This window comes from Salarias fasciatus, chromosome 5 (assembly GCF_902148845.1).
Source record: "Salarias fasciatus chromosome 5, fSalaFa1.1, whole genome shotgun sequence".
In the NCBI taxonomy this organism is placed as follows: Eukaryota; Metazoa; Chordata; class Actinopteri; order Blenniiformes; family Blenniidae; genus Salarias; species Salarias fasciatus.
The window spans coordinates 10676663-10819659 of record NC_043749.1 but is presented as its reverse complement, the minus strand read 5'-3'; the positions used below and the strand labels follow the sequence as shown (position 1 = coordinate 10819659).

General features: G+C 41.8%; 8 protein-coding genes across 9 annotated transcripts; 4 read left to right on the top strand and 4 right to left on the bottom strand.

The window, feature by feature from the left end:
- The first annotated feature begins 7755 nt into the window (after nt 1–7755).
- mapkapk2a (MAPK activated protein kinase 2a) lies at nt 7756–32625 on the top strand. 2 transcript variants are annotated; one of them, XM_030092201.1, is made up of 10 exons: nt 7756–8533; nt 22498–22637; nt 30005–30069; nt 30201–30280; nt 30424–30550; nt 30651–30726; nt 30822–30946; nt 31661–31746; nt 31851–31928; nt 32012–32625. In XM_030092201.1, exons 1-10 carry the CDS (start codon nt 8291–8293, stop codon nt 32159–32161), a joined length of 1170 nt encoding a protein of 389 aa, XP_029948061.1. In that variant the 5' UTR covers nt 7756–8290; the 3' UTR covers nt 32162–32625. The 2 variants fall into 2 exon arrangements, with proteins under 2 accessions (XP_029948061.1, XP_029948059.1); XM_030092199.1 differs by having other exon boundaries at nt 7757–8533; nt 31848–31928.
- Nucleotides 32626–42470: 9845 nt separating this feature from the next.
- il10 (interleukin 10) lies at nt 42471–45140 on the bottom strand. The gene is made up of 5 exons (XM_030091893.1): nt 44868–45140; nt 44674–44733; nt 43876–44040; nt 43277–43339; nt 42471–43163 (listed from the first exon to the last, which is right to left on the bottom strand). Exons 1-5 carry the CDS (start codon nt 45048–45050, stop codon nt 43059–43061), a joined length of 576 nt encoding a protein of 191 aa, XP_029947753.1. The 5' UTR covers nt 45051–45140; the 3' UTR covers nt 42471–43058.
- Nucleotides 45141–55870: 10730 nt separating this feature from the next.
- On the bottom strand, nt 55871–57346 carry il19l (interleukin 19 like). Its single transcript, XM_030092325.1, has 5 exons — nt 57191–57346; nt 56707–56769; nt 56423–56575; nt 56273–56335; nt 55871–55957 (listed from the first exon to the last, which is right to left on the bottom strand). The coding sequence occupies exons 1-5, from the start codon at nt 57344–57346 to the stop codon at nt 55871–55873; spliced, it is 522 nt and encodes a 173-aa protein (XP_029948185.1).
- Nucleotides 57347–59673: 2327 nt separating this feature from the next.
- On the bottom strand, nt 59674–68501 carry prelp (proline/arginine-rich end leucine-rich repeat protein). The gene is made up of 7 exons (XM_030092642.1): nt 68401–68501; nt 63147–63564; nt 62884–63069; nt 62634–62791; nt 62329–62525; nt 60479–60554; nt 59674–60335 (listed from the first exon to the last, which is right to left on the bottom strand). Exons 2-7 carry the CDS (start codon nt 63558–63560, stop codon nt 60245–60247), a joined length of 1122 nt encoding a protein of 373 aa, XP_029948502.1. The 5' UTR covers nt 63561–63564; nt 68401–68501; the 3' UTR covers nt 59674–60244.
- A 10257-nt stretch (nt 68502–78758) lies between these two features.
- On the bottom strand, nt 78759–82794 carry LOC115388868 (lumican). The gene is made up of 5 exons (XM_030092169.1): nt 82647–82794; nt 81342–81655; nt 80838–81162; nt 80267–80584; nt 78759–79085 (listed from the first exon to the last, which is right to left on the bottom strand). The coding sequence occupies exons 2-5, from the start codon at nt 81645–81647 to the stop codon at nt 78934–78936; spliced, it is 1101 nt and encodes a 366-aa protein (XP_029948029.1). The 5' UTR covers nt 81648–81655; nt 82647–82794; the 3' UTR covers nt 78759–78933.
- A 10465-nt stretch (nt 82795–93259) lies between these two features.
- On the top strand, nt 93260–96202 carry fmoda (fibromodulin a). Its single transcript, XM_030091892.1, has 6 exons — nt 93260–93303; nt 94043–94426; nt 94735–94857; nt 94954–95094; nt 95217–95484; nt 95625–96202. The coding sequence occupies exons 2-6, from the start codon at nt 94064–94066 to the stop codon at nt 95774–95776; spliced, it is 1047 nt and encodes a 348-aa protein (XP_029947752.1). The 5' UTR covers nt 93260–93303; nt 94043–94063; the 3' UTR covers nt 95777–96202.
- A 3362-nt stretch (nt 96203–99564) lies between these two features.
- LOC115387993 (uncharacterized) lies at nt 99565–126536 on the top strand. The gene is given in 27 exon segments (XM_030090905.1): nt 99565–99682; nt 99815–99946; nt 101228–101389; nt 101518–101632; nt 101744–101876; nt 103359–103499; nt 103588–103723; nt 103818–103910; nt 104005–104130; nt 104235–104353; nt 104464–104563; nt 104643–104752; nt 106105–106503; nt 111611–111755; nt 111830–111961; nt 112209–112370; nt 112563–112671; nt 112771–112903; nt 113727–113867; nt 123776–123911; nt 123996–124088; nt 124172–124297; nt 124400–124518; nt 125052–125151; nt 125239–125348; nt 126143–126310; nt 126399–126536. Coding segments are annotated over 27 exon segments (3648 nt in total). The 5' UTR covers nt 99565–99612.
- Nucleotides 126537–128052: 1516 nt separating this feature from the next.
- Nucleotides 128053–133102, top strand: slc6a14 (solute carrier family 6 member 14). Its single transcript, XM_030092160.1, has 15 exons — nt 128053–128149; nt 128329–128464; nt 128553–128684; nt 129007–129168; nt 129317–129425; nt 129516–129648; nt 129840–129980; nt 130131–130266; nt 130441–130533; nt 130621–130746; nt 130919–131037; nt 131116–131215; nt 131697–131806; nt 132388–132555; nt 132628–133102. The coding sequence occupies exons 1-15, from the start codon at nt 128096–128098 to the stop codon at nt 132736–132738; spliced, it is 1830 nt and encodes a 609-aa protein (XP_029948020.1). The 5' UTR covers nt 128053–128095; the 3' UTR covers nt 132739–133102.
- The last annotated feature ends 9895 nt before the right edge of the window (nt 133103–142997 follow it).

Below are 142997 nucleotides of genomic sequence, written 5' to 3'. Positions count from 1 at the left end.
CAGGTTGATAGCGTGAATACAGAGAGGGAGAGGAAAAAGCAAGAGGATAGGAGAAGGGCATCGAGATGTGTGTGTGTGTGTGTTAGGGTGTGTGTGTACGTGCATCAGCGGGGTGAGCAGGTTCAGCAGGTCCCATGTTGGGCGGCTTGTGAGTGCTCAGGTGCTAGAATCCCATATCAGAGCCAGTGCTGACCATGGGTCTATATCAAGAGCCGGCTTGGGTTTCAGCTCCGGGTGGAGGATTATTCTGAGAAAGAGGGGTTCTGGCCAGCCTGAAATAACTGATCCAAACTTGCCCCGACTCATGCACGCTAATGAAGAACAGAGGGAGGAGAGGGAAACGCAAAGGGGAGATGCACCTCCTGCCCCTCCGCCCCCCCCGCTGAGATTTAATTCCTGTCAGGACGTTAAAAGAAGTGCTGTGAAACAGGAGAGACTGTCTGGGGAGCTTTCTGGGAAGGAGAGGAGAAAAGGAAAATGCCGGCGTGCCAGTTTGCGCAGCTCTGCGCAAAGGCCACGCATTCCTGATGTTTGTAGACAGGGGAAAACTTTGGCACACCGGCTCGTCACCCGTCCGCTCCAGAAATGCTCCCCCAATACAGTGGCCGCTGCGACATGAGCTCTGCGGCGCATGAGGAGAATAATGTCTGCGACACTTTACCTTAGGTAATCGCTCAAGGAACAGACTGTCCTGAGAGTCGGAGGAGAAGCTATAAGTGTGCCTGGAGCTATGCAAAGTAACTGAAACTCCGCAGCTTGCATTAATTCATCCGCACAAAGTTGTCATAAGTGCAGGCAACGGTTTCCCATGTCAGGCAGTCTCTCTCACGCTCTCCATATGTGTGTGTGCCTACGTGCAAACTTTATGTATTTAAAGGTGTGTGTTATGGAACACAGGTGATTTCAAAGGTGAACTCCCTCCGTATGTCAAGATCCCTTGGGGTGACGGGTTACTCTTGCATAACAGTGTTAAATGACAGAGAAATCTATCCTGAAGAAAACAAAAGGCTATATGGTGTGCCTGCAAGACACTACAAATATAAGCTATTTAGGTATTTTAAAGGCAGGATATCTTCCAAATCAACTATCATTTTTTTGAATAAAATATAAAGATGCCAACTTCATGTCAAAAAAGGCATTTTGTGGTGGAATCATTTGTGTACTGTAATGTCTGTAAGATGCCACTCAAGTTTTCATTTTACTGTCAGATTATTATGGATATTTGAGCTGAATAGAACCTGCTTTGGAAAACTATCCCAACAACACATGGTAATTCAAGATTTTTTTCTTTATTCTCCCAGATAGCTGTTTGCTAACCCAGCAAAGTAGATTCCCCCCCCCCCCCCCCCCCCCCCCCCCCCCCCCCCCCCCCCCCCCCCCCATTGTACACTCATTAATCATGCAGCGGCATTTTGAAAAACACACATTGGGGTCAGTTTACCTGAACTAGAACAGATTATTCAGCTGGTGAAAAGATTTTTATCACATCCTGTGCTGTTTGAAAGGTTCTTGATAACATCTTTTATGAAATAGGGCTCAGCTAAGCTTTTAAACAACTGCACTCCTTATCTTTTCAGGTCACGATTCACTAGAAAAGAAAAAAATACACACATTTCTCACAGTACTGGACCAATACATTAATTTAGTGAAGTTAAAATAACACACTCACTTTTCTCCTTGTTATTTCCAGAGAAAAAAATATTATTATAACATCTATTGTTCTCAATCCAGGTTAAACTGTGGCTCATTGCGTGAAGTGGGCTGTCTTTCAATCCATATGTTAATGGTTTGATTCCCATCTCACCCTGTTCGGATGTTAAAGTGTCCTTGAGCAAGACACCGAACCTCTAATTGCTCCCAATGGAGGGTGAGCCCCTTGCGTGGCAGCCGTCAGCATGAGTGTGTGTGCGTGTTTGTGCGTGCGCGTGCGAGTGTAAAGATGAGCTCAAGATTTCAAAGTGTTTTGAGACTGCTGAGGCAGGAAAATACTGTGTTATGTAAGCGATGTCCGCAGATGTATCATGTGTTTATACCTGATCTGTATTTAAATCATCTATTTCTGAAATGTTTTTATTGCTTTATGTTAATAAATCTAGACGCCCACGCGTTGCCATTACGTAATACACAGTAGGTCTTTTGTTGGGGACCTTAATTTGAGGACATTGGTGTTTTCTTTCCTTTTAACATTATCTGTGGTGACTTCCGAGAAACTTGTCTTAATTTTTCTCATTTATCTCCACTTCAATTCACATTTGAACTGATTTGCAGTTTCCAAGTGTTTTGAAACCTTTGTGAGACTTAACCAAACAAATTCCATCAGTCATAAGATGTAGGAGTGTGAAGAGCATGCATTTTAACATATTTTTGCATTGCTACAATCAAGACTACAGTGTACTGTGGCTGGATAGACTATCCCACTATACAACACCATGAAACATCACTGTGTGCAGTGGGGATTCTGAAAATATTTGTCTTGATCTAATTGTTCCTTCAAATGGTACATAATTCAGCTGACCTGAGAAAGTCAATGTGATTAGTACCGAAGTAAATAACTCGGGTCAGCTGACTGCCCAGGACAAACAACAACAAAAGCAATGGAAGGATATGTATTCTTGGAAAAGTTTCGCAATGTATACCTTTGGTAGCCAAACTTATCTGAAATATTCCATACATTAAATATCAGGATGCTGTATAACATTTCCAAAAAAGTTTGATCAAGAACTTTCCTTCAGGTTTCCTAGTATGTTGTATTTGATGGGCACCTCCTTCACAAACACTTCATTTCAGTCAACTCAGTCATTACAAAGTTCTTCTTCATTAAAAAAAACAAAAACTGAAGAAGATATTTTTGGTTGTGTGTCTAACTGATTAGAGACTACTCAGGTTCTTCTCTGTACAGATTCAAACACAACCTTTGAACTTATCTTTTTCAAAGGACATGCAGTCTGGGATCACAATTAGGTCTGGTCTGCCATCTAGTGGTGAAAATAGGCGTTGCTTGTGAGTAGAACACATTTGAGTAAACATTGAAACTTGCATGTCATTTTTAATAAGCTACTTGTTCCCATATATCTGGACTCATTTAGGATAAAGTGAATCAGGTTGAAAAATAAACACTCTCTCTTTATTTTGTGCATGAGTCCATCAGAAGTCTGGCATCACAGGTCATATCACAGGTGCTTGTTCGAATACTGTTAGGGTTAAGTAGCCTGTTGAAAAGCTGTCAGTGTGTTTTGTGAGTAACAACTATTGTCTATGATAAATCAGAAAGTACCATAATAAATGAGATTTTTTTTAGACTCAAATTAACAGTCTCTAGTCCTGCATTTAGGGTAACAAATAAATATACAAATCCTGCATCATTTTAATAGCCACTAAAACATTTTTCTGTATGACTGCATGATGAACCATAAAAGTTACATACAATGTTGCCAAGTGAGCATTTAAAGTAGTACTTCGTTAAAATAAACACATGTCAGTGCAGCAAGTCAGTAGATGTTGCAACTTTGATCAGACCTGGACTTTTCTTTTTGCCTGTCTTACGTAAGAATTGAACTTTTTCATTTACATTCATGCATTAAAGTGTAAGTTGTTGAAAGCTTTAAAGTTAAAATAACTGTGACATAATAACAAAAAGTGCAGTTTGATATTGTGTTTTGATTTGTTTAGTGTTTTATTTAATCTGTTTTGATATTTTATTGAGACAATGAATGAGACTGTCCAATCCAATGGCTGCAAATAGTTTCTAACTGGGCATCAATCAAAACAGCTGATCCATCGATGGAATGACACAAACCGGACCCATGGGTGCAAACGGTGTCCTTAACCCAGGGCTTCTACCATGTAGAACCGGCTCCCTGTTTTGTTTCACTTCCCTCCTTTCTTATTTGACATGTTTCATTACTGTCATTAAGCATTGTCTATCTTGCAGTCTATGACTCTCTTGATCCTGATTAACCTGCTTGAGTGAAGCACTGCTGAGTTGATTCAAGAAATACACCTGTCCATCTAATTCTTTTCTCTCTTTCTATCGACTCACCCCAAATGGAATAGCAGAAGGCCACCACCTCTGACCCTGGTTCTGCAGGTTTCTTCTTTTTAAATGGGAGTTTTTCCTTTCCACAGTCGCTTAAGCCTGCTCATGTGGATCAGTTGGGCCTTCTCTGTAAAAGCAGCCTCAATTATTGTCATTTTTTCACTTTTTCCTTTATGCTTTCATTTATATATTTGTGATTCAGTTTCATCTCTTGAATCAGTTTTTCTAGTGTCTTATGTCATTTTATTGTTGTTTTAATTTGTATATTTCTGAATTAGTTTATTAGTTACAGATTGCTTATTGCAGTTTTTGCATCTTAATAAGAAAAATAAAATCATTTTACTTGTCCAGTTGGTTTCATTGTCATTTCCTCAATCACTGTAAAATATATTGCCTTACCCCAAATGTGCTTCACAATTAAAATTGCTTTATTCATTGACTAAATACAATGAATAATGAAAAAGTAAAAATACATGAAATATTAGATGCTCCTCATACAGTCACCCTCTTAAAATACAAATATAAGTATTTTCTTTTGTTTTTTAAATTTTAATGGTGCAGTGGTTAGCACTCTGGCCTCACAGCGAGAATACCATGGGTTTAAATAACCACCAGGCTTTTATGGGTGTTTGAACACTTTCTCTGTGTGAGTTTCCTCTGGGTTCTCCAGTTTCCTTCCACAGTCCAACATCATGCATGTGAGGTGAACTGATGACCCTAAATTGCCTTGAGGTGTGAATGTCAGTGTGTGGTTGTCTGTCTTTCTGTGTTTGCAGTGTGACTGACAGGAGACCTGTCAAGAACATGTCCTGCCCTCACCCACCGTTAGCTGGGATTGGATCCAGCACCCTCCGACCTTGAACAGGATAGAGATATCAATGGAAGATGGATGGATTAAAAAATAGAAACAATTGAACCAATAATTGATGATACTAATAAAACTGTCTTGTGATTCAGGTTGTAAAAGAAACAGCAGCAGTCACACTACTGATGATATTTATACTCTGGGGGTAAAACAACATGGTGTTTCACAATATAATAGTGGCTATTTCTCCTCATGTTGTTTAAACAAATTACTTGGATTTATGAGGGTGTCAGTATAGGGACTGTGTTGGTTATAAGACACAGCATATGGCTCCAGGCCAGGGGGGTCAAACACACCACAGGTCAGAGGACACAAACAGCTCAGTTTCATCTATGTATGCCAGACAGGTAAGATAGTGTCATAATAACCTTTCAATAAACTCAATTTAAACTTTAGTTTGTTGTTGTTACACAGAGTATATATATATATATATATATATATATATATATATATATATATATATATATATATATATATATATATATATTCTGGTTCTACAGGGTTCCTTCCTTCCTTGTGAAAGGGAGTTTTTCCTTTCCACAGTCGCTTAAAGGAATACTCCGAAGATTTTGGACCCACACCCTTTCCCGATCATTTACACAATAAGATAAGCTCATAAATACCTTTTTTGTGTCCGTTGGTCCAGTGGCTGGCTCCCAGCTGTTAGCATTGGGAGGTGAAGAGGAGACAGAGGCGGACTGACGAAAGAGGACAAAATACTCCTTCCAGTGGTCCAGGGGATGGCGTATTAGCACGTGAAGTAAATGAATGGTTATAAAACATTTTAAAAGATGTGTTTTCTTTGCAATCCATTAAAATAACGTTTTGATACACACAGACCTGCGCATGCGCAGTGCTCCGCGGAACGATATACCGGAGCACAGCAGTAGAAGCCATAGACTCAGCTATAGACTCAGAGAAAAATGTTTTAGAACCATTCGATTTACTTTACGTGCTAATACGCCGTCCCCTGGACCACTGGAAGGAGTATTTTGTCCTCTTTCGTCAGTCTGGCTCTATCTCCTTTTCACCTCCTGCAGTTGAGCTAAGCTAACTACGATGCTAACAGCTGGGATCCAGCCACTGGACGCACAGACACAAAAAAGGTATTTATGAGCTTATCTCACTGAGTAAGTGATCGGGATAGGGCGTGGGTCCAAAATCTTCGGAGTATTCCTTTAAGCTTGCTCCTGTGGATCTGTTGGGTCTTTGTAAAAGCAGCCTTGAAATGACTATGTTGTATTTGGCACTACATAAATAAAGCTGAATTGAACTGAATTGGAAATTTCTACATTAAGGTAGACCGTACACTCACTCCCAAAAATTATAACAATCACAACATCAAGCCAATTTTAACGAAACCTCCAAAAATGTCTCTAGCTTCCAAGGCATTATCACTCAGTTCTCAGCACTCCTCTTAAGAAATATGCTAAAAATCCATCCATCCATCCATCCATCCATCCATCTTCAACTGCTTATCTGGGGCCGGGTCGCTGGGGCAGCAGTCTCAGCAGAGATGCCCAGACTTCCCTGTCCCCAGACACTTCCTCCAGCTCTTCCGGGAGGATCCCACGGTGTTCCAAGGCCAGCCGAGAGACATAGTCTCTCCAGCGTGTCCTGGGTCTTCCCCGGGGTCTCGTCCCGGTGGGACATGCCCGGAAAACCTCCCCAGAGAGGCGTCCAAGAGGCATCCTAAACAGATGCCCGAGCCACCTCAGCTGGCCCCTCTCGATGTGGAGGAGAAGCGGCTCTACTCCGAGCTCCTTCCTGGTGACTGAGCTCCTCACCCTATCTTTAAGGGAGCGCCCAGCCACCCTTCGGAGGAAGCTCATTTCGGCCGCTTGTATCCGGGATCTTGTCCTTTCGGTCATGACCCAAAGCTCATGACCATAGGTGAGGGTGGGAACGTAGACTGACCGGTAAATTGAGAGCTTCACCTGCTAGATATATGTATATATATATATATATATATATATATATATATATATATATATATATATATATATATATATATATATATATCAATGTCTTCTTTAATTCTTTTTTTCCATTTTCTTGGTGGTTTGGCAGGTGAGTTGTTTTGGTCTACATACCTCATATTTGAATCCCCTGCTTTTATTATTGGAGGAGTTTAGGTTACAGTGTCACTGTAAAGCACCTTTGGGCCATTTACATGACTGCAAATAATGGATCCTTTATTTGTGCAATAATTTGTCAATCAACACTCAGTATTTTGCCAGTCAGAATGCATCGTCACAATCTATCCATCCTGCAGGTTAATACTACAGACATAGAATATCTGTGCATGATGGTTTGTCTCAAAACATCGTCCACCTCTGGCATGCTGTGTGGACACTAAAGTTGCTTTGTGAAGTTGGATCCATTATTTGCGCAACAGAATTAGCAGATAGCACCCACCACCCAGAGTCTCTCACATCATTACAAAGTTTTTTTTTCCTGTTTTCTTGCAGATAAATCTTCCCCTCCTGAGCAGAGAGCAGTGTTTTTCTTTCCGCGGGTGATGAAAACCATGACGGGCGCCACAGTGAGGACACTTCAGACAGAGATTAGTGAGTCTATTCCTGTCCTCCTCTCACTGTTATTATCAAAACATTAGCTGAGGGTCTCCTCTGCCACCGCGCTCCTTGACGGAAATTAAAACCAGCCTTCAGCAGAAACGAGCCCGGCTCGCTTAAAGATTAAAAAGTGTACCTTTTGGCGTGTTAAACTTTGAGCACGGCCTCACTTGGTGTTATGTAAAATTGCCCCGCTCTCCGCTCCGGAGGGGCACTTCTCCTTTAAGCCCTGAAAAAAAAGCCCCGGCCATGACGTCAGAGGCAGAAACCTGCTGTCCGTCCGCTCAACTCAAGTGTGTGTGTGTGTGAGTGTGTGTGTATGGCGTGCTGGTAGTGTCGGACTTTTCCCCTCTGTTGTGTCTGTCTCTCGTCCAGCGGGCTTTCTCGCCTTCTCCCTCCGCTCGGCAGGCTCCAGGTCGTCCGCCCGGCCCCGGAGCAGACCTGGACCATGTTTTAGAAAAGTTCCCGACGCCTTCTTCCTCGAGGAGCCGGTGGACGACGGACCCACCGGAGATGGAGAAGCTAACTGATAGCTCACTCGCTAGCCGGGAATCAGAGATCACAGCGTAGGCTCGCGCTAGCATGCTAACAACGAGCTAATTTAGCATTTCATCGGCTCTCCGAGTGACTTTGTTAACCTGTAGCGACACCCACACCGCCGGTTCCTCCTCGGGCCTGGCCGCTGCCGCTGCTGCTACACGCTCCGCACTTTGGTAAACGAAGCCAGCTCTCTCAGGAAGACTCCGCCGCAAACACAAGCGACCGAGCGGGACCGTCGGAAAGTAGCCGCGGTCCATCTCTCAGCCCGGAGTTATGTTGTCTAACGCACAGAACCAGCCACTGTTTCCCAACCCGGCGGGGCAGCAGCAGCACCCGGCCGGGCAGCAGAACCCCACCGGACAGTTCCTCCCCTTCCACGCCAGACCCACCTTACAGATCAAGAAGATCGCCATCACTGACGACTACAAGGTGACCAACCAGGTGCTGGGGCTGGGCATCAATGGCAAAGTGCTCGAAATCTTCCAGAGGAAGACCGGGGACAAGTACGCACTGAAGGTAGGCTTTGCTGTGTGAATCAGACTTTATCTTGAATTAAGAGTGATCAGAGTTTCTCCTTGAACTCTCGACAGTCAGAACTGGATGTTCAGAAGAATCTGGCGATGAAATACACTATCTCGACACTACTAGATTTGTATGTTCCTCCTTCGTGGAACTAAGTTTTCAAGCCCTCATTGAACTCAACAGTTTAACAAATCTTCAGAAAACTCAAAAGTGGTTTCTTGAAAATATTAATCTATTGTTATTGTTGCACAAGTTGAAGAGTGCAGTAACTTAGATGTACAAGCTTGTTCTAGAGTTGACTGAGAGGCATCCACCTGTTTCAGGTTAGCAATTAGCAGCACTTTTTCTTTTAATAATATTTCATTAAATCTGGCCAGAGATTGGAATTATCTGAGCTTTTAAACTGTGTAGCAAGAGATTAAGATAAAAGAAAAAAAATAATGCTTTCAGCACTGCCATTCTTAATGAAAATTGTGTGCTTTTAGTAGAAAATAATCTTGTATGTCAAAGAGAATATATTAAAATTTCAGTATGAATAGTTCTTTACACTTGTACTGACCATACAACCCAAGTGAAATCAGTTTTTCAAAAATCTAAAGCGCATGAGTGTTGAGCCTCAATGATATCTTTAATTAGTCAAAGAACATTTCATAAGCAAGCATATTGCCTTATTTTACAGAATCAGAGAAATCTAACATGTAAAATAACCAAATTGAAAGTAATAGTGTTGCAAATTTTGACGATGATGCTTACAAACATTTACCCAAACATGTCCACTCTATTTTGATGCAATCTCTTACCTCTCTCGATCCTCCCTTTAACACACAAAAGAGAAAAATATCTAAAACACCTCTAACAACAGTATCATTCAACACAGCCCAATGAAACTAGAACATTATATTTGATAAGCAAAGCACTTGTGTTTGTAATTCTATCACTATTGTTCTTTATTACTACTCATCCTAAAATAAAACTTGGTGTTTCCCTACTTTCACTGATTGTAAACACCTCACAGACTTGTGGTGTTTCTGAGTAAGGTCTTGTTCAGATGAGTCGGTTATGAAGAAACAGACACTTCTTTAATCACAGTTGCAAAAGAGAAAGTCGAGAATGATCCTGTCAGAAATGTGATGTACAATAAAGCTGGATAAATTGGAATATAATCAATCATTTATTTCATGACAGAACCACACTTATCTCACCGTTAAAATAAGTTTTGGGATTTTTCAAGAGTGTGATAAATCAGTTTCCTGGCAGGTTATATGGTGCCAGTTTTGTCTCTGAATTTGTTGATTCCTTGGTATAAATCACAGTTTCAAATTTTGCTTATCAGCCCTCTGTGCTCTGATTCTCCTGTTCAGTTAATTTCCTGTAATTTGTAACTCAGAGCTGAATGGAGGTTGTGAAGTGACAGCGCCAGATCAGGAACTACCTCTGTAAATTACTGTCAGCGTTGGGTCAGTGATTGATGAAACATGAAACAACGTCACAACAGTTATTCGCTCACAGGTGACTGACAAATGATCCACGGGAGTCAGAGACCGCCGAAGGCAAATTCAGTTTCTCTTCATCATTGCAGACAGGATTGTAAAGTAAAGTTTGTTTAAACAGCCTGTTGCACACAATCATTCCCAAGTGAATCACAGTCTGGGAAAAACCTGTGTGGTGCGTCAAACCAAAATACTGCTTAAGCTGTGTGCCTGTGTGTGTGTGTGTGTTCAACATTGAATGATACACACACATGCTTCTTCGCTCGTCTTTTTTTTTTTTTTTTACGTCAGTAAACCACACATTAACTCGTCGGTCAGAGGTTGCCCTCGACCGGGGGGGTCTCTGGGTATGTTACTCTTATTTTTGTCTCGCGCAGGCTGTCGTTAGCATTGCCGTTATCTTGCACTTCCAGTTGGCAAATGTGACATTGAAATGAAAATGCAAAGCAAAAAATGTTCACGTCAACTGTTTTTTGTGACAAAAAAAATGTTTCATTCAACATGAACACTCATTAGCAACTACTAAAAATCATGAGGGTTCATCTGAAAACAAAAATGGTTCAAGAAACCACGATTACTAGAAAGGGCTGAACAGTCAGAACAGCTTTAATGAAACTGTCTGCCGTTCTGAAGCGTCGCAGTGCTGCAGCAGAGCACAGGTTTCATCCCACTCCTTGGTATTGACTCCCAATTCCTCTCAGTACAGGAACACGCGACCCGAACATGAAGCTATCTGCAATCTAATCAACTGAGAGAATGTGAACCAGCTACTTCACACTGCCAAAAAAGTCAAAACTAATGTTCAAACCTCCCTCGAAACGTCTTTGACTTCTTTCCTTCCACCTTTATGTGCAGCACTGTGTGGTGGTTTATAAACTGCGATAGGAATGAAGTTGTATATATCCAACTTCATGAGGTGTGTCGTCTTCATTTTAATGGTTGCACATGATTTGTGGCTCTTTTACTTATTTTGGTGGAAAATGTAATCTAATCAGGCGGACCGACAGACAGCCGACACTTTTTCTGTGACTTACGTTGTCTGTATACCTTGCTGCTTGTATAAACATGCCCGACTCTGTTCTCATTCGACTGTTGTGTCATTCCTGAAATTCTGACAGATCCCGTGTGTATCACTGTGTGTCATACAAATATTTCATCCCTTTCCCTGACGGAAATCTGGTCGTGTTCTCATCATGTACAGATTTAATTACTTTTACGATCAGAAAACACCAAGTGAGTGAGAGAGAGAGGGCTACAGCAGCTCAGATGAGAGGAAAAAGTGTCTCAAAAAGCAGAATGTCAGCAGAGGATGTTTGTCTAATTCAGTTGTTGTTTCTTGATAACTACATGTGGCGTGTACTTTAATGCTCTTTCCAGTCACTTTGTGTGATTTTATTTTGAATAATGTTTAGAAATAATGTGGTTTTAACATAAGCGAGTACCTTATAGTTCCTCACAGCTTGTGGAGTTCATGGTACAAAACAACGGGAATTTACTGTAAAGCTGTAAATGTGATTGACTTTCTCCCGGACTCTTGGAAACTTTAGGTTGCCAGAATTTCACCCTCCGTGCAAGTTATGTTTTATTAGCTGCTGTCATCGCTTTTGGCAAAAAACTACACTGTTGCACTTGGAGCAAAAATGATATTCCATGGTAGATTTTATCGTTAGCAACTGTTAGCAGTGACCTTCTGATGCCCTTTCAAGCTGCGTGTCTGTTTCCCATCTCTGAAACCCAGTGACAGCACAACTCTCCACCAGTGTTACATTTAAAAACTAGAATTTGGCACTCAGAGAGCGCAGACCTCCGCCACAGGTCAAATCAGTCACCAACAACCATAAGAACACCATATATAATCACACAACTTTGTGATCTGGGGTGTGATCGGAGCGGAGCGCTGCGCCGTGCGGTGCCTCTCTCTGTCGCCCTGTTGCCCTCTCTCCCTGTGTGTGTGTGTGTGTGTGTGTGTGTTTATCTGAAAAGGAAAACCGAAAAGCAACATCATTTATGTTATTTCACTTCATTTTAATTTGAAAATTGACCGGATTCTCTCGTATTTTCCGTTCCCGACTTCCTGTGTGGTGCGATCTGCTCTGTCCAGCTTTACAACTGGCGGTCCACGGCGCACGCGGCTCGTGGAGAAAATAGAGGGGGGGAGCGGAGCGGCCGCGGTCCACGGCGCGAGCCGCTACGCATGCGGCGCTGTCCCGCGTCTCCTGTATGAACCGTCAGATAGGTTAACAGGGGCGCCGATGACAGTCGGTGCGCAGCGCTTCCCACTTCCGCGTCGGAAGTGAACCAGGCGTTTGTCCCCCGCTGTCGGCGGGCCTGCCCAACCATGTGAAAGACTCCCTATCTCTCAATGATAAAGAATCCTTTAAAAAAATCCTGGATCCAGACAGTGATCCGGATCATCACCAAAATTTAATGGATTCTAAGTTAGCCCAAGACCCACCTTTCCACAAAGTTTCATTGCAATCCGTCCATTACTTTTTCCGTAATATTGCTAACAGTCCAACCAACCAACAAACCGACGTGATTACATAACATCCTGGCGGAGGTAATAATAAATACTTTTGTCTCAGCTGTGAGGGAAAGGGGAAAATGTAGAGAGTAGTGGAGGGACCTGGTTTAAAAAAAACAAAATGAAACTGAGTCTGCAGTTCAAGTTTGACAAGAGGAGTAACGTTAACATGGCGTCTGCTCACAGCTATATGCTTCACATTGAGATGATAAAGACTTGAATTTCTGCAATGAAATGCAAATTCTGTGTTGAACGATACTTTACATACGGACATGCTTTTGTACATACTCCCATAGCATAGTCTACCTTCACATCCAGGAACTGCAATCGGCTCTCTTAAGTGCACTGATAAATGTTGTGTGGTGGAGTGTAAAAGAGAAATACTATTGAAATTACTGTTTTTTTTTCTGTCATTAAACTCCCAGCCCAAGTGTAGAGTGGGGATCCACAGAAGTATTAGGTGTACCTGAATTTTGCTTCTGAATATTATGGAAATGCACTGAAGACCTGCTTTAATTATCTGTGAGAACCAGATAAGAATACACTGAATAAATACAGTGCTGCTGTGTTTATGTAAGGATTTAATAGTACAATGCCACATGTCAGATGAGTTTATTTATTGAACAATAGCAGCTCGTGTGTGTTACAAAATAAATGTTGCCTTCACTTATCATGATCCTCTTTCATATATAAAAGCCTATTTCATATATAAAAGGAATAAGGCTGTTCACCATGTATGCATGTTATTTATTATTAGGTTATTCTACACTTTAATAGCCTCTAGGCGGAAAAAGCTTGGGCCGATTTCTCGTACAATGAAACAGAATGATTTTAAGTATTGAAGCAAAAATTCCTTTCATTAAATCTTTTCTGGCTTTTGTTCATAAAAATGCATTTACAACCATTTATTTGAGTCATATGGACATGCATTAAAACACTCGTGTCTGGAGAGCTGGCTCTGTGGACTCCTGGTCAGACATTAGGGCAGACGGTAGTCTGTAAATGTGAGATATCTGCATACAGTGCATATAAATACACACACACACACACACACACACACACACACACACACACACACACACACACACACACACACACACACACACACACTCTCTGACTTGTTTTAAGGTCTGCTGGGTGATGTCATTGCAGAAGACCGTACGGTTGCATCATCGGCCGGCCCCCTCCCCACCTCCCGTGCCTGGGACTCTTAAAACTAGCTGCTCTTTAAAGCTCACATGTCGAAGCCTCGCCGATAACGCCTCACGCAGTCGCCGAATAAAAAGATGCCTCCGCTGATTGAACTAATGCCCCTGTTCCCACTCCTGACGTCAGCTGAGCCAGCCTCGTGCCCTTTTGTATTCATTGAGTTGACATTAGACTCCTGGACCAGCGGTCTGCCAACAGAGCTCAAGGCGATATCACCTTGTAAAACTTTTTTTTTTTTTTCTTGGACCAAGTTTTATGCTTACAGTGCAGCTGAATAATTTATGGTGTGTGTATGTATATGCTTGTTAGAGATGGCCTGCACCCATGAATTTAGTTTTTAAATTAATACGTTACAACCTTGTAGCATATTATGTTTTATATAACCCATCTCACTAAATCAATAGCTCTGACTTTGTAGCTTTTGTCCGAGACAAGACGAGATGAAGTGTCCTGTGTTGATCGGTCTGGCAACACGCACACTCTCAAAGGGTGTGAAGCTCTGTCGGTGTTGTGTTACACCCAACTGGCTGCATTTGCATGTTCACAAGACACCAAGTTATTGGGCGCGATCAGGTAGAGTCCACACTGTGGCCCAATGCAGCACGAGGTTTAAAACCGCACCAAGGCTTTTATCTGTGAGTTTATCGTTGCCTGGTACCGAAAACAGCAAACCAAATTCTTTCATTGTATGTTGATGCAGTCTGAGTCTGAAGGTGATTTGGATGTCAAAGCAGCATTCTGTCGTTATCTCACCAATTGTTCCTGTGCATATCAGGTTTGTATTGTGGGAGGCTGACACCAGGTCTAAATACAGCTGCTTTAATTTCATTGAAGAAACTTTTGATTTTTTGATTTTTTCAAAGTTTTATAAAAAAGCTAGTTGTGGGTCAAAGTCACTGGTACAAACTGCAGCACACTTTTATTAACTACCAGCTGCACAAAAAAAGTGAATTCTCCAGAACTATGATGGGGAAAAAAGTGGCATGCATTAAGTAAGATGCATGTTTGTAGGGTTAATGTTCGTTTGGAGAGGAGCTCGAGGGCATCAGACCAGTGAAATGACAGCACAATCATGCACAAACACCCACAACTCCAAAGGTTTTAGGAGTGCAAATAAATAGAAATCATGCACGAAAATGTAAGGTCTTCAAAACAGGTGCAGTTTCAACATTATGCCAATTTTAAATGACGTATCCTTTGTGCAAAATTACAGTGAAATGTCTATTTCAATACATCTGCAACTTAAAATGCAACAATGACTCGACTATTTTGCAGTCATCTCACAGGTCAGACTGGACCCTCTGGCGTCACGCTTTTGGCCCACGGACCATATGTTTGATACGACTTTAGGCTCATCTGTATCATCTGAAAAAAAGTATTGTATTTACTGAGTCAGATTAAAGTCTGTATAAAGCCAGTATGGGAATCTGCTTTAATGTGTGGCAATCTATTCCTGCTATTATAGGCGATTATTGTCTGGATTTAGATTTAGCTTGGCAAGTTTCCCCTTTTCATGGACACACATTTCATGTATGGTGCTTTGGTTTTTGTTGTCTCAACTAGCAGTGAGTTGCACATTTGTGTGTACGTGTGTGTGTGTGTGTACGTGTGTACGTGTGTACGTGTACCCCCTGTGTTTTTGCAGTGACAACCAGTATTCAAACAATGAAAATCCTCCCCACTTCACACTGTTGGCAAAGATAAAGAATAAGGACTTGGCCCGTTTCACAGCCACGACATGACAAACGGAAGGAAAAGAAGGGAGGCAAAGAGGAAGGAAGATGTTTTCTGTTGACCCAGTCATTCCAATACATCTGTGCCAGAGCTGCACTTGGATGTCACAAGTGTGAATTCCTCTTCTTTCACTGAAGTGGTTTGGCCTTGGTCGGTTGTTGGGGGGGGGGAAAACAGTTTTTACCTCAGCAGTGTATTTGCTGTGGCCTGTTTTGTCACTGATCACACTGCTACTACTTCTTACCACCTCTGGTCGGTGTGCGGTTAATGTTGATCATGTTTATTTGGTGTAGATAACCAACGTGGTGTGATACAGTCTGTTGACCTGTCATTGCTGCCGTTTTCGCTGTCTTTATTATTGTTGTTCCCATCACCGGTATGTTCCTTATGTCTCTTTCTTTCCACTCCAGTCCAGTTGGTTCGCCAATAAATCAATAATAAACCAATAAAGTCTGCAACAGGAACAGCCAGACCTTTTGTTTGCCAAGAGCAAATCTGTTTTGGCAACATGAGACACTTAGATCCTTTTCACTGAAGGCCTGAGACTACCAGACACATGCACGCACACACACACACACACACACACACACACACACACACACACACACACACACACACACAAAAATTGGTCTTGAGTTCAGCTGTGATTAGCATCTGCATGAATAACAGACATAGCAGAAGTTAATCCGGCTCAATAACATCTTCAAAACTTCATAATATGATATTACGGTTGTCAAGGAGGAAAGCTGGCGCTGAACTGTCAGGACTCGGAGACCAAGGAGCTTCTCCTGATTTATGGGGAGGGAATTTGTCCACAATATTACAGGGGCCATGACTTCATCTTTGTTTACCTCTCTTTTCTGTTGCCTCGGTTGCAACTTCACCAATGTGAGTACATCTCATCCAGCATCACAGCGATGTCCGTCCACACACTGGCGACCTGTTTCTGAAACCTGCTCAAATCAGTTTCAGTTTAAAAATGATGAGCATGAGTTTGTTGGGGTTTTTTTTGATCCGGCTGAATCTCGTCTGTCGTCACAAGTTAAAAGATCATAGACAAGAGAGTCAAAGGTCAAGGTGTGGAAAACATATTGAAGCCCACAGTTATCATGATTATATACTGGTTTGTTAAAACTCAATTTCACAGTAGTTTGGATTTGGATGGCAGCTGTCTGGTTTAGGAGAATCTAGTTTAATGATTCCACCTTTGGTTTTTGTTAAAGTAGATTGTTTACTCTATTGAAAATCTATTCTAATCGTATGAATTAATCGTCGGAAGGTCTGGGTCTCGTTTGTTGTGATGCCAGTGTTCAGCAGAGCATCTATGACTCTGATCACTGAACTTGTATTTTCATTCAAGTCTTTATTATTTTCTAAGTGTGGCAGGCAACTTCAGACAAAATACTCTTAATGCATTAACACTGACATGGTGTAAATATTTACTCGACATTTGTTTCAAACAGAGATTAGTTTAAGCCCAATCTCCTTTTAAATATTTATCCCAGTGTTGTAAGCTCCTTTGGTTGTATTGTGCAGCGTATTGAATGAGTGGAACGGCCACCCACCTTCCAGCATGGACCTTGTACTTCTGCTGCATTTCTGTCTCATGAGGGAAGTACACGTGGAAGGATGTGGTATTGTGGTTGTGATAGCGTGCTACTTCAGGGTCTTTCTTACTGTGACTTTCATACATGGTGATTTCCAAGCGAATGCAGCCTTTGTCTTTCAGAAAGAGTCCTCCTTCCTGAATATTTCTGAGCGCCTACACCGTGTGCTCTGAAGAAATACAACAAAAACAGAAACTGGTTCCTAATCTCCTCTAGGGGTGTATTGTGTTTTTTAACTTGGGTCTTGTGACCAGTTTCAAATATGGAAGCAACGTGGTTGACTGGTGCCGAATAATACAAAGGGGAAGTGAGTGCTTCCCGTGTCTTCAGCTTCATTCATGAACACGCAGTGTTCTTGCGTTGATAGTCATCTGAAGATAAATTGTCTTTTTGTTTAAATGACAATGTCCCCAGTGCTCACAGCAGCACCTTGCATTTAGAAAAAGACGTTAGTAGAGTTAAGTATCGTTACTAGTGACTGAGAATGTATGAAGGGTACCTGGGGACACAAATATAGTTTCGTAGAGCAGGCTCGGCTTTGATTTGCTTTGCTGTATAACTTACCGACTTGTATTTAGTGTGTCACCTTGTTTGGCCCCCCCCGTCAGCTGAAAGCATTTAATAACGCCCTGGTCTGCCGGTATTTATACAGTGAAGCCTCGAGTATCTGTTGCATCAGCCAGAGAGGGGGATTCACATCATGAATCACAAGGTGGCCACGGAGGGAGGAGTCAGCGGGACTCATTCAAAAACAAGGAAACGCTCAGAGAAGAGTCCAGATAAGGCCAAATACCTTTGCTTTGCATTTCAATTCTTCAGTAACACCTGTCTGAAACTGACTATCTAATCTTCACCAGGAAGTGGGACACCGAACAATCACTTTTTTTTCACATCCTCTTTTATCACCGGCCACCTCTTTTTATGAATGCTTTTAAGACTTCTTCAGAACTTTCCTCAGAGGTCACCGTTACTCTCCGCAGTTCTGCATAATAACTGGAAAATTTTAGAAAACTTGATTTGCTTGTATTTTTTTCCATTGACCTGTTGCTCCAGTTGATATCTGGGCTGCTTTGGAACTGTGTATGGTTAGTCCTGCACAGCTGCGAACACAGATGTTCGCTTAATATCACATGAATACGCCTAGTGAGTGTTTACAGTTATGACTAACTAAAATTACACACCGTCACAACTGCATTTACGATACTGTCACAGACGGTGCACCTCTAGTGAAGACATACTTCGAGTTGGGAGGGCTTAATCTTTGCTGTCTAAGGTTATTAGACAGACGTTGAAGTGGTGAGTCTGTTTTCCATGTTTTGATTTTGTCACCACATGAAATAGTACGTAAATAACCAACAGAACAAGAGATGCAGATTTCATGGTGTCTGAAGTCATGCATGTACAAACATACACATTTCAAAGAGTGTTGGTTTGGTGAGGCTTAGCTGATGCTATTAATCAGATCATAGCCCGATTGACACAAACATGTTTGCTGTTTCACTTCGTGCTGAGTGAATCAGTCACCGGCACGGACGGACAGAAAAACAAAAACCCTCTGAGCCTAACAGGAACTGAGCCAAGCAGAACCTGTCACACCTTGACACGTCGTGCCCTTCACAGGAGCTCACTGACCCGTTGCCCTCCGTGTGATAGATGTTTATTTGTTTTCACCGTCATCAGCCCGGGGATTTCAGTCATGTGGAGGCTGGCAGGTGGAGGATGGGGGCTTCATCAGCTTAACCCCTTCCCACCTCCCGCTGTCCTGAGCCGGGCTCAGGAGCCTTTGTTTTGGCTGAAGGAAGTGCATTGTGTGCCCATCTGCCTCCCTCACAGCCCTCCTTCCCCACAAGCCGCAGCGTTTTGCCTGAAAGCGTGGCAGCAGATGGGGGCTGTGCAGCGTCACAGGCACCAGCGGGGAGGTGACAGGGGTGAATTCTCCTGTGAATATATACATGTGTTAAAAAGACAGCGTAAACTCAGTTGTGTAAAGGAAGTACGGTGGTTTTAGTTAGTTTTTTCCAGTACATGCATGCACTCCAGTGCAATAAACACTAAATGGGAGTTTTCAGCCTATGGGTCAGTCCTTTGTGTGAATGATCAACATCCTAACTGAATATATATTTACATATTCACAGCACGTGATTTACAATAACTACCATTCCCTGTATTGTTTGTTTACCTTGCAATAGCGAAAGTGATACTTCATTGTCATTATAGTTATGTATAGTGTCTAACTCATTTCCTGATTTCAATAGATAAGATAGATCAGTCAATTCAATAGATATTTCAAGTTAAAAAATGTTTACACGTGGCAATCTGTTATTTAGGGGTTGAAATAGGATCGATGGCGTCTGATGCTGCCCGTGCCCTCTGCATCTCTTGCTCCAGGTTCACGTGGTCATTTTCCCCCGCGATGACGCAGGACTCGAGACCTGCCCTTGTTTGTTCTGTCCCGAAGGGTGGTTGAACTGAGCTGTGTGTACAGGGTTGAGATAAAGCAGTCTCGCACAACTACACCATACCAGCTCTTCCTGGTAACAAAGACAGTCACTTTTTTTTTTTTATTGATCGGAGCCCTCACACTCACATTGATGGACGCTACATCACAATCCAGGCAAAACACAGCAAACATTTTTACTATTTTGTATCAGTAATTTCAAAGCACTTCTGCAGAGAAACGCTAAACTAAACAAACGAGCAGGCATGTGGCGGCGGAGAGGAAAACCTCTCTTTTCACAGGAAGAAACCTCTTCTCAGGCTCAGCAGTGGAGCCTTTCTGCTTTTTCAGTTTGGGTTTGTTGAGAAATAAAGAATAGTATAGGACACAGAGCAACAAGCAAAACAGTCATAAACTCACCCTGCAGACTTTATTTCAGCGAAATTAATTGTGGTTTTAATCTCACTTATTTGTTAAGGTAAATATGACAAGCAGACAAAAACGGGGACACACACCTTAATACAAAAACACGGTTTGAATTGAACCATAGGTCACAGTTCTTCCACCTTGTTTACTACGCGAACTGTTAACACCCCAGTTGTGTTTGTTGTATCCCTGTTTAGAGATGCTGACTGCGTTGTCCATCTAGCTGTTATTTCCAGAGGAAAATGATTGAAATACTGTCATTTTCAACAGTAAACTCATGAAGAGGTATGAGGCACTACTGAACCATTTCCACATGAGTCACTGGAATGAAATGAAGTGTTAATCCATGTTTGCTTTTGACTTCCTGATTGTTTACCTTTTGTATATACTGTATCAGTGTGGCGTCATTTACCATTGTCCAACGCAATGCAGTGAGCAGCAAGAACAGGCTGTGAATTATCTTGTGGAATGTTTTAATGGTAGGCTGCTTGCTTTATTAGAGTTATTTTCTGTGGTGTGGCAGTCACTGTCGCCTCACAGCTTGCTTAAAAGACGATATTCTGTGGATTGAAAGGAACAGGAAAAAATAGTACTTTTTGGTTTAGCAATTCTGTAAAAATATGAATTTTTGTGTTATGCACATTATAAATATTAATGTAGCGTAGATAAATGCATCAAATACTGCCAATTGAATCATTTCAGTGTTCAGTGCAATGTGAATGTTTGATATTTTCTGTGGCCACCACTTTGCTTCAGAATGGCTCTTTGCAGCATTTTAACACACAGTTCTGTACATTTGAACCCCCCTAATGAACGTTGTTGTTGTCATACTGTTAATTCCTGAGGTCACCAGCTGAAACCTCCTGAAACATTTACTTTAATTTATATTAAAAAGCGGACAATGTCACACGACTTGAAGCTCCATGGCAGGTTTCCACAGTGTGGAAGGTTACACCCCCCACTCATGAACCTTGCCCCCCAAACCCTCGTGCCACACATGCTTTATCTCCCACCAAGTCCTGGTTGAATTCTTTGCTGCTTAATGTTCCTGCTCCCGAACGTAACTCCCATGTTTGCGATTTTACACTGAAGATGTTTCATCACTCTCAGTTGCTAGATTGAAGTGTTCCTGGTATCGTCTTCTGTTGTAATAGTGAAATATTATCTTCCAGAAGTAATCCGCTGTTACCAAATTGTTCGGTGACCAGGTCACCGTTCGATGTGTGTCTGCCGGTGATTCTAAGTAACCTGGGTTCTTCCGAGCGTGTGGACTTACTGACAGGCCTCTGTGCCACATCAGACAGCAGAGTTTAAACTCATTGTCCGCTGGAATGAAGCCCACCGTTGTGTTGTGGCCGTGGGCAGCGATGGAATGTAACACACAACCAAACGGCAGACGGCGGCTCACTGTCAGAGCTGCATGGCTGAATTCTTTCCATTGACTAAACGGCGATATTTTAAGGATTTGCTTGTGAGATTGCATTATGTGTCTTCTAATTAAATCTGTAGTCAAACCCCAGTGTTTATGTAACTTTATGAACTGTACAAATCCTAAAATAGATTAAATGTATAAGTTGCATAATATGTTGTTGTAAAAATATGAATTTCTTTACAAATGCACCTCAAATGCAAATTAGTGTGTAATTTGTGCTTTAAGTCTTTGTGGCATTTTACAAGTTTATATGGCCTCCATGGCTCTAAAAATAATGTCCGTTGCAGACCATTTCCTTATATTGTCTCAAACCTTTCACTTTTACTTTGAGGCAGACTGGAGTTCGAACTAATAATTGACCGAGCAACTGTTTTCACTCCTGTGAGGGAGCCGCCCAGCTTCCTGTGACAATCTCGTTGGCCTTTGCTGTGTTATTTACAACTTGCAGTGTCACATAATACCTGACCCGCTCCATAGTAAGTTTCTCTGCACCCTAAATGAGGCAGCCGAGCTCTGAATAAACACACACACTTTGTAGCTTACCGACACACTCCCTTTAACAATATGTGTGATTTTCAGTTAATAGGAACACAATAAAACTTTGATTCAACCAGTTCTGAAATGAAAATGCATTAAGAAACTTCCCATAATTTCACATTTTTTTGCAGTAATGCAATAAATTGTTGAAATTTATAGTAAGGTGCTGTAAATAATGCTGTGAAAGTAACAACACTAAGGCGTTGATGGTTGAGCTCAAATTAAACACACATCTTGAATACTGAATATTAAATGATGCGTTAACAGGGTGTGAGGCACAGAGGGCGCTACATTCACAAGAAACTCCACATTGGGGAAAGTAGAAAATGTATTTTCACGCGTCGGCCAGATGAGGGCAGCACTGCTCTACTGTCTGTGTTTTAGTCTTTGAGGTGAACTAATGCAAGACAGCAGTTTAGGACTGAAAGGATCCCTCCGCTGTGAGAGGGATGACGGCCTTGCTTGTTATTGTGTTCTGTTGTTTATCAAGTGTTATAATTCATGCATCCATTTGGTGTTATCCGTCCTCATCCTCCCCATCTCTGTCTGTCTGTCTGTCCAGATGCTGCAGGATTGCTCCAAAGCCCGCAGAGAAGTGGAGCTCCACTGGAGGGCTTCTCCTTGTGCCAACATTGTGCGCATCATTGATGTTTATGAGAACCTTTATCAGAGCAGGAAATGTCTGCTCATTGTGATGGAGTGGTGAGTGGACGATCACACATCCAAACGCTGACAGACCTCATGTGTTCACATCATGAGCTACACTTAACCCATCATACCCGCGGTTGAATGCTTTATAATATAGCTGTGTGGACAGTAAGGCTGAATCCCATTTCACCCCTTAGCCCTTCCCCTTAGCCCTTCCCCTCGTTTTGCGCGTTCACGTGGAGGGGTAGGAGTGTCCCAATTGTCATTATGACGGAGGGGTAGGGCCAAGAAAGAGGGCCAGTCACCCCTCCAAAAGGAGATTCTCGAGAGGCACACTCCAAACGGAGGGGTATCGGCCGATGACGAGGGGCGCTTGTTCTTCCAGCCTAGGTCATGCCTGGCGGGCGGGGTGAATTCACTTCTGCATTGACGGGAGTGATCGTTTCCACACCCGCGCATTCCAAACACAACAGATAGACGATTATTTTCAATAAACTGGTTTCTTCAACACGGCCCGCCTGGAATGCGCGGGTGGGAAACGAGCGCCCCCGCCAATGCGGAAGTGAACTAACCCCACCCGCCACTGACGGTCCAGGCGAACAAAACAAGCGCCCCTCGCCACCGGCGCCACTGGATGACAGATTTCTCAGAAATCCTTCCAAGATCGGCAAGATGGCGGCGTCCGCAACGAAAGACGTCCATAAATATCAGTATTTTATCAATTAATAAAGTTTTAAAATGTAAGAAAAACATTCTTCTTTGGCAGATAATTGTCGCATCTGCCTACGTCATCGGCAGCGGCGACTACTGATGACGTACGTGATTGTCGGAGGGGTGTCCCAATTTGGAGGGGTTGACTTTCTCCCCTACCCCTTAGCACTCCGTTTCATAGGCGGAGGGCTAAGGGGTAGGGCCAAGGGGAAGGGCTAAGGGGTGAAATGGGATTCAGCCTAAGTCATACTATTTTTAGAGGGCTAATCAAATGTAACAGTAGTTATTTTCTATTTCTAGTCGTTTGTAATGATTATTTATCAAATGTTTTAAATTCTTGAAAAACTGTCCTCTTTGTTAAAGCTGTAAAGTCTTCCCAGCAGTTTCTTACTGATCTTTTTATTCTGGGAACAGCACTGTCTGCATAGGAGGGAGTGCACATGACTGACTCAACAGGTTTCACCAGCCACCCTCACAGGTTCTGTTGTTACGCTGCCTACCTGTTTGGAAATGCTCTGAATCATTGCGAGGAATGATTGGACACTTTTCTATCAATTTAAATTCAGTTTGATGAAGAGTCCCTTTGGTAATGTTTGATCTTCACCTGTGCAGCCATCTCACCAGTATACCTAAAATAATTAACTTTGTGGTGGGACAGCTCCAATTATCAAACTTATTTAAGAAAATTAACAAACTGCTTATTAAATTCTTCTGGAATAATAGAAAGGCTCGACTACGCCTTAAGTTTTTAAATCTCCCCGATGAGAGCAGAGGACTACAACCTCCCATCTTTAAATGTTACCCGGCTGCCCAAAATCACATCAGCATCAAGCAGCAAGACAGCGCCCCCTGCCAGGATCTATGTAGAGCAGGGGTTTTCAAAGTGTGGAATAGCGAACCTCCCCAAAGAGAAGTCAAAAGCATGGTGGCCCCCCTACTTCTACTGTCTGGGAGGGGGGGGGGGGGGGGGGGGGGGATTGTTAAGAATTTAGCTATCCTAATTCCATTATCAGTACTGCTTATTGGTACGATTCCTTATCAATTCTCTTATCAATTGATTCTCATTGAGTGAGAAATGAAACAATACAAATGGGGTGTTTGCATTAACTCTTTCATATCTTCATCCTGAACAGAAGAAAAAAATATCCATGTCATGAAAACTTTGCAAGGTGCAAGTAGCCCCAGTTTCATCTTTTGGTGTGACATACAGCCAAACTCTGGAGCTTCTTCCTGACGCCAGGTTGGAAAGCTCAAAACCAAATTACACCGGCCTCACACTGGATGCCCCTGCGTGTCTGGTCCAGCTCTGCAGCTCTGTCACTCACAAGGTCTTGGTGTGTCTGCTATCAGCTGATGTTGGTTGCCAGATCTGCCCCAAAGATATTGTTAAAACCATCCAACAATAGAAAGGAATCCAAACCTCCATCTCTGTAGAAAATGCATGCTAAAACCGTAAAAACCTGATTTGCATTCAAAAAAACACATCACAACACATAGCCATTCCATCAACCCGCCTCGGGTTCAAAACAAGCTTGATTGTGCAGAAACCCGTCCAATCTGGCAACACAGCCGCTCCGGTCATGGAGCTTTGATTTGTGCAATTTTGGTGTCTTTGACTTTCCTGCAATGAGTAAGAACAACATCGTTCATTTTTCTAATCCATATAATGATTAGATCGCGTTGTTTGTCATATATTCTACCAGAAGAATTACAAAAAAACAATGTGAAGGCAAAAACACGACACAGATTTTATTTTGAAATCACTGATTTAGGAACACGTGTCTACTTTCATCTGGCACCGACTCGTTTCTGTTCAGAGTGAAGCAGCAGGCTCCGGAGTGAGGAAAAATATGATCCTTGCTGAAAGTTTCCGGTCCGCGGCTCTGAAGCTGCGCCGGAGCGGACCGCAGCTGCCCCGTGGCTGCTGTGAGCGCATGCGCAGAGCGCATGGTACGTCGTCACGCACACGGCGGAACCGATAAGCGGAGTCGTTTAGGAGACAGACAAATAACTCCATGGAATCGAGACATGAGGAACCGGTTCTACAAAAGAACCGGTTGTCGATTCCCATCCCTGGCGTGATGAATCTCACAGGACACACTGCTTCGGAAGCCCACACGTTTGTTTGTTTTTGTTTGCTTTTTTTTCTCTGTCGCGCCGCGCCTCCCCTGAAACCCTCTGGCGCCCCCCAGCGGAAGGCGCGCCTCACACTTTGAAAACCGCTGATGTAGAGCAACAGTCTATTCCAGGTATAGCTCATATTTATACTCTACAGACATTAGATCATTAAAAAAAGCAACAACAACAAAAAAAAAATCAATTTCTCAAAAACACTATTTCAGTCTGGCGTGAGAGACACAGACATCTTGGGGATGTGCCCACAGTTTCCACCAGGTTTGAAGGATGGAGGATTCAGGTCATGGAACATGAAAGGCTCTGCTCTCTTTTGATCAACTCTACCAGAGATACAAAATCCCAGAGAAACAATGATCCAGTACTAAAATATGATATTTGAGTTCAGTTCTGACTCAACGTTAGAGAAATTAAAAGTATGCAGAATAGATATAGAAGAAGACATTGATGAAACTTATTTGTATACCACCTGTCTAAAGTCACATAAGCAATCAAACACAAGATTTAATTTATTGCGTCATTTTTTGCAAATGATGAGAAAGTACATAACTCACGTTAAACTCCACTATATGTCTTCTAACACCCCAGATGTATGGCATAAATGTACAAAGGAAAAGGAAACCTTGCTCCAAAGGTTAAAAAATTTTTCTCAGACATGTTTCATGCCAAGACACTTTCCAATGTCAAACTGTGTGTGGTTGAAGTAAACCCCAAAAACTTTATACAAAGCTCAAAGCACAAGATCCTGGACTGTGGACTCCCTCAGGCTGATGGCGCTGTCGCCCTCTGTTGGAAGAGTATAGATTGTCTCACATTGAAAATGTGGACAAAGGAACTTTCCAGAAGTGTCAGACTTAAAAGACTGACATATACTACAAAGGACAAGCGAAACCAACATTGTGAACCTTACATGAACATCATAGCAGATGACGACATGACGTATATGTGAAACACATCCTTATCCTTATGTCTTTCAACTTTAATCTGAATTTATTACCATTTTCTGATTGGTCCAGTCAGGGTGGAGTAAAAATGATAATTAAAAAAAAAAAAAAAACTTTGTGGATTGATTGATGTCAAGCTGAAATGCTGTTGATTTACATGAGTTAAAAAAGATTCCTTACTGTCGAACTATTTGCTTTATGAATTATTAAAGACATTTTAGTTTCTTGACTTGAGTAAAATACCCGTTCCATGATGAAATGCTCCTAATTCCATTCATTTCCACACTTTCTAGAATAGGAAGCCAGGTAAGGGTTTTGATTTACCCTCAGAGGAGAGAGAGCCTCTTGTCTTGGCTTCTGATTCCTGCGCAGTTATTGTAAACCTCTTCTCTATGACCTGAGAAGTAAATGACCCATTTCTTTGAAATAGAATGGTATACGTTTCCCACCGTTGTGTTTCCATCGCGCAGCATTTTAAAACCACCAAACCCATGTCGACCTGCCACACGTGCATCCTGGCTGTGGTTAGATTGTAGCGTTGAGGTGATGGACCTGACTTCCTCCAAACTCACTTGTAAAAAGTGCTGATGTGGACGAGTGACTTCCTTGAGAAAATGAGCTCAGCATGAGCTGCCGATTTGATGAAGAGTATTTTCCTCTTTTCTTTTACCTGCTTTTGGCTATTTCAGTGAAAACTGGCCATCGGAGGTGTGTTATTTAAAGGTCACCAGGTCACTATGCTGACTCACTTGTTATCATAATGGAGGAAATTTGACGCTGTCATGTTGTGGTTGATCATTGCCGAGTCAGCATTACTTGTAAGAAGTGAGTTATTGAAAGGACACATGGCACATGCAGTTGGTGAATGTTCTTTTTTTTTTATTATTAGTGTTTAGAACAAGAATCATCTTTGAGAATGCCGAATAAACAAAAGTAGGTTTTTTCCAAGTGTTTTAGATGTATTTCATAAGTTGAAATATTTTTCCTTTTATTAAAATTGTGGATAAGAATCTCCAAATGCTGGCCAAGTTATTTTCTTAATATCATGGTGATTAATGCCAACAGTAATTATTATAATGTCTGTTTTGTTGTTTAAACTCTGAATTCTTGCCGGCCGCCAATACAAACAGCTGGACTGAAGGAGGCCGGAGATTGACGTCATGCCACGTCCAGTACAGCCGTTGACCGACTGTAACTGCTGTACGGCACCTCAACCACAACGTAAAGAAAGCGGCTTTGAAAGGAAAGTGACCGACGTTTCCAGACATTAAGGCCGCTCATTAGAGCCTGTAGTTATGCGGTTCTACGAAGCCCTGAACGGTTCCCCGTCAAGCTGGTGAGGTGTGAAAGGATGTCCTCATCTGCTTCTTGCTCTGGCATATCGACTTACAGTCAACAGCTGATCAGTCAGCGTGAAGACAGGCCTGTCTGCCGCTCAAGGCACTGACAGTAAAAACAATGTCCGGAGCATTCAAGGCAGAAAAAGTCCCAACCACAGGAAACTGGAGTCTCGCTCAGTCTGCCTGCAGTTAAAGTAAACATGTCAGAGTTTGTCCAGTGTTTACGTTTATGTCTGCTGACTGCAGTCTGTTTATTCTCCTGAAGTTCAGATGTCCCCAGTCCTCTTATATCCAATTTTAATAATGTACGATCATTTCAAACACACCAAGTATCGCAGATGGGCGTTGAGGACTGCGGCGCAGCGGAATCCATTTCATGATTACAGAATATGATATTAAAGTAGTGATTTCTGTGAAAAACCAGAACGGTAGCTGTGGAGAGGACACACTGCTGTTTCAGAGCACCGTATTCCCTTTAACAAAGGTCAAAGGTTAACGGCTGCTAGTGATTGAATTAGTAACTCTGTAGAATGAAAATGCATTCCTGTTGAATTTAGTTTGTGGATTTTTGCGCAGAGCAATGCAATTAATTGTGATGAAGTCCAGAAACTCATCCCATTAATCACAATTGTAAAGTTTCAGTTGCTGTCCAACACTTGTGGAAGTAGTGCAGTTGTCATGTTCTGACTGTACGTTCTCCAGTGTCCGCCACACTCCAGAAACATTTGCGGTTAATTGGTCAGTGTGATTGCCGGCGGTGACGTGTCCAGGATTGACTCCAGCCCCCCCATAACCCTAATCTTGTGTTAAAGATGAACGTATTAGAGCATGTTCATTTCCCACGTCGCCTGCGTGCATAGAAGTCGATTTTTTTTGTATCCCTTCAGTCAGCAATTTGAGTTCGCAGATCAGCACTCTCCAGGTGCCCGTCACTGCTTTGAAAAAAAACTTCAAACCTTTGTTTCTGTGCAAATTCAGCGTGAGAAATGCCGATAAAATCAAAAAAGGCTTCCTTCCAGACGACAGGGCGCCTCCGCAGTCTAAATGAGAAGTGAGAGAGTACAATGTGAGAACGCTGCCACGATGGGGCGAGATGAGCGCTCTCCAGTCATCAAAATCCTTACTCTGCTGAGAATTCGCACTTCTCTCCACGTGTTCAGAATGGCAGAGGAAGAGGGTGGGGTTCCAGTTTATCTGCCGCTCGCCACATTAGAAGACAGCAGTGTGAGAAAGGTTTGCACAACCGAGGGATCGCCCGCCGCCTCGGGTTTCTCACATGCCTTTTTAACGCTGCGTCAGAATTCACTGGATGGAGCAGCTGTCCGTTTCTCAGTATGCAAAGCGTGAATTAAAGTGAGTGATTTTGAGAAGCTTTAGGTGAGCTGCGGTGCAGCCGGGCTGTCCCGCAGCCCCGGGTCCCACGCGGCCCGTCCTCCCGTTGTCACGGGCGTGCTTGCAGGCCCGGCCTGTGCGGTCGCGCACACTCAATATACACACGTACTAATTCGGCTCCGATGATCACATCTGAAACTCACTCAGTCATACCGAGCCAGGAGATTAAATGAAACTGATCAAGTGAGTGAGTTTCTTGCTTACCCGCTCGGGACTTGATTTGCTTACACTTTTAACATTTCACTTCTTCTCCGGCCGTTCTCGGATATTACAAGTGCAGGGTCGTAGATCAGTTAATAAAAACATTTGTTCAAGCTGCCTTTTTCTTATGTTTTCCATTTTTGTAAGCGAGTTGAGTTCTTTTTTTCAGTCATTAATTAACAAAATGTTTTTTTTCACATCCTCATTTTTCCAAAACACATAGTAAAAACCACAAACCACCCACATGGTACCAAATGATTGACTACATCATCCCTGATTAACACATTGCTGAATTTCATGTGCTACCATTTGAATAGAAATAAGATGTGGTCTGTAAAACCTTTTTCTGCCCCAAGATTTACTTTATTCCTGCAAAAAAAAAAAAAAAAAAAAAATGCATTTAGAGCAACGTTCAATCAAGTGCTGCAAAAAAACAAAAGAGAAAAAGCTCAGCAATTAAATATATTTTTGAATATATTTCATAAAAGATAAATGACTTCTCTGTCTTTTTCCTTTGCTTCCTTCACTGTGGAGCATTGCCATTAGTGTTAGCATTAGCCACATGAAGCCACATGGCGATGGATCGACTCGTCGGGTTGTTTTAATTTTTGAAATCCGTTCAGTTGGGAAAAATGACTGAAGGTTGTTGTGGTTATTTTCCACGCCCTGCTCACATATTTTCTCTTTTTCTTCTGTCCAGCATGGACGGCGGCGAGCTTTTCAGTCGAATCCAGGACAGAGGAGACCAGGCCTTCACAGAGAGAGGTGAAGTGTTGAGAATGACTCCCATGCAGTGTGTTAGCATATCAGTATGTTAAAACAAAGTCTTGAAATCAAGGATGTGTGTGTTTTTTTGTTTGTTTTGTTGTTTTAAAGAAGCATTTGTCTGTTTTCAGAGGCCTCTGACATCATGAAGAGCATCGGAGAGGCCATCCAGTATTTACACGCCGTCAACATCGCCCACAGAGACGTCAAGGTTCGTTTTAGTCACGCGTGTGTTGTCATCCACTTCAGTGTTTGTAATCTTACAGATTTTAACAGATGAAAACAATCCTAATGAGTGACACTCTTAACGCCACATTGCTCTCTTTCCACGCGACTCTTGGAATCCCCGTGCAGCCGGAGAATCTACTGTACTCCTCGAAGCGGCCCAACGCTCTGCTCAAGCTCACAGACTTTGGCTTTGCCAAGGAGACCACCTCACACAACTCTTTAGCCACCCCGTGCTACACACCGTACTATGTCGGTAAGAGTCTTCTGTCTGTGCACGCCGTCACATCCTGGCCGGGCGTCGCTTTTCACCAAACGCTCATCGATTTCTTTGGTTTCTCTTTCGCTGTCTGCAGCTCCGGAGGTCCTGGGCCCGGAGAAATATGACAAGTCGTGCGACATGTGGTCGCTGGGTGTCATCATGTATATCCTGTAAGCCGCTCGTTTTCTCACGTCTCTCGTCACGCCGCCTCCTGACTCTTTGCTCGCTGCAGCGTCTCATGTTTGCCGTTTGAAACGCCCCGCAGGCTGTGCGGATACCCGCCGTTTTATTCGAACCACGGTCTAGCCATCTCCCCCGGCATGAAGAGGAGAATCAGGATGGGCCAGTACGAGTTTCCCAACCCTGAGTGGTCCGATGTATCAGAGGAAGGTAAAACTCCACATCTCAGCTGCCCCCCCCTCCCGTCCCCCGTCTTCAAACATTTATACATCTAAACATCCAGATGATTTGGAACGGTCTCATTCAGTTCATCTGTTCTCTGAAAAGCATTCGTCACTCTATTTCAAAACAAGCAGGCTTGTTAAAAAGCGCCTGAAGAGTTCGACTGGTCGTGTTTTTCTGTTCAAGAAATAGAAACTGATGCTGCTTCACCTGTCACCTGCTCCTGCCTTTCACCACAACTGAAAGTGATGCCTTAATTTCCAACTCATGAGAAAATAAAAACTCTTCTGTCGAGCAGAGAGTTATAGGGGTGTGTGGTATTAAAAGAAAAAAAGAAGAAACGGAATGTAAAAGCTACGCCTGACTGTATTTCACAACCACTGAACTTCCGCCGTCTCCAACAAGAAATTTTCAAAAGAAACACAGTATTTCAAAGAAACCCAGCAGCTACAGGTAGACCTCTGACAGACCACAGCGCACCACAAATCAGACTCCTGCACTTTCTTTTCACCTAGTTTTCAGATTTAAGTTCTCTCCATCCTGTTCAGAGACAGACTCATCAGTCTGAATGTAACGAATGCATATATTACCACTGGCCTCCATTGGTTGTCAGTTTTCTTTAAATCTATCTTCTCCTTATTTTTAGAGAAGTGGTTCTGCTTTCATGTTTCACCAGCATAATGAAGTAAAACCTTCTTGCAGCCAAACAGCTGATAAGGACCCTCCTGAAGACCGAGCCCACTCAAAGGATGACCATCACAGAGTTCATGAATCATCCCTGGATCAATGTAAGCCCTGAACTGCACAGCTCATCCCACTTCCGTTTTTCCTCTCCCGGTCGAGTGAGACGTCCTAAAGCGAAGCTTGTCTTCTGTTGTCGACCCTCCAGCAGTCCATGGAGGTTCCTCAGACTCCACTCCACACCAGCCGGGTCCTCAAGGAGGAGAAAGACGCATGGGAGGACGTCAAGGTCAGTCAGTGTTCGATTCCGTCTTCTCCTCATAATCGAGAGCTTCCGGACTCACTTGCTTTTCGCGCTGCCGCGTTCCCCAGGAGGAAATGACCAGTGCCTTGGCTACCATGAGGGTCGACTACGAGCAAATCAAAATCAAGACCATTGAGGACTCAACCAACCCACTGCTAACGAAAAGGAGGAAGAAAGCCAATAACGCCCTTCCAGACCCAAAGGCCGCTGCCCACTGAAAGACGCACACCTGCATGCACATGGAAACCCAGGTCGTGAAAAAGGAAGCAATAATTTGACACACGAGTCGCGTTGCATGGATTTTCTCAGTGTTTTATTTTTTCATGGCAAATTCTAATGTTTTGTAAGAGTGTTTCTTTTTATTACTCTACCATTTTAACACAGTCTCCGCTCTGCGCCTCACAGAGGGGATGTCGGTTTTTGTGTTTTTACACCAGTGAAGAGATTATAACTATACAGTAGAGAGGAGGAGAGGAGATCTTTCCCAGATAATCGGTTTGTGTTACTCAGACGGGGCAGAAACGTTGGAAGCCTTAGCATTAGCAGTAGTCGTCTCTCACCCCGCAGCACCCAAACCTGTGAATGTTATATTCAATGGCTAAATCCCAAAAAAAAAAAAAAAAAAAACTAAAACAAGGGAAGTTTCTTTTTTGCGGATGCGTTTTGAACTGACGAGTGGAATGTAAAGACTCGGACCCTGACTGTCACACTTACACAGGAACGATAGTAGCGACTCTTTCGGGGCCGGGAGGGTTTGTCAGGTTTCGTTTCGTGTTTGTGAATGTTGAACAGAGGCCTGTGCACCGGCTCCAGGGCCGTGCGCCGTTCTGACAGAGCACCTCGAGGCCCTGCTCTCCTACCCTTCACCTGCATTTCACCGACGGACGGTTCAGAGGCGGAGGAAGAGGCCGCGTTTAACAGCAGGACCTGGCCCAACTTTCCCCTGCATGTAGCTCGTAGGAGAGTAGGAGCCCAACGATACTGTATTTTTTCATGGACTTTATAAGCATTTTAACATGGGCCTTAGTACTTACTGCAACCCTCAGCAACCGGCTTTTAACCCCTACCTACTGCTTGGTTCAAGCTTTGATCAACGGTTCAGAATTTTAAAGTATATTTCAGGGTTAATGCTATGCAGACATATTTGTCAGATCGAAGTACCACTTGTTGGCGTTGGAGAGACGGACTTGAGTTGTGTGAGTTTGTGTGAGCTGTAGCATCCTCAGGAGAGTTCACAGGACACAGAGGGGCTGATGGGGAGGAAGGAGGGACTTTAGGAGCCGCCGCTCGGCCCGGAGCACAGTCTGACGTACCACCAGCAAGCCGCCGTCGCACTCAGACCAGGCCGAGTAGTTTCCTCTGGGGATCCTGGGAAATGATTGATTCTGTGAGTTTTAGTCCATTTCACTTTGTTAAGCCACATCTATATTACCTGTTGCATCGCACCTAGGAAACCCTCACTGTAAAGATTTTACTGAATGTGATAATGTTCCTTCTTTTTCTTTTGTCCTCAACTTGTTTTTGTAGTTGAAGCACAGATGTGTTTTGTTTTTTTTCCCCCCTGTCTGTCAGTCTGTTCCGTTCCACTAGCTGTACTTTTGTCTGCTTCAGCTTTGGATTAAAAAACAAGAGAAACAAACTTTCTCATTTTCATTTTTTTTTTTTTTTTTTTTTTTGAATTTAAAACCAAATTTGAACTTCAAGAAAAATCCATGTTTCACATCCAAAATCGAAAATATAACTTGATTCCAATTTTATGGCTGTTTGAGTGACTTATTGAAACTCTTTCATTTAGGTGTTTGGTTTATTTGATAATAAAAACTTTGATTACTAATTTCTGGGGAAATACTTGATGACAAACATTTTTGCTATATCTAAAATATAAATCTAGCCGGACATTTTGAGCAAAATACCATCGTTGCTTTTATGCAATCCTCACATTATGGATTATTTATGATAAGAATTAAATGTAAGCAGATTAAATACATTTGATTACACTGGAAAGCTTATTTCTGATTTAATATAAAACACAAACTGAGAAATGAAACTATTGTGTTCTTTTCAGACCAAGTTTTTCATGGTATTATAAACATTAAATATCTTGAGTTTTTGCTGCATCTTTATGGCATCATGGATTTTTTTTTTTTTTTCACAGATCACGTTGAAGAAAAAGAAATCCAGCTTTGTGTTAAAGAATTATTCAGCTTTGCACGGCTGCAGCTGTGACTCAGGTTGTTGGGTCGTCTTGGGATTTGTGGCTTTGAGACGCGGAGTCCGCAGACTCAACTCGTGACAGACTTGTATCATCGTCTCGAGCGCGAGTGACTCCTGGAATATACGCGTTTGCGAAGCTGCACAGCCGAGCGGCCTTGAGTCAACAGACGTTTGCCAACACCGGGGTTGCTGCGGGCCGTTTCCCGCCAGAGCACGTGCTTCTCTTGTTTCTCTTCAGGTGCGAGGCACCAGTGAGCTCTGAGCCTCCAGCTCTGAGTGTCACGAAACCCACAGTCATCTCTGGCGGCCATGTCTGCTCGCCAGGTGAGTGTGAAAGGGGGAGAAAGTGGGGCGACGTGGGGAGTCCCTCGCCGTGGCGGTCCTGCCGAGGTTTCGCCCCCTTTTACGACAAATACGACTGAGACGCCCGCCCACGCTGCTTTTCTCACATCCCCCGTTTCGAGGTTTGAACACATAATGGAAGAAGCTCGGGGTTCAAACACTTTCGGAATATTTAATTGAAAGTCACAGTTTTGATTTCAGTGCGTCAGGAGTTGTGCACTGTGGAGGATGCCGTCTTCTCAGTGGTGGTGGTGTCAGACTGGGTTCTTTGAAGTGGCATGCCAGCCTGAATTCTCACACACAAACACACATCCTCTCGCTGGAGACGTGGCTGGTTGACCTGCAACCGGCAGGCCGAGAATAGAGATCAGCTACATGTTGTCATGTTACTCAGCCCAGCCTGTGAGATTTTTGGTTCTTTATCCAATCGTCTCGGTTTGATTGTCAAAACATGGCATCAAGTGCGGCTGGATGAGTGGATTTATCTCCATTTCAAGACGGATTTTGTAGATTTTGCATAAAAACCTCTTGAATAAAAGAAATGGCTAAAAAGGCTTAGTTGGGAGTGAGAAAAGTAATTTTTATCACAAGTTGTATTTATTATAAGGCTGCTATTTATGGTGCTTTTCACTTTATACACTTTTATTAAAGGTTTTAGGGAAGAATATACAAAATGTGTTTTTGTGCTCAGTGGTAAGTGTTTGTCGAGCCTGGTTTTGCTCCAAATATTCTTTATAATTTAATTTAAATCATACCTAAATTAATTTTCTTAAAATGACCATTTCCAGTTGTTTTGTTTAAGCTATGTCTTTTCAGAAATTTTTATTATTATTATTATTTTTCAACATCTGGAAAAGGAGTCCTCCTGATCTCTGGAGTTTTCTTGCTATAATGTTGAATCCACTTTTAGATTCCCAAACAATGTATGAAATTGTATGAAATGGATGGAAACAGATCTCATTTCTGAAAGAAAAAAAAAAAAAAAGAATAAATTTGTTGCGTCAGCAGTTGACGACATTCAAGAATTTTCACAGGTGGCAAATTTTGAAAATCGAGTAAAAGGTCATCAATGCATCCTGTTGCTTTGGAAAGCGTGAGCGGTCTGGGGCACCGTTATGTCATGTGTTCATGTGGCTCTTTAATAGTGAGAGGAAATGTGGGGGAGGACACCAACCACCTGAGACAATGACACACGCGGTTCAGAGATCGTTTGAAGTGGCGTGCCAACGAGACTCTTTCACCTGAACACGCATCATTTCACACTCGTCGCACTTCATTGTCTTATATGGTCAAAAACAACCCCTCAGAGCGAACTTGAGGTCTTAAGACACGCCGAATCTGCGAAACATGTCGGGAATTCACTTCTTCTTGCTGTCACGTGCCGCCAGCCTGACTTCATGTGGTCAGTGTGGCTGCTTTGATTGAGTTCATGCCAGTGCAGAGTCACTGATGCATCTTCCTGGAAAACTTTTTAAATAACAAATGTATCCTCTTAACTACATTTGTTCACAAAACTAATTTTCATAATCACACATTTTGGTCAAAATGGGGGCATCTAGAGTGGATTTCAAATCTCTTGGTTGAGTTTTTTTTTTTTTTTTTTTTTCCAACTTTCTGATGTTAGAATTTTATTAAATGGATAGAAATGTTATATAAAGAACCGAGAGCTGCAGTGATGAATAACGGTGTGCTCTCCCCTTTTTACAGTTTAACTCGCAGAGCATGCCAGGGTTGTTCTCTCAGTGCAATATTATTATTATTTTTTTTTTTAAGTATTGAAGGAGATAGAGGAGGCGGGAATGAATATAAGTTGCTTTTGTATGCAGACAACATCTTGACTGTAGTTCCGATCCCTTATCACAGTCATCCTGTTTAATGGAAATAATATAGTATTTCTCTAAATATTCAGAATATTTTATTAACAGGAATAAATGAGAAGAGATGCCTCCCAAAACCGTGTCTGGCATCTATTGAAGAGCAGTTTAATTTTAAGTGGATACATAAGGGAATGAAATACCTTGGAATTAGATTGTCTGAACATATTAATGACATGATTGGGCTCAACGTCATGAAAACTAAAACAAACCTTGAAAAATGAGATAAGCTAAACATTTTGCTGTGAGGAAAGATTAATGTCGCACAAATGGTCATTCTTCTCCCATTTTATTACATTACAGCGATGCTTCCTCTTGTAATATCAGTCGATGTATTCAGACACTTTGATAACATCGTAAAAGTTTTTCTACAGAGCAGAAAAAAACCTGAGATCAAACTGAGCAGACTGTCCTCATAAAGAGGAGGGAGGATTAGGATTGCCTGCCTTTATTATTTAGCTTTGAAATGAATAAACAAGCCAAACAGTCTCTCATGCCTTGGTTTGCTGTTGAGTAGAAGATATGCTGTCATACAGATCTTATTCCCAAAACAATAGCATTATCACAAACCCAGCTACCCTGCATTCAAAAAATGTCTGTACAGAAGTTCACAACATTTTAAACTTAAACATACAACTGGAATTACTCTTCATTGTGGTACAATGAGGAGGCATCAGTAAAAGGCTGGTGTATTGGGTGCAGTGGTCCTCTAAAGGTATGACACTACTGGTGTGTTTATTTGTGCAGGGCATGCAGAATTATTAGGCAAGCTGTATTTTTGAGGATTTATTTTATTATTGAACAACAATTATGTTCTCGATGAACCCAAAAGACTCATAAATATCAATATCTGTGGGTGCAGGTGACTATTACTGTGCATAATTATTAAGCAACTTAACAAAAAAAACATATATATATACTCATTTCACTTATTTATTTTCACCAGGGAAACCAATATAACAACTTAAAATTTATAAATATACATTTCTGGCATTCAAAAACAAATCAGTGACCAATATAGCCACCTTTCATGGCTGAGATACTCAAAAGCCTGCCATCCATGGATTCTGTCAGTGTCTTGATCTGTTCACGATCAACATTGCGCGCAGCAGCAACCACAGCCTCCCAATGTTCAGAGAGGTATACTGTTTTCCCTCCCTGTACATCTCACATTTGATGAGGGACCACAGGTTCTAAATTAAAAATCATGTTTTTCTTGAACGATGCTGATTCTTCCTGTACCACTGCTTGAAGAAGGTGTCTTTCAGAAACTGGCAGTAGGACTGGGAGTTGAGCTTGACTCCATCCTCAACCCGAAAAGGTCCCACAAGCTCATCTTTGATGATACCAGCCCATACCAGTACCCCGCCTCCACCTTGCTGGCGTGTGAGTCAGAGTGGAGCTCTCTGCCCTTTACTGATCCAGCCACGGGCCCATCAAGACTCACTCTCATTTCATCAGGCCATAAAACCTTAGAAAAATCAGTCTCATGATATTTCTTGGCCCGATACTGACGTTTTATCTTGTGTGTCTTGTTCAGTGGTGGTCGTTTTCCAGCCTTCCTTACTTTGGCTATGTCCCTAAGTATTGCACACCTTGTGCTTTTTGGCACTCCAGTGATGTTGCAGCTCTGAAATATTTTGCACCCTGTTTTTTCAACACGCTTCTTGTGACCCTGTTGACTATTTTGAATGAATCACTTGATTGTTCGATGATCATGCCTCAAAAGCTTTTCAATTTTAAGAGTGCTGCATCCCTCTGCAAGACATCTCACTTTTTTTTTGACTTTTTGGAGTCTGTCAAATCTCTCTTCTGACCATTTGCCAAAGGAAAGAAAGTTGCCTGGTAAATATGCACCCGTCTAGGGTGTTGAAGTCATTCGACCACACCCCTTCTCATTACAGAGATGCACGTCATTTTATATGCCTATTTGGTTGTAGGCTTTCATGCCTATACCGCTAGGAGTAGGACAACATGCATAAAGAGGATAATGCGGTCAAAATACTCATTTGCCTAATAATTCTGCACACCTGGTATATAAACCATGTACCATGAATGTGAGAACACAATAAAAATCTGAATTATAAAAAAAAAATCTTTCTGATGTTGAGATTATGTCTCTGTGTTGTACGTCCACGCCCAGTTACCTGTTCAGTACCGTCACTCCATGCTTGTATTGGACCATATTTTTCTGGTGAAAGAGTGTTGTGTCGTCTGCATAGTGTCTCAAGTCTGAATCACTGGTAGCATGTAGCTGTAAACCTGAAGCAGACCCAGGATGGAGCCTTGAGGAATTCCATGTGTCCCCCTCCTGAACTAAGAGTCTGTGCTGAACAACTGGCACCCACCTTCACCATGATCGATTCCCTGGATCTGTGCGAAGTGCCTTCATGCTTCAACGCTCCACCATCACTCCGGTCCCCAAGAAGCCGTTCATTACAGGATTGAATGACTACAGACCTGTTGCCCTGATGTCAGTGGTCATGAAATCCTTTGAGAGACTGGAGTTGAGTCATTGACAACACCATGACAGTGGATTTTTGGAGAAATCCCTCACCATCCTCACCAACACAGTGTCTACTACGGACACCTTCAGGTTTCTGGGTTCCACAATCTCTCAGGACCTGAAGTGGACCCCCACACAGACTGTCAGGAAAAAGGCCCAGCAGAGGTTGTACTTCCTGCCACAGGAGCTGCTGATGGCATTCTACACTGCCATCATTGAGTCTGTTCTCTGTAACTCCATCACTGTCTGGTTTGGATTAATTAACACTTACAATACTGCATTATCTTAATCAGCTAATTATGTATGTTTGTCATTTTAAGAGTTCATTTTGAACTAGTCGGTGTCTTATATTAATGAGTGGAGGTTTTTTTTCATTCCACTAGTGTTTAATGCGATTTTCTATTTGTTTATTGACCACAAATACACCTTTTCTGAATGTGTTATTTTGATTGGTTAGGCCCAGTGGGAGGGGCTTATCAAATATGAAAGTTTTGAGTGAGTCTTTGTGAGAGTTTTGTTGGAGAAAGCTAAAAACAGAGTTGGTCAGTGAGGGTCAGAAAGTCGATGTGCAAATGATGGTACTGAGAGGACTTGTCTGACTGGAGACCCGACTGTCTTGTTGGTGTTCAGGAAGGAGCTGAAGTCGAGCTCCAAGCAGAACAAGATCTGGACAAGTCAACACATTGTTCTTTCTTTGTGTTGTCTGGACGAAGGAGCTATGGAAGAGCTCAGGAAGCATCACAACCTCAACCTCAACTGACTCTGTAAGTACTTTCTTTTGTCTCGTTTTTCAACCTTGCAAGTATTTTTGTTTCGTCACTGGGATTTTGGAGCGGTGACATAAACACCATTTTATGAAGCAGTCAACCTCGACCACGCCATATTAATTTTTGATACGTTTCCCAGAAAGAACTCTGTCCCATTCCAGAATTTCCCAGTTTGGGATTAATAAAATAATACTCTACTCTATTTCTGCAAAATAAGTCAATTGCAGTTTTCTGGCATGGAATCAAAAGAATATCATTCACACGCAATATTTAAAGAAGTGATTAAAACCAGCATAGTGTGGTTTAAATGGAAATGCTTCCAGAAAACCATGTGATTGTCTCCAGTGGATGGACGGAGGGATAAAAACTGTTTCAATAGATAATCAAAACTGCTCTGAGGACCATCCGCCTCCCTTCCATTGATACTATTTAACAAATGCACAGAGCATCCCCAGGGACAAACACCATCCGGCCCATGATTTAAAGTGGCGAGACTCTGTAAACAACCTGAGACTGATGTCTCGAGACATTATGAGAGAATGTACCTGCATTATCTTGGAGCTTTAGAAACCAGGCGTACTTATAATCATGTTGTGTCAGTGTCATCGCTGTGCATTACAATAGTTTCTAGTGCAGAAACACTTGTAAAATGCATTTTTGAAGACGGAATCTAAGAATTTCTGGTGATGGTTTGCTTATATAATCATCAGCAATGTTATTTGTCTTGGTTGTGCTCCTGGAGGTTGTACAGCAGGTTTTTCTTCATAGATTCCTGAAAATCTCCCCGGGATTTGTCACTGACTGATACGTAGTTAGATTTCACAACATAAACAGAAGTCAGAATATACTGACTACGTGGTTCTTTAACAAGGAACTGGGTTGAATGTGGAAATGACAATTTTCTGCAGAATTTTCAAATGCGTAGACATGACAAATATGACTGAAACAACGCCCCCAGAAAAATCTATGGTCAGAATGCGGCATTTAATTACTTATATATGGAATATGAGCGCTCACTGACATTGAAATAGCTTGTGGGCCTGTATGACATCTTTTTTTCCAGACTTAACCATTTTAATCCGCCCCCAGAACACATGATTGCAGTGTTTTCACAATCAAATCACTCATTACAGAATGAAAGACACTCAACATCCTGCAGCAGAATTTGATTCACTTTAAGGCTTGGATAAACCCTCTAGCTCTCTTATTCTGTGTCATCTCTAGCACAGCACTAAACTTCTTTCAATCAAGAACAGGGACTTCTTTGAATGTTAATAAAAGTCTGGGCTGAACGAAATCAGAATCAGCTCTAATGGCCAAGTTTGCACATGACAAGCAAGGAATCTGAACTACAGACTGTTTCAGGGAGAATCGTGGTGACATTCTGTGAGGGGTGTAGCAGAACAGGATGTAAGAAGTGTTTGGCATGTGGCATGGAGCATGTGTGTGTGTGTGTGTGTGTGTGTGCGCTGTCCACAGTCAGTGACGGGGTCCGCTCTGTCACACATTAATATTCCAGATTCGTTCTATTCAATGATGCAATCGGTAGACTCATCACAACGAGTCACTTTTTTTAAATTAAAGCGTGCCACCATGCAGTCAGAGTATGACAACATTGAAGATATCTATAGCATCGGATCTCATCCTTGATTCTTTAAGCCATGCAAAGTTCCATGATTTAAAATAGTGACCAGATGTTGCTGACCTAGCTATTTATTTATTCTTTCATTCATTTGCTATACTGTCCAGTTTCACTTCTCGTGGAAGTTCTCAATGGCTCACAGTACAACTTTTCCATACTACATTCTACCATAACTCCATTATCTACAACAGACATTGGGAAAGGAAGGCACGGGGCCAACGTGTGTTGTGAGCAGATGTCTTAGGAAACACATCAGTGATTCACTCTATTTAAACATGGGCTGCGTTCAAAGCTGGATGTCCTCGTACATGCTGCAGTTTTACTTCTGAGAAGTATTGACATTGGTTTGCATCACCCTGCCTTGGTCTGAACAAACTATCCATTCATTGTCTGACAGCTACACGACTACTTAATCATTTCACGGCCGGCGCGATTCAAAACATTATCCCACACAGAAAACAGGTTGATTCATGTGGTACTTTCACAAGATCACTCAGGAGTAGAGCAGGGCACAGCAGAGTGGTTTTATTTCACTAGTGTTATGAATGAGAGCTTTTCATTATGCGTCATGATTACTGGGATGATAGTACTCAAATCATCTGGTGCTCAGTGAGTAATTAATGAAGAGTCTGACAGCGGTTTCACTTGCAAAGTCCTGAGTCAAGTCAGGATTCATGCAAGTTGGGCACCTTAAAGACATATATGTGCCTGTGCACTGACATCAAATGTGAGGACAGGATGCACAACATGATGCAATAAACTCTCGAATTACCCATTTATTATCTCCTCTGGTTTTCTCGATTTGGAATCTCGTGTACCTGAGCACCACAGCTTGAGTGCATCTAGCCGTGAAAGCCTGTGTGTTGATCCTATTCTATATCAGCGTCTATGTGACTCAGCGTTATCTGTTTTGCATGCGTATATATAAGCGTGCAAGTGTGCATATGGCACGGGGGTGAAGGTTACGGTAAGCTAACGTACAGCCGGGCTTCTGCTGGTAAGTGATGTATATGGGTCATGTTTGAGGTTAGCGCATCAGCATGTTGAACTTACACTTGAAAGTTCCTCATCTCTACAAGAGAGCTGCAGGAGCTGTTCAGTGCTGCGCCACAGAAGCACTCTGAAGAAATGGCACATCACAACATCTTGGGAAATAAAATAGTTTATTTGCTCATTCATAATAATTACATACATTCATCCATCTTTAAGAATCGATTCATCCAGACAAAGTTCTCAAGAAGCTGGGGTCTAAACCAGCCAACACTGAACACAAGGAGGGGCAGCCTACATCCTGAACTAGTCACTAGTGTCACATGGCATCACACTGCTCATCACACACAGAGATACAATCCTACATTCATATCATACTCGGGTATTTCCAAAGAAGAACATGCAAACTTGACAAAAAAGGCCTGTCTGGCCCACAGAACACTTAAGCTATAAGGTTAAAATGCCCCACTATGCTGCCATAAGACTGCATGTAATAAATAAAGGTGATATTTAAATGAAAAATATAAATATGACACTTCTGACAATGATAGTTTTGATTCCTCCTTCTGTTGGACTGAAAATGGTCCTAAAATGGAACTTGTCCTTGGGACAAATAGGAAAATGAAGTGTCTTTCAACAAACAAACAAAAAATATACTCTTGAGTTTAGCAAGTACACAAAATAAAATCTACATTTGGTCTCACTCGAAATAACGGAGAGAGAGCAGCAGGTAATGACAGACAGTTTGTCACATTTTGATCACAGTGCGGGTGTTGGTCTTCAGTCCGCTTGGTTTCTGTGCCGATTGGAGGCCAGGTATGTCTCAATGTAGTTAAACAGCAGATCCAGCTCCCCCATGGCCTTGTAGAGACCTTTACCCTCCATCTGCCAAAACAAACACCAGGTTCACTTTAAATGGGTGAAAGTGAGAAGCGTTCACAGTTTACACAGTGCACATTTCCAGTTTTCTCTTCGAAGGAAGGAGACTGGACTCTTACCTGAGTGTAAGTGGAGTTTAGGTTCTTGATGTCAAACTGCTGCTTGCAGGAGAAGTAGTTCTTCTGTAAAGAGAGCAGCAGACACACAGTGTTACCTCAGGTCAGAATACTTTCAGAGTCTTTGCCCTAAAAACTCCCAAACAAGTCTATCTTTCTGTTTATATAGTTACAATCACCAGGGTATTTACATGCATAGATAATAATGCCACTAATTCAGTCAATTTAAATATTTTATTTCCTGTTTTTTGTTTTTTTTTTTGCAATAATTGGATCAGCAGATCCTGAGTCCTGACTCATCTATTTATATAATCTGCTCTGTGAGCCACCACTGAACTCTTCTTTCCCTTTCCTTCTTAGGAAGCCTATTGGCTAATGCAGAAAAGAAAGTGCACAGAATAATTGTAGCTTTTGTTTATAGTTTAAATCAAAAAAAGGTAGTTTTAGCTATTTGATTGTGGCAGTCATGAGCATACCACACAAAAATACAACATGCCTCATATTTTTTGATACCCAGCGTCACTCAGTGTGAAACCTGTGGCAGTGTACGTTTGCAGAATATGCTGTATTGACTAGATGCACAAGCAAACAGCAGTACTCACACATCTGATGACGTCGGTCTTCAGCTGATCAAAAATGATTTGTATGGACTCCACGTGAGGCTTTAGATCTTTGACGTCTTCACTCTCTTCCTCCAAAGCTTTCGGCAAAACTCTGCTGAGGTAAAAGTCCAGAATGTTGTTCATGGTATGGCAGGCGAAGGGGCTCTGAGAGAGAGAGGAGAAGACAAGACCAGTTATTGAATGATAGACAACACATGATCCATGAAGAAAACCAGTGTTTGAAACTATCTGATCAAAGAACACATCTTTAGAGCTTAAAAAGCTGCCAGTATAATTATGAAAAACTGTAGTGAACAACTAGAAGCATTACTGATGTGACAAGTCAACCCATCAATCAGTCAAAAGCTGCATTTTTCCCTTTACTAGTAAGTTTGCACTGACTGCTAATTTGCACAGATCTCACTCAGAAGCTGGATCTTTATCTGTTTGTCACTTCTTGGTACGATAAATGTAAATCAACCAAAAAATGTAATCTTTCAATATGATCTTATCTTAGAAATCCAATAAGAGGAGGTGATGTTTGGATTTAAAAATACATTTTAGATGATGCAGGAAAAATAGCATTATTATTGTTGTTGTTGTTGTTATTATTATTATGAAATAGAGATATCCCCATCATTGCATGCTAGAGCAGAAGAGGATGAGTAAATTCACCCAAAGCTCACTATTATTTGCATTACACATTTGTAAAAAGACGGGTTGAGCCGTGCGTTCAAACCACCGTTTGTTTGCACAAATCCTCGTTTTGCAAAGTGTCGGTCGAGTGTAGAAGCTCACCCTGAAGGAGTTCTCCACGCTCTGGTCCAGCAGCGCAGATTCGAAGTCATCATTGGCTTCCTGCAAACAGAAAGCAGAGAGTGAGAGGCTGAGCAGCGCGGCGCGCAGCAGCAGGACGGGCAGGCTGCCCCCCTCCCCTCCTCCTCTCCTCCTCCTCCTCCTCCTGCCTCCACTGGAGAACAAGCCACACTCACATAGAAGTCTCTGATCCGGGAGTAGTCCTGCCTGAGCTGCCGGAGCCTGACGGGGAAGCCCTCCACGAACCGGCAGCAGCGGTTGTTGCAGAGCGGGGTGCACCTGACCGCGCCGAGGAGCAGCAGCAGCACCGGGAGGAGCACCGGGAGGAGCAGCAGGAGCAGGGGCCGAGGAGGAGTCATGATGCTGGGCGAGCTGCAGGGAGGAAGCACAATGCGGGGTCCGCCGACGTCGATCAGGTCCTCAAGCTTGTCAGAGGAGGGATGTTTTCAGTGCTCAGAGCAGCAAAGTGCATGTTTTTAGGTCCATCCCGAACCTAATTTATATCCATCCGACACTCATCTGAAACGCTCCTCCCTCTTACTGGAACAGAAACGGTTAAACTTACGTGCATGGGGAATTACAAATGGGGGTACTCCTCCCATGAGGTGTAAGATCGACCTCAGATAATAGTGACTTCAGACTCCTGAGCTGTCAAGGAAAATAAGAAAACCTGACATTGACAAATATGGAAATTTCTTATGACGTCATTTGTCAATAAGCCCAATAATCCTGATATTGATATATATAATATATTGATATATTACTACCACTACTAGTGAAATTATTATTATTATTATTATTATTATTATTATTATTATTATTATTATTATTATTATTATTCAAGAGCTTGCAGGCACAAAGTAAAATTTCCTCTGGAATTTTGTAATTGTTATTGTTATTATTATTTTTATTTTTATTATTATTATTATTATTATGATTATTATTATTATTATTATTGATATTATTATTACTGTTGTTGTTTTGTTATTGTCATTGTGCTGTTGTAGGATTTAAAAAAAAAATTCCCAGTGTGTCTCATGAAATTATGAATGCAAAAGTAATAATGCTGTTAGTAGTTTTGGTAGAGATAATGAAACAAGAATGTTAATAAACTACACTACAAAGTCACTATTGCCAATGAAAATTCAGTGTCAGAGTTTTATTGAAAAAAATGTCATATTTTCAAAATGATTAGAAGGACTACACGTTTAGTCACAGCAGAAGCTTCAGAGTTGGTAGATAACTCCACTAAGTAGTGCTTAAAATAGCATTATTCATAGTAAAATTGCTGAATTATACACAATAACAATGGAACGTGCGTCAGTTGGATATATATAGAGTGTGAACTGTGGTTTTATATTGATGACGCTGTGGATTCTCTCTGCATGTCAGACATACATAGTGAGGCTTGCACAGGGGAAGCCAGAAGACGTCAAGTGTCTTATTTTTCTAAGTTTGTGTCAACAAATGAAGGTAATCTCTCTTAAAATTCCATTATGGGCACTCCAGTTCACAAGTATGCACTGGCAATTTAAAAAAAACTAGTATAATTGAGCAGCTGCTGAGATCTGGTTCGATTTTTTAAGAGGCAGGAGTGTAATTTCCCTTCGGTGTTTTTTCAGTCTTGTGGAATGTCCACTTATCCTCATTTTATTGACACGCTGTACGCGGTGTCTTTGCCCACTAGTATTGGTCAACACTGGTAATTTCAAGATATTAGGGGAGGTCATTTGTTGCGCTTACCTCTGCAGGATGTAAAAAAAAGCACAGTGTGTTAATGAACTTTGGGATGTGCAAAAAAAGTTCAAATCGGTTGATTTACCTTGGAGCCTTATGTCACACTGAAGGGAGCATGAAGGCCTGGTGCAGTGAGGGCAGCCTCACAGGAGGAAAATGTCAAGGATCAGTCTTCTTGACTGCTTTATCCTTGTTTGAAATGGGAACGTGTGGAGTCGACTGTCACTTCTAGATACATTTTTAATGCACAGACTAACAATAGCTGGACTTGAGACCATCAGTCGACCTGATTGACTTTCAGACAAGGCCAAAAACCCTGAAATGTTAATAATTCAGTCCAACTGGAAAATCTTCAGCAGGAGCTCTGCATCAAACCCAGGCTGACTGCCTGGTGGTGCCCAGCGGCTGGGTTTGCTTCAGCAGCGGTGCTGCAGCACATCCTGTTGGTGGCATGTGGTGAAATTGCCTGTCAGTCACAGATCTTTTATAGTTCACTGAAGAGTTGCTGTATTTTAGACAGCGCCGTTTATTCTTTGTGGCCGACTTCAGTCTAAACTTAGCAATGTTGAAAAGCCACTTCTCTCACAGTTACAGTAAGTAATGCAAGTTAGCATTACAAGAAACAATGATTTGTGTATTCGCCTACCGTGTGTGTGTGTGTGTGTGTGTGACATTTAGCTCTGCGATGTCATGATGTGGTCACAGTTGCAATGAGATCAACTCAAATCAAAGTTTCTGTTGTGGCTTTTTTGATCAGTGACACAAACTCTGAGGTGTCATTTCTTTTTATTCAGTCGTCACCTAAAAAAATTCCAGCCATTCCGTCCGTCCATTAATTTAAAATTTAAAGTCTGAATTCAGACAGCTGCCTCCTCGGTTTATTCAGAAGTGGCCGTTATGTATGGAGAGCTATCATCGTATATGAGTAAGGCGGTGTTTAGATAGCCTCTGAGCAAGTCGTCATGTGTGAGTATCCTGTGATGATGGTTTAGAAGGAACTACTCGGTGTCTTCAGTATTACTAATCCTGTCTATCATGAGTTTGTCATGAACCGACCTGACCTCGGGTTTTTTTTTTGTTTGTTTTTCTTGTTTTTTTTTTGTGGCTCCTTAAGTTTCGTCTGCTTTCCTTGAGTTTCGATTTGTGGATATTTCAACAAACTGACCCTTGGAGGTTGCAGAGGTCAAGTCGATCCATGCGCTCTACTTATGACCAAGCACTACTCGCCTGTCACGAGGTGAATGATTTACAAGTTTCAGGATGAGCTTCAGCCACCCGAAACACAGACAGAAATAGCCTGAAAAACAAATGACAGAGGCAGACCACCACTCAGAGGTTCACCACATCTCCCTCAAACAACAGAGCAACACATTTACTAAATAATTATTTGGGGTTTTAATGCTTTTGGCTGTCAGGGGCCCTTCTTGAAGGAACACGGCGAAGACTGAAACAATGAAGATATAAAACTGTGTGAGGAGTTTGGTTAGAAGCTCTATGCTCTGGAAGCGGCAGCGGTTTTCAAAGTTTGGGATGAGCATCCACTGGGGGGCGCAGGAGAAGGTGGTGGTGGTGTGTGTGTGTGTGATGTAATTTCTGTAAGGGGGGTTTATCCTCCCACACTCAGGGAACTCCTCACATGAGGTCTTTTAAAAGTCGAACCCAGAAGCAGCTTGACTAAAACATCATCCTGTTCCAGCTTTAACTGTGGGGAAGTTCTAACTCTGATCTTAAATATAGGCAGCTTTAGAACATCCGTTGTGAAGCCTGCTTCTTGTGGTAAAATCAGCTCTATAGGAAGCGAACTCTGTCCGTTCGGAGCTTGTCGTGTTGATGTTTCTTCTGCACGTCGTCTTGCTTCAGTCGTTCCCTCCATCAGCTCTACCAGGAATCGAGGTTTGGTTTGAGCGTGGGGCCCGAGCTGATTCCTCCAGATTTCATCTGACTTGCATCATTCCGCTTCTTACTCAGCGCACGGCGTTCGGCCCTGAATCGGCTCAGGTGACGTTGTGGTGAGAGCGTCTCTCGGTTCTGTCAGAGAGGTGAAGGAGCTGAAACCAGCTTCTGATGGTGTTACTCGCTGCCAAAGCGTGTTTCGGCGCATTACCTGGAACCGAAGCACTGATATCACCTCCAGCTGATTCAGCACCCGCCTTATGAAACTGCAACTTATACAAAATTCAAAGCGGTAAGAAAAAGTGATGAATTTTTTTTATCTATTTTGTCTTTTAACCTGTTGAGGTGCACGATGTTCTGAACATTTCCTCCACTTTATGCGTCACTTTTTCTGCACTTGTGAAAATTGGGCCCCTGCAAAAAGGAAAAAAGTGTAGTTACAAGTGCTACTTAGAGGAAACCAATCTGCCTTATAAACAGTTTCACCGCATTCCTCTTTCACTTTCATAAAGTCGCCTCTTTGAGGCCATGTGCAGCTTTGTGAGTGTGTCTTACTTCATCGCTCACAGTTCAGTTTCTGTTGTTGTTTATATCAAAAGATAGGTGTGTGTGTGTTTTTTTTCCCTCATCATCGTCTCATGATAAGGTTCTGCTCAGAAAGTGCATGCTGTTGCAAGACCGCTACACACTATGGATGTGCCAGCTGATCTGAGAGTGGGTGGATGCCCACTCTGACACTTCTGCAGAACCGTGACACAAGTGGAATAAGGTCGCGACCTGTTAGCGATGAGTTTCCTCGATTGATTAGATAAGTTAACGCATTGAGGTGAATATGAGCTGTCTGTTGATCATCGGTTTGCAGTTATATTGCGTAAATCTGTAGGAAATATTTCAGTGTATTTAAAGTGGGGACAGCTGCAAAAATTCAATATGCAAATCTGACCTGAAATACTCAGAAAAACTTCCACAGCCAACATTAAAATGTGAGTTTAGCATGCATCATTAAAAGAAGACGCTTTTGTAACCTGAAACTGAAGTTTCTGTGTGTCTGCTGAGCAAGCACTTGTCTCGAGCTGAGATGTCAAAATCCCTTTTTTCACAAATAGTCCAGCTGACCTGCAGATTGCCAGACATTCAATACTAAATTAAACTTTCCTTTACTGATTTGGATGTTACAATCTTGATGTTATCAGTAAGATTCCCCATGTTGTTTTTCTTTTTCTTTTTTTTTTTTTTTTTTTTTTACTGTGTTGGAGTGCAAGTGCGCATGTAGCCTGCCTGCAATTCATCATTTGCTGAGTGGTGTTAACCACACCTTTTGTAAGCACTGCCTGTTTCTGTCCGGTTTATGAGCGTGATTCAGACGGTGAATCAGAACCATAGTTTTAATGATTGTGTTTGAAGTCATTTCAGCTGTTTACTGGTTGTGAAAACTCAGTGTAAGGTTAGGCAACTGCAGTCGAAAGACCGCGCTCTCATGTCTGAGCTTAAAGGGGTTCGTGCACGGCTCTGACGTGTGTTTGGACTCATGCTCTGTTACGAAACTTTCACAGGCGTGCAGCCTCGATAAGACGATTCCATGTTTCGCTGTTTAATCAGTCTGCTGCTCATCTTTCTCTAGACTTTATTCCAGTCTTCACAGTTTCTGAGCCTTACTCTTGCCTTTCATACTGTTTTAAGACACCACTCCAAACACTCTGTTAAAATAGTAGGCTTGGTTTTTCTTTCTCTAATTCTCATGGTGTCCTCACTTTAATTACTTTTCCCAGAACACTTTAAATATTACTTATTGAGAGTTGAGCAAGTAGTTACTTGAAAGAGTAAATAATACATTTTCATTACTTTTGGCAGCCTCTGTCCTCTAGGAGGCGTCCTTCATGTGAACATTGTTTTATTTTTGTAGGTTTGGTGTGATCAATTGGCTGAGCTGTCTGCACCGAGCGGCTCTGTCTAATAACCGGTTTTCTTTTTAAAGTTCAGCAGGAGTTGCGTCAGCCGGTGAGACGTCAAACAGTGATTCACATGCGATTTAACTTTATTTGAATGAATCAGTTCAGAATTATTATTTTTAAAACCTGCTATTTTTCTTCCTCATATCTGATGACAAGTTTTACACTGCTCCAGCCTCTCTGGTGGCGTGTGTGTGTGTGTGCGCGCGTGCGTGCGTGCGTGTGTGCGTGTGTGTGTGTTTCAGGGTGTCAATACATAATGAGGTCTGGAGAAAAACAGCATTAATCCAACAGCGAAAGCTAACAGAGGGAAGGAGGGACTGCAAATTTCCAATTTGAATAATTGTAAATGGAACTCTTAAAGATTTCCAGAATTAAATTTTAATTAAAAAAAAAATGTTGATAATAAAAAAACCTGTCCTTCAATGTTTTGATGTTTTGTGTCAGTGCGAGCTCAGAGGTTTCCAGGCCTCTTTTTCAGATGTCAAAATGTTCCAGCTTCCCTTCTGTCTCCACCAAGCTGCTACACGAAGGAGTGTTTCTTCAGTTCCTTTGAAACGCAGCACTGAGCTTTGATATTTTATGGTTTCTCAGCCTCTGACATCTCCGTCTCCATGAGAGCAGATTAACCTTTATGCCAGTCACTGGTCGATTCAAAACACACTAAATAATCAATTGAAAAACAATGAAAATTTGATGTTTTCCTAAATGTGTAAATAAAACCTGCCCAGGTTCTGTTCAGGAGTGAAAAGAGGACATGTCTGCAGATAAGAGGATGATGGACCGACACCTTGTCCAGGACGCCGTTTCAGCCGTAAATCTGCTGGGATTTCTTCCAGCCCTTTATTGGATAAAGATATATATCTAAGAAGATAGATTAATTCCCTCCACATATATCAAGAAAAAAGAAAATGATACTATAGTAAATTCTGTTTGACTGATATACCTTCTTTACATCCAGAAATGGTCCTGGAGGTCATGACCTGCAGGACTGTAATGCTGACACTTGTTCTCTTCTCCTCAGTGCTGAGAAGAGCGATGCCACGTCTTCACTCTTACATGGATGAATGCAGAAATCACAAAACAAAAACTATTCTAATAATGTAGGAAATGGCTCACAAGAGGACAGTTCACACTGACCACACCCCCGACTCCTTCCATCCTGCTGTAATTTAGGAATCTGACTAATTCATTGCCTGGAAACAATTCTTCCTCTTTTTTTTGGTTGCGGTCATCTGGTGGTCTCATGCAGGGACTGCTGATAGTTTTCGGATGTCAGTTATGACAACAAGAGGTGTTAGTCATTTACAATTCCCCCTGCAGAGCAAATCACATGAAGATAGCTAGAAACTAGACCATCTTCACGAGTTTTTTCTTGGTTATTTCTTGTTGTGCTGAGAATGAAGTTGAGAATTTAACCTGGCGAACAACTTTACATCCATTTCTGATCAAATGCTGTATCCGGTTCAGTCTTGTGTTTTGACAGAAGTGTGTAACTATGAAGAAAACTGCGAAGAAAACTGCTGAATTCATTTATGCAACTTTTCTGTTTCTCATCAGTTCTTATCATAGCGGTTAAAAAAAGAAACAACTGCTACCTCCTACTCGGAAATTCATTTCTCTTTATTTTGAGGTTAGCAGCTGTCGGAAAAAAGCAGTTTTTTTTTTTTTTTTAAATCTCAGAAACTTTTATAAAGGGTAGATTTCAGATAGCTTGAGACACATGGTCAGTGATTGTGCAAGACTTCGGAAAAGAAGGTTCCACATTGCTGCAGTTCTGGCTTCTCTTCACTGGTTGTCAGTAATTTTTACAATACGTTTTAAAATTTTAGTCCTCGCTTTTAGAGCACAGCATGATTAGGCTCCACACGATCTCTCCGACCTGCTGAATCTTCACTCTTCATTTGGGGCCAACAGGTCAGAAGCTCCTCTCAGCCCCACGCACTCCATTTAAAACTGGAGGGGAAAAGACTTTCCAGGCACCAAAACTTTGTAATTCCATTCCACTGGTTATACACAGAACAGGCTCTTTTAAATAAACAGTGTATTCTTCATTTTTCTTCAATTTTATCATGTTATATTTCACAATGGTTTTGTGTTTTGTTGTGTAAAGCACTTTGTGGTGTTATAGTTTATGATGATATAGGATGGACAGTCTATCAGAGGCTGTTTAAGAGATAAATAATGTTTATTGAACATATAGTTTGCTGATGATGTTGGCCTGTTTGTCTTATACTCACAAAGTAGTAAAGTTCCCACAGTGGATCAGTGATTGTGTGTTTAGTAAAGTCATGAGACTTGATGCATAAAAGTTCACTTATTAAAGAGTAACACTATATGAATGAAGAGATGAAGAGAGGCACTTGTACTGGCTCCGTCTCCTCCCACCCACAAAGCTGGCAAAATCCTTGACTTGGTGCTGACTCGTAACTGCTCCATAGCAGAGGTGACGGTTACTCCACTACACCTATCTGACCATTTCTTGGTAAAATTTGCGGCTGCCTTTCTGCCATTGCAGACACCGACACAGATGGTCTCCTTCCGCAGAAACCTGAAGTCCCTCACAGCAGCTCAGCTGTCTGAGGAGGTGAGCTCTGTCCTGCCGGACAACTCTCACTTCTCATCGCTTCCTGTTAATGAGGCTACAGAAACACTCTGTTCCTCTCTGGTGTCCTCTTTGGACAAACTCTGCCCCCGGGTGTCGAAACCAGCCAAGAAAAAACAGCCAAGTCCATGGCTCTCAGAAGTTCTGAGAGAACAAAGAGCTGGACTCAGGGCAGCAGAAAGAAAGTGGCGTAAATCCCCAGAGCCCGCTGATTTGTCCTCATCCAAACAGAAACTTGCTTCCTTTACCTCCCGCTTGCAGTCCGCAAAGAAAGCTTATTATCAGAACAAGATCTGTGCAGCTTCTGATTCCAGAAAAATGTTTATGGCGTTCTACTCCCTGCTTTCTCCTCCAGCTGCTCAGCCATCCACTGAGCTGATATGTTCGCCTCCTTTTTCACTGAAAAGGTGGCTGCAATCAGCAACCAGTTCTCTGAGCCTGACCAGCCCAGTCAGCTCAAACCCACTACTGCGCCTTCTCTCTGCTCATTTGCTCCTCTGAGTGAGGATGAGGTCTCCAGACTTCTTCTGAGCTCAAAACTGACAGCATGTCCTCTCGATCCAATACCCACCAGCATCCTGCAGACCTGCAGTCACGCACATTGTCAATTCCTCCCTGGAAACCGGCATTTTTCCTGTTACTTTTAAACACGCCCGCGTCACCCCACTACTAAAAAAGCCTCATCTCAACCCAGCCCAGGTTGAAAACTACAGGCCAGTCTCACTTCTACCATTCCTGTCGAAAATACTGGAGCGCTCGGTATTTAACCAAGTCTCTGAACACCTGCGGAACAACAACCTACTTGACCCTTTTCAGTCAGGCTTCAGATGCGACCACTCCACCGAGACTGCACTCCTTTCAGTCACAGAATCTCTGCGGCTGGCAAGAGCTGCTGGTCAGTCCTCTGTCCTCCTGCTGCTGGACTTGTCTGCTGCCTTTGACACCGTGAACCATCAAATCCTCCTCTCCTCACTCTCTGACCTTGGCATCTCAGGTTCCGTCCTGTTGTGGTTCAAGTCCTACCTCACAGGCAGATCTTTCAGAGTGTCATGGCGAGGGGAGGTGTCAAGGTCACATGGCCTGTCAACAGGGGTCCCTCAGGGGTCGGTGCTTGGCCCCTTACTCTTCTCTCTGTACACCACCTCACTTGGTGCAGTGATCCGCTCCCATGGCTTCTCCTACCACTGTTATGCTGACGACACTCAGCTCTTCCTCTGTTTTCCACCTGACGACACGACAGTCTCAGCTCGGATATCAGCATGTCTGGCTGATATCTCCACCTGGATGAAGGAACGCCACCTTCAGCTAAATCTGTCTAAGACTGAACTCATGGTCTTTCCAGCTTGTCCATCTGTCCAGCCTCAGATCAGTGTCCAACTTCACTCGAGCCTACTTGTGCCCGAAAACTCAGCCAGAAACCTGGGTGTCATGATTGATGACCAGCTAACCTTTAAGGTTCATGTGGCCTCAGTTTCTCGGTCTTGTCGTTATGCCCTCACAAACATCAGGAAGATCAGACCCTTCCTGACCCAACAGGCCACACAGCTTCTGGTTCAGGCTCTCGTGTTGTCATGCATTGACTACTGTATCTCTCTTCTGGAAGGTCTCCCTGCATGTACAGTCAAACCTCTACAGATGATCCAGAATGCAGCAGCACGTCTGGTCTTCAACCAGCCCAAAAGAGCTCATGTCACTCCCCTGTTCATCTCCCTTCATTGGCTTCCAGTTGCAGCCAGGATCAAATTCAAATCTCTCCTCCTGGCTTACAAAACGCTTACAAGAACGGCTCCGGCCTACCTGGATTCCCTGATCCAGGTCTACTCTCCTTCACGCCCTCTTCGCTCTGCATGTGAGAGACGTCTGGTGCTTCCAGCCCAGCACGGCTCTAAATCTCCAGCCAGACTCTTCTCCTCTGTTGTTCCCAAATGGTGGAACGAATTTCCTAACTCTGTGCGTTCCGCCGAGTCTCTTTCTACTTTCAAGAGACAATCGAAGACTCAATTGTTCAGAGAACACCTAGGGTCTTAATCCGACCCCATGTTCGGGGAAGAATAGATCAGGTGTTCTAAAACCCAGCACTTATGTACCACTGACTAAGTTGACACACACACACACACACACACACACACACACACACACACACACACACACACACACACACACACACACACACACACACACACACACACACACACACACACACACACACAAAACCAAAAAAAAAAAGGGGGGGTAGTGGCTCCTCTTCTGCAACTTGATGGCAACTCCCTTGACCAATCGCACTTGAAGCAATTAAAGCATTTACTAATTGTTTCTTTCTTTCTTATGTCTGTATTCTTGCTTGTGTTGTACGTCGCTTTGGACAAAAGCATCTGCTAAATGAAATTGTAGAATTGTAGAAATTGTAGATCCTTCATACAGTAATGTTTCTATCTGTCCGAGTAAATTGATTCTGAAAAGTTATTTTCATATGCGTTATCATTCTGGACAGTTAAAATTCATCCGTTCAAAATGTTTGTGTGAACCAACAGATGAGATCTGATGATGATTTCTACAATATTTGCACACAAATTAACGACCTGTATTCATTCTTAAACTGAGATCCATTCTTCTGCTGCAATTCCATTGATTGCCACTAGAGCGAAGCACTGAGCAGAAATGATGTCTGAAAAAAACGGCCCATACGTCGCAGCATATTCATTATGAGAATAGTTTTTATTTATCATCAACATACAGCATTTCAAAAAATAAAAAGTAAAACCCCCCTCTTTATTTTGTCTTTAAAATAATTTTATAGTGGCAAAATCCCTCGAACAGCCTGTTGTCTTTTACATATAAAATATCTCTCTGTAATTATAAATATTACATACAAAAACTCCACATTGGTGGATACAAAGCACATTAAGTTAATTCAAGTACAAACGAAGAAATGCGCAGCGGTACAGTAGTGCACCTTCAAGGTAGCATGTTTTCAGGTGTGGTTTGTGGGCAGAGATCAGTTTTTGTCTTTGAGAGCGTCCAGCCAGTCCAGCACAGTGTCCAGCTCTCCCATGGCCTTCAGCGCCGCCTGGCTCACCTCAAGCTGCTCCAGGATCAGATCAAGAAGAGGAAAATGACAGGGTTAAGGTCAGATAAAACTGTCTCAATATTTACTGGCTGTTGTTTTATTTTCATGGTAAAATTAAATGTAGAAAATCATCCCGTCTCACGCCTCAAAAGTCAGTTCATCGGTCATATCATTATCTAATCCAAAAATCCTAAACGAAAAGAAGGTCTGAATAGTTTGATCTCTGCAATTGTTTTCTTTTCCCTTCTAATTGAATGATTGCTCTACAGCGCCCCCTGCCGTCCATTGTGAGAATCTGAAAGCGTTTGAACAGGCCTTGTGTGTTTTCACCTTGATGAACTCAGCATTCACAGAGTCGATTTTCTTCTGGGTGTCTTCCTCACAGAGGCAGTGCTGCACAGAGCAGAGCACGGTCAACAACAAAGCCCATCAAACTGACTCAACCGCTGCAAAAACAATCACTGAGAGAAACACACTTACGCATGAGCGGATGTCCTTCCTGATGGTGACGAAGGCGTTGGCCAGAGCGCTGGAGAAGCGCTGGTACTGCGGCCAAGAGGAGCCGAAGCTGCCGAACACTCTCTCAACGTAGAAACGCATCAGCAGCTGCATGAAGCAGCACATCTGGCCCTCCTGTTACAGATGTGCACAATTCAGACTTCAGATTGATCGGGGAAATCAATTATTAAAACAAAATGTAATGCAGACGTCTGCGATGATGGAATAATAAGTCACATTGACTTACAACACAAATCCTCTCTTACCTGAACATCTGTTATCAAAGCTTTGTCCAGAATCTTCACTCCAATGTTGCTGTCTTCAGAAAGCTGCCATGTAAAAACACAAAACGCACTCAGTCAGTCACTTTCTGACAGTGCCTGAGTCAGAAGCTGTTCTGGTGTGTTCACTGTGACGTTATGTGTCTGCATTCTGCATGCTGCTTTCTGAAGCTTGAATCACGCTACATCTCCCTAAATCTGAAGCTTCGTGTCACACCGAGGACTCATTTTCGATGGTACAATGTTCCATTATGATTTACTGAAGTTTATCTTGCTGTTGTTTAATCCCAGTGTGTTACATTTGAATGTAGTTTATGTAACAGTTCTGCTTATAACTAACCCATGAATGGTGTTCTCAGGATTTGTATGAAAATCATCCACTTCTCTGTTTTTGTTGCACTGATAGGAGCTCCAGTGTGTGTGTGTGTGTGTGTGTGTGTGTGTGTGTGTGTGTGCAAATTGAACTCACCACGGCTGACCGTATGTCCGAGTGGTATCTGCGCAGCTCGTAAAGGTGGACGGTGACAGAGCAGCTGTCCAGCTGCAGCGTCCTGCTGTGAGCAGGTTCACTCAGACAGCCGAGCAGCAGCAGCAGGCAGAGCGAGCAGCTGAGCAGCATCTTCATCATCGTCATCGCCATCGGTGATCTGCAGGCCAAGCAGTGCAGCTGATGAGAACTTTTACAATGTCCGTCTGATGTTAAAAATAAACCAATCAACTCATTTCTCCTAATTTTAATAAATGTTTCAAGAAGAAGAAGTTTTGTTGTCATTATAGGAATAAAATGAATTGATATCATTGATAAACTACATCTGTTAATTATAGTTAACTGTATAACAATTACCCATTATTATTAATAGAAATAGTTATTTTTTCCACAGGTAATGCAACATTATGCCAAATACATCCAACAAACAAGAGCGAACCCGGTCCCAGACCCATCACCTGCCACCGTGCTGCAGCTCCACACTCACCTGTATGTGTGTGTGGATGTGTGTGTGTCGCTCAGAGGAAGCGTCCTGGAGAGGCTGTGTCAGTGCCTCCATGCTGCCTCCTCTTATAGTAGAGTCAGGGGGATTTCACCAGGTATTGAACCGCTCACACAAACACACACACACCTGCATAAACCTGTGCGTGCACGTGTGTGTGGGAAAAAACAATTACAGGAGGAGGAAGTGTCTGAAATTAAAGGAATTGTCAGCTGATGTCTCAAGACCTGAATGGAAGAAAAGGGAAAGGAAGAATAATATTTCCTCCTCTGTGGTATGTTGTAGAGAAATCCCTCCTACGTCATGAGCGATTCACACGCTTCCAGTTTCATCATCCTCTGGACTTACCCGGAACTCACTCATACATGCATATTGAACACTGCCATTCAGATTTAAATAAATAAATAAACTTCAGTGTGAAGTCAAAAAGAAGGAGATGCAGATCCAGTTTTTTTTATGTTTCTTGAAGATACATAACTGAAAAACTAAGTGTATGCACAAAAATAATGCTTTATACTATTATTATTCTGCTGTTAGACTGTTGAAACTGAATAAGAAACTCTTTTCTTATCAGACAGTTTCACAGATTACTGCATGTTGATCAATTCAAAGTGTGTGTACATCCACACTTTGGGCTGTATGTATTTCTTCTCCTTAATGCAACAAGTTAAATCCATTTTGGTTCATCTGCAGGTCGGTGCTGCTTTCGTTTCCCTGCAGAAGCACGACTCTCCGTGGCTCTGACGTAGCTCCTGTCAGACAAGTCCTGATTGGAAAAACCAACCAGACCTGCTCACCTGCCTGCCTGGATGGCCTTTCTGCTGCCGCTGTGAATTCAGGTGCAGAGGAACAAATTGGAAGAAGGGAAGTCCAATTGAAACAGGACTAACCGGTGCTGATGAATTAGTTGAAGGCCTAGCAACGGTAAGCAATTTAGGGAAGTGCAAAATTTCCAGATTGAATAAGAAAGATCTTTGTATTGTCTGCAGAGATTGAAAAATAAACAGAAAACTTGTTGCCAGTTCTCTAAAGCTCAGGAATGCCCCAGGACTTTTATTTTGTAGGTTTATTTACCACTAGAGGCCGCCACATAACTCTGTCAGGTCTGATGAAATTCCAAGTGAAAGTCCTCTGAGTGTGTTCACACTGTGGTCAACATTTCATCCTTTGGTCACAGATAATTATGAACATTTTGAACATTTTGAACAGGGTTTCACCTCTTAACTTGTGCAAGTTATCCTTTCTTTCTTTCTTTCTTTCTTTCTTTCTTTCTTACATGCAGCTTTCAGTCTTTATTCCATTTGTGAATTTTTTTCTACTTACCTCCATCACTTTGCTTAGTGATGGAGGTAATTACATGGCATGGAGTTTAATTACAAATATTTTCAGCAAGTCGACTCACCACCGCTGTGCAGCATGTAAAATTATCATCCAGTAAAGAGAAGCAGTTTTAATTCCTAATCTGTATTTTTTTTTTCTTTTTAATGTCTGTGATAACTGTCGATTAAAATTTAAAAGTCACAGAAAGGGATGTAAATAACTCTTGAATGTACTTAAATAAAAATACAAGACAGAACCTCAGATGCTGTGTCCCACTGCTTCCACCACATTTATCAAAATGTTAGTGTATTTTGATGTGAGCCTTGCCTTGGAAAAATGTAGTATTGTAATCATCAGAGATGGCTTCAATAGTACTTGTGCACTCTTATTTCTGCACCAAAGGACCATAATATCTGCCATCTGAGTTGATGGTAACTGTACTGTGGGAGTTTATTTAAAAGTGTGCTGATGTAAAATTAAAAAAAGGACAAAAATCACTCTTGATTGAAAAAAAAGGAAGAAAACCCAAACAATTAAAATCAAATAATTAAAGAACATGTTTTATTTTCCAATATTTGTACAATGCTTCTTTATTCACAAGGGAAATATAAAGACGAATAACAAGGATAAAATGACATTTTTTACACGGAGTACCTTGAAAATCACAGGCACATTCAGGACAGTCATAACTACATGGTAGCTATGTGTTAAAGTGATTTCTTTGACTTCCACTGGAGTTGTGTGTGTTTTCACCGGTGGACGGTCCACTCTGATCGTCTGTGAGAGTCGACATAACCCTCAGTGTTTGCAGCTTGTCCGTCAATGTTTCTGTATTTTCAAGCTTTGCTCGTTCTTTTTTTTTTCTTCTTTTTTTCATTGCATTGTAATATTGTAAACAATTAATGGCTGATAAACTGTAACACCTATAAAAAAAAAAAAAAAAATCAACTCTGCATGTTGGCAGATCCGCTTGCAGCAGGTTTGCAGTTCAACGTGTGATTGAATCCAGAAACAGTGAAACCTTTCATCAGCTTTTACCGCATACCTCTTCTGGTTATGTAGCTTCCTCAGCTGCATCAAGCCTGCATCACTGAACATTTGTTGTCTTCAATGTACTTTTTACACTGTGGCGGAGTTTTTGCTTTTCTGTGTCTACGTGTGCTTTTGTGGTTTGTACGTGCATGCAGGCCCTGGGGCGTCCAGGAAGGATTCTCCTAAATGACAATGGAGTGAAGGTGTCTGAAGCACATGATGACATCCAGAGGGATGGGAGGACTCAGGTGATTTCCATCCAAGCGCAGATACCTGAGGCAACAGAACAGGTCTTCAGCGTGTTATTAATAACTTTCAAAAGCTCTGAAGTTCCCGATATTGGAATCATTTAGTTCCTGTTCACTTGCAGTCAAAGAATATTGCTTTACCAGTTTGCATAATGGGATGGGACAAACCTTAGTCTTGGCAGCAGATTCTGGTCGCTCATGTCAGCCTGCAGGTTGAATGGACAGATCTGGGTGCCATTAATACCTAGCAGAAAAAAGACAATCATAAAAATCATGAAGTATTTCTACAACTTTTGTTTTGATTATAATTATTACGATTAATCTAAGAAGGATTTATAAACTGGTTTTTAAAGTACTTGAATGAAAGACAATTCAGTTGAAAAAATGCCTTGAGGTATGCACCACAGCAGAAAATAAACTTCCATCTACATTTTAAACCACTTCATAAATAACTTGTGCAGCTTCAGTCTGGACCTACAAGCAATAAAATGACTTTGTTCTTCAGGTGAACGAATGACAGCAAATTGTTCAAACAGTTCCACCAGTGAACTAATAACTGATAATAACACACACTACATATTTAGCTTTGTTACTTGCAAGAATGTGAAATATTAGGCATTTCTCCCAAACTACTGCTAATGGCTTCATCTCTGAATACACTTGTGCTGTTTGTTATTGTCTCCGTTCTTATCATTGGAAAGCAAACCGACTCGGCCTTCAGCAGAAATACTGCAGCTATTCTGGAGAGAAACAATTCCTCAGCTGGCCCGCCACAACTTTTCTTTGCTGACTTTACTATAACACAGTTTGTGTGTTTTACCTCAAGTTTTGATGCTTTTTTCACAGAGCTTCTATCAGATAATTCCTGTGTTAACAGCCTAATGCATATAAAACTGTCATTTGAATAGTTGTTTGAGCATAATGCCACTTACAGTGTTATTTTTTGGTATGTATATTATTTGTTCCCATGCAGCAAACTTTTTTTTGCAGGGCTTTAAAGCGATACTTCAACATTTTGGCAAATTGGCCCATCTGGGGCAATTCGGTAGTCATTTAGAACAGCCTACTTACTTTTTTTGTGAGGGCGAGCTGTTGTTTATTCAGCGGTGTGTCTGAGGAGAGCTTCACGGCGGACATAATGGAAGTGGATGGTACAGTTGCTTCCCTCGTCAAACTCATCAAATACACAATCTAACAACCCCAAAACACTTTGGTGGACACGTTATAATCCGCACATTCACTACGCTGTGAAATATTAATGCAAAATTACGAGATTGAGCGTTTTTTGCAAAGATTGCTAAGACGGAACTACTTACTAAACATGGCGTCTGGGCGTAGTGATTTCAAAAGAAAAAGTAGTTCCCAGTATTTGCTTCAATGTCGTAACCCTACAATATTATTTGTTGGTGTTTCACAGCGTAGTGAATGTGCGGATTATAACGTGTCCACCAAAGTGTTTTGGGGTTGTTGGATTGTGTATTTGATGAGTTTGACGAGGGAAGCAACTGTACCATCCACTTCCATTATGTCCGCCGTGAAGCTCTCCTCAGAACCACCGCTGAATAAACAACAGCTCGCCCTCACAAAAAAAGTAAGTAGGCAGTTCTAAATGACTACCGAATTGCCCTAGATGGGCCAATTTGCCAAAATGTTGAAGTATCGCTTTAATAAATCAGTCCTTGTTAAAGTTCGGACAGTCAGTAGTTGATGAGAGTTAGTTAGCAAAGACTCTACAAAAGTTTGAAGCTACTGAAAGCTCTCTAAAAGTTTGGAGTGAGCAAATATGCAAATTAAATTGGGGAATTAGCAGAAAAGATATTAAAGGCATTAAAACCCATGAGGCTGTTGGGTGCATTTGGGTCCATGCTGTGTGGACAATAACAAACCGAACATTTGTTTTAAAAAAAAAGCAAGAAAGTAAATCTCTGCAGGCTCAAGATGAAATGTTTAATACTGGAGTTGGGTTTGAGAGATAAGGTCAACAGCAGTGACCGGGGAGGTGGGGGATGGCCTCTTACTCTCGATGCTGTTGTGGTTGAGGTGCAGGTGCTCCAGATGACCGTTGATGACAGGAACCGTGGTGAGCTGGTTGTGGGACAGTTGCAGGTCCAGCAGCGTGGACACATTAAACACACCTTTGGGAACTCCCTTATCATTCAGCTGGTTGTAGTTCAGCCTCACGAATGCCAGGTGAACGAGGCCTTCAAAGTAATTTCTGTCCAGGAACATGAAAGATGAGCGTTTCAGAATTTCCACCTCCAATCAATTCCATTATGTACATGGTGTGCGTATGCATACACTAATGTTAGCACTGTATACTTACTTTGGAATGTCATCTATGCGGTTCTTATCCAGGAATAGCTGTATGACGCTGCCCGGCACGCCGGCAGGCATCTTCTTCAGGTTGTTGTGGGCCAAGTTGAGCTGCATGAGGCTCTTCAGGTCCTTGAATGTGTTCTTTCCCAGGTCACTGTCGCTTATCTGATAGAAAAAGACACAATTACTCAGTCATATTAGTTAAATCTCCATGCGGCACAGCTGGACAGGGCGGCAGCGGTGTCAGTCAGACTCACCTGGTTGTAGTACAGGTCCAGCAGCGTCAGGTTTCCCATGTTACTGAAGGCTCCAGAAGGGATCTTAGAAATGCGATTCCTACCGAGGCGAATCTGTTCAAGACTCGTTGGGAGACCTGAAGGAACTTCCTTCAGCTGATTTTGCTGCACGTAGAGATACAGCAGCGCTGGGACCTTATTAAATACCTGCAGAACAAATGGAATAACAATAAACTTTTACAATCATCATTTCAAAAGACCGTATTCAGAGGAAACTGCCCGACCTGCTTGTCTATCCGGTGGATGCGGTTGTTTGCCAGATTGACCCAGCGGACCTCGGTGGCGTTGAGGAAAGGCTCTGCCGTCACCTCAGAGATGTAGTTGTTCTGCAGGTACAGGTAGTGAGTTCTGAATGGGATGACAGGGATGTTGCGGATGTTGCGGTTCTCACAGTTGAGGGAGTTGGGGTAGCTCGGGGAGCAAAAGCACTCCCTGGGGCAGTCGGGGAAGATGGAAGGCGGCCCCAGGATGGGTGGAGGGAAGTCTGTAGGCTCCACGGGCTCAGGCTGGGAGACAGGGGGCCTGCGGGTTGTAGCTGGGCGCTTGGTGGGCTTCTTTGGCCGAGCTCTCTGAGTGAAGACCACCCCCATCAGGAGGAACAGGGCCAGTGCAGAGAGGAGTCCCGTGCCAGCCTTCATCGTCCTGCAAATATGAATGAAAAGAAAACTTTTGACCTTTGTTTCCTCCACAGCGAGTGCACGTTGTAAAAACCCCTCGTTTCGGAGCCTCCGGCTCTGCGGGAGTTTGCCGACTCACATGAACTCACTCCGATGCATTGTGTATGTGAAGTCCGATTCCGTCATTGTAACTTTTTAAACTTCCTGTAGCGATTGTTGGTATGTGCCTTCGGGCTGTTTCTGTTTCGAGAGGAACATGGGAGTGTGTCTGCTGAAAGTACGAAGCTGTGAGGAATTCCGGTTAGTATGTGTTAACCAGGAGTTTTCAGGAGCAGATGAGGGAAGATCCGTTCCGTCATGGCTTCATTTGATCTTTGCTAGTCTGTGAAGCGAGTGACGCTGCAGCCTTCTGCTGGATGGCAGCATGTTTAGCAGCATGCAGTAATCACTCAACATGTTCCCCCTTATCATTGATTTGAACTCTATTAGGTTAAAGTAGTGACTCTTATCAGTTCAACTGTTCTCAGCTTGTGGAGCAAATGTGTAAAGTGTCAGTCTGCAGCCATGATATGATAAACTGTGTTTCTGACACTCTTCTGTCAGAAACATCTGTAACCTCTGCAGCAACTGGAGTGACAGGAACTTATTTATTGGACGGGGCCACACAGACCAGCTTTCCATACCCATGTGTATCAGTGCTCCGGTTGCCAGGTCTGCTGGACCGATTTTGATGGGAACACCCTGCAGCAGCTGCAGCTTTGGAGAAGCTCTGACCCCGGTGGTTGAGCCATCACTATTTGGTTCTTGTAAAACTTTCTCTTACACTTACCCTTAATTTACTACTGCATGTATTGTGTTCAGCTATTTCTGGATAATTCCAAAGTATAGATCATCCAAACTGATGATCACCTTGGTGTTAGCCACACAGCGTCTCTGTCCCCTTGTCCTGCTCACTGTGTCAGAAATCATAAGCCAGCTGGCCTGGTTTGTTGTGGTGTCAGAGTCAACAACAGGAGAACCTACCGAGGCGCTGCTGCAGAGTATCTGTTTGAATGAGGCCTAAAAGCTTCTGTAGACTAAAGGTTGCCATTGTTCCATACAGAGTCTCCATCCAACTGAGTAATTCACACATGCCAAACAAGTGAGCGAGTCATTTAGTACCACCGGGAACTGTTCAGCTTGTGCTGATTGTCTGGATTTGTGCCTCTTTTCCCATGCCGTCATGACTCTGACCTCCATTCTGACTCTGTGAGTCTGCAGACTAATACACCGCTGCATTGGCCTTATTGAAGGGCTTATATGCACTGTGGGTCGTTCGTCACAGATCTGCTGCTCATGATGTTTCTTTTCTCAGTGGAAAATGACTGAATGCTTTATTTCAAATGTGAAACATAAAAAAGTCAAAACAAGGAGAGACAACGAAGACTGTAAAGTAGGAGGAAGCGTGAATTAAATAGCAGGCTTCATTTTTAATATGCGACTTTTTGAGTTGCTCTGTCTTCTGTGGACAGAGTGGTGTGCCAGAAAATAAAAATAACAGATTTTAATTAAAAAGACGAAAATAAACTATTCACGTATGTGTAAATTAAGAGAGAAAAAAATGTTGGAATATTTCAATCACTGTGAAGAGTTGATGAAGGAAAATGTCATATTATCTGAATACAGGAGTTACTTAACCATGGAAGTCTGTTATGTATGAATGGACGGCAGAGGTTAGAAGTGCGGTGGGAAGCTGGAGAGAGAGTCTGGAGGAGGAGTGATTTGTTTGATTAAATTTAAGAGGAGTTACTGATACAGGAAATCGGTTCGGGAGGGAGGAAAGTTTGAGGATAAAGACTCTATTGTTAGCAGTGATCTGGAGGGAGAGCCGCAACAGAGGAAACTGCAAGAGTGGACCATAAAAGAAGAGAAACTTTGATGGATTCTGAACTGAAATTCTGATGGGCCTAAAATCTGTTGCAAGTAGGATCTTTTCACATTTCTACTTGACTTTTTGCTCTGAAATCCTATTAGAGTTGTTAAAGTAGGTAATTTTCTCATTACAATATTTACGCTTGGTGCAAATTCAACTTCAGCACATCCAGAACTTTCCATTTCACCAGCTGAGCAAAAAGAGTGGTGGAACAAACTCCTAAACTTTTAAGATGTGTGTGCGCTGGGTTTTCTGAACTGTCCGCAGAGAGGCAGATTCCAGACTGCGTTATCCAGCTGAGGGTTTCGGAGCGCTCAGGTAGACTGTGGGCAGGTGGCCAGTCGATCACAAGGCAACCGCAGAGAAACGAGGTATTTAGCCTCAAGTGGATGTTTTTGGCCCGTTGAAGGAACTCGAGAAAACGTACACATGCACAGGGAGAATATGCAAACTCCAAAGTACAATCGGCAGAATTGCTCTTTTCCAAGAACATAATAGCATCTGTCAGTCCTGCAGTTATAAATCTGATTGGACATGGCTGAATAGAACCAGGTTAGTATCAGCCTATAAGATCATGACACAACTTAAAGAACAGAGCAGCATTATCCTTTGATGTGAGGAGGGAAGCATCTGGCCCATGTGATAAAGACCATATATAATTCCACAACAGGAATGAGGCTCCGAGCCAGAGTCTGTCAGGCCTGAAAAAACAGATCTGAATATTTTCTTTGACAGGCCTCCCTGGCACGGCTCTTCATTTTCACTCTCAGAGTTCCTCATCAGTTTGCTCAAAACCAGAACCAGATTTTACTCCACTTCGGCTTCAGAGACGGCTGAGTCACTGCAGTGCTTTTTTTTTTTTTTTCCTTTTCGACTTAATAAGACAATCTAATTCTGATACACACCAGCTTGGCAACAGACCACACACACACACACACACACACACACACACACACACACACACACACACACACACACACACACACACACACACACACACACACGCACAGTCTCGTATTTCTATCCTTGTGGGGACCTTCCATTGACTCCCATTCATGTCTAGCCCCTAACCCTGACCCTTACCCTAACCCTAACCCACACCACAATAAAGCCTAACCCTAAAGAAATGTTTTTGCACTTTTACTTTTTTCAGTAACAACAACATGGTCAAGAAAACACTGTTTCTCCTACTTAGGACCGGAAAAAGGTCCCCACAAGGCACGTCGTTTCACGTTTTGCTATCCTTGTGGGGACATTTGGCCCCAACAAGGATAGAAATACGAGAACGCACACACACACACACACACACACACGCACACACACAAATTCTGGCCAACATTGATGTTTCTTCTTAACTGGAATCAGACAAAAAAAAAAAAAAAAACTATAACTCACTATGAATGTTTTATGTTTCATACCATTTCACCTAATCCTCATTTTGTTAAAACTCCACACAGCTTCAGAGAATTCCACCATAATGATCTTCATCATGACCTCTAGAAATCAACTTGTCTCGATTCTCATCATAAAGATACCTGTGTTAATTCATTTACATACAGTCAACCAAGCCTGCTGTTAGTTAATGGTTAACATTAGTTACAATGTTTTCTATCATTTACGCTGAACTTCATTTAAAACACACTGAGATTTAGAAACCAGCATAGCCTGAGTTGTGCAGGCTGTTCTGCGCCTTTCTGCCCTGTGTTGCCTTCAGGCTCCAGCCTCCTGTGGCCTGTAACAACTGCATGCAGGATTAGTTAATCAATAAATAAGAGTTCTGTTACTTCTACCAGGAACACGAGCGTCATACAGCAGTCTGGGAATCTTTAGAGCAGCCTATACAAGCATTGTTTATGTATGTCACGAAACTGAAATGGGACATTTTGTCTACGTAGAGTGATGATAGGATCGTTTCAGCCCTTTGTTTTGTTTTGGCATTCTTTCCCCCAGAAATCATCCCCAGTGTTTTGAAAAAAAAAAAAAAAAAAAAAAAAAAAGACCAAAAATGCATGAACTAAAGGGTGGTTCACTCGTTCACAGGAAGAAAATTCATTTATCAGCCTTTAGAGATTTAACTCTTGGGAAATATGCAGAACAGCACAGTTACAACTGCCTGCAAATATTACGGCGATGCGGTGGTTTCTCAGCAGGATCTGGTGTTTATCCAGACTGATCCACTGATGCACAAACAAGGCAGTGGGAAAAAAAACAAACTGTGAATAAACTAAAGCATTAGAGCTGCTTTCACTGCTCTGCAGACAGTCTGTTTTTCCTCTCTCTGACTGGGCACTTCGCTCACTGCTTCTTTTTATTGATCATCAGCCAACTCCACCAGGATCAACAGGTTTTTTTCTTTCTTTCCAACAATATTAAACCTTTTTATTTCCCTACAGAAACATTCCCTCATTGAGCTAAAAAAGCAGTGCTAGCCTAGTTAACTGTTTTTCAAGCTCATTTTGAGAGTATTCCTTCTTGTTTTGTTTCTGGCTCCTGGTTACCACCCAGTATCATCCATCTGAATTCACTCCTGCAGAGTCCAGAGGAAAGAAACCCAAGCGGTGGTTCTCTGTGTCTGTGTGAAGGTCCATCTGACTGCAGCGGCTGGAAAAGCAACATCTCAAAGCACAGCTGGAGCTGATCCTCATGTCTTCATTTCTTTGCAGGGGCATCTCTTCTCACCGACAGCGTCGATGGAAAAACCTGAAATGAAGGTGTGCGTGCAGCAGCTCTCCGGAGGACAGAGCACCACTTGTATGGCAGAGTGTTTCTGGAGAAACACACCGGCATGGCTCTGCTGTGTCTGTGCCAGGATCCCCCCCCCAATCCCTCAAACACTGCCTCGCTGTGCCTCTGTGTTCCACACACAAACACGCTCCTGTCAATATTCTGATCTTATTGATCATCTCCCGTCAAAAACAGCCCAGCTGGAAACAAGAAGAAGCCTCTTACCTGCCTCTGGTACCTGCCCTCTTTTGTCAAGTCACAAGTTTTGTGTCTTTTCTTCTTTCTGCCTCTATTACTGTTTTCCTACCCCTCCCTCTTTCTCTCTCTCCTCTCTCCCAGTCCATAACCTTCCCCTCCCTCTCCATCCTCTCTCTCTCTTGCCTTTGGTGGACAAGCATGCTGCTTGGGTTTGTTCCCGGGCTTTTTTTTCCCCCTCTGAAGGTCAGAGTGGGTCTTTTCCCCCTCTGCTTGGCCGAGGGCCCGAGAGATTTAATCTTAATTCCTTTTGGGGAACCACAGGTTCTTTCATGTGTTTGAACTGCATCACAGTTTGTTATTATTTTTGCTTTGTCCCATCAGGAGTGTTTGCATCAGGTAAACAGAGCTCCATGCATGTTTGCATGTTTGTGTGCTTGCACAAAGCATCAGAAATGTGAAAACTGGATCTCCTGTTAGAAAGCAGCCCCGCTGTAATTGCATCTCCTCTCCGTCTCCCTCCCGCTCTCCCATTGTTTAGATGACTGCACACGGATCCAGTCATGTGCTTTTTATTAGCAGCTTCTCTTCATTTACTCCACGGCATCTTCTCCGTTTCAGCTGGATGTCCAGGAGGACATGTTTCTCCTGTTGTGGAGGCGAACTCTGGTTCCCGAAGTCCGGCCGACACAACGGGTGTTGTTCAGGAAGTTGGACTGGCTGGCACTGCAAAGATTAACAGTTTGCGTGTGTGTGTGTGTGTGTGTGTGTGCGTTTTTATGTCACCGGGGGCTCGGAGGTGGACATGTGTTTGCTGTCCTGCATTCCTGTTGGGTGAGCTGCATCCCAGCGATAACGAGACGAACATATGTGGGAAACGGTCTCCGGCACACCTCTATAGAAGGCTTTCATTTGGTCTGATTACCCCGAATTCATGACTTTTCCCAACTGCAGTTTGTCTTCTGCCCGGTGTGTCGTCAGCGCTGGGATACTGAGCTCAGCTGGGATGAACATCTGGAACTAACTGGACGCTTCAGGAAATGCAACACACACACAAAGCGAGGGAAGGAGGAGGTGTGAGAAATACGTCATTTTTATTTTTTGGGGGGTGGGTGGGTGGGTGTTCCCTTTTTCAGCCTCGGTGTACCGTTTCAGAAAGGGTGCTCGGAAGGCATTTAATGACTCAGCCGTTGCGCCCTGGTTTCGCTGTGAGAGGATTACGGCGTTTGGGCCTCCATTAGAATGACATCAGTGGAAACGGTTGCACACAGCAGCCTCTCCTGTTCAGTGTTTCATGCATCACAACAAGATTATTATATCATCAGAAAGGAGCAGAAAACTTGAAAGCGCGACGTCGAAATCAAACATTTGAAAATTTATAGCTGGGTCGTTCTCTGAACGAGGTGGTCTGCCACAAACTGCCGGTATTACACTACCGCTTGGCACAGGACTGACCCGAAATGTGACGGGCCTGGTCTGTGGCCACAAGGCTCTCTGCACAAGTTCAAGTTCAAAACCTAAAGGAGGAAAAACAAGGTGCAGAGGAAGACTGTAGAGAAGAAACATCCAAAGACAATCATTGCTTTTGTAATTCATTTAGTCTGTAACATTGATCATTACTTTACCGGGTGATTTAACAATCCAGATGGTATAAACACAGTGTAAGCTGCAAAGTGACATTGTAAATAAACAAAGTTAAGATGTGTTAGTTGGATCCTTAAGGACTGAATGGGAAAAAAATTAAATTTAGAAACTGTTCCAATTGTTCTAGAAGTTAAAAAAAAATCGAGCTGAATGAGGGAAGTAATGTAGTTTGCCTTGTTTTCATACTTTCTTTGTGTTTTTTCAAGAGCCTTCATAGTGTCTCCCTCAACCACAGCACATAGCCACAAATGATGGAGGTCAATAGGAAGCTTATTAACACACTAATAAGGTGCCTATTTTGCAAAGATACACTGTGATTCTCAACACAAAATTGTCCAGTTTGAAATCAGGTTTTTTTTGCTTTGAGGGAACAGTGACCACTGCACCACCAAGACATATTTCACCAGATCCACAAGCATATTGTAAACGTTGTGTTTATTCTGTCAGAGTCTAATTCATAAGACTGAGCTCCATGTAGCTGCAGTTATTTAGTTTTATATATGTGTTGAGGTGCAGCCGGGGTCAGAAGGGCATTGAAGCAGGACGGCCGGAGGATGACGTCTGTGCTTTCTGCGGATGATGCTGTGGTTCTGGCATGGTCACATGAGGGCGTGCGCTGGAACAGTTCTCAGCCTGGTGTGAAGCTGTTCCGACATGGATCAGAACCTCCAAGTCTAAATCCACGATTGTCTCACAGAAAAAGATGACGCGCTCTCTCCAGGTAGGGGAAAAACACATCCCCAGGTTAGAATGTCCTTGGGTCTTATTCACGAGTGACGTGAGCGGGGATTGTGGGATTAGGTTGTGGACATACAGCTGCAGCAATGCGGTTGCTGTAGAGAAGAAGGAGCTGAAATTTTAAGAAAAGTTGGTCTACACCCCCATCCTCCACCCCCACCCATGGCTGATTTTTCCCAATGTGTGGATGGTGCGTCTCCATCTTGGATCTCCACCAGTCATGTTCATTGTGCAGGGGGCCAGTCGAGGAGGTCCTGATCGAGGAAAGGAGGTCCAGGACCTGCTGGGAAAACGCTCACTGAGCAGAAGAGAAGATGAGTGCTGTTGTGCATCGAGTTGTGCTTCTGCTCTGTGTTTGAGTGTTGTGCACATTGTGAGTGAGGCTGTTTCAGGTCAGATTTTTTCCTTTTTCTGTTTTCTACATATTACAAAACTGAATTTTCACCCACTGCAATGACAGAAACCCTCTGAAGCACGTATAGTTAACTACCAACGAGCATAACCTGCATTAGTTTTCTAAATTAAACCCATAATAACATATATAATACTTGAACAATGACACAGATCACCTTCACTGTCACTGGATTCTGCATCAGATTTTCTTTGTCTTTTGTGAAACTGTAACAGTTCATCCTCATCTCAGTGCATCTATTTTTCGCAGAAGCCGTTCAGGTATTCATCAGAGGTCAGACAGCTGATGTTTCAAGATAGAACTTTTTGCACGTGGAAACCAAATCACATGGCTTTTGGAATGTGACGGCTCGGCCTGCTCTGCTCAGACACACAGAGCCTGGAGTCCGGACAGAAACCGCTGAACATTAGCACTTTGTGTTTTTTGTTTTTCTTTCAGGAGGAAATTTAACCTGTTGATTCCAAAAAGAGAGAGAGATATTTATAGGACGACCTGCTTCAGGGCAGCAGTCCTCATTACTGGAGCAGATGTTTTCCTTGCAGAGGGAAAGAGTGAAGTTCATATTAATCTGAGAACGTTGCAGGAACGGCCTGTTCTGTCATCTGCTGGGTGATTTGGATTACCGGAGTGTTTCAGTTTGAGGAGGTTACACTGGGGCCGCAGCCAGAAAAAATACCGTGAGCGGGAGGTAATATATGCTCCCTTGAATTTACAGAAAACTTTCCATTGTGTTTCACTGCTGAGATGAACCAGCATACTGATGCGTTCTGTATACATACTCAAAGTCTCTCCAACTCTTTTTTTTTTTTTTTTTTTTTCCGTCCTGGCAATGTTAATGTTTTTACAAATTTAAGCTTTGGCGAAGTCCATGCATTGAACTCGCCCATAAAACCAGTTTATTATCTCAAAACTTTACAAGTGCTTTAATTTTAGGTCATAGGTCAAGTATGTTATTGGCCAAAAACAACCAGTGTTTATGGGAAAATTCCAAGGAGATGTCCAGTGGATCAAATGTGGAAGGAAACTCTGCACTCTGATCGACATTCATAAGTAGATAACAAAAAAAAAGAAAGATATTTTTTCAATACTCACCAGTTGCTGGAGTGTTCTCCATCAGAGGTGGCAGGTAAAAGATGTCATCTGTAAGTGAAGCTTTAACCAAACAAAGTAAAAGTACCACAAAGCTAGAATTAAACAGTTAAATTCAAACATCAAAGGAAGTGTGGAGCAAATAAAAGCGAAACATTTCATGAGACACAGAAACATGACACACTCCTTCATAACAACGTTTTTAAAGAAACAAACAAAAAAAAAATGAAAATGATAATGAACAAAAATAGTTTCTTTATAAGAATAACAAATCCTGGCTCTACTGAAGCACGGCCTGGAAACCCATCTTTAACCACCCGCAAGCTAAACCACATGAAGGACTGCTAGCTAAACTATGTGCACCACGTTCATGTGCATTTGTAAACTGTTTTTGACTTTCATTTATACATGTAATCTCTGTGGGACACAAGTTCTGTTGAAACACATGGTACATGATATTACCTAAAGTGACAGAATAAACAAGTACGAGGCAAAATGCAGTGGAACGACGTTTTCATCATTTTAAACCCATGATTGACAGAAACAACAAGAATCTTCAGAAATTCTCTGAGATTCTTCAATTTCACCTGAAGTTCTCCCCGGGTATTCAGATCGATCCGTTTCAGGTTTAAGAATTAATCTTGATATCCATTGTATGAACAAAATATTGGTGAATAAATATGTGGGTAGCATGCCAAAAATGGATTGACAGATAAAGTTGTATCAGTGTAAAGGTTATCGTCCTCAAACATAAACAGAACCAATAAGTCTTCCGCTAATAAATGTGCAATAATTTAGTTCAGAAACAAAATAATCTGCAATGAACATAATGTAGAAGCAGATGGTACAACAAGCATTTTGTGAATGAAACATATTAACTATAATATTAATCTAAAGTCATTATTGTTTAGAAAGTCATAAGAAATAGGTCACAGTCACAGCAAGCTCTCCCCAGACTGACTCCAACTTGCACAGTTCACATCTTTGTATGATAAACTGAGGATTATCTTGTTTTGGTACATCCCACCTCCTGTCAGCTGTCTCGCTGCGCAAAACCATGAATGTTCTGACTCTGATGTCTGAAGACTGCTTTCATATTCATCCACTGAAAGTGGAAAGTTTCTCATCACTGGCAACTTAATCCAGCATGAAATTTACAGCTTGTGGTGCACGGAGGATGAGAGTGTGTGGACGGGTTTCAGCTATGTGGAAGACAAATATAAGAAAGCTGAACTTTTGATTGCTGCAGGTAAATCTTAGTTTTTGGTATTTTTGAAATGTTGAGAATACTTTGGTACTTTATTACAGTAAACTATCTGATCTCTCTCTCTCTCTTTTTTTCTGTCGATCTCGTCTAAATCCATGTCGACTGAAGTTGACACATAATTCATCATTAATACTTTTATATTTTGTCTTGATCATTCTCAGTGCTCTCAGAGCTCTCTTATGGAGAATCTCTCAATAAGAAAAAAAGAAGAAATGTACAACTTTGGCTTTTGTGAATCTTCTTGACAAATACGCAATTTGTTTGTGTTTCCATCTGGGTAATTATGTTTGGGATTGAACGTTGTGAAACACTGGAAAATGTGACAAGTTTACAAACACAAATCCATTCTCTTCACTGAAACAGTGAGGCCTCAATTTTATCATCTTGTACCAGTGTTTGCATATTTCATCAGTTTGTAATCTATCTGGTCAGTTTGTGAAGGAATTTGCAGAATTGCTTTAAATAAGAACCCTGTAACAAGTCATCCATACAGAATTCATGGTGTTGTTAGTCTGTCCAGCTGCCGAAACATGCTGACATGTCTGAGGTTTGAAATGCTGGACTGAGATTCTCCATGTGTTTCTGTAACTGCAAAGATGTATCAAATATCAGTAACAACTCTCATATGTTACTTTGGAGATGAAATGTACTGAAGGGGTTTACAAAGATATGCAATAGGAAACATACTGTAAGTACATGTGTGTACACATATGTGTGTGTACTGCGCTTCATGTGTTTCAAATGAAGCTGCACTGATTGTTCCGTTGGGATTTCAAAACATTTGAAAGAAAGTTTGACACTCTTAATTGATGCTGATACAGACTGGAACAGCGTGAGCTCTGCCCTCACATGCCACACTCACAGTTCTCACAGTTCAGCCTGGACCATAAACTCCACATCTCTTCCTCATGCACAGTCAGCAAGATGACTCAAAACGTCATTTTTGGTCAATAAAAGAGGGAAAACCACAACTATTATCATCTGAGTTCCACTGTATTATTCTGCTCAGGCTCAGTAAAGGGACTCCTGTTAGAGAACTGTGCAGACGTGGATGGTTTTATCCTTAATCTCATTTCCAGGTCTGATATCTAGGGGAACGAAAGATGAGTTCAAAAACCAGATTTTACAAATTTTCTTGACTGAGAAAAAGAATGTTTATTTTGAGAAGATCATGTGTTTCTTTCTGGCACCTAGTTCTGAAGTAGGATTTACAAATGAATGAGCGCCTTGAGTTGAGAAGCTGGTATTTTTTGACAGGAAATCAAAGGTTTTTTGCTGAACTGTATCCTGAAAACCGTGAAATAGACAAGACTCCCTTCAGGACAAGACAGCAGCTGTTTGCTTTTACATGAGTGTGTGTGTGTGTGTCTAATGAGAGGGCTGGAGGTCTAAGTCTTGCTTGTAAACAGGCTGTGAATGTAACTAATGGTTTCCTCAGTCATCTGCCAAAACCACATGAGCCATACCAGTCAGCCTTGGATTCAGATTGGAGTTCTCCACCTAGCAACACGCAGACTGTGAACACAGCTGGGAGGTCCCGTGTTCCAGTCAGGGGCTTGAGCGTTAGAGCCAATTGATGCATGTATTTCTTAGATCTGCTGAAGCTTGTGCTGTTTAACTTTAATTTTAGGGTTGATTCGTTGTTGGGGTTGTTTGGTGAATTGGGTGACCCACAAATCCCTCATGCAGCGTGATATCCTATCCTTCAACCAGGCTTTGAGTCTGTGCACACAGATGTCTTCGCTATTCCAGGGGTCTCGGTCTCAGTAGCTCTCAATATAACTGTTTGGACACAGAAAGGAGATTGAGATTGTTTTGACCGGTTGTTTCCAAGGCAACAAAGTTTGGTTTCAGACGAGAGGAAGGCCCGGAACTTTAATGATTTCACCAGCCGAGGTTTTCTTCAGCATGAGACGTAAAGATAATCCCTTCTGACCACAAAACACATGATGAAAAAAACCGAACCCATCTGCACTGGAGCCCCAGAAAAAAAACAATAAATAATGCTGCTTTAGAGTCTGACTGTAGAATGTCGTCCACTGAAACACATCTGTGACTGAGTGTGAGTTAAATCATTGTTTATCATCACGGTTTGAATCCCTCTAAGAGTTTAATATACAGTTCAGGTATATCTTTAGTGTGTTTTGACTAAAAAATGAGTAGTTTAAACATACAATTTACACCTTCCTGACTGAAATTTCAGTCAGTCTGGAGGTAGTGATGGAAAGTATTTCCTTCTCCATCTGCCAGAACAATGACCGTCTGAATGACCTCAGAACGCAGCAGAATCACCGTCATTCCTTGGCGACGGGCCACCTGGCCCCGCAGTACCTGCTCTTTTAGGGTAGATCTCAGCCAGGTGGCAATTCTTAAGAACTCACATCCTCTGTTTTGAACCTTCACTTATCCGAACTATGCAGCTGAGCGCGGTGTGTCTGAAGATGCTGCCGTTAGCACTGCTCGTGACCGGGCGTCTGATTGTGGATTTTTTATGGTTCTGATGAGGAATGAGGAATATGTTGGAGGTCTGGTGTGCACGTGTGAGGGAGACCGATTTACAGGCCGAATCACCTCGAAAACAAGAGATTCATCCTGCAAAGCGGTGCTGTCGTCAGAACTGTCCCCGAGACAGTTAGATTTGGTCGCATTTATTTAATCACCAAAGAGCATTTAATGGTGTTTTCCAAAACTGGGGCAGTCACATGATGAACTTTGACATGGGGTTTAAATCTTTTCACCTACGAAGATGAAGCACCTCATACCATGTCAGACTTTATGACTTGAATGTTTTTCATTCTCAGATCGCCTCCTCCTGCCACGACTTCACGTGTCCCCGGTGGACCGGCAGACTCCTCTGGTCATGTTTCATCTCCGTGAAGAGGTCTGTGCGAGTGGTACGACTGGATCCAGACATACCGCCAGTCCGAAGCACGCAAGACATGGTGTCACCTGGAAAATATGACAGTAACACTTACTGAGGATACACGGAGATACAAACACACAGGAGTTTCCAGTACAGGACGTTTTTCTGACTATTGTATACATGACTGATGAGGAAACCGAAGAAAGATATTTGGAGTCATGAGGAGAGAAAAAAAAAAAAACTTTCAACGTCTTCTTTCATCTGCAGTCTTTAAAAAAAGTTTGTCTTTAATCTTTTCTTCATGGAGAGGAATGAAAAATGCTTCAAGATGATTAATGTGAAGTTATGTTGAATGTTTTAAAATGTTGGAAGATGAGTCCTTCTTCTCTCACTCGTCTGACCCCAAGTTTCTAATTTTTGTTCACTTAAAAAAAATGTTCTTTGTTTTTTTTTTAGAAAGCTTTTGGCATCCATGGGCAAAACCAGATGTTTATCATGTGGCTTGGTTGGTGGAGTGGTCGTCTCTCAATCAGGAGGTTGCAGGTTCAGTTTGACGTCTCTTCCTGCCAGAGTGTCCTTGAGCAAGAAATATGCAGACTGAGCACCTTGCAAGGTGTGTGTGTGTGTGTGTGTGTGTGCATGCTTTCTATTAAAATTAGAGACTTTAGAGTGAAAAGACTTTCTTGTTGTCAAACAGCATCTTGAGGCATCCCTCCAAAATATATGAAATATTCAAAATGTGCTTTTTCACACCATTTCAAACTACCAGATGGTCAGATCTAATCATCTTTTCATAAACAAGACATGAAACATATAATAAGATATCACATACACTATTTTATTTTAAAGATAATAACCACTACTGTACCGCAATAAAGACTTGCCTCTAACAAAAACCATGATATCCTATTTTATTCCCAAATTAACAGAAATATCATTATTTTCTAAACCATTAATTCTGTAAAACAAATTATTTTATATCTTTATACTTTGTATTTACGAGAATGTACTTAAGGAAAATGCAGACAGTCAGCATGTTGTAAAAGTCACAAATCAGTCTGGTCCATTTTCTTGGTGAGCTGCTGTAAATTATTAGTCTGCTGGGAGACTGAGGAGCTTCTCTCTTTTCTCACTCTATTTATGTATTACTTTTCACTTTTACAGTCATTAGCATCCCGTCTGTCTCCTGTAGTCTGTGCTCTCACCTTTCTCCTCTGTTTACTTTCCAGCAGAGCTCTGAAAGTGGAAATCTGTAATCTTTAGAGTCCTGCTTCATCAAGTCTGCAGCGACTGGATTAGTTTAAAGTCTGATACCAACTTGTTTGTTTGTTTTCTCCGTTGCTGTCCTATCCTTTTCTTTCTGTGTCCTAACCCAAACCAGAACGACACAAAGCTGTTCTGTTCTGTTCTGCAGGTTTCTTTTTGTTAGAAGAGACATTCATTTTGATACTATTGAATTGAATAACCATACAAACAAAAATACCACCATAATGAGACACAATAACACAAATTCTGTCATTTGAAAAGGAACATATGGACTTACAGTTTGTGGGACTGGGGAGCTGCAGGCCGCTTGCTCCAGACACCTGACGATATGTGATCAGGTTTTCCATTTCCTCAGTGGAGATCGATTTGACCGTTGGCAGTCTTTAGCTCTCTCCTGTCTCTGAGTGATGTTTCCCTCCGGTCTGTACTGTGAGATCGAAACTCGTTCGACTGAATGATTGTTTCATGATTAAAAACTGTGATGTGACACAAGGCAGGCCTCATGCTTCCTTTATTGCAGCATCATGTGGTCTTCAAGTCCATGACACACAATGACTTTCAATCACATTTTCACAAATTTTACCACTGTTTGATCAGTTAAGCACCATCTGAATTTGAATTTACTATCTAGTCATTTTTACATAACAGTTAAATACCTTTTTCTATTAATGTAAATAATATATGACTTTAAAGACGCAAAATGTAGCGCCATTATTCAATATATTGCACTTGTCTCCCCAGACTGGTGTGGCTGTTAAACACCGTCCAGCGAAATGAGTCAGATCCGCCGCGGTGAGAGACACTGACGTTTGACAGACTTGTTTCCCTATGCAACAAGACAGCTCTGTTTAACCACAGCAGATTAGCCAATGAAGTCAGAAATGAGAGTGTTTGTCCCATTTCCTATTTTAAAATAAGACACAGATGTTGAACCCTGATGAAGCTGAACTTGAAAAAGAACCAATGAGTGGAAAAAAAAAAACAAAACCCAAAAGGCTTTACTAATAAGATGGGAAAGTGTTTGATCCTCATTTCAGTATCATAATATGACTCTAGTGAGTACTGACTTCTCGTCTCTTTGGATTCCTGCTGTTTGTCTGTATCCATATTGAAGACATTTCATTATTTTTTGAAGCTTTTAAAACAGTTATTTGAGTTCACAGATGCTGACTTGGAAGACAAAGCAGAAGCCTAAAGCTGAGACACGTTTTCTTCTTCGCAGTTTGAGCTGAGTTGGACCAGTCGTGCTCAGCACTCGCTCGTTAGATCGTATTTGAGAAGCGATCAAATGTAAATACGATGAAGCACTCGCAGGCAGAAGACCCAATCAGCAGGCAGCAGATGGTAGGACAGTTCATTCCCGTCCAGTCGGAGGATCTTCATCCTGGAGTAGGACAGCGGTCCCACCTCTCTGCAGAAACTTGTTACGTTGAACTCTGTGGTGAGAAATGCACAAGATAATTGGTTAAAGGCCCATTATTCGTCAGCGACTACGAGTCTGTGCCTTCTGCGCTCGTCCAGACCGCTTTGATTTCACATGGTGTACCATGTGCTGGTCACACAGGAATTATTAAAGGAAACATTCCAACCACATTGCAAAATTTGTCCAAACGAAACAGCCTTCCTGCAGCCTGCAAAAAGCTCCCCTGCACAGGAGCCTGCTTTCACCATTCGGTGTCTTACAGGTGCTGCGGTGAAAGCTGAGGCGGTGGAAAACCACAACGCCCCTCTGTGCTTTCATTCAGGCATCTCGAAGAGCTGCTCTCAAACCCAGACTTGGGGCCTTGGCAGACGGGAGCTGCGGTAGCTGTTGGGCCGCTGACTAGACGATGAGGTGTGTGTTATTGTGGAAGTGTTTTCCTGTCTGTCTGTCTCGCCGGTGCACGGCTCCAGAGGCAGCTGCATCATCGATTGGGAAACAAGAGCACATGTTCGCCCTGCCAGGAGCAGCGAACCGGAGCCGCACGTCAGGTCACCGCCGCTCGGCGGTGGTGTGATTCACCGCTTGGCTCGTGGGCACGAGGCTTCGATGACGGGAGGCAAACGGAGGGAAGGAGACTGGAGAGGGGAACAGCATGTGCTTCTGGCTCCTCAGGCACCTGTACCTCCTCCACAGATGTTCGCGGCGCTCTCCATGCCTCTTCAATAACCCACCTTCCTCACATCCAAGCTACATTTTGCTTGAATTCCTCCTGTGAGTCCCTCCTCCGGCCTCCATTCCTTCTCCCTGACTTGCCTCGCCCTGCTGCCGCCCCTCCCGGGTTCATATACAGCGCAGAGGGGCGACTGTTCAAAGGGGCGGCGAGAGCATTTTCCACAGTCCTTCTGCCCTAAAGCAGCGGGGATCCTCACACTTCCCCAGGTGTTCTCACATAACTCACCAAAATGTATTAGTTCCAAGATTTATGTCCTGTTCACACGTGCAAGCAGTTAGCTCTTCACAGACGTGATTGAAGTATCATGTCAATATCCACAGTACAGAAAACATTTTGTGTGAAGTTAGTGTTGCAAAAAAATCCCAAACCAGTGTGCTTGAAGTAGCACGACAACAAATGATCATTTTACTGCAGTCGGCCTCCTCATTCATTCTGAACTGCAGGCCGCTCTGTCGTCTCACCTTGAATTGTGTTTGCTTCCAGGTAGAGGTACTGCAGCGTGGTGGGCACTGTGGGAATGGAAGTCAGCTTGTTATAGGAAAGATCCAGCTCCACCAGGCTGGAGGAGTTGAAAACCCCTGAGTGGACGCCACTGCTCTGCAGACCGCAGTGACTCAGACGAAGATACTTCAGGTCCAGGAATCCTGCGAAGCTGTCTGCGTCCAGGCCAGACAGCGAGTTGTTTGACAGGTAGAGCTGCTGGACTGAGGAAGGTAAATATCTTGGGACGGATGAGAAACGATTTCCACTCAGGTCCAGAAGACTGAGACTTCCCAGACCTGTGAGGATAAAGGAGTGTATTTAGAAACACACATCGAGACATAAATAATGATATTTATACGCTAAACACAGATAAAAGTGAACGTGGGCCCTGTCAATGGTAATGCTGCTATTACTGCAGTCGTGTTGTCGGTATTTGTGGTGGATTTGTTGTTTCGGCCAGCAACAAAGATGTATTGATGATCGAAGGAATCCAGAATGATTAATGACGCGTTATTGAGGCAAAGCTGTTTCTCATTCTCATCGGAATACCTCCGAGCTCTCCCTCTGCGATGGTCTGCAGCCGGTTCCCCTGCAGCAGCAGCACGCTCAGGTTGTGCAGGTTCTTGAAAGCGCCTGCGCTGATGCTGCTGATTCGGTTGTGGGCCAGCCGCAGCTGCCGGAGTCCGGCCGGCAGACCGCCGGGGACCGACCGCAGGCGGTTGTGGTTGGCGAAAAGGTAGCGCAGTCGGGTCTGGTTCTGCAGGGAGGCGTGCTCCAGCTTATCACTCTGGAGCTGGTTGTGGTCCAAGATCAGCCAGTATAGATCAGTAACGTTGGCGAGGACAGAGGAGGACAGCGATGAGATGTTATTGGCCTGGAAAAGAAGAGCCAGGTATTATTGTTACATAAACACTATTCATGCAATATAGTGTAAAATCAACTGCAGTTAAAGATCCGTAATGTAAACAGGAGAAAGAAAAACCACCTCAGGTGTAAGTGTCAAACCACTTTATTGTAACAAACACCAAGACCCCGTGTCGGTGTTTTTCCTACCTGGAGGAAGAGGTACTGCGTTCTGCCCGGCAGGCTGTCGGGGACGTGCGCCAGACCTCTGTGGTCGCAGTAGAGAGCCGTGGGCCACTGGATCGGACAGTCGCACTGCTGCGGGCAGGCCTGGGGGTTGTTCGCTCTGAACCAGGCCGGGTCCATCCGGCCCTGCAGACTCATGACGCTGGGCTCGCCCAGCAGGCGGTTGATCCACAGGGGGACGCCGCCGTAGTCCATGTCGGGGTCAGCAGTGGCCCGAGCGGAGCCCAAACCACCCAGCAGCACCAGCATGCAGCAGCACAGGAGGGCCATGTGGACAGCTGGGGACCCATGCGATCGTTCAGTATTCCAACAAAATGAGTTTGATTGACTGAAGCAACAATCTGTAATTTTATCTCTCTATCTATAGATATTCTAATAAGGTAGATTGTTTAGTGATCCTCAGACTTCACTTGCAGATTCATTGGGAAAAATGCAAATACAACTTTTGACTAGCTTTAAAATAAAGAAATCAATAAAAATCATTTCATAACACAACAGATTTATTTCTTTGTCTGACTTTACAATGAGGTCAAAGTTTCCATCGGTTCAATGCTTTATCTGATGACTCAACTGCTTCGGAGTGAATGACAGCTCATCAGGTTAATGTTTGTCAGTGAATGTGAAGACGCCGACATACCAACAGGGCGGTGGTCAACCCTGGGAGTTTCTCAACATATCGCAAACTGCCACTCGACAGTTTGTCGTGTTTAATCTTGTCTCGTGAAAGTCTTTATTCTGTAGGTTTTAAAAGCTGCAAACTGCCACAGTGCCTCTGTAACAACTGACTTGACCCTGGTGAAAGTATTGAGTATGTAAATGAAAAAAAGCTGCGTGAAGTCAAACAAAAGCAGTTTTCCATTCTTCACTATGGCAATTTCTTTTTTTCTCTGTCACAAATTGATAAATTAGAATCAAATGGTTGGAATACTTTAAAGCATTGTTTGGAAATGGAGCACAAGAATTCTCCAAATTTCACGTCTCTCTTGCATTCAAACTCTGGATATCGGCATGAAGAAAAGAGTCCTCCCCACACATATGTCTACAGCAACACCCTCACACATGGAAAGCACATAAAGCACACGCATGGACAGTGCTATTATATAACAGATTTGGTATAATCAGGAAGGTTTTGTTGCTTTCCTCACTGCAGTGTGACACATTAGTACAGCATGAAATGACAATTGCACAATGACACATGTTGTTTCAGTCATGTCACGTTTTGCCTATCCTGCCCGCCAAAGGATGAGAAGCCGCAAAAATGACACTTACCTGTTTGATCAGGAGCAGCACAGCAGAGACAGGATGTCCTAAATTCCAAATGAAACCCTCGGGAGCTGTATGTCAGTGTGTTTGTGTGTGTTTTCAAGCTACCAGCAATGTTTGCCCACTGTCGAATACATTCCTCTTCTTCAAACGCTGCCCACATCCCAGACCCCAGACCTCCTACATCATCTACACACACTCGCTTTTTCTTTCCCCCCTTCTCCCGGAGCCCTCAGTTAACAGTTTAACACACAACAGTTGCTGGAAACATGTTTGCAGTGGAGAGAGTTTGAAAAAAAAAAACAAAACACACACACACACACACCAAAAATTGGACAAGGAGAGCTGCAGGAAGAGAAGGGAATAAATGAAATCTGAAATAACTGGATAGGAATTCTGGTACTGGAAAGTATTCTGCAAGTGTCAGAATCAGAGCCTTTTCATAAGTTAACGTGTGCGCGCGCGTGTGTGTGTGTGTGTGTGTGTGTGTGTGTGTGTGCATGTCTCGCAGTATACGCTTTGCCTCAAGGCACTAAAGCCACAAAGTACCTGGGGAGCCAAAGAGACCATTCTGTGCTTGTGCACGAGTGTGCGTGTGTGCGTGCGTGTGCGTGTGTGTGCGTGTGTGTGCGTGTGTGTGTGTGTGTGTGTGTGTGTGTGTGTGTGTGTGTGTGTGTGTGTGTGTGTGTGAGCAGGAACACTTTTGCATGCATCTGGCAGAAGAGAGAAAAACGGTTCCAGATTCCTGTACTGAGTGCTGTGGGAAAAGGGGCAAGGTGGAGCAGCAGGAGGAGGAATCAGGCCATCCGCTCGCTGATCGGAGCACGAGAAGAGCTCCCTCTAGGAATACCAGACAGGATCACACTCACAATGGGATTTCCAATATTTACTTTTACCATAAACAAAAGCATGTGCGTGTAAACCACTCCCAGAATGTAGCATCTTGACACACTGTGAGAGGAGTTCCCCGTTTGAGTTTATATTGGAAAAACTGGAAACATAAATACTTTAATGAATCTAAACATGAGGCATTTTGTCTTTGATTATGTATTTATTTATTTCTTGGCTTTCTCGCTTCTTCCAAACTACCAAATGCATGCTTTCTAGATTACTTGGAGTCTCTAAGGTGGCCATATATGTGCCTGCGTGAGTCTGCATCTGTCTGCTGATTGCCTGAATGGCCTGATGTTCTGAACTGATGGAAATGTTTCCTAATGAAATGTTAAAGGTCTTTAAAAACATCAAGCACGTCCTGTTTACGCCTGCAATGCAGTGATTCATTTGTCGGTTACCAAGCAAGCTCACACAAAGTCTCGAATGTATACTTTGTTGTGGTTATGTTAAAAAATAAATAAATAAAAGAGATGCACATAAATCACTGGTTGTGCTCCAGGTTTGATGTCAGCGAATCTGAACGCTGCAGACATTCTCCAAATAGTAAGACATCCAGTGTGAACCGACGTGATGAACTCACACTTTAATTTGCATTCAGATAGCCTTGTGTGTTTCTTTAATACCTTAGAAAAACCCATCGCTTCCAAGGAAATATATAGAAACTTCAGACGAGAAGCTTCCAGGTCAAATTCAAACACACAACACTGTGTAAAGACCGCTACAGCAAGGTTTTCATTTCACAACTTTTCCCACATAAATATGCTCAGATATGCTTTTTTAAATTTCATATATAACAACATTTTACATATTGCTTGTTCGTCTTCATCAAACTACAACTTTTACCAAACAATATATCACAACAGCAGTGTGTTGTTTTCTTCAACAGCATTACGTTTGTCAGTAATCTATTAGTAACACTGGTGTAATTACTCTACTTACTCTATTTACTTTTGTTGTACATTAGAGGAGTTGTGGCACTGCTGTTTCTCTCTCCTCTTATCCTGTTTCCACTGCAGCTGTGAGGCCTTTATGGATCTGAATAATAAACCACAGTTTGGGATTTTTTCCTAATATATACACAAAGACATTCTAATTAATAACAACCATAAAAAGTAATACATATGTTGTTTCTCATAGCAACTAGTCACTGTTTGTTTTCATTGACTAGTACTAACTTCACAATTTTAAAGAAGTACCTGTAATCCAGTGGGTTACAGCCAATCGCTTTAAAGATTAAAGAAATAATGCTGCCACGATTCATGAAAATCAGATGAATAAAACGGTGAAAAGTCCAATGTCTAAAGAGCTCTGGATGAATTTGCTGCAGTTCATCATCATTGTTTTCTCACACAAAGCAACATGTTCAATATAAGATATTCCTCAAACAGCATGCTAAAAGAAAAATTCATCTCTTGTTGATTTCGTGTGAAAGTAATGATCTTTACAGACTTCCTCTAAACCCAGAAAAGGTTCTATATTACTGTCACGTCGATCTGACATTTCAGGCTTGATGTGATTAATCGCTTAATGTGTGTGAATGAGTCATCTTGTTCTCATGATAATTCCTTTTAGCAGAAGTCTGCTGTACCTGGCAGCACCCAACCTGTTTGGCGAGCACATCCTCAAGCTGCTGAGATGCTGTAGAGACACGCTCAAGACAGCCCAGCTCCTCGGTTCAACTCGTCCAGTTCTAGAATTCACACAACAGTGGAAGCAGAAACTTCTGTTTCACACGAGGTCTTGTTATTAACATTTTTAAGGAATGCAGCTGCTTTATACATCCGATTGTCATTATTATTGGATATTCTGTTTATTTTAGCAAATATTTGTCAGAATCTCTGACCTTTTATTGATGATTGATCTCTTACTTTATTTAATTTTGCTGTTTGACGGTGGATACATTTTCAGAATAAGGATCAAAGTTCTTCATGCTTAAATATGACAAAATGCTCCAACGGTGGGAAAAATGCATAGGAAAATTACAAATCTGTACAGAATATTTCTTAAATCAAATACAGCGATCAGAGCCACTTCACAACATTGATATTCATAATTTCAGAATTTAATTTTAACCCCGTTTTTCTTTTTTCAAGTCAAAGTCAAAGTCAGTTTTATTGTCACATATGCTGTATGTAGAAGAACAACAAAAAATAGATAATATGGACAAAATAGATCCCTCAGACTAGACTCAAAATGAGACGAAAGTTAAAGTGTTACTTTAACTTAGAAGTTTCATGTTTTTTGGGATCAGATTACATGCTGAGATTACATTTCTCAGATTACTTTCTTATTCACTCACTTTCTCTCACTTCCTACCACTTACACGAGAGGGCGCTGTGGGCTCAATCTTCAACAGCTCACTCAGCTCAGCTCAACATAATAAAACCAGCAAGTACATTAGTTTTCATAAAACAGCAATAAATAAAGACAAGTAAGTATTTTTATCTGTCATGTCAGTGAAACTCATAAATTGCTTCTTTACATGCAGTGTATTGCGAATCTGGTGATTTAAATATCTCTTCTCACTCAAATCAGCTGCTTTTATCTACATGAGAAGCAGCAGAGACGCTCCACGCGGTGTAATCTTGAACATCTGTGTGTGAATTATGCATGTGTGTCTTCTTGGACATCTGCTTTCCATCCCATGGTTTTTCTGCCCCTTTGCCCCGGGGTGCCACGGTTCAAGTTACCTGAAGCAGCCACATCTTAAAAACACCAACATTTCTGCCATATTTTCTAAAATTCATCCACTTCAGTCTCCCATTTTAGGAAGTATACAGAATATTGATCGGAATTATATTACTGAGACAAGAATCAGTTTTGCATTAGCGCCTGTTTAAGGCTGGGAGGAGAGGAGGTGCAAAACCTGTGAAGTGTAGCTTTGTTTCTTCCATTCATTTTGTAAATTCATGTACATTAAATAGTATTTCCATATTTAAGGACCGATTTGTATTTTGCAGTATTTTAAGTAAATTACAGTCCATTTTCCTTCTCACAGATTTCTACTTTAAACCAACCGACTCACCAGCAAAGTTTCTGATCTCATGTATTTGCATCATGTTGCTCATATTCAGGAGAACATCTGTCTCTGTTTGTAACATACTGAGACAGTTTTCCTCTGTTGTTAGGTGACGTATAGATTGGAGAACTCTCTTTGTGCTTTGCCTAAAGACTAGAGAATAACACAAACAGGCTGGGATGAATGGAGCATTCATATTTTTTGGTCGTCTCTCGTTGGACTGCTCGCGCTTTGTTGTATGCGATCCTCTTTGTACAGGATGAAAAAGCGAGCGTTGTCATGTTCCCTCTCCAAAATCTCCCATAATAAAAGGTTAAAGTGGGGCTTATTGTCCAGGAAATGAGGGACAGAGTGTGTAGTTATCATGAAAGATCACGACTGCCACGTATCACAAAACTTCAGGCTTTACTGACTGTTTCTCTGCTGTGTTCTGATGTTGTTGTTGTGTCTTTTTCCTCCTTTATCCTTCTCTGGAACAACGTTTTTACGAGATGAACTGCTGAGTATCAACTCTGCATTTTTGTATTGTTGCATATTTATCAGGTCCACATGAATCAGTATGGCAGCCAGATGACAAAACATCTGAATGCAATGCAGAATACAATCGACTGCAACTCTCCGTCTTCAACACAAAGTGAGTATTGATGTGATACCTTTCTGCAAATAACACACAATTTGTTCTGTAAAAAAATTTTTTTTTTCATTTTTGCTGATTTATGCTGTAGATGGGAACCCAAAGAAGCAATTTCATAAAGAGAATTTATGTGACATTCCTGTGAGGAGTTCACAGCCTGGCTGAGAGGGCCGGGTCCTCTGATCTCCTGATCCCAGCCCGGCGTTGCTCGCGACCCACACTTCAGACGAGCGGGCGAGAAGGGAGGGCTGGACGTGTTTGTATCTTCCCAGAAGTGTTCTCCTTGACCTCTCGCTTTGAAGTGCTCGGGTTACTGCCTCCCTCTCTGAATTATATCAGCTCCATCTTCGCTATTTTTTTTTTTAATGTTGTTTGCATAGATCTGTTATCTCTCCTGTCCTGAAACCAGCTGAGGTTAACTGCCTCGCCATCTCATAAAGAAAGAAAAATCACATGTTTTATTGGGAACGTTTAAAGACTGAGATGTGTTTTAAGTTGGAGTTTATGTGAAAGATGAAATCACAGCTAAAGCACTGAACGGTGCTGTTAGCGGCAGGCCCTCCGGCCTCATGCTCACACTGGTTTTGCACACAGTCAAAATATCATCTTATTTTTTAAACTACAGAATTCGAACTATCAGAACTGCAAATTAAGCAATTTCACAGCTTCATAAACTCCCGCAGTTATTGCAGAACAAGCCCACTTTTAGAGAGCTACAATAATTTGAACATAAAACGTCTCCCTGCACTTGTTAAAGAAGAGTTGGCAGCCGCGACGTCCAGTACGCATGACTGATATTCAGATAAAAGCTCCTTGCACAAATTTGCTGACAGTAGCTGCTCCTGCTGCACCTTGATTCAGCTCTCATAAGTTTGCAGTGCTTTCTCCACGTGGTAGATATTCGCTCTGTCTAGTGCAGGGGTCTACAACCTTTATGACCAAAAGAGCCTTTAATTTTTTTTTTTTTTTAATATATTTTGCACCAAGTCGAGCTGGTCTGGAGCCGCAAAACACATTTAACCTTTAAAATGAGACAGCTCATGAAGTTTCATGTATAGTTTTGATGCATCTACAAAAACTATATGCTATCATGATGCATTTGTGAAGTATTAACTGCAAGTCAGAATAGAGAATATTTTATAACATTTAACCTATTTTGGTATCTGATTTTAATAGTCTTGCTCCTCTTTTCAAGGTTCTTTTTTGCTGACAATTTTGAAATTTTAGCAGTTTTAATCATTTTACCTCTTTTTAAGCGGTTTGACGTGCTTTTTCCAACTATATTAAATTTTCTTTTAAGAAATTCTAGACATTTCAGTGATTTTAAGCCGCTTTATTTTTTTCCCTCCATTTCTTGTGGTTTAAGCAATTTTTTCCAGTTTTACTTGTACCTTTTTTTGAATCCCTTTTGAACCAAGAGTGACTGATCATTCTGGAATGTACTGTGGTGTGTTGCTATAATAAAACCAAGTTAAATTTTCTGAAAGCTTCATGGAGCCACTGCAGAGGGACTGAAGAGCCACATGTGGCTCCAGAGCTGCAGGTCACAGACCCCTGGTCTACTGCCTCAGCTTAATCCAGGGGACTCAATTAAAATAATCAAAAAACAAAAAAACAAACCAACACTTTTTTTGTGTTTGTATGCATGACTTCATGACAATTTCAACAGCCGACAGGCTGTGCATGTCATCACAAGCTTTCCACAATTACAACACGAGATGCAGCATTTGGAATGTTCCACCTTGGATTAAACTGCGGCTCGTAGCAGGGTTGCAAACATTTGTCTGAATGAAATATTAATAGTAACATTACTTACAAATTACACAGGCTCAAATTACCAACCCAGTGTGTTGAAACTCTACGGATGTGTTACTGTAGGAAATGACACCCACTTTTGCACATTCCTTCCTTTTTTGAGTTTCTGCTGAGGGCCACACTACAACAACAACAAAATGTTTTATTACAGTACAGCTATTTGATTACTTTATCAAGCACAAATATCAAATCTGCAGCTCAGATGATCGCTGCCTTATCAAAGAGATTTCAACAGAACGGCGTCGACGCGCGGACCTGCTGATGACTGTTGCTGCGGTTCATCTGAAATTCTCACTAATTCCACTGCATGTAGGAGGAATTTCATCACAGAAACTACAAATCCTGTTGCATCATACCTGAGACGGCTCTCATGTCTTCATTATTGTGGAAGAGACGCTGCAGGTTACAGGTTTTTCTCAGCAGTTACATTACAAGGAATTACCTGCCTCACCTACAGCTATAATATGAGAATGCCAAAAAAAAAGATTTCTGTACACTCACCACTCATCAACACAACAGAGGAGAGTGCTTTAAAACCGTTCTCCATCACAGCTGTAATGCGCTGCAGACATCTGGTTCTTTCTTCTCCCCCTTTATTGGTGTCAGCTATAAAACCTATTACTCTCAGACATTGGACACAATGGCTGCAATGAGTAAGAACCATCCTGGAAAACATGTGCAAGGCACCCAGCCAATTTACACAACTGTTTTTGTGTGTGTGTGTGTGTGTGTGTGTGTGTGTGTGTGTGTGTGTGTGTGTGTGTGTGTGTGTGTGTGTGTGTGTGTGTGATATATATATCATAAGCAGATCTAATGTAGTATTTCAAAAGCTTTGTAGGAGATTTAAAGTGCCGTGTCTGTATTTCAGTAAATATAATTCTGAAAAGATTCATACTGAGGACTCTTCCTAGAAAACAGCTCCAAGAACCAGAAGGCAGTTAGTTGAGCAAAGCTTTGTACGAACATTGAACACTGAAGACTGTGTCGTAGCATTGAGGAGGCCCCGATGTTTTCATTAACAATAATGTTTTTTTTTTTTTTTTTTTTTTTTTTTTTTTAAATTTCATTAGTTCATCCACATTTTTGTAAGCAATCTCAGTAAGTTAATTCTTTTTAAAACATCCATCCTTGTGATGTAGCGGTTCGTGTCACAGGATAAATATTTATGCCTTCTTCTGAAAAATGCATTTTTTCCCACCCTGTGCTGGAGTGGCTTTCCTCCTGCTTCTGCCCTGTCCTGACACAATCTAAAAACATGATTTGTGGGTGACTGCTGACTCTAAATTGCCCATTTCTGTGAATGTGAGTGTTGTGCGGCTGTCTGTCTTTCTGTCTTTCTCCCGACTGCTATGGGACTGACCTGTATGGGAAGTCTGCAATGCTGGATGACGGGATGTATCAGATGGACTGATGGGTTTTCACACTCAGGTTTTATTGATACTCTGCAACATCTGGGCAGAGACCGCACACAAAAACAATAAGCTCTTGGCCAACTGACAGTGATTAATAATGCGAACCATTCCTGGTGTATAGACAGACATTGTGAAACTGGATTTGAATCTGAACCAACTGAACCTTCTGTGAAGACGCTGCATGTTATGCCTGTGGTTGTCTGGGTTTTTTCCACTCTGGCTTCCTCTCTCAGCCGTACGTGTTAGGTTAATCAGTGACTGTAAGTGATAATGTGCGCACAGATGATTCTTTGTTTATCTGCGTTATCTCTCGGCGATAGATCTACTGGAAGGCTGTCTGGGGTTTAATTCATGCTGAGTTATTTCTACGATTCTACAGTTTCATTTAGCAGACGCTTTTGTCCAAAGCGACGTACAACACAAGCAAGAATTCAGACATAAGACAGAAACCATTAGTAAGTGCTTCAATTGCTTCAAGTGCAATATTTTCCAGCTTCATCTCCACAGGGGGAAGAGAGTAAAGGAGATGGCTGGATGTGAGAATATTTCAGCTTCGGGAAGATTTTTTCCCCCGCACCTATTTCTGTATGTTAAACCAAGGCAGGGTTGCATGGAAAAGAGAAAACAGCGAATGAAAGCAGCTCTATAAATTAATTTTGGCTGAAGGTAGAGTAATTTAAGACTGCAGAGAGTGTGACTTTACATTCAGGGAGTGCAGAAGAGTTTTTCATTTTTATTACCAAATGCACATTTCAGTCTGTTTTCAGTCAATGGTTTTAATTCATAAGGAGGTTAACTTGGCCAGTTTATAGACCACATTATCAGTCATACATTCGCACAGAGACGATCAGTGAAGTGAAAGTTGAGAAATCAATGCAGAGAGTGAAACTGAACTGCTGAAGATGGTGACCTTTCTGACAGAAAACACCAAAACAAAACCATTCATTTGCCCACTAACCTCACGCACCGCTTCATCTCATTATAAGATAAAAGAGAGAGATGAAAGAAACTGTGTGGAGGAATGAGAGATAAATCCGAGCTCACTGGTTCAGACGGGGCTGCAGTTGGAGAGAAAATACAGACACAGGAAGAGGCCCACATTCAGACCAGGCAGACAAAACTAAGACTGTCACACATGTTTTCATTTAACCCTTTACAAGATGTAAGGTTGTTGGAGTCGGACCCACTCGGAGTACGAGACTTTCTCTTTGGCAGGGGAGTCTTTTTCTAATCAAGACGCTGAGTGCTGTCGTATTTTGTTTTATACATGATCAAGATAATCCACTTGAACAATACCTGAAACTGATGAATGTTGCTCCATATACAGATAGAATCAATAAATAGTTGTTATTATTAGTTCAGATCTGACTACTTCAGCCTGTGCAGATGTGCTTTAACAAGTGTTTGTTTTCTACTTCTACTGGTTTGTTACCGGAACGTGCAGCAGTACAAACACAGCTTTAGAAAAAAAACCAAACCACTTGAGAACCTGTATTCTGATGAATCTCTGAAGCGTTTGTCTTCACCTGAGAAACAACAGGGATCGACAGGACATCATTTACTGGCATTCATCAGAGCTGGAGCAGGAGAACTGATGAAGCTTCACTTCATCTAGCGTCTGCCTCTACTTCTCTTTTTTAACTTAACTGTGCAGTTCCAGATATTGAGTTTGTGTTTTCTGTCCAGTGCTGAACTGCCATGCTCTGCAGAAACCTCCCTGTTATATTCCAGGTTTATTACACCGTCAGCATTCAAATTATACATATTTAATATGGTGCAAAGTCTGGACTTTAAAAGGACGTTTTGACCTTTGTGATATATCTGTTGCCTGTCAGATGGTGAGCCCAGCCATCGCATGAAACAATAAAATGATTCCTGGGTTTTTTTTTTATTTTTTTATTTATTTATTTTTTATTTACCTTAACAGTTTCTTTGCGTTTGATGAGGTTTCATGTTCCTTTAAGATAATGTTTTATATCGCGTACTTTTTTATTCCAGAGTTGACCTTAAACCAACACTGTGAGTTAATTAGTTAAGCATCTACAGCAGCCTCTTCTCTCTGCAGTAATAATTACAGGAGCGAGAAGAGCTTCAGGTCAATGAGTACAAGCCGTAAGGACATCAGGTGACGGAATCGCAGTTTAAGCCGCATGAGAAAACTCAAGTTCATACAGACCGTCTTTACCTTCCACACTGACCAACTGTGTTTAACCTGGGAAAGCAACAACTTTCAAATTCTTATATTTCTTATTATACATGTCCCTGGTGCAAAACACCTTCTCCAAAGTAAAAAAATTTCAGTGAGATTCAGTGATCTGATTCTTGAAATCAACCCACTTGTTGGTCCATTTGGAGATTCTATAACTTAATACAAAACTCAAAGAAAGAAAAAAGAGGAAAGGCTAGTTTTTCCCTTTATTGAATTCTTTTTCTTTTAAACTTAAATGCAAGGAAAAAAAAAAAAGGTAACATGTCAAAGCAGAGAGCTAGACTGAGATCTGCAGGCTGGTTCATTGTGGTGAAGAAGTGGGGTTCACTGACTGGAGTGTGCAGCCCCACAGATGGGAACAATCCCTCAGAGCCACACATCATTCACATTAATGGAAAGAAGAGGCTCTGGAGTGGGGAGTGGGCTGGGGGGCGGGGGGGGGGGGGGGGGGGGGGGGGGGGGGGGGGTCGCTGCTGCTGCTGCCATTCCTGAACACACACAATGGGGTGCAGGCGACTGGACAAGGGGGTGGAGGGACTCACAGGGGTGGAGAGGGGGCTGGCATAACGGAAAGGAGGCAGGGAGGGGGGAGAAATGTTGGGTGAAATCTACTCCGAGTCCCCTCTAGTTCTGAGCAGAGTCTGAGAGAGGGGACAAGGAGGGCCAGTGTTGCTCCGCAGGTAGGTGGGTGCACGTGTGTGTGAGCATGCCTGAGCTCTTTTGTTCAGTACATAATGAGCCCTCATTCGGTTATTTTTTAAAAATTTGAAGGTTAGCAATTGGAAGTATTTGACAGGATAAATAGCTTTCCCTCCTTCTTCTGTTTTTTGTGTTCCTGTGGAGTAAGAGCCCCAAAAATGTGCCTCTCTGCATGCGGCTGCTTCTAAAGCAAATCCAGAATCTGTGTGGCCTCCTCGGTCGTTCATCAGGGAGGTCAGATTTGAGGGCATGGAGTTACAGATATGGAGAGTAGCAGGAACAGCAGGTTGTTCTCCAGAGGTGTAATGAATGTTCTAGTTTTTGATAATTTAGTGGTTTCGTCAGGATCTTGTTTCCTGAACTCAGACAAAATGTTCAGTTTTACCATTTGCTCACTCTGCTCTGTGGAACTGATGATGTTTGAAGAAAAAGTGTAATCACACAAAAACAAGGACTCTCTGTATCCTTTTCACTACAAAGTAACCGTCTTGCAGAACCGGCCCTGCTGAGCCACCAGGTTTCCACCTCAGCCTGGAAAAGACAAACAGATCAGTGAATCTGGAAAAGGGATTACGTTTTTTTTCCCCCCCTCCTCCTATATGCTGGGACGCAGAACCATGAGTGTTCATTTGGGTGCAGTCAGTAGCTGCAGCAGGACAGTTTGTGAATCACTTCTTTCGACTGTTCATGCCTCCGTGTCTCTTTGTCTTCCTGTGCCAGACTACAGCGGAGTCTTTGACCATGCGTCTGGTGATAGCCTTTCTCCTGTCTGCCCTGCTCCCGGTATCTCTCTCCCGACGGGACCCCCTGGGATGGCTGTATGGACCAAGGGCCCAGTCGTACTATCCGGCGTCCCTGCGGGCAGATGCTTCCGCCGCCGAGTGTCCGGAGGAGTGCGACTGCCCCCCCTCTTTCCCTGTCGCCATGTACTGTGACGGGCGGGGCCTGACAGCCATGCCAACTATTTCCTCCCGCATCAAATACCTGTACCTCCAAAACAACGCCATCACGGCGATTCCGGACGCCACTCTGGCCAATGCCACCAGCTTGGTGTGGCTCATGATGCATCACAATCAGCTGGCGTCCGACGCCATTGGCAAGGAGGTACACCTACATCTGGTTATGGGCATTTCCAGACGCACATGTGGGCTCTGAAGCTGTGATGCTGGTCCAAATGATTGTCAGATGGCTGGCAGACTGGGCCAACTTTTTTTTATTGTTTATTAATGAAAAAGTGTTTTTTTTTCTTTGTCTAGAATTTTTTGTTTTTAAGGTCTTTAATACACCTGCTCCCTCATTCCTAGTTCTCATTTGGCAAAACACAAGCAGAAACAAACCTGTATTTCATTAACTAGTGAGCAGTTACTGTTGAAGTATGCGGATAGTAGTGGGTTCTCCTCTTCATTTTGCAGGTATTTTCGAAGCTGGGGACACTTGAGCGTTTATATCTGCAACACAACAATCTGAGCAGCATTCCTCCAAGCCTGCCTCGCACCCTGCGAGACCTGAGGATCGACCATAACAAGATCGAAAAGGTAAACGGCGGCCGTGGGCACTGTTGTTCTCCGTCCTCTGTTTACTTGCACTCCGAGAGAGATGTCGGACAATAAACGATTGCAACGGTTGCCTAGGTAACACCTGCAGACCTAGAGGGGATGGATAACCTCACGATCCTGTATCTCCATGATAATGCTCTCACAGACATCGGCTCATCGCTGAAACCGCTGAAGTCTCTCACACTCCTGGACATCAGCGGGAACAAGCTGACAAAGGTAACGGTGTATCTGTGTTTACAAATGTTGAGGTGAGAGGTCCTGACCAATGAAAATGCTGTGTGTGTGTTTGTGTGTGTGTGTATGTGTGTGTGTGTGTGTGTGTCCATTAACTGGCGCAGGTCCCTGACGGTCTCCCTGAACATCTGCACCAGCTCTACCTGGAGTCCAACTCCATCGACTCGCTGCCCGATGGTTTCCTGGGCGGCTTCACTCAGCTGCAGTACGTCAGGATGGCGCACAACCAGCTGACAGACAAAGGCATCCCGCCGCACGCCTTCAACGTGACGGGGCTGGTGGAGCTGGACCTGAGCTTCAACAAGCTGGAGAGAATCCCGACCGTCAGCTCCACGCTGCAGCACCTCTATCTGCAGGCCAACCAGATCAAAGGTCAGAGGCTGAAGTGGATTCCACTCATTTTCTTGACTTATTGAAAACAATAGTTTTAACAAAGAATGTGGTTTTCAAGATGTACTGAATATGTTTAGAATGAATATCAATCAGTTATGTTTTTTTCATTCTTCCTGTAGAGTTCACTTTGGGCAGTTTCTGTGGTGTGGTGGACGTGACAAACTTCTCCAAGCTGAGAACGCTGCGGCTGGAGGGGAACGAGATCAGCCGAGAGGACATCCCCTCAGAGTCCACGCTCTGCCTGCGCCAGGCCTCCACCATCGAGATCTGAGTGTCTCAAACACTTTTTGACAGCACGTTTGTGAACATAGCTTCAGTTTAATACAAGCAGCTTGATGCCAAACCACAGCAGGAGGTGTGAGATAGTCGGAAAGTTACTCCTGAGAAAAGACCGACTTCTTCATCTTGTGAAGAAGCCTCCTTATCCATCTTTGTAGTTTTAACTAAATTGCATCAATTATTTTGCACATTAGCTTATTCATTTTAGATTTATTCCTTGAACGAGTATCAATGAGATTTTTTTTTTCCCAAATAAAGAGCAACTTATGTTTCTAGTTCATTTTATCAATCATGTGTATTAATCCTCAGCGCCTGAGGCCTTTCCTGAGGATTAACCTCATTTATATTCTATTATCGTCTCAAAACTAGTTTTTCTTCCTGTATGCCTTTTAGTGTTCTGTTTATTACATTGATGATTTAAAAAATAATCTAACATTACGTAAAAACAAAAATCACTATCATGTATGCTGCATGAATCATCTTATTTCGTTGGGATACAAAAAGTGCTGGAATTTCGTCAACATCTTATTTTTTTTTGTGCAGTGAAATCATCTTTTATCTGAGACGAACAAAAATAGTTCCATGTGACAGATGTCTTCATACTTTTCCCGTAGCTGATAAGATATGAGTGGTGTTCCTGTACGTTACTGTAAGCATTGCATGGATAGAGTGTATCATAGTGACAAAGGGTTTTTGTCCTTAAGCCCATTGCAAACCAAATAAAGTTCAGGATTTATTTAAATAATCGATGTGCTTTTTTTCTTTATCTTATCTGACACAATGGTTACTGTCCTTTCATCATAAAGCTGCGCGCAGTTGAATGATCTTGCCTTTGACTGTGAGTGGACAGTTTATTGGACTGAAAGACAATTTGTCTAGAAAAGACGCACTCATCTGGAACGAATGTTAAACTGACATTTCTGTGAAAACAGCCTCAGATGAAACAATCAGTGTGTTTTTAAACACTTATCTCATTAATATCTCCCACTGTTATTGGATGACTGGAAGTGAAGGCTTTTAAAACAGAGTCCTCCGCCTATGAAACGGTTGACAGTGACACGTCTGCTCCAGACTGAGTGAATCCACAAAAGCTGCATGATTCCCGGGAAATCTCTTGATAGTGGCACAAAAAAAAAAAGTAAAAAAGAGTCATAGATATAAGAGAGTCTCTTGTTGTGATACTGAACTAATTAAATGTTTTTGTCTACTTTTAAGCCTGTCATCACATAGAGTACATAAAGGGGAAATATTTCTACAAATGAAATCATATTAAACTATCCCTAAAAACTCAGCAAGATCAATTTGGTTTATGATTATTTTAAGCTACATTTCCCCCTTTTAATCATTTATTTACAAAGAAATTAAATTACATGTGTTTTTGTAGTGATCATGATCTCTTGATTTTTTTAGAAATGTGCATAAGGAAAAAAAATCAGATAAGAGTAATTACAAAATAGAATAATAAAACGCAATGATGTAATGCAGACGAAATAAAATGTAACACCATATTAAATGACGAATAGCCCTCATGCATCTGATTCACAACCTTAAAATAGCTTCTGTTTTCACAATAAAAAATTCTTTGCTGAAATTCCAGACATTTATTTATACTTTCAAAGCGCATTTGAGATCTCGCTGAGGCGATGTGTGGAATGGGGGGAGGGTCGAGAAGGGCTCCTAAATCACATGTCGCTGGTTAACTTGTGATCCAACATTAAAAGCTAAAAAAAACCCAACTTACCTAACAGACAGGAGTGATTACAAGCACAGACCTCGCTACGTTCAGCATGTTTGTTTCATATAAAACCCGTAGCAGCTGAGTGACTCTGAAGAGAGAGGGTGAACTCACAACAATTAATCATCAGACGGTCAATCCATGCTACAAGCAGTCTGCATCATTTTTTAAATCAATTTTTTAGGAGTAATCAGAGTCCGTATGCATCTTTTATTATTATATAATCTTCTGCTTGATGTGGTTAAATGGTCAACTGAAAGCAGGCATTGATCAGTTCGACCCAGGAGTGGTGAATACGAGTACAAATACTTACGGAAGGCAAAAAAGAAAAGGAAAGAGGTGGTGGTGCGGTTGTGGGTTGCCATATTCACGCATGCATGCACACATACATATGCATTGTGCATGCACACAAGAATGTGCGTGCACGCGCGCGCACACACACACACACACACACACACACACACACACACACACACACACACACACACACACACAGAGACATTGTTCTTGAAATGCTATGTTTGCCAGTAGTGACATTACAGCTTAATCATTAGCAGTGTCACGGATCATGGTTGAACTTAAAGTAACAGTTTTCAAGCAAAGTTTAGTCGAGTCACAAATCAAAGCATTTTCTGAATCTAAGCAATATGTATTAAAGCTTGGAAATACTTTCAGTTTTCAAATAGAAACTGGAAGTCCTGGCATTCAACCATCATTGATGTAACTTAGTCACTCTTAGTATTTCTTATATATTTAGTATTTTTAGGACGAGTTTAAACAGTGAAGGCAGTAGAGGAACTTGAAGATGTTGATGTCGGGGTGAAAAGCTTAAGTTCATAAAAGAAATAACTACTGATGAAGAGTACAAATACCTGAAACATCTACATAATGACTGTAGTAATGAAGAAATAGTTATTTACTTACCACCTCATTTAGTGTGCCAAACCATGAGGTCAAAACCATGTAATAAAATGAACAGAAATCCTACAAACTCACACTCACAGCTCCCAAAAGCACACGCATGAGGAAGTAGGGGTATTAGTGATAAACCTCAACGCTTTAAAGATATTGCTGAATTCTGCAAAGCAACCAGTCTTCACAGTCCTGTTGATTTAATTCACTTCATGTCTGACACTCATCTATCAATAATTAAGAGAATGCACACGAAACTTTTGACCCATGCAAAAAAAAAAAAAGAAAAAAGAAGCATAAGCTGTCGTTCCCAGGACTTGCGACAGTGGACTTCAGACTTTACCATTGAGGGGCTTCAAAGGAGGTGCTCAGAATTTAGAAGTATTGTCGTTATGTGTAGGCATCAATGACCCCTAATGATTTCTGTTTATTGCACCACTCCCAGCAGTCGCGGGGACGGTATTGCTTTGAGTCACACGAGTGAACACATACCGCTAGACAATGAGAAAGAGATACGACTCAACTCCTCTGTGTCTTTATCAGTAATACGCCGCCAAGAGGCTGACGGTGACGTTCTGCAACAGTGATCACACAACATTTAAAGTGACACTAACCAGCTGAGACTGACTGGGTGCGATGGAAACTTCCATCACCTTCATGTAGCGTTTGTTGTAGTTGAAGAAACACACGCGCCCACCTCCTGGGGCGGACCAAGGGAGGTGATTGGTTCAATAATCTCTCACTTTTGTGTGAAGTAGACACTTTAAATGAAGCTGCTAGAGTCCCTTGAAATATTAATGTAGAGTTCTAACTAGCAGGTGAAACAAGATGAAGAAGCACAGCTTGAGCAGTTTTAAGGATTCAACTATTGGAAATCCTGCTGTGGTCAATGAAGTAAGACTATCTATCTATCTATCTATCTATCTATCTATCTATCTATCTATCTATCTATCTATCTATCTATCTATCTATCTATCTATCTGTCTATCTATCTATCTATCTATCTATCTATCTATCTGTCTGTCTGTCTATCTGTCTATCTGTCTATCTGTCTTACTGCTGACAACTTTTATCAGTTTACAGTGTTTCCATTGTTTTGTGAGCAGGAGCTGGATGTGGACGATGTTGAAGAGGAGCCTGAGCGCGGGCTCTGGGCTAACAAGAGCGAGTACCTCCTGTCTATGTTAGGTTATGCTGTTGGACTGGGAAATATCTGGAGATTTCCTTACTTGGCCTACAAGAATGGAGGAGGTATAGCAGTGTTTACCTGTTCTTCCTATTCTTCAGATGGCAACACTTTCCTTGTTACAATGATTTGTTGCTGTTTTGTTTTTGTTTCTTTTTTTGTATTATGTGTGTAATGAAATCCTTGATTTGCACCAGGGGCCTTTCTCATCCCCTATTTCACCATGCTGCTGGTGGCTGGAATTCCTCTTTACTTCCTGGAGAGCGCACTCGGTCAGTTCTGCAGCCAAGGTCCAGTCAACATATGGAGAATGGTGCCTCTACTGCAGGGTAAGACCCGGCTTAACGAGGTTCGTGGTTAATGGACAACTATGTCAACAAAAATGGCTCAGTCTTCAGACCTTAGCCCCCTTTTAAAACACTCTTTACCTGGGGTATTAGGTTTACAACTCAGTCTACCACTCCGTGCCAATAAACGTTGCCAGCAGTGCTTTCCATTTGATGGAGTGAATTTCCGCTTGAGGAACAAGGAACTGATTGAAGTGTAAAGCATTAATGAAACCATATCCTCACCATCACAACACAGGAAGTCGTGTTATCCAGCCTAAAGTGAATGATAAGAAAATCAGCATGGACAATATATAGCAGGAGATCTAGAGACTGTCCACTGATTTTATCTCTCAAATGGTGCGGTGTGTCTGCTTCAGGCAAATCAAAATGTCAACTACTATCGGCTAAGAATGTGACGAGCAAACTTCACTAGGAACTCCATTTTTATATGGTCTCAGTGTTTTAATAAAACAGCCTGAAAGATCCCACGTGAAAGATCAGCTGGCAGTAAAAGTGAACTCATCCACCTCTCTACTCTCCATCAAAGTTCATCTAAGTATCCGATCAACGGGCACTTGGATGAAGTGATCAACGCAAGACTTTGAAGAATTTCTAATTAACCAGATTATTCTTTTAGCAACCAAGAGCAAATACGAGCATTAAACATCATTTTAATGCAATTTCCATAATATTCTTAGTTTCAAATGCGGTGTGCCAAGCACAGACAGAACTAAATAGGCTTATCATGATTATCATGAAAGCTTCACATCACTTTTTTAGCCCACGACTACAAATCTGATGATTTGATGATATTGATCTTATTGTATGGAAGGGATTATTTGAGAAAGAAGGACAGATGGCTGCCAATTTCACTCTGTATCCATGACGCCATGTTTCTTATGCCAAATCCCTTAGATTGGAATAATGGTGAGTTTATTGTGTTTCACACTAAAGTGGTGATGTTTCAACTGCTGTTCATAATCCTGAAGCAGAATATTTGTTGGAAGCTTTTACCCTCATTCTTTAACCTAAAATACAGCTTTTAGTTTGTCCTTGTGACATTCATTATATTGCTTTCACTCGAAAGACAAGAAAATATATTAAAAGAAAAATTCCTCTTGAAAAGACTTGCTTCTCTCAGATTGTCCATTCAAATCAGATTCCAATCATTCGGTGCCCAATCATCTCTATTTTCAGTGCAGGAGCCAGAGACACAGGACAGCGGTATGTTAGCTAATAACATTTTCCATTCTTTCTTATTGTCTTGTAATCTCTCACCAGGCGTTGGCATTGGAACAGTCTTGGTGACCCTGGTGATAACGGTCTACTACAACGTCATCATCACCTACAGCCTGTACTACATGTTCGCCTCCATGCAGAACCCTCTGCCGTGGTCCGACTGCTTCAGCTGGTCCAACGACAACTGCAGCACCAAACCCATAGGTGCTCACTTCATCTTCCACTCTCATGAAGCTCTGAGAACCCTTCAGATTATCCCCGTCATTTTGACGTGTGTGCGAGAGTCAGTCGGAAATGTCAAACAGATGCATTGATTCTGATTCTTCTTTCAGTACACTGCAATGTAAACGGGACTGTGGTGGCCAACTGGACTCAACAAAACATGACGTGTGATGAGTCCAACCAAATTCAAATACCAGTGCAGAGCCCGAGTGAACAGTACTGGGAGTAAGACTCTTGCTCTTACACACACACACACACACACACACACACACACACACACACACACGCTTTTGGTACTGTTGTATACAAGGGTCTCTCCTCCCATTTCCTGCTCAGTCTCGTGGTTCTGCAGAGATCCAGCAGTCTTGACGAGACAGGGATGGTAATTTGGCAGCTGGCTCTCTGTCTGCTGCTGAGCTCCATCATTGTCTCTGCAGCGCTCATCAAAGGGATCAAGTCATCTGGCAAAGTAAGTCAGCATCCCCCTCATGTGCACATACCCTATGTCATTACCGCCAGGAGGTTATGTAATCACGTCGGTTTGTTGGTTTGTTGGTTTGTTGGTTTGTTGGTTTGTTGGTTGGTTGGTTGGTTTGTTAGCAAAATCACGGAAAAAGCAATTAACAGATTGCAATGAAACTTTGTGGAAAGGTGGGTCTTGGGCTAACTAAGAATCCATTAAATTTTGGTGATGATCCGGATCATCATGAATTTTTTAAAGGATTCTTTATCATTGACCGATAGGGTGTACCGCCCAGCGGAACTTTAGTTTTAGTTCCTAGTCGGACCTGTTTCACGGACGGAACAGTCGCGCAGCAGCAAGACAAAATCGCCACAAGTTGGCTTCTCTTCAAAACTAGATCAGAGCTTCATCTGTAAGTGATTTCACCCTATGTTGGACTGTTCGTTTCCTTTGTTATGCATCTCTGCATTTCCGTCATTGTGTTGTTTTTTTATTGCTAAGTTACATTAGGGTGGCAACTTTCATTTGACCAGTGTAGTGCTGTATCTATCCAGCAGAGGGCCTCAGTACTACGTCTTAAATTGATGACAGGCTTTGTTTACATCTGTTTACTGATATTTATATATGGTGTTCTTATTGTTGTTGGTGACTGATTACACCTGTGGCGGAGGTCTGCGCTCTCTGAGTGCCAAATTCTAGTTCTAATAATGTTATTATACTTTGACAGTAAACGAGGATAAATTATGATGTTGATTGACAGCATGACAAGGCGGAAGATCGAAATCTATTGGCTGAAGCTGACCGGCGCTTTTTCAGATAACATGAGGGGTCTATGAGACGAAGGCGGAGCTCATAAATAATTTTTTATATTGCTTTATGCTAATATATTATAGTATCGAACCAGACTAACACATTTAAGCTCGGTTAAAAAAATGATACATACATTGGAAACGAACGGAAACTCCGGACACGAGATTTAACCTGCAAACAAAGTGCTTTCAATCCACAAAACCCAATTCAAGCTACCTAAATGTCTTCACAAGTTGCATTTTGCTACAAAAATGTGTGTGCTCTTGACAAAAATTACTCCTGAATTCAGTTCTGCACATTTACTGGCTCTCGGAATAAGTTTATCCAGCGCAAGAGCAGCTTAAACTTGAAATAAAACATATAAAGATGTACAATGGAGCAATTTTGCTTATTGAAGGTTCTGGTTGCACAAAAAAAACCACTTGCTGATATCCGTTTTCTTTTTCTTTTTTTGTAGTATACTCTACCAAAGGCTTTCTTCAGGCTGATACTTTTTCCACACAACATAACAATATATACTTTATACAGTAGATAATACACCATCTATTGGATCAATACATTATATGCAGTATAACAGACACATATGTCTTCATTTGTTAATTTGACATAAAATCATGTTGATTTTATAAATGCAAATGATCACAAATCCACTAAGTTAACTTTTTGTTCTCCCTGCAGGTTGTCTATTTCACTGCAACGTTTCCTTATGTGGTGATTTTAATCCTGCTGATCAGAGGCGTGACACTAGAGGGCGCTCAAGTTGGGATTGATTACTACATTGGCACACAGTCAAATTTGACTAAACTGAGAGAAGCAGAGGTAAACATCAAGATCACTCTTTCTAAACACAGCTCCCACTTGAAAATGTTTTGATTAAAGTAAAGCTGAGTATTTCTGTGTGTTTCAGCCGTGGAAAGATGCTGCTACTCAGATCTTTTATTCTCTCTCCATTGCCTGGGGTGGAGTCATCACCCTCTCTTCTTACAACCAGTTTCACAACGACGTCTTCAAGGATACACTCTTAATCACTTTTGCTAATTCCGGTAGGAGCCTGACTGCCAACGTGATCTTTATCATTCTGTAAAATCTGATTTTATCGTCGTTCATGTAAATTTAATATTCACTGTGTCTCTTTAGGGACCAGTGTGTTTGCAGGCTTTGCCATATTTTCCATCTTGGGTCACATGGCTCACGTCTACAACATATCGATAAGAGAAGTGGTGGATGAAGGTCAGGTCGACAAAGACTCAGCAAAATTCACACCAAATTTCATTTCAGCAGGTCGCTTCAAATGACCTTTTGTTTTCCCTCTTTTGTCTTACAGGATTTTCCCTGGCGTTCATTGCATACCCAGACGCTTTGTCGAAGCTTCCCATTTCTCCCCTTTGGTCCATTTTGTTCTTCTTCATGCTGCTGACTGTTGGTCTGGACTCTCAGTTTGCAGGATTAGGTTTGATTTTTTTTCTTTTCCCTATAATGCTGAACTGAATATGGAAAACACTGAAGCCTCTGCTGTTTGACTGCTGATCTGAAACTATACCATTTTGTCTTTAGAGGTGATCATTTCAACCCTGATCGATGCATACCCGACAAAACTCAAATCCAAACATGGCCTCTTGACTGTGGCCATTAGTGGCGTCCTGTTTTTTCTGGGTCTACCGTGTGTCACAGAGGTAAGTCTGCCGGACGCTTGAAAACAGTCACATCTGTTGCTTATTGCCTTTGGAAACAAATAATACATATTGCAACATCTGATGTGTGTGTTCATGTGTTTTCATGGCAGTCGGGGATATACTGGGTCACTCTCATCGACAAGTTTGCTGGCAGCTGGGTGCTGCTGGTGCTCGCTCTCTTTGAGCTCATTAGTGTTTCCTACATTTATGGTAAACACTATCAATGATTATGAACATAAATGATAACTTAAGAATGCAGATGATCTTGACCTGTTCTCACACTCTGCAGGACTGAACCGGTTTATTGAAGACATGGAGATGATGATGGGGAAAAAGAGCTTTGCTTTCTGGCTGTGGTGGAGAGCGTGTTGGTTTTTCATCACTCCCTGTGTCATAGGTGTAAGTACAAAACTCACACTGTTGTTTTTTTCCCTTGAGAACTAGTTTCTTTTTAGATATTGGCGCTTAACTCTGATTGTTGTTGTTGCTAAGATTCAACTGTCAGTGATTCCATAGTAACTGATTGCTGTCATAAAATTAGTGACACGGTTGTTGAATATAAAGAAAAGTTCTGGTGCTGCGTCTCTGAACCTGTTTACACGACAACATTTTCAAGTGAAAATGGAAAACCTTCGTTTCAGTTCGGGTGTTTGTTTCCATGGCAACAGCGCTCAGTGCCACTGAACACACCCTTTGAAAACGGTTCCCAAATTGGAACTTTCCAAAAGCACCGTGACTCCGTCTCCCGGGGAAACAGGGGAAACAGCAGCTCCTCTGGAATGTTTCTACTGCACGTATTCTCCTGGGACTCGGAAGATTTATAGTTGTGTCTCACCTGTAATAGCACACCAACTTCGTTATCGTTTCTTCAATTTCAGTGTAAACAGACATCATTTTTAAAACAATTTCATGTAAATGCAAACTTTTTGAAACAAAGATACCAAAATTCAGTTTCATTGGAAACATGATATAAACGAGGAATAATTCTTGCTGTTGAGCCTTTAGCATCAGCTGAAGATGTTATCAATGACTTTTTTATTACATTCTTGATTTCTGGTTCGAACGCCCCAGTTAATGTGACCTACCTCAGTCTTCACAGATAAATTGAAGATATTGAACTGTATACAAGTTAATTAATAGCCTGCGTTAGCGTGGCCTTATTTTGATTGACAAAAAACAAGGATTCGTGGCCTGACTGCGAAATGCTTAAATGAAACTCAAGTCCTTCAACATGTCAAGTATTATTGCAAATAATAAACCAGTACAAACCCTGTGTGCAAATTAAATTTAAATAACAGTGGAAATCAGAAAGTCTTGTGGAAATTAATTGACTTATTTTAAAAAGGAGTGTGACAGAAGAAAATAAATGGGACTCAAAAGACATCCGGTCGGACCTTAGACTGATGAGCAGGGTTACAGCTGACCTTCATCACATCGTCTCTGCTGCTCTGTCAAAGGTTCATATCAGCTATTTTTTTCACAGTCATTCGTTTATAATAATGTCTGAGTCAGAAACCACAAGCATTCAGATCGTGGAGCATTTTCTCTAAAACAAAAAAAACACCATCTACTTTCTACTATCTAAGTGTAATGAATTTGATACTAGTCTTCACTAACTTCCACACTGACTGTAACACAAAAGACAAATTTGTGTTCAATAGTTATTTAAAATCTCCACAAGCACATAGAGGAGAGAAAACTTGTGGCTGTCTCGTCTGCTGAAACTTGTGCTTCATGTCTTGTTTATTCAGGTGATCTTTGTGTGGTCGATAGTCACCCTTGTGCCTCCGTTGTATGGACAAATCCCCTACCCTGACTGGGGCATCGCTATCGGATGGTGCATAGTTGTTTTCCTCCTCATCTGGATCCCCGTCGTCGCCGTGTATAAGCTGATCAGAGCAGAAGGAAACCTGTGGAAGGTTTGTAGGATTATGTGTGATGGATGTATTACACTCCTTTAAAGACTCTTCAGTGTTTAAAGTGATGCTGCTTCCTTCCTCCAGCGTGTGAAGTCGCTGTGCACCCCATCTGAACAGTGGCACCCCTACATGGACGCACACCGAGGGGATCGATACCCAAAAGACAGCTCCAGTCAGATGAAGAACAACCCGAACAGACCGGAAGTTGACGTGAACGTCATCTCAGACTCAAGATTCTGATGTGTTTTAATGTTTTTTTTTTTTTTTGTCTTCTCTTTGATGTCACACTCCAATCTGTGTATCCCAGTCTTCATGTAATATATCATTTTTATATATTAAAAAAAAAGAAAAAGAAATGTCTAAATGATTCCAGGTTTTTTTTTAATATTCACAAGTCTCAGGCAGGGGAACAGAGAAACAAGGCTGAACAGATTCACAAGGCAAACAATCAGACATGAAGATGAAGGTGAGCTGGGGAGGGGTGAAGCACAGATGACAACGCTCAAGGACCAATCATGATGAAGGACACAAAGCACAGACAGCCACAGCATAAAATCTGAATACATAGAAAGTAAACATGACATGGAACAAAAACATGGATCACAAAACCAGAATCGTAACCACCATCAGCCTCATCATCATCATCATCATCATCATCAACATGGAATACTGAAACAGTGGGGAGAATGCGGAGAATGAACATAAGGGAAAGTTACTCTGGAACCAAAAAAAAAAAAAACCCACACACACGAAGAGCTAGAAAACAGCAGTACTACAAGGCTGTGACAAAGTCACTGTTCTTATTGGTGACATGTCAGTATGACTGATCGGTGGTGATCAGGACCCTGCCTCCACTCATCGCGTCCTGTCTGATCCTTCTCACACTCTTTTTCTGAGTATGAGCTGTTACCCTCTGGTAGACGTTATAGAGTGTGTCACACCAAGAGAAACCGTTTGAAACCTGCCTTTATTCCCGTTTGTATAGTGTATCATTGAACAGCCGGCACATGGTAAACAGCTCTAACTAGGGCTCTAGCCTATTGCAGGATTAACATTCCTGCTCTTACTGCTCTGTGTTGCTTCACAAGAATGTGTATCTTAAATGCCAGTGTTCTTCTCAAAACGCTGCGCTTCTGCTACTGTGGTTTATGTTGTATTGTTTTCACATGTATATGTATTGTATTCACAGTATATGTTGATGTAGCATGTTGCACTTTGCCCAAGACAAGTTTCCCCAGTGGGACAATAAAGTTTATCTGTCTATCCATCTATCCATCTATCTATCTATCTATCTATCTATCGTCACCACAGACTGGCTCCAGCTAACTGTGACAGTAAATTTGATGAAGCAGAAAAGAAGAGTGTTTATCTTTATAACTATCACTAAGAAACTTATCACTAAGAAACAAGGTGCTAAAACTGATTTTATCAAATATTTTATAGTTGTTATGTTAGGGGTGTGCTCAGTGCTTAATTTGTAAATCATAAGGTACCAGAACGCATGGTGCACGTGGCAGCGTGGGAATGTCAAAGACAGATACAGGTACCGGTGTTGTGCCGAATTATGCATGCCTGCCGAGATTTGCATCCCCTGCTTTTCTGGGGCCAAATAAGTTCCACGTTTATATAATTCACATGGCTTGGTAAACGTGAAACTTATTTGCCTCCCTGTCAAAAGAAAAAAAGAAAAGAAAAAGAAAAAAAAACAGGACACGCAAATGTTGGCGGAGACAAAATGTGTCCTGCCGAACAATGCATCCCCCTCTTAATTAATGTTACGGACATTTTTAGATCAGATGATACAAAACTCGTTACAGATGCGGGTCTTTTAATCAAACCATGTGAATCATATAAACGTGGAATAAACTATCCTATCTTTACAGTAAATAAATGAACTTTGGACATATTTTTCAGCATTACATTTTGAATTTCAAATCTCAACTTCAATCAAATGTTTCAACATATCTAACAGACTGTACTGCGAAGAAATCCAAGCTTTTATATAGCAATATAGCATCTTTTCATTATCAAAATGTACTTTGCCGTTTGGCATCTCATAGTTTCTGTTTTAGCAGAGCGGACGTGCTCCCGCGACCAGAATGCAGATCTCAGAATTAACCCCTGGGCATGCTACATTTCAAACTTGGATTTTATTATTCTGTATTTTTCTTTTCAAAATATGATTATTGAAAAATATATCAATTGACAGATTGTGATTGTTCAATACCATTTTCTAATTCCACCGATTTTTTCTTTTTCTTCCAAAAAAAAAAAAAAAAAAACACAACCAAAAAATAAACAAGAAAACTATACAAACATACTCAAATCAAATCCAACCACATCTACCCATCCCACCCTGGCTCAGACGGAGATCAAGCAAACTGCATAAAAACAAAAACAGCACTTAATCTGGCAGGACCTGCAAGTCCTTAAAGTGTGAAAGGTTGCCGTTTACAAAGGAATACAGACCGTGAAAGAGGGGCCTCGCATTCCTTCTGACTTTTTGGGTTTTAAGCAGGAGGTGTCAGAAAAGTCACAACAGGGATAACTGGCGTTCATAGCGACGTCGCTTTTCTGATCCTTCGATGTCGGCTCTTCCTATCATTGTGAAACAGAATTCACCAAGCGTTGGATTGTTCACCCACTAATAGGAAACGTGAGCAGGGTTTAGACCGTCGTGAGACAGGTTAGTTTTACCCTACTGATGATGTGTCGTTGCAGTTGTAACAACGGCTGATCATCATCGTATAGTCTGTATACTTAATTTTAACAGAATTTAATATAAATAAAACAGTTCCAACTGAAGAAAGAAAGTCTTGCAGGTGGGCTGCTGCCGGTGACTTTCTGCTGATCCTCCGCTGGGGGCGTACCGTACTGAATCACGGCTTGGCACGCCGGAGCTCGGATGCAGACAGGAAGGCCCTGCAAAGGGTCACAAACGCCACCCAGAAAACCACCGGCTGCCCTCTGCCATTGCCTGTGCCAGATGCCTGAGAAGGACACCTCCCATCCAGATCATCACCTGTTTAAACTAATTCCTTCATTTTATAAATTGTCTGTGTTCATCTGTTCATCTCTTTACAGTTTTACACTTTTGATTTATATATTTTCACCATGAGTGCTTTTATAATATGTGGACTTTTGCACACTTTGTTTTTTATGACGCACAGAGGAGCAGCATCTGTGATTTCATCATATGTCACATAAAATGACAAACACACACACACACACACACACACACACACACACACACACACACACACACACACACACACACACACACACACACAATGGCACCATTTCTTTTCTGTGGGCCACCAGCAAATCATTATCACAGATCATCAACGTTACGAGCTTTTAGAGGAAAGCTTGCGGCCAGACGTCACTGACCAAAGGTTAAACACCCAAATCAAGTGGTAACCACAGCACACTGTCACAGAGAGAACACTCACAGATACACGTCTCCATCTTTCTCTGAGCCGTTGTTAAGGCCTTGTAATAAGGATATGTGTGTGGATTCTGACCTTTGATAGCATACTGGATTGCTGTGACCCCAATGTAAATTCTTCACTGTTAATTTGAAAATTGAAAATAAATCACACAGAAATTGTGGGAATAAAGAAACAGCAGTGGTGAGTGCAAGTTAAACACATGTCCCGGTTTAGAGACATAGTATTGAAATTATCAAAATTTTATCTCAGCAACTAAAAGATACTAAAGTAGCAAAATTGTGTGCAGCTAAAACAGCTTCAAACAACCGATCCACTGAGAATAATCTGTTCTCCACACAGTGGAGACAGGTATCTGGAAGATAAACATTATTTTTGATTACTAGTTGATGAAAATGGAAATGGGATCAATGACCCAATACACTGGGCGTCTACATTTCCAGAAAAAAATGAATTTCTCAGCAAACTCTTCAGCAGCTTTAACAGAAAAAATCACCTTAGGTGATCCTTAGGTGAAAAGATCACCAATAGGTGGGACAAGTGGCCAGTGTATTATAACATGATTTGCAATTAGGGAAGAGCTGAAGCCTAATCACACTCCAGTTTCTAGTAAAGGTCTTTGGGTTCATGAACTTTAATCTCCAGTTCATCGTGTTGTTGGAGTTGAATCCCACAGCAGCTCTCACTGCTCCTCCACAGATCAACCAACACTGTCCACTTCAACACATCAAGGCTCTTTTTATATAACCTTAATGGCTAAGGCCTTGAGCAAAATGTGAAATGACACACCACCCTTCTGAAATTACTGCGTGGCTACCAAAGTCCAACCAGTGTTGCCAACTTCAACAAAACTTGGCACCGTGTGTGTGACCACTATGTACTGCGACAATGCTGATGTGAACTTTTCCGAACACCTGAAGTGAATCATCGTTACATACCATTTTAAAATTGTCACGTGACGTGACCATGTTGGGGTGGCGGTCGACTGTAATTGCAGCTCACGGTCGTACAGGTGTCGACAATGTAACCACTAAACCATTATGTGTGGATGTCACTGACCACAATGACCTCTATTCATCCTACATCACAGCAGCAGCTTTAAGAGGTGACAAGGCCTGACATCCCACCTGAGTCACACACCAGAGCACACCAGCAGACACTGGGAGACAGTCACAGCTCTACTCCTTTGTTTGTCACATAAAATCCTGTTACTCCTCTGTGGAATGCAGGAGACGACTCACATACACTGCGTGTCTATTTTAACAGCATGACACTGTGCAGTGATCACGATTTGTGTTGGATTTTCAAGGCTCTGGAAAAAAAAAAATCTGGTTTAATGCTTAACTAAACACTGACTGACTTGGTTTGAGTAAGTACAATGTTAACTTGCATCAGCTCTGTAACACTGATGTCCTTTTTGCTGTTGCATTACAAACGAGCACACACAGGCATGCACACGCACGCACACACACACACACACACACACACACACACACACACACACACACACACACCTCAAGGGGAGGATCTAGGCAGGCGATTGGTTGGAACATCACTCCCCTGTGTTGACAGGGGCACTACAATAAGACAACAGCATTTGCAGGATAGGTATAAAATCGGGATAAAGAGCTCTGAGAAGCAAATAAAGCAACATGAAGAAGTACGGCTTGAACAGTTTCAAGGATTTTTTTTTCAAAAAGTCTGCAGTGGTCACTCAGGTATGGAATCAGAACTGTTTTATGGACTTCCGCTGGATCATTCAACTGCTTAAAGAGGCTTTTTTTTTTCATGACTCAGACGTTACACGTTATCTTTGTAACAATGTCCTCTGTTATTGTGATACATTTAAAAAATGATAATGCTAGAACTTTTACCACTTTCCTGAGCAGGACCCAAATGTGGGCGATGGAGACGAGAACCCTGAGCGTGGAAACTGGAACAACAAGGCAGAGTACCTCCTCTCTATGTTGGGCTATGCTGTTGGACTGGGGAATGTCTGGCGGTTTCCGTATTTGGCCTTCAAACATGGAGGAGGTAAGTCAGCGCTTGCTTTGGATTCCACTCTTGATGGCCCTATTCTTATTCCAACATGTCTTCATTTCCACCAGGGGCCTTTCTCATCCCCTATTTTATCATGCTGCTGCTGGCTGGGATTCCTCTGTATTTGTTGGAGAGCGCCCTCGGTCAGTTCTGCAGCCAAGGTCCAGTCAACATATGGAGAATGGTGCCTCTGCTGAAGGGTGAGGCCTGATTTAAATAGGCTTGTGGTTAATGGACAACTACGTAAACAAAATGGCTCAGTCTTCAAACCTTGACCATTTTTAACTCTTTAACTAATCTTTAACTCTCAGCCTACCCAGTTAACCCAAGCTGTTCTCTTTTAGGAGAAATGATGCTCTGCTATTGAACTGATAAAACAACATTAGAGTGGATTAATATATATTTGTTCTTAATATCAATTCTTACGTTTGTGGATAACCTCTCCAGGTGTTGGCATTGCAACGGTCATGGCTAACATCATATCATCGGTCTACTACAACGTCATCATCGCCTACAGCCTGTACTACATGTTCGCCTCCATGCAGAACCCTCTGCCGTGGTCTGACTGCTTCAGCTGGTCCAACGACAACTGCAGCACCAAACCCATAGGTGCTCAATTCATCCTCTACTTTTGTTTCTGTTCCGTGATAATCTGCATTTCCATGTGATGGGAAATGAACAATGAAATCATTTTGGGTTGAATGACAGTCTCTGTTATTAATATTTTAGTTTAATTTAAGACAAATTTGTGGATTAAAGGTATAATGATTGTGAATTGACTCATAGATCGTTCTATTTCAGTGTATTGCAATGCAAATGGTACTTTGTTGACCAACTGGACTGAAGGAACCTGTGCTGAGTCCGATATGGTCCACATGCCAGTGCAGAGCCCGAGTGAACAGTACTGGAAGTGAGGATCAAGCACGCACACACACACATGAACACACACACTCAGCTGTTGTGCCATTGTGGTTGTTTACATGCTTGTCTACTTCCAATCCTTCCTCAGTTTTGTGGTTCTGCAGAGATCCAGCGGTCTTGACGAAACAGGTCCTGTAATTTGGCAACTGGCTCTCTGCCTCTTACTGTGCGCCATCATTGTGGCTGCAGCGCTCATCAGAGGGATCAAGTCATCAGGCAAAGTAGGCCAACATCCGACACATATCAGGGCGTGTTTGTTTATTCAGGGACGATGAGTATATTACTCGAAAAATACCAGGTCATCTGATAGAGGTGAATGTGGTGTTTTTTCTATGAGGCAGAACAGGAAACTCTCTCTTGTTTCATTTACTTCCTCGTCAACTATTTAATATCTAATATCTTCCTGGCATTTAGTTTGACTGACAGGTAGTTTAGCTGGGCCTTAATAAGGTCAGCTACGGTGGCCGAACATGTCTGAAGTAATCTGCTGCTTTGCAAAACTGGAACTCAGGCTTGGAAAATACAGAAAAAAAAACCAAAACAACAATAATAATACTCTAATTAAACTCAATTTACGATAGTGAGTTTAAAATGTTGCCAACATGTCATTTGTCCTAGTTGTAACAAGCAGCTAAGCACACTCACTTTACTGGGATACCAAAACTACCACAAAGTGATAAAAGTGTTGTAGGTTAAAGTTAAAAAAAAAACAAACAGCCATTTGTTTTCACAATTCACTATTCCATGTCTATGAGGAATTACTTCCAGACATTAAGATGGTAATAAATGAATAATCAAAGTGCCACAGCTATGCTAAAGCTCGGCTAATTTTTCATGTGTGTTTTGTTACCATTACTTTGATAGTCTTCAAAATTGCCTCTTGATAGAAATGATTCCTTCCATATTACAGCTCAAGAAAACAACATGTGCATTTATGAAACATATTTTATGGAAAAAAAAAAAAAAGCCTTTCATTCAGGAATTATTGTGACTGTATTACTGCTGGGCAGAAAATGATCACATGTGTTTGTGTTGTCCCTGCAGGTTGTCTATTTCACTGCAACGTTTCCTTACTTAGTGATTTTCATCCTGCTGATCAGAGGCGTGACACTAGAGGGCGCTCAAGACGGGCTTAATTTCTACATTGGTACACAGTCAAACTTGACTAAACTGGCTGAAGCAGAGGTGAACACACAGCCTACCCTGACCAATCACACTTCACTCACAAAAGCAAAGCTTTCTGACCGAATGTGTGACTGTGTGTTTCAGACCTGGAAACAAGCAGCAACTCAGATCTTCTTTTCACTCTCCATTGCCTGGGGTGGGGTCACTACCCTTTCTTCTTATAACCCCTTTCACAACGATATGTTCAAGGACACACTTGTGGTCACACTTTGCAATTCTGGTAAGATCCTGATTACCAGCACGACTAAAGTGGACATAAAATCTTTATTGCTGTTTAATATGTAATCTCCTTCTTTTCAGGAACCAGTGTGTTTGCAGGACTTGCCATATTTTCCATCTTGGGTCATATGGCTCACGTGTACAACGTGTCAGTAAGAGATGTGGTGGATGAAGGTCAGATACACAAATCCACTCAGCATCACTGAGATGAAATGTAAATCCTCCGCAGACTGGCTTTGACGACTTTAATTTGGCCTTTTTTGCAGGATTTGGTCTGACTTTCATTGCATACCCAGACGCTTTATCGAAGCTTCCCATTTCTCCTCTTTGGTCCATTTTGTTCTTCTTCATGCTGCTGACTGTTGGTCTGGACTCTCAGTTCGCATCGATAGGTTTGATTTCTGTCTTCTATACTTTCCACTGAAAACATCGAAGCTTCTGTTGTGCAATTTCTAAAACTTCCATTGTGTCTTTTTGTCACTAGAGGTCATCACTACCAGCCTTATTGATGCCTTCCCTAAAACCTTAAAATCCAGACGTGGTTTATTGACTGTGGCAGCAAGTTTGCTCCTGTTTGTTCTGGGTCTGCCATGTGTCACAAGGGTAAGCTGGCTGCTCCACATCGTGAAATTTTAATTGTCTGACGAAGAAGTAGGTGACATTCTTACTTTTAACATCAACAAGGAAGTCGGGTCTGAAAAGATCATTAAATTTTATGAATACTTGTCTCTAAGAATGCATCAGGCAAATATTTCTTTCTGTGTAGTTTTCATTCTGTTTTGAATTACAATCAAGTATCTTTATTTTATTAGGGACAGAGGGCAAGGACTCTATTGTGATTGTATTGTTTCTCATTATTTTATTCATTTATTTATTTATTCTAATGAATGTTTAAATATCCCTGATGTACCCAGGAGAAAATATAAAGAATATTCTAGTGGAATTATCAATGAGCGCAGCAAAAACATCCTTCTGTTCAAATGTGGAAGAAACACAAAAGGTTCTAATTATGTTTTTGCACTCTCACCAATATCCCAGCAAAGTTTTTATCAGTTTATTAGCGATAACATACAGATGATAACATAGGTTTGGTATTTTTATCAGTATACTAGAGATTTGGATGAAACTTGGTAGAGATCCACATGGGTGCTGTGTGTTGCAACACGTTTTGAAGAGATACAGCACGAATAAACCTTTATGACACTTGGCCAAAGTGTTCGCTTTACTTTTGTTTTAGAGTTGGTTCTCTCTCTCTCTGTGTGTGTGTGTGTGTGTGTGTGTGTGTGTGTGTGTGTGTGTGTGTGTGTGTGTGTGTGTGTGTGTGTGTGTGTGTGTGTGTGTGTGAAAGAAACTACATGCACATCAAAAAGAAATGGGTCACGTCATCAAACTGTTTGTTATATTGTAATGTGTTATACATAGAAGACGCAATACATTAATGTGTACACCTGTTTCTGTGTGCGTGTGTGTGTGCGTGTGTGTGTGTGTGTGTGTGTGTGTGTGTGTGTGTGTGTGTGTGTGTGTGTGTGTGTGTGTGTGTGTGACAGGCTGGGATATACTGGGTAACTCTCATGGATAATTTTGCTGCTGGCTGGGTGCTGCTGATCCTGGCCCTCTTTGAGATCATTGGCGTTTCCTACATATACGGTAAGAATAGTTTTGAGAAATTTGATTAACGTTCTTATGAAAGTGGCCTGAACTTTTCATTCCGTTCCAACAGGAATGAACCGTTTCATTGAAGACATTGAGATGATGATCGGAAAAAAGAGCTTTGCTTTCTGGCTGTGGTGGAGAGCAGTTTGGTTTGTTATCAGCCCCTGTGTCATGATGGTGAGTTCAGCCCCACCAATTACATAAGTTTCAGTGTTTTTATTGGAATTATAAATTCGTTGAACTGAGTTTAGTACGTTATAGTTTTATGATTGTGGAGAAGACAAGGGAACTGTATTATAACAGGTCCAGAACGCTTTACAACATGATCATGATTATGCGTCAATCCAATAATTTCATTCCAATAAACTATGTACGTAACACTATTTAAAAAATGATAGGAATGGAAACCTCTCCCTATCTCATTCAGCAGCCACTGATTGTCACCTCTTTATTTAGGTGATCTTCTTATGGTCGGTGATAACCTTTGTCCCTCCTACCTACGATGGCGTCCCGTACCCGGACTGGGGCATTGCTCTGGGATGGTGCATGATTGCTTTTATTGTCATATGGGTCCCTGGAATCGCTGTTTATAAGCTGATAAAAGCAGAAGGAAGCCTGTGGGAGGTTCGTAAGATTGTGTGTGATTGATATATTACACCGCATTAGATAAAGAGTCTCCTGTTTCTAAATCGACGTTGTTTATTTTTTTTTCCAGCGGGTGAAGTTGCTGAGTTCCCCGTCTGAACACTGGCAACCCTACCTGGAAATCCACCGAGCGGGACGATACGCAGGACAGGGGAAGAACAGCACAGACAGACGAGACATTGAAGTGAACGTGATCTCAGACTCAAGGTTTTGATGTTATGTTTACCAAAAAAAAGAGAGACGTTTTGGGATTTGATCACACAAACCCCGAGATCCTGTTCACTCCATGCTTTAAACTCACAACTCCAGCCATCATTTTTAGGATTTAGGTTTGGCCGCACTAACATACAACAGTAAAAGAAATGACGGTGATTTCACTGTCACAGTTTTAATGTTCGAGTCAAGCAGCCTTCATTTTCGACATTCATTCCATAGATTTTTGGAAGTCACTTTCCCTTTATTCAAAAGTAAACATTAATAGATGAAAAACCAAGTGGAGATAAATATAATAATCTACATCCTGTGGTGAGTTTAACCTAGACGTGTCCTGGTTAAACAGGTTTTTTAATTCTTACAAAAAAAAAAAAAAGACATTCTATCAAAATAACTGAATGGTAGATTGAGCAACAAAGTTCTTATTAAATAAGCAAAGTACCACATGTGCAGTGCGACAATATCAATAAAGCCAAGCGTATAAACGACTGATTTAATTTACGATCAATGGAATGAGTCACTCAGTAATCAGGCCCTTTTATTGAGCCCTTGTTGAACCTTTGAAAAAAAAATGATCAAAGGTTAAAAAAACAAAAAAGCTATAAATATTTGACCTACAAGAGAATGTATTCAAACTTTGGAATATTTTGAAGAACTTTTGAGAGCCATAATGCAACTGCAACCATTTATTATGTACACCTAATAAAGGCAGATATCATTAATGAAGAAAAAAGAAGGATGCCAATAGGATCCACAAATACATCTTGGAATCAAGAAATAATAATAATAATAATAATAATAATAATAATAATAATAATAATAATAATAATAATAATGATAATAATAATAATAAAATGTAAATTGAAAGACTCTATGTTTTCACATGTTTTCTTTGCATACATAAAGTCCCTGTGCGGGCGTGAGGGACCTGGGTTCGAATCCTGGTTGACAGTCAGCGCACACAGGGACAGCTGATAATGTCAAAGACATGTTTTGTACAGAGAATTGTTGTTGAATGTTGAAAAAAAAAATCATTTGAATAGTTTTAAAAATATACTAATCTACAAAAATGGAAAAATTTACAGCTTGACAGCAGCAGATTCAGAATAGATATTAGGATGTTCTTGAATGTATTTAATAACAAAAGGAAATACACTGTATTTGTACAATGGAATTGTAAAACAATAATGATATGTGTGTACATTACAATTGCATTTGTCAGCCATACTCTGTTATAAATGTTTTTTTTATATAGTTGAGCAGACATTTGTTTGTGCACTGAAAACTGCTTCTATAAAGATATGTGTTCGTATAAATGCATTTGTGAACTCATTCTTTCATCCAGTAAAGAAATCACTTCCAGAGTCAGAGAGCAGCCGCTTCAGAAGATGTTACATTTTAATTCCATCCTAGAGGTGTGGAGTTTTGGGGGTGAAAGAACCTGTAGAGAGAAACACAGAGATCAGCAGAGGAACTGAGGCAGGACAGTCCAGTCATGGAGACACTGATGATTCGTGTCTATTCAGTGTTGTTTTCATGAATAACTATATGTACTCAAATTCCCCTTGATATAATTGGGAGTTTTATAAAACATATTAGATGGGTGACCTTTCACCTACTGCTGTCTGTGCAATTAATGCCGGTTATACGGTGGAGAAACGGTCCTCAATCTCCACAAAAATCGAACCATGCTCTTTATTCTTATATCAGCGGAAGCAAAGCACAAGTCCCAAGCTGCGTGACCTGCTTAAAGTTTGAGTGGTGTGTACCGGAGGTGTGTGACAGATCTACAATCATTTCAATTGAGGATATAGTCCTGAAGTTTTTCTACTAAATTTAGTCAGATTCTTCAGTTATAAATAATTTCGAGGGAAATAAATTCAGAAAGAAGATTTTGAGGATTAATATATACTTAATTCCATATGCCATTTTATAATGGTAACTCAAAAAAAAATTAACAACTATGAACACATCAATTTCAGGTACTGAACACAGAACTCATTCAACACTTTAAAGGTGCATTAAGGAGTTTTACAACCTTAAAAATACTTATTTTCCACCATTAATATGTTACACATTTTTAATGATGTGTACAATGTGCCCTGACATATTCATTGCAAGTACCTCTAACAGCGCTAAATTGTCACTTGAAAGTTGCAGTGCCGGTCCGGCACCAGAGTTTTTTTAGGGAGAATTTGAAAGGAATGACATAATGTGCGCTCCAGCTGGTTAGGTTTCATTATGTCCGCCATTACTCCGCCAGATGCTTAGTGAGCAACAACTGAGCAGGATCTTCCAGAAAGTAAGAAAAGACTGGCTTCTAGCACTGCCACAGCTCCACACAGACTCCACCAGGTAAAAGAAACTTAAATCTTACTTGAGCGCTTCTAAACGAACGAAGACGGAGTCCCCCTCTTCCGTGCACGGGAGCCACAGGGACGAGTTTTTCACTAAGCTGCGTTACGCCGAAGGCCTGCGGGGGGCGCTGTTTCACATAAAACGTGCAAACTCCTTAAGGCACCTTTAAGGGTTGCGTCAGTGCAACTGAAGGTTTTGTTTTTGTTTAAGTTGATTATCGGTTGAACAGATATCATACAGCTGTCGGAGCATCACACTGTCTCTGCAGGACACTCTGGTAAAATCGTGTCAACAACTTTGCCACTGTGTGCAGATGTCATAATGATTTTCATTCATCACACTTGACAGCAGAGATTAAGCCTCAGATTAATCTTTATCAGATTAGACCACATTATCTTATCACCTGTTCACCTGTCAATAAGAAAAAATTGATGAGTCACATCTCTATTTTGGAATCATGACAACGGGATTCTCTCCTGTTTGAAATTCCAGGATTCCTATTATTCGAATCCTGGAAATGTTGCTTTTAATCAGATAATCGAATATCTGATTAAAAGCAACATTTCCAACTTGTTGAGTCAGTGTGATGAAGAGAGCTAAGTTTGTGGCATGTATTGCAGTCTCACACACACACACACACACACACACACACACACACACACACACACACACACACACAAGGGGAGGATCTAGGCAGGCGATTGGTTCAAGTTTTAATCACTTGTGTTGAATAAGATCCAATAAATCATTGAGAGACATTAAATAGGAAGGAAAAGCTCTGAGGAAGCAGTTAAAATATGAAGAAGTCCGGCTTGAGCAAGTTCAAGGATTTTATCTCCAGAAATCCTTCTGTGGACACTCAGGTATGAACCTCTCTGTGTGGATTTCAACTGGATCAAGGCACAAAGTTTAGTCAGATACTTACAATTTTACAACAAATTCAGGATAAATCTACTTTGGAATGCAAATGAGATCCATTGCTTACTTGATTTACATGACATCAATAATGACCATGACTTCAAAGCTGTATACTTAATTACTAAATACATAGAAAATACATCTTTCATCATGCATTCATCAGTCTGAAAGTTTATTCAAATTTTTCAGCTTGTTTGGAGTTTTTCGTCTTTCTTAATCACCGGCATATATTTCCCACCTCCAACTCAATACCTGCTGATGCAATTTACACGTGCTTTTCGTTGTCACTACTGTTCTGAGCAGGATCTGAGTGAGAAGGATGGAGACGAGAACACCGAGCGCGGGAACTGGACCAGCAAGACGGAGTACCTCCTCTCCATGGTCGGCTATGCTGTTGGACTGGGGAATATCTGGAGGTTCCCATATCTGGCCTACAAGAATGGAGGAGGTACATCACGGTTTACTTTTGAATGCATGCGCTGTTACTTGATATACCAGTGCTCATTCCACTGTTTCTCCCCCTGCTGCACCACCACATCCCTCATTTCCACCAGGGGCCTTTCTCATCCCCTATTTCACCATGTTGCTGGTGGCTGGAATTCCTCTTTTCTACATGGAGAGCGCGCTCGGTCAGTTCTGCAGCCAAGGTCCGGTCAACGTGTGGAGAATGGTGCCTCTGCTGCAGGGTGAGACTTCCACGGCAGGTTAATGGTCAACCACATGAAGATAAAGTCACATTGATCCTGGTCCATAAAATCCTTTATCTGAGACTTTTAACCTCATTTACGCAACTCTCTTTTCGGACAGCTGTATGTCGTTGAGTCAGTAAGATTGAACACATATAGGAGGACAGGTGGACATTTGAAAAAGCTTGGAATTTTGTACCTTACACACTGTCAGCCTGTCATTGCATGCAAGCAGCAACCGGTAAATAAAAAACATCAACAAGACAATCATAAACCCTGTGGACAAAATGACAAAATGTGTTATGGACTTTTGTACAACAGAACCAAAGGTGAGGAGGTTTCAGTCAGTCAGGTTTCTTTTAATTAGTAAATAATTTCTGTACTGGATGAAATATTGAGTTCACAGTAATAAGTAACGCAAACAAGCCAGCTCACTGAGAGTCTGATAGAAACTCTGCTATCTCTGATCTTCCTCCAGCTTAAACAGAAACAACAGCCAACACACTCCTTTTATAGCATCTCAAGATGTTTATTAATCCGAGTTTTATGAGGATCCTTAAACTCATGGAATGCTGGGCAGTTTGACCCCTCTGACCGGGGTGACACTGTTCAAAAGGAGACTGAAACCCACATATTTCATATCAGGATGAGAACAGTCCAGATTGTGGATGAGCCCTTTTTGGTTGAAACCCTGGAGTAGCAGGACCGGTGAGTGTTAGTTTGGACAATTCCAGATGGATCTTTCAATGGCAACCAAGTGAACAAGAAAAACACAGAGGAAGGACACTAATTTTAGCTGGGGTTTTTTTGTAAGTTGCCTATTTTTTTAATGCTTTTTCTTTCATTTCTGATGGACTCCTCAGGTGTTGGCGTTGCTACAGTCATGGTGAGTTTGGTCGCATCAATTTACTACAACGTCATCATCGCCTACAGTGCCTACTTCATGTTCGCCTCCATGCAAAATCCTCTGCCGTGGTCCGACTGCTTCAGCTGGGCCAACGAGAACTGCACCAAAACGCCAACAGGTGCTCATTCCAGCTTTCATTCTTGGCAAATTGTTTAGTGCATCTCTGATTTGCAAAAGTTGCATTGTTCATTAGTAGGATAACAAAAGCCATCATGGGAACCTTGAGTTCCAGGTACTTATAGCAACCTGAAACCTGTAGAATCAGCTTCTTTTGGTCACAATGTGGTTAAAGAATAATGTATTTGAGTTTTACATCAGTAGCAATTTAACTAAACCATTCTTTTCTTCTTTCAGTGCTTTGTAACATCAGTGGTGTTTTAGTGGCCAACTGGACAGGTCTAAACTTAACGTGCCCACAATCTGACAGAGTCAAAGTTCCATCGCAGAGTCCAAGTGAACAGTATTGGGAGTAAGGATCAGAATCACACACACTCATCGCACACACACCATACTACTGCGGTTCCATACATGTTTGTTTTTGTCGTCCTCAGCCTTGTAGTTCTACAGAGGTCCAGTGGTCTTGAGGAAACAGGACCTGTAGTTTGGCACCTGGCTCTTTGTCTGCTTCTGAGTTCAGCAATTGTTGCTGCAGCGCTCATCAAAGGCATCAAGTCATCAGGCAAAGTAAGTCCAGTTTCCCTCGCATGTCAGTTTGTCCACCTTCAGGGAGAGAGATAAGTTTATATAAGCATTTTATTGTTTTTTTGTTTTGGTCTAAAAGTGCACCAGAGCACTCAGGCTGCACTTCGTAAAGTGTGAAGCAACTTTCCTTTAGAGGCTTCCTGGGTTCTATGGTTTTTTAAACCTTGTTGATCTGTCTGCAGCTGTTTGGACTGCACTACTTCTCAGATTAAACAGTGGACCAATAACAATAAAAACTCAATTTAACTGTGTTTTCATACCTCATAAACAAGACGTTCAGGATCAGTTAAGGTGACTGAACGTTTTATAGGACGTTCAAGGTTTGGTGCACCTCAGGGGTCAGTCCTGGGTCCACTGCTTTTTGGAGTATTTATGAAACCAAATCAGTTGTAATACACAAACTCACCATCAACTTCCACTTCAATATATGTGACACTAAGCTCTATTTATCTTTTGAACCCGCAAACGACAGCCACTAAAACTTTTTATGCAAATGTCTCAATAGTATCCTGGTCTATCTGTAAAATAACCTCCTGAAATCCTGAAATCCAATTTCGTTCAATCATAGTTATGCTTATCGCAATCACTGTGATTTCACCAGAAATTAAGTGATTTTTTTTTTTACAATAACCTTGATTTTATTGATTGATTTGTCCTGAAAGTTTACTTTTGAACATTTCAACCTAGAAGAAAACAGCAAGAAAAGGTAATGAATAACTTGTTCAAAAAAAGTAGGAAGACACTGAAGCGTCTCTAAACCCACCTCCTCTCCCAGCATGAATTTTAACACTTTAATTCCTGTTTCTTCATTTAGCTACATTTATATTAATAATAATAATAATAATAATAATAATAATAATAATAATACCAAAAACAACATTTTTATTGTTGTGGTTGTTGTGGCTGTGAACATTATTTATCAGAGATCATATGTCAATCAACATTTACACATTTGCATGTTTGGACATTGCTTGATCTCTTCACCCCAGCTGTTCCACTGTCTTACCCCACAAAATGAAATGCTGAATCTTTTCTGTTTGTACGGTATTTGCTGATCTTAATTTTTGATCAACAATTCAAAAACACAATGCAGTTTCTGCATCCTTCTGTCACACAGTAACCAGAAACACTAGTTTATGCATTCAGCCAGAAGCTGCTATCATTTTCGGTTTTATGCAGGGTGACCGTTATATTTAACACCCCTGCCTTAAAATCAAGAGAGTTTTGTGGTGCCTGATGAGTTTTGGCCAGGTGGAGTTCAGGCATCCCGGTTGAGATTCAGTTCAATTCACCTCTCTATTCTACAGTATATTTCGCACTTTTGCTTTGAAATCATACAAACTGCTACTTTTCCACAAAGTGACCTTGCTGCTGTTTCTGCAGGCTGTGTACTTTACAGCAACGTTTCCTTATGTGGTGATTTTCATCCTGCTGATCAGAGGCGTGACACTAGAGGGCGCTCAAGATGGGATTGATTACTATATCGGTTCCAAATCCAATATGACTAAACTGTCGGAAGCACAGGTAAACGCCCAGCTAACTCTGACCAAACACTCAATATTTACACATCATAATCTGTTGACTGAAAGTGTCGCTGTGTGTTTTAGGTGTGGAAAGATGCTGCGACGCAGATCTTTTTTTCGCTGTGTCTTGCCTGGGGCGGCGTCGTAACCCTTTGTTCTTATAACAACTTTCACAACAACTTGTTCAAGGATACACTCGTGATCACATTTACTAATTGTGGTAAGACCACAATGTTTCTTTGCTTTTTGTTTTAAGAAAGTACATTTTCATGAGAGCATATTCACGGTTCTTGTCTCTCTTTAGGGACCAGTGTGTTCGCTGGATTTGCCATATTTTCCATCTTGGGTCACATGGCTCACATCTACGGAGTGTCTGTTACAGAAGTGGTGGATGAAGGTCAGATAGCCAAACCATATGAACACCAGTTAGATAAAATCACACGGTAGAATGTCACTATTGTCTTTTGTTCCTCTTTTCAGGATTTGGTCTGACTTTCATTGCATACCCAGATGCTTTGTCTAAGCTGCCCATTTCTCAGCTCTGGTCCATTTTGTTCTTCTTCATGCTCTTGACTGTTGGTCTGGACTCTCAGTTTGCAGCAATAGGTTTGATTTCAATCTTCTAGAGAATAATATACTTGCTATTCAAATCATTAATGCCGCTGCATTTTGATTTCTAAGTAACAAAATGTGTCTTTTTGTCATTAGAGGTGATAACGACCTTCCTGACTGACATGTTCCCCGAAATCTTCAAATCCAAACGTGCTGTATTGACTTTAGCAACAAGTGCCTTCTTCTATCTCATGGGTTTGCCGTGCGTCACAAGGGTAAGCCTGCCTTAAAGCAACTTTACATTGAAATCATCTGACAAAGAACTAGTTTACATGTGTCAACACCAATGAGCAGAGCAGGTTGGGCGAGATGAGCAAACTGGAAATCTTTTAAAACTTTATTATAAAAATATAGCATGCATTTGATAAAATCATCCCTGTTGGTGTCATGCACTTCCATATGGCATTTACAGATGTGACGTGATCTGGTCTGCAACAGATTTAAAAGCACAACAGGTTTCTTGGTTGACAGACAGGTATTGGGGAGTAACAAGAAAGTATTCAATATAGCAATAGTCCAGAAGTGGAGGCCAAAAGCCATCAAGAGATGTAGAAGCTGAAGCTCACTGGCACATGACAGACAATGTCAATGTAGTTTCAATCAGCACAAACCATATTTCAGTCGATCTTAAACATTTCCAAAGAACATAAATCCAACGGACACCAAAATATGCCTCACCAAATAAATGAGTGTACAAGCGTTACTGTATTCCAGTATGAATGCGTGTGTGTTTGTGTATTTGTGATAGGCTGGAATATACTGGGTGACAATCATCGACACCTTTGCTGCCACCTGGGTGCTGCTTATTCTGGCTTTATTTGAGATCGTTGGTGTTTCGTATGTATACGGTAAACATGATGACTGAAATTTGATTAATGAGCTCATAAAGGTAACGTGAAACCTCATACTTCAGTATGTTTGTTCTGTTCTTACAGGACTGAATCGTTTCATTAAAGACATTGAGATGATGATCGGAGAAAAGAGCTTTGCTTTCTGGCTGTGGTGGAGAGCAGCTTGGTTTGTTATCACCCCTGGAATGATAGTGGTGAGTACAAAATGCACAGATTCTTTTTGTTTTAGGATGCATTGATGCATATTCCTTCCATGAGAGAATACATAACCTCTATTATGAGAGCGGTACTGAAAAATGCTCTAACAGATCATTTTGCTGCTGTTGCGCCGGAAATACAGTATATGAAAGCTAAAATTGCTAACAGTGTAGCCATAGCGAGCTCGGAGCAGTGGAGGATGGACAGTCGACCTGTTCTGATGAAGTGGTGACCATGCAAACAACCATAGCCAAGCTCATGAAGCAAATGGATGATTTCAAATCAAACTGCAAAGACCGAGAGGAGAGGATGTATCGGTATCATCAGAGCCCGGATCCTTCTCTCCCACCTCTGTGTCCAAGCTGCTAAAAGCAGTTCTCCAGCTGGATAAAGAGATGCGGACTGAACGATCACACCAGAGCCTGATGCAGAGAGCACATACAGACAAACCACGGTTTAATAACAGCAAAACTACACCATGATGCCACAGAAAGCCCGAGGAGAGCCTGAGACCGGCAGGACCGAGTCCACCACAACCGGAGCACAGTTTCTATTCTTCTAGAGAACGCAGCCACCGTCACCAGGGCCAGAGCTGCCGAAGACCCTCCTCAGCAGGCTGGATGTCCACTGCAGTATTTTCATTCCAGCTGAACTTCACTATAGTTACCGACTATAGAGAAGGACTGCAAAAGACGTTAAAGTCAGAAACATATAGACGTAAAACCCCCATGTGCAGGGAAGTCCTGTTTTTTTTTTCCCAGTAGACACTGAGCTTCATGTCTCTGTCTAGGTGATCCTGGTGTGGTCGGTGATAACCTTTGTTCCTCCGTCGTACGGTGGCGTTGTGTACCCAGACTGGAGTGTCGCTCTAGGATGGTGCATGGTTGCCTTCATTGTCATCTGGATCCCTATTATTGCTGTTTATAAGCTGATAAAAGCAGAAGGAACCCTGTGGCAGGTGAGTAGAATTATATGAGATTACTGTATTTTACTCCATCAGGTAAAGAGTCTCCAGTCTCTAAACTGATGCTGCTTCCTTTCTCCAGCGTGTGAAGTTGCTGAGCACCCCGTCAGAAGACTGGGGCCCCTACCTGGAAATCCACCGAGGGGAACGGTACTCAAGACAGAAGGATCCATACAGATCAGAGGCTGAAGTGACTGTGATCACAGACTCAAAGCTCTGACATATATCACTGTGAAAGACAAGAAAACTATTTTATATTAAAGACTACTGTACAGTGAATAAATTTAAAATAAGCTTTCAAGAAAAAAAAAAAGAATGAGGTTAATGTTGAGCATAACATTTCACTTTGGATCTCAACAGGTTATTATTATTCTGTGTTTTTATTAAAGTATTAGATATGAAAAAAAGAACATTTGTTTTTCTCTGTGTGTGAATTTGTTCTGTTGGGTAATGCACTGTACTCTGTGATCCTTTTTCTGATATATGTGTTCATTTATATCTACACTGTTATGTCTAAAGACTGAATTGAATGTTGAATATTTAATGATTGAATAAAATGTGTAATAAATAAGACACAAACATAAGTTTTTCCCGCATTTTTTATTGGGATTTTACGATATTTACATACAGTGAAACAGAACAGCTAATAGAATAAACTAAAACAATTACAAAGATTCCTGAATGGCCCATGGAGGTTCGCTTCATTAAGGGGACAAAGGTTATTTCAGCGAGCAGGTGGGGTTTGTACGACTTTAGTTAAAATTAAATTAGGTTAATTTGAAATCATATCTTTGAGAGAGACATGTCCCTTTAAAGCAATTTATTGAAAATAGCAAGGATAGCATGTGACAGACACAGACTGGCGTCGTCACACTATATAATACAGAATTCATAGAATTAGTTAAGTTAGAACTAGAATAAGTTCCTGATGAACCAGTACAGCTAGTGTCTGTAATGTTTGTTTCTGAAGGAGGAGAGGATACAGCTGTCGCTGGATGAGCAGGCTAATCTCAATTTAGACCGTTCTTCTTCAGACAGACTGCCAAGTTGTGTTTTTACACGCTAAAAACCTGGCAGTGTCCTTTAACTGAAAACACTTGATAAAACTAAAACCTACTTACCAAAAGCATATAGAGAATTCCTAAAAAGTGTAGATAAAGTTATACAAACATTTGTAAACTTCCTAAAAGATTCATAGATGTATTTATTAATATTACTTATTTTACTTTATTGTGTTGTATTCATATTTTAACTTGTACTTCTATCTTTTCTTTCCCTCAAAAGTAGTTCATTAAAGAAAAAGTGACGGACTAATACCACGACAAGTGTGTCCAGCTTGCTAAGAAAATCTTAAAGTTTTAAGAAAAGTTGGCTGCACAGTTGCTCTTCAAAGCACGTATTCAAGCATTCAAAACAGTATTTACTTTAAAGGTTACATGCATTGCTGTGTGCTGTACTGTGTGCTCTCTGTGACTAAAAACACAGACAACGTACATTATGACTTTAAGTCACTGTTTTTTTCTGCAATATTGAACAACAAGAAAAAAGGGAGACGTAAGATACCAAAGTTTAATGTTGGTATTTACCAAAAAAATGCAGTTTAAAGGTACACAGGCAATAAAACATCATGTATGTTTTAAAAGTCCATTTCCAGAATGGTTTATCCCTTTTATTCAAATTAAAGTCACTGGAAGGCAGCAGAAACTCCACCTTCCTGTTTTCCAGGTAGGAGGATGTGAATTCAGAGTTCAGACCAGAAGCAGAAGCTGACGAAACAAAATGTGGAAATGTGGCTCAAACAAGTCAAACTCTCCTCCGATTCATTCTGAAAAGGTTTGTTCAACTCTTAAATAACTTCATTCTCTTGTACATTGTACTTATGTTGGAATTACAATATTGGTGAAGCTGTATTTGACCAAAAATGGCCACTTTATCTAACTAGACTTTGAGGTTCTTTAAAGAACATATCGGCTAGGTGAACTCTCACAAATGAAACAATCTGTTTTGAGCAGAAAAGTTATGGTGATGAGAATCCAGAGCGTGGGAATTGGACCAACAAGACTGAGCATGTGTTGTCTATGATCGGCTTTGCAATTGGCCTGGGAAATATTTGGAGGTTTCCTTATCTGGCTTACAAGAACGGAGGAGGTAACTCTTTGGCATCATGTTGAAAATAAAATTCAAAGTATGTTATTGTGACACTCTAGAATAAACATGTCTTTTTCCCTCTGACCAGGTGCTTTTCTTATCCCATATTTTCTTATGTTGTTTTTTTGTGGAATACCTCTTCACTTCCTGGAATCTGTCATTGGTCAGTTCTGCAGCCAGGGGCCAGTCAACGTATGGCGAGCAGTACCACTCCTGCAAGGTGAGCCTGGACGCCAGATCATGAACAACGACACATTTACCCACCGTGTATCATGGAACAACTGAGTAAACCGGTGATTTTAATGATGTATTGAGTAATGACTTATCAATTCCTTTCTCGACGATGGCTTTTCAGGGTCTTGCTAAGTGGGGAATAAGGGGAGATGTGTGCATGTTGTCTCATTTGATAATCAATCAATCATTTGTTAAGATCAGCCAATGAAGATTGTTTTTAGCCAACTAGAAAGCGCAGAAGAGAAGAAAGCATACTTTTTTTTTTTAGTATTTATAAAAAGTGAATGTTATTTTTTGTTCTATTCCAGGTGTTGGCCTTTCAATAGTTGTTGTAAATCTATTAATGTCGATCTACTACAACGTCATCATCGCCTACAGTCTGTGCTACATGTTCGCCTCCATGCAGAATCCTCTGCCGTGGTCCGACTGCTTCAGCTGGGCCAACGAGAACTGCAGCAAAACTCCTAGAGGTACTTCACTTTTATTTTCCTCAAAAGTTTTATAAGTTGTTTCCATCATGTATGCACTGTGAATTGTACTTTCTTAAAGTGAATGAACCCTAATTTGTTTCAACTTCGTGATTCCTTTGGTAGAAGCATTAAAAATCTTTTCTTTCAGTGTACTGTAATGGATCCAATGATTTATTGGCTAACTGGACACAGGGAAACAACAGCTGCTCTTCACTGAACTCCGTTCCAGTGCAGAGTCCAAGTGAACAGTATTGGGAGTAAACATCTCCGCCATTCAAAATTATCACATGTGCCCAAACATGTACTGCTGAGATTGTACATGTACATGTCTTTTTTGTCCCTTGCAGCATTGTGGTTCTGCAGAGATCAAGTGGTCTTGATGAAACAGGGACAATAGTTTGGCACCTGGCTCTCTGTCTGCTGCTGAGCTCCATACTTGTTGCTGCGACGCTCATCAGAGGCATCAAGTCATCTGGCAAAGTATGTTTACATCCTGCTCACGTCTCCTTTCTTCTTTCAGAGTGACAGTGTGGAGCACTCAGTGAGTCAACCACATTCATGAATCTCATGTGTCCAACCCATCACGGGACACGGTTTTAAAATTTGAGCGTCTGCATCACACTGTCAGTTCACAAGCCTGGAGTTCATAGTTCTGATTTTTGTCTTTCCAGGTTGTGTATTTCACAGCAACATTTCCATATCTAGTAATTCTCATCCTGTTGATCAGAGGTGTGACATTAGAGGGAGCAAAAGATGGAATAGATTTCTACATTGGTTCTCAAAGCAATTTGACCAAACTTGCCGAAGGGCAGGTAAGGACCCAACTTTTCAAAATCTATAAACTTCATTTTCACAAGTCCACTGTGAGCACTGAGTGAAAAAAAAAAGATCATGGTGATCAGATACTAGAATCAGCATTAAGTTCTTGTCTGGTACAGTGTTGAATTCTCTACTTGTTTTAGACCTGGAAAGATGCTGCAGTCCAAACCTTTTACTCCCTGGCTGTTGGATTCGGTGGATCTACAACTCTGTCTTCCTACTGCAATTTCCACAACAACATGATGCTGGACTCTGTCATTGTGGGATTTACTAACCATGGTACACAACTGAAGTTTTGCTTTGTTATCCAGAATCCACCACAGATCCACCATCAGATCTCTGCTCAACACTTTAAGAGATTTATTCTTAGATATGGGAAGGTTGATTTTCATAAAATAGAGCAATAAACGTATACACTGAATAATGTGTGAGACCATTTTCATTGTTCTCTAGCTACCAGTGTGTTTGCAGGCTTTGCCATATTTTCCACTTTGGGACACATGGCTCACGTCTATGGAAAACCTGTTTCAGAAGTAGTACAAGAAGGTCTGTCACCTCTACCACACATTATCTTTTTTTTCACATCAAAATATTTTGACATGTTTTCTGATCTTCTAACCACTTTTTCTTCAGGGTTTAGTCTAGTATTCGTCGTCTATCCAGATGCTCTCAGCAAGCTTCCGCTCTCCCCACTGTGGTCCATTTTGTTCTTCTTCATGCTCTTGAATATCGGCTTGGATTCTTTGCTTGTAATAATAGGTTAGATCTTTATCTGCTTTACTGTTGTCTTTTAAGAAAATTATTAATTCCATTGGTAACAATATGATTGAACAGTAGCTCTTCTTTTATATCATTGTGAAACCAACGGTATTCATTATTGCAAAATCAATTTTGCACTCATCACTGAGCTCAGTCATCTTATTATCATCAGAAACGATTTCCACCTGTATGGAAGATGCCTTCCCTGAAAAGTTAAAATCCAAGCATGCCACAGTGACTGCACTGTTAAATGCTATCGTCTTCCTCTTGGGCCTTCCCTGCGTTACACAGGTAGAGTAGGTTTACAAGAGGTGATAACAGTAGAAATGTTCGGCAGTAGTATCCCACTTCACTTCATTATTTACACAGGCAGGAATATACTGGGTATCCCTAATGGACCAAGTCGTTGGAGGCTGGGTGATCCTGATTTTGGTTCTGATGGAGATCATTGGCTTCTGCTATATATATGGTAAATACATGTTGGCATCCTGACACTAACAAAAAATTTGGTAAAAAATTCACCAAGAATTTTAACCCTTGTTAGGGTGTGTTCAGAGAGAGGAGCACAGTGTATTTCGTTCCACTAAGCTAGCAGAGCAAATCTGAAGAAGCAACACTTAGCAGAAAGAAAAATGTCTCACGGGCAGACATGCTCGGTTTGGGCAATACCGTCACAAACGAGCAGCTGTTGTAACTGCGTGACGTTGTACAGATAATTTGGTCTACTTCTACTTCATTGTCTTTCACCGTTTGACTCCACACAGCAAAACTATTTAATACGTAGTGTTTTTTTGTGTTGGTTGATTCACTTCATCTTCACATAGGATTCAATCATTATTATCCCATCATTATTTCTGTTTTACAGTTTTACACTTGAGATAAAAACAATGCTTTATTTATATAGTCATCATTATAAAAGTAAGTCTGAGAGATCTTTTCATCTATCCCAGGTGTAAATAGTATCATCAAAGACATCGAGATGATGATTGGAGAAAGGAGCTTCTGCTTCTGGCTGTTTTGGAGAGCTTGTTGGTTTGTCATTTCCCCCGTCGTCACAATGGTGAGTATGATTTTATTTTTTAGCTTGATGATGTGCCACCTGAAACTTGACATATTTATTTATTCTGTTGTATATCAAGTAAGTATGATTTAGAAGGTAAAAACAGTGTAACATGGATTCATATTTAGTTTGAGAAGTGGAACAATAACATTTAGGATACATGCATATCAAATCCAGTGTTTTATAAGAGTCTATTCTTTCTCTCTGTCTTTAAGTATTTTACTCTTTTTTTCGGGGGGGGGGGGGGGGTGAGATGTTTGCATTTAGCTTGAAGTGTCAAATGTGGTTGACCTAAGAGACTGACTATAAAAATCAAATGATTTAACAGTTTTTATTGCAGTGATTTGCTAACTTCAGCTCCACCGTGAGACTGCAGAGTATTTATGTAATACCGTATGACATTGTATTTTTCTGTTTGCTGCTGCCAGTGACTGTAAGATGTTATGTGAACCTTCAGTCAAGAGTTAATGGTGTTACTTGTTTGCATTGCATCATGATCATGCATTTTCATGCGACTTATCAGTACATCAGTGTCACTGACAGCATCTACATTCAAGTGTGTCTTTGGCTGTCTTGCGTAGGCGATCCTGGTATGGTCTTTTGTGGTCCTCGTCCCTCCCGTCTACGGAGAGGTCCAGTACCCAGCCTGGGGTCTGGCTTTGGGCTGGTGCATGATTGCGGCCATTCTCATGTGGATCCCACTCGTCGCTGGCTATAAGTTGATCAGAGCAGAGGGAAACCTGTGGACGGTGAGAAAGACGAGCTTGGTTGTCGATCGGTCCTGCATGTGTCGGTGTTTTTAACCCAAACTGTACCCGCAGCGTCTGAAGTCATTATGCGCTCCGTCGGACAAGTGGCATCCCTTCCTGGACATCCACAGAGGGGAACGCTACTCGGAAGAAAACTGCAAAACTGCAAAACAAATTATGTAAAGATGTCAGGAAAGGGATTAGAGACAACAGGGCCTAATTAGGTCAGTTAAAGTTTATTTACTATTATGTTGTATAAATGACATAGTTCGAACAATTATGGACCTAATGTTGCTCACAGGTTATAGACTCACTGTACGTCATGTGTTTACATGAGTTTTCTTTGAAGCACCAAAGCTGTTATCTCTGAAAGGTACTGAGGAAGTCAAACACCATCTACCACTGCTGTGACTGTAGGCGTGTGTGAAGGTTGTTTGTGTTATTTCAGGAGACCAGTATCATAATCCACAACACTAGTAGCAAAACTATCTCAAGCTTAGTGACACAGAATGTTTTTCATTTATAGGTTAGACAGCCGGAAACTGTCCAGGAGATTGATAGACTTTTTTCTCAATATCCACCATTTATGAAGACTGTAAGCCCAACCTGTTTTCATACTCTTTGGATGTGAACTCGAAATGTTTACAGAAAAATCCTGATGTATGTAAAAAATAAAAAAAGAAAGAAGAAGAGAAGCTTAATGTAACATTTCACCAAGAAAGTGTTACCAAGTCAAAATATTCCCTTTCCACTTTTTATTGAACCACTGGCAGCTTGCATTAGACAGTCTTATCACCACAAAAAAACATTTTTTGCAGATGACACCTTACCATTGATCACCCCACAAAGCCCTCAAGCTCACACGCAGAAATCCATATTTTGATTACCATAGTAAATACAGTGCTGTGTCTGTGTGGCTTCTATATCAATTGAGCAAAGTCTGAGCTCCTGCTAATATGTAAATGGGAACATGAAGCTTGAAATCCAATAATTAAACAGAACATCTTGGAATTCACATCTCCCCAAATCTGAACAAAATCTTTACCACACACCCATTTGTCAAAATACAAGATAATCAGGCTAGATGGACATCTCTACCCTCATCTCTAATTGACTGAATTTTCTAAATTAAAGTGAAGATCCTCTCTAATGAATTACCTCCTCTCAGTGACACCGATCAGACAGATGAAGGCAAAATGTCCAAAACTCAATGGTTAAATCTACTTTCTGAGCATTCTGAAATTACAGCTCTGAATCCAATGAAAAAACTCGGTTATTTATACAATATGAAGACGTCCAAGTCACCAAACCATGCTGTTTGCCTCCGACCATATACAGTATATACACACTCACCGGCCACTTTATTAGGCACAGCTTGCTAGTACCAGGTTGGACCCCCTTTTGCCTTCAGAACTGCCTTAATCCTTCTTGGCATAGATTCAACAAGGTACTGCAAACATTCCTCAGAGAGTTCGGTCCATATTGACATGATAGCATCATGCAGTTGTTTGCTGCAGATTTGTCGGCTGCACATCCATGATGCGAATCTCCCATTCCACCACATCCCAAAGGTGCTCTATTGGATTGAGATCTGGTGACTGTGGAGGCCATTTGAGCACAGTGAACTCATTGTCATGTTCAAGAAACCAGTCTGAGATGATTCGAGCATTATGACATGGTGCGGATTATCCTGCTGGAAGTAGCCATCAGAAGATTGGTACACTGCGGTTAAAAAGGGATGGACATGGTCAGCAACAATACTCAGGTAGGCTGTGGCGCTGAAACAATGCTCAGTTGGTACTAAGGGGCCCAAAGAGTGTTAGGAAAATATCCCCCACACCATTACACCACCACCACCAGCCTGAACCCTTGATAAAAGGCAGGATGGAACCATGCTTTCATGTTGCTGACGCCAAATTCTGACCCTACCATCCAAATGTCGCAGCACAAATCGAGACTAATCAGAGCAGGCAATGTTTTCCCAATCTTCTATTGTCCAGTTTCGGTGAACCTGTGTGAATTGAAGCCTCAGTTTCCTGTTCTTAGCTGACAGGAGTTGCACCCGGTGTGGTCTTCTGCTGCTGTAGCCCATCTGCCTCAAGGTTCGATGTGTTGTGCTTAGATCTTGACCAGGTAGAACTTTGAATTGTTTTCATTGTGTGGTATTTGCAAATGAAATCAGTTCCTTCTATTCTCTTTGGATTATTTTTCTTGTCCCAAACAGCTCCCAGTGTTATTTTTTTCACTACTTGCCAGTATAGTTTTGATATGTGAAAGTATTCATACCAGCTTTTCAATTTTCCTAGTTACATTTTTTCATGTATTCATTGATTTTTCTTTTTTTTTCATTATTATTGCATCCACATTCATTTTTCATTATTCTTGTTTTAACTGAAACCAAATTATAATCAAACCACAGATCAGCATTCAATGACAGATTCCTAAACGCCTTTTTTTGGGGGGGGGGGTTCAGGAAACTGCCATTGTTAATTTTGAATAACATTAAGATTATCAGAAACATACAGACAAATAAGTAGTTGATATAGCTTAGCAGGTGAATATGAAAACAGTGTCGCTGCTGTTTTTCATGGTGTTGATGTGACTATAATGTAGCACAGGCGTGCATTTCTGCTGGTATCTAGGGAACGATCGTGAAATCCAGCAGCAGCCTACTTCATATTCATAGTTACATCCCACCTGGGGGGCTTCCATTCAACTGTAGTCTGTTCCTCACGACAACTGGAATTTACAAGTTAACTGCACTCAGATAGCCTCAACTAGCATTCTAGTAAGTACACTTATATCATCTCTGAGCAAAGGCATTAGATGTGTGTTGAATGAAATAAGCCTCAATGTGTTTCTTTGTGGTCCCTAATAAAAACATTCATGTGGATTTCCATGTCATGCGTTATAAACCAGAAGCTGAGTCAGTCCTGCATTACCTAGGCTAAATGGAAGCGGCAAAGTTGTTTTTCCAACTTCATTTTGTTGATTACGTTCATTTGTAACTACATTATTTTAGATTCATGTGTTACATTGCTACAGTTTGCTTGTTAGTGGTGCAAAATGAAGGTTAACACCTGAAGTGTAATTCAGTTTTGAAGTTCAACATGTTAGTGGAGCATTATTTTGATTGAAGGCACTTCTAAAGATCATGATGACAGAAAAAAAACAACAACATGGCATTCCATGAAAAAATTCCAGATGAGGATATTGGTAGCAGTAATCATGCAGCGCTGGCTACAGGAGGTCAAGGTTGATGTCCCCAAACTTTCTGACAGTTATAGACACACCAACACACAAGTTTATATGCACATCATCATGCTGCAGGTTCCTAAGCAATCCTAAGAGATTTGATTCCCGATAAACACGAATTCGCCCCTGAGCATTTCAGGCAGTTCTTGCTATCTGTCGCTACATCTCTAAATATAACCCGAGTGTCTGATACAAAATATCATCCCTGCTAACAACAGCTCAGGGCTAAAGTACTCAACGCAGTGTGAATAATGCCAACCTATTTCCTATTACAAGAGATTTACCGCACAGCCAAAAGAATGCATTTATAGTGCTTCCGTGTCCCTGTATATACTCAAGTGTAACCACACTTGTTTTTCTCTCAGTTTGAAACATTGGCTTGCCGTGTTTGATATAGAGACTCTCAAAGTGGGGAAAAGTCTTGGCCACCAATTCATTACACCCTCACCCAAAATGATCAGAGATGCAGTGGTGAACCCTGGTCCACCTCACATCCAGCCTGCAAGCTTCATCATAGCAGTAAAGACTTTGGCCCAATCCCATTTCTCTTTCTAGCCCTACCCCTTTGAAATGGAGTGCTTAGGGGTAGGGCCGAAAGTAAACCCCTCCGAATCGGGACATCCCTTCGACAGTTATGTATGTCATCAGTAGTCGCCGCTGCCGATGACGTAGGCAGATGCAACAATTGTTTGTCGAAGAAGAATGTTTGTCTTACATTTTAAAACTTTACTCATTGAGAAAATACTTACATTTATGAACTTCTTTCGTTGTGGATGCCGCCATCTTGTCGATCTTGCAGTGCTTTCTGGGAAATCTGTCATACCCAGTGGCGGCCGGTGGCGAGGGGCGGCTGCGGGAGCACTTGTTTTGTTCGCCTACACCGCGAGTGGCCGGCGGCGCTAGTTCACTTCCACATTGGTGGGAGCTCTCGTTTCCACACCCGCGCATTCCAGGCGCATTCCAAACACAGCAGATAGATGATTATTTTCAATAAATTGGTTTCTTCAACACTGCCCGCCTGGAATGTGCGGGTGTGGAAACGAGAGCTCCCGCCAATGCGGAAGTGAACTAACGCCGCCCGCCACTCGCACTGTAGGCGGACAAAACAAGTGCTCCCGCCGCCGCCCCTTGCCACCGGCCGCCACTGCTTCATACCCCTCCGTTTGGAGTGTGCCTCGGGAGAATCTCCGTTTGGAGGGGTGTATAGCCCTACCCCTTCCCCCTACCCCCTACCCCTCCGTCATAATGACAATCAGGACACCCCTAGGGGTGGGGGGTAGGGCCAAGGTGGAGGGCTAAGGGGTGAAATGGGATTCAGCCTTTGTCGTATTGACATGTGCAGTCCCCCAGAGATCAGTTCTGGGCCCTCTACTGTTCTCCCTTTCTGTGCTTCCCCTGGGATCAATATTCAGGAAACATGAGGTTCCTTTTCACTAATTTGCGGACAATATATTTATTTAAGTCTAAGAAATCTCTTCATGCTATGTTTAATCACATGAGGGATATTAAGGTCCAGGAGGATGAGTAGAGATGGTGAACCAGATCCAGCTGCCATCAGGAGGTCACTGGTGATCCTGAGCAAGGCTGTTTCTGTGCTACTATGGCCAGGGCGAAAACCAGATTGAAAGTTTTCAAACAGTTTGTTTTGTTTGAGATGATCCTGAAGTTGTACTGCAACAGTTTTATCTGGAACCTTTGACAGGAATAGAAGGTTGGAGATGGGCCTGTAGTTGGCGAAGATTGGAGGATCCAGGGTGTTTTTGTTTTTTCAGGGGTGGTCTGATGATAGCAGATTTTGTTGCAGGTGGGATATGACCAGTCAGGAGGGAGTGGCTTATGATCTTGGTGATGAGTGGCAATGCTGGCTTTCAGCAGGGCTGAGGGGAAGGGGTCCAGGGCACAGGTGGATGGCTAAATTTTTCTGATGATATCCATTCCTTACCTCTTCCTGTGTGCACCTCGGTGAAGGGGCAGAGGGGCTGGACGACCTCAGGTAGTGCGTCTGCCATTCGGGGAGGGCAGACTGCAGCGGAGGAGAGATGTAAGCGGATCATTTACTTTTTGTCTGAAGAAAGTGATGTGTATGTTGCATCTATCTTCAGTGGCCTCAGAGTGGGAGATCAGAGGCCCTAGAAGATGATTTATCGTAGAAAAACTTGTTTGGAATTTCTCAGACTGTTGTTTATGATGGAGGAATAAAATCTGGACTGAACATTTCTCAGAGCTTCTGCATATTTCCTTTTGTGTTCTCTGTATGCCTGCTCGTAAACAGTTAGTCCAGAGGCCTTGAACCGTCGCTCAAGAACACACCCAGCTGCCTTCCTCTTTCACAGCTCAGAGGTGTACCAGGGTGCTGAGCAGGAGAATGGGGCGGACTTGGATATTAAGGGGGTGTGGAGATCCAGGAGACTGCTCAGGGACTGGTAAGAGAAGCTAAAGTGACCAGAAAGTGCAAAATCCATAGAAACAAAAAGAGGAAAGAACCAAAAAAATAAATAAATAAGTAAAGGTGCTGGCCTACTGGTTACCACTACACTTCCTTTTCAAATCAGATAACCTATGATAGCCCCCTCACCACTCCTGCTAAACAGTCAGTTAATGTTCCTACTGTGATCATGCCAAACATGCTAAATGACGGAAGAGTGCAGGGTGGATTCTTCAGTGGTGTTTGAAGCTATGAGGCTCAGATGTCTCTAGATCTTTCAAAAGTGACATGATGTCCATGAAGGCTTTCACTACATAGATATGTGTCTCAACTTCACCAATTTTTTGCCCTTAATGTCGCACTAGTTATTTGTGATTGACACTCGTCTGATCCAATCACATTCTGTAGTCAGGCCGCCTCCCTCTCAGACTTGCTGTCATTTAGGAATGAAAGTGAAGATGCTGAAAAAGCAAGAGAAAGAGAGGAACAAAAAATAAAAAAGCAAGCCCTTCAGGTAGATCCTCAGCAATATACCATAGTAATAACTTTGTGACGCAGTTAGTGGACACTCCGAACGTTTTACGGTAAGACCCAATTCTAAGCCACATTCAAATTCATAAGTTGAGCGAATTTTGGGGGGAAAAAAATCAATCAAAAACATGCACTAAATCGAATTCATCGAAATCAAATACATTTTATAATCTTCTACCTCAGGAACAGTAAAATGGTTCACTTGTGCCCATAATGTTTTAATATCATCCATATGACATTTTTTAATTCCATGTAATTAACACCTATTTTCCGATAACTTAGCTGATGTAATTTTACTCATTTCTAGAGTAATTTGGCTGCTGTTATACACTGTTGAGTGTGTTGTTTCATGTCAGACAGGAGGCAGGGAAAGCAAGCACATTAAATAAAGTATTAGTTTTAAGTATACATTACTTGAGCTGTATGATTTGTATAACACTTTTTAGATATTTTAAATACATTTTTTACCCTGCAACTGCAGCCAATTATGTCTCTCATGTCTTATGCTATGTTAATCCACCTCTCAGGGGAAGGAGCCTGCTTGTCCCAGTTCAGCACTGCAAAAGAAAAAAAAAACTTTTATTTTCCTAAATATGTATTACTTCCTTGCTTCTCTATCTGGATGCCATCAGTGTTAGCACAGGAAAAGGTGCACTCGGAAACTCAACATTAAACAGCTTAAGTGAAAGATGTGTGATGATGTGACACACATATTCAGCCATTCTGTATTTTAAATGTCAATTATATTTCTACAGATCTCTAGTGAAGCCTGTTGTTATCTAAGATCATTTTAATATTCTCATGACCTTTAAAGTTAGTCAAGTCTGTCGATGGCTGCTTTTTGAGACAAGCTAAACATTAGATGCACTACCGCATCTCTCCACCAGGGAGAGGAAATGAGCCACGTGTAGTTCAGGTCCTTTTTGTATGGGATTCAACAAGAGGCGATTTATTCCTGGATCCTCTTCGTTCTCCCACCACTGATGTCATTTGCGCTTTAAAATGGTCCGGACATTTAAGCATGCTGCCAGCGCAGCAGGCCTTAACCCTCGAAACATCAGATCTTGTTCTTTTTGCTTGTAGCGATAAATTACATTGAACTTATTGAACCACGAACCACACTCTCTCCCCTCCTCGTCTCCTTCACCATGGCAACCAGGCGCAGGGAGCCAGCAGATGAACACAAACCTGTTGCCATCTCCCACGTAATACACACAGGCGCATGATGCGCCCACACAGACGAGGACACACAGACAAGGACACACACACACACACACACACACACACACACACACACACAGAAGCACACACCAAAAACAACACACAAACAGCATTGCGGTGCTATCCCTGTGGGGCCTTTCCATTGACGTAATGTATTTCTGAGGCCTCTATCCTCGCTTGAGCATCACTACTAAGTATCTAACCCCTGACCTGGTGCAGAAAGAACACTTCTTTACTCTTAAAACACACACATCAGTGTGGGACCCACATTTTGGACTTCACAAGGTTAAAAAAAGAAAAAAGAAGAAGAAGCATAAAAATACACACATAGTTCAGTTATAATAAATGAAACCTTTGATTATACATGATTGATATTTTCTTCCAATACTAATAAAGGAGCAGGGTGAAGCCAGTGAAATGCATCCATCTGCACCACTGTATGAAATGAAAAGCGGCAGAATAACTGAAGACATGTAACTGCAACATATCCATTTATCTTTCCATGCTTTCTCCCTCCAGCAGGGCGGCAGGTGTGATTAAGTTGTACAATTAGCTGTTGCTGTCTGCAGGACGTGTGATTCTTCTTAATCTTGTGAAGTTCTCGGATGCGTTAAAGCGCATATTTGAAACAGAAGGAACAAATAGTGAGAACAGGACACCATCTGTTTGTCTTTTCTGCTCGAGTCTGGAAGATTCTTATAACACATCAAGACTGCACAGAAACATTGTAAAATAAAACAAGGTGAGAATGCATACATGCTGAGAACAGCACTGATTGTTCAGCTCTATCTATCTATCTATCTGTCTATCTATCTATCTATCTATCTATCTATCTGTGTCCTTCTCTCCCCCTCCACACTCGTCTTCCTCCCCTCCCGCATGATTCTGGCTTTTCAGCAACCCGTTGCTATTAGATACTGCGGGGCTTGTCACCATGGCAGCAAATGCTCAATCATTTCTCTCAGCCATGTTTCTTTCTGCTCTCTGCTGCACACACACACACACACACACACACACACACACACACAAACTGCTTCAGAATTACATAAAACTGTGATGCGGGAGCGGTGTCCTTGAGCTCTTGAGTGTTCCCAGGTCCAGCTGGGAAACAACCCACCTGTGTGAACAGAATTCAAATGCTCTGACAGCGAGGAGATGCTTCCACACTCGTTGGCATGTAACGTTTTCAACATTTTTACACTCAGTCTGTTAGGGCGTGATGTCGCGTGCCCCTGAAATTTTGCGCTACCGTACACCAAGACTCACAAACAGGGTGCATTATGCGGGGGGGGGGGGGGGGGGGGGGTGGGGGGTGTATGCCCCTCCTCTGATCTACGTATTCCCCCTTTTTGCTGAATCATTTTTATCGCAGGGTGAGATGAAATCTATCTCCCTCTCACAGTGATCAATGCTACTTCACCAGCAGTCTCTGTAAAACAGCTCTGCCAACTCCGAGAGTGACTCTAAAGCCAAGTACTAAAGCAGTTCACAATAAATGACAATGTTGTTAACTGCTGTTGTGACCCATCATCAAACAAAAACATGAAACCATGCAACCATATGTTAAAGGGACTTAAGGCAAGGTATGTGAAAAACTACACATGCATTTCCAGTTTATTCAATGCTAATGGGCCATGAAGGTTTAAAAACCTAAAATAACAAGCCAATCCACGTATCTGTCTGTTGCCTTATACAGGCTGTGTGCCACGTAATTGGCTGCAGTTCGGCATCCGAATTTCCCGCACAATCGTGGGGATGTGACGTAAATTGACGCTGCATGCGCGTTGCTGACAGCTCTTGAACAGGAAGAACATGGTCGTCGTGGACACGGACTCACGTCGTCGCTTGACATGGTGCTTGTTTATATACATTACCGCGGGAAGTAGGGGTGCTGGGGGGGTGCTGCAGCACCACCAGTTGCAGCACCCGGTCTTTTGTCATGCAGTCACACCACATATTGTATTTCTCATGATGAAAAAAAAAAATCCCAGTAAACTTGTGTGGTGCGCCACTTGTTTGCCACTCGTGCACCGCTCGTACCCCCCACCGTTGGATGAGGGCGCCCGTGTCGCCCTCATCTCATTTCCCCCCCTCCGGGAGGTAGGCGCTTGTCTTGGGCACTGAGCTTTTTTTCTCTCAGCGCCCCCTGTTGACAATGCGTTCCCCCGGCTGTGTTTATATATAATATGCACTGTGGTCTTGCAGTAAACCGTGACATAGTAAACAGCATTAGCATCCCTGATGCAGTGCTGTGAAGACGGACAGTCTGTAAAATGTTTGTGCACGCTCACGTGTCGCCTTGGCTGGTGGCTGCAGTTACCCACAGTGCCTATCGCGGCAGCACTGAGGTAAATTTTGTAAAGTTGCCTCAAGTCCCTTTAAACTTATGATTGTTTAGAGCTCATTTTTACTTTAGCTTCATGTTCAATTGTTAAACGTATGTTTAATTGAAGCAAATCTCTATTTAAGAGGAAGACAAGCCAAGGATGATATCAGTCTCTAAACAATTGAACCAAAGAGACAGTTTTGTTGTGTATGTCCAGCACTTTTCTATGATGAGTGTAATCTATTGGTTGCATTGCACAGACAATGGATCTTTAGCAGGGTTGGGTGAGGGTGAGAGTTTGGGTTAGGGGTCATTCCATCCATGTAAAATTAACAACATGTGCAAGACTGATGGATTGCTCGAGAATAAACATCCACAATTGATTGATTTTGACCATTCTATGCTAATTTGTACTGGTAAAATGTACGGTGCGATCGATGGATCTGAATCTATTATTTGCACAGAGCACTCAGATCACACAACTCAACCAAAGGTTCTTTACATTTCTAATATATGTCTGCCGATGCATTTGTAATATATTATTGTCACAAGTGCTTTCAGTTTTGAAAGATTTAAGATATGGATATTCCGCCAATATCCGGGGTAGATAATACTAATTTCCACCACTTTAAATATACATGACTGAGGAGTTTGTGTCATTGACAGCATAAGTCACAGATCTAC

Excerpts from the sequence above, each read along its gene's own strand:
- mapkapk2a (XM_030092199.1), top strand. The coding sequence starts at position 8,291 with ATGTTGTCTAACGCACAGAACCAGCCACTGTTTCCCAACCCGGCGGGG. Across the intron at positions 30,727-30,821 it reads GGTGTCATCATGTATATCCT|GCTGTGCGGATACCCGCCGT; the intron begins GTAAGCCGCTCG and ends AACGCCCCGCAG. Across the intron at positions 31,747-31,847 it reads TGAATCATCCCTGGATCAAT|CAGTCCATGGAGGTTCCTCA; the intron begins GTAAGCCCTGAA and ends TCGACCCTCCAG.
- il10 (XM_030091893.1), bottom strand. The coding sequence starts at position 45,050 with ATGACTCCTCCTCGGCCCCTGCTCCTGCTGCTCCTCCCGGTGCTCCTC. Across the intron at positions 44,734-44,867 it reads CCCGGATCAGAGACTTCTAT|GAAGCCAATGATGACTTCGA; the intron begins GTGAGTGTGGCT and ends TTCTGTTTGCAG. Across the intron at positions 44,041-44,673 it reads GCGTGGAGAACTCCTTCAGG|AGCCCCTTCGCCTGCCATAC; the intron begins GTGAGCTTCTAC and ends TCTCTCTCTCAG.
- il19l (XM_030092325.1), bottom strand. The coding sequence starts at position 57,346 with ATGAAGATGCTGCTCAGCTGCTCGCTCTGCCTGCTGCTGCTGCTCGGC. Across the intron at positions 56,770-57,190 it reads CGGACATACGGTCAGCCGTG|CTTTCTGAAGACAGCAACAT; the intron begins GTGAGTTCAATT and ends TTTACATGGCAG. Across the intron at positions 56,576-56,706 it reads CTTTGATAACAGATGTTCAG|GAGGGCCAGATGTGCTGCTT; the intron begins GTAAGAGAGGAT and ends CATCTGTAACAG.
- prelp (XM_030092642.1), bottom strand. The coding sequence starts at position 63,560 with ATGAAGGCTGGCACGGGACTCCTCTCTGCACTGGCCCTGTTCCTCCTG. Across the intron at positions 62,526-62,633 it reads CGCATAGATGACATTCCAAA|AAATTACTTTGAAGGCCTCG; the intron begins GTAAGTATACAG and ends GTTCCTGGACAG. Across the intron at positions 60,555-62,328 it reads CAACCACAACAGCATCGAGA|GTATTAATGGCACCCAGATC; the intron begins GTAAGAGGCCAT and ends TTTTTCTGCTAG.
- LOC115388868 (XM_030092169.1), bottom strand. The coding sequence starts at position 81,647 with ATGGCCCTCCTGTGCTGCTGCATGCTGGTGCTGCTGGGTGGTTTGGGC. Across the intron at positions 81,163-81,341 it reads CGCAGTACCTCTTCCTCCAG|GCCAATAACATCTCATCGCT; the intron begins GTAGGAAAAACA and ends CTTCTTTTCCAG. Across the intron at positions 80,585-80,837 it reads CGCAGAGGGAGAGCTCGGAG|GTCTGGGAAGTCTCAGTCTT; the intron begins GTATTCCGATGA and ends TTATCCTCACAG.
- fmoda (XM_030091892.1), top strand. The coding sequence starts at position 94,064 with ATGCGTCTGGTGATAGCCTTTCTCCTGTCTGCCCTGCTCCCGGTATCT. Across the intron at positions 94,427-94,734 it reads CCGACGCCATTGGCAAGGAG|GTATTTTCGAAGCTGGGGAC; the intron begins GTACACCTACAT and ends TTCATTTTGCAG. Across the intron at positions 95,095-95,216 it reads GCGGGAACAAGCTGACAAAG|GTCCCTGACGGTCTCCCTGA; the intron begins GTAACGGTGTAT and ends TAACTGGCGCAG.
- slc6a14 (XM_030092160.1), top strand. The coding sequence starts at position 128,096 with ATGTGGAAATGTGGCTCAAACAAGTCAAACTCTCCTCCGATTCATTCT. Across the intron at positions 129,649-129,839 it reads GCATCAAGTCATCTGGCAAA|GTTGTGTATTTCACAGCAAC; the intron begins GTATGTTTACAT and ends TTGTCTTTCCAG. Across the intron at positions 130,747-130,918 it reads TTCTTTGCTTGTAATAATAG|AAACGATTTCCACCTGTATG; the intron begins GTTAGATCTTTA and ends TATTATCATCAG.